Source organism: Callithrix jacchus, chromosome 7 (assembly GCF_049354715.1).
Source record: "Callithrix jacchus isolate 240 chromosome 7, calJac240_pri, whole genome shotgun sequence".
Lineage (NCBI taxonomy): Eukaryota > Metazoa > Chordata > Mammalia > Primates > Cebidae > Callithrix > Callithrix jacchus.
In genome coordinates this window covers 52,797,564-52,938,651 of record NC_133508.1, presented here as the reverse complement: position 1 = coordinate 52,938,651, position 141,088 = coordinate 52,797,564, and the positions used below count along the sequence as shown (strand labels likewise).

The 141,088-nt window shown below is 45.7% G+C and overlaps 4 protein-coding genes, 1 long non-coding RNA gene, 1 other non-coding gene and 2 pseudogenes across 17 annotated transcripts; 4 read left to right on the top strand and 4 right to left on the bottom strand.

Annotated features, from left to right (window-relative positions):
• The first annotated feature begins 11,771 nt into the window (after positions 1-11,771).
• Positions 11,772-25,465, top strand: LOC144576935 (uncharacterized). Its single transcript, XR_013519809.1, has 3 exons — positions 11,772-11,830; positions 16,328-16,404; positions 25,329-25,465. It is a non-coding gene; the product is annotated as an uncharacterized LOC144576935 (long non-coding RNA).
• Positions 25,466-32,200: 6,735 nt separating this feature from the next.
• AGMAT (agmatinase (putative)) lies at positions 32,201-46,833 on the top strand. 2 transcript variants are annotated; one of them, XM_035307828.3, is made up of 7 exons: positions 32,201-32,509; positions 33,484-33,686; positions 40,657-40,705; positions 42,064-42,259; positions 43,228-43,407; positions 45,467-45,551; positions 46,546-46,833. In XM_035307828.3, the coding sequence occupies exons 1-7, from the start codon at positions 32,238-32,240 to the stop codon at positions 46,617-46,619; spliced, it is 1,059 nt and encodes a 352-aa protein (XP_035163719.2). In that variant the 5' UTR covers positions 32,201-32,237; the 3' UTR covers positions 46,620-46,833. The 2 variants fall into 2 exon arrangements, with proteins under 2 accessions (XP_035163719.2, XP_035163720.2); XM_035307829.3 differs by lacking the exon at positions 43,228-43,407.
• LOC100396673 (obg-like ATPase 1 pseudogene) lies at positions 38,773-40,106 on the bottom strand (annotated as a pseudogene).
• Positions 46,834-48,302: 1,469 nt separating the features above from the next.
• Positions 48,303-92,616, bottom strand: DNAJC16 (DnaJ heat shock protein family (Hsp40) member C16). 3 transcript variants are annotated; one of them, XM_035307827.3, is made up of 15 exons: positions 92,525-92,616; positions 90,001-90,185; positions 84,611-84,677; positions 81,576-81,915; positions 76,801-76,985; positions 74,267-74,371; positions 72,966-73,124; positions 61,503-61,633; positions 58,532-58,715; positions 56,373-56,555; positions 56,125-56,201; positions 54,239-54,319; positions 54,061-54,159; positions 52,986-53,156; positions 48,303-52,500 (listed from the first exon to the last, which is right to left on the bottom strand). In XM_035307827.3, the coding sequence occupies exons 2-15, from the start codon at positions 90,165-90,167 to the stop codon at positions 52,101-52,103; spliced, it is 2,349 nt and encodes a 782-aa protein (XP_035163718.1). In that variant the 5' UTR covers positions 90,168-90,185; positions 92,525-92,616; the 3' UTR covers positions 48,303-52,100. The 3 variants fall into 3 exon arrangements, with proteins under 3 accessions (XP_035163718.1, XP_008998706.1, XP_002750361.1); XM_009000458.5 differs by lacking the exon at positions 92,525-92,616 and adding an exon at positions 92,238-92,426; XM_002750315.7 differs by lacking the exon at positions 92,525-92,616 and adding an exon at positions 92,307-92,426.
• LOC103794278 (nascent polypeptide-associated complex subunit alpha pseudogene) lies at positions 66,142-67,086 on the top strand (annotated as a pseudogene).
• Positions 79,047-79,186, bottom strand: LOC118143501 (small Cajal body-specific RNA 21). The gene has a single exon (XR_004727707.1).
• Positions 92,617-94,547: 1,931 nt separating the features above from the next.
• On the top strand, positions 94,548-121,686 carry CASP9 (caspase 9). Of its 9 annotated transcripts, XM_078330435.1 has the most exons (12): positions 94,548-94,842; positions 99,293-99,518; positions 100,095-100,190; positions 100,273-100,394; positions 102,755-102,789; positions 103,573-103,749; positions 104,539-104,628; positions 105,831-105,978; positions 114,020-114,184; positions 118,040-118,219; positions 119,151-119,260; positions 120,926-121,686. In XM_078330435.1, the coding sequence occupies exons 6-12, from the start codon at positions 103,582-103,584 to the stop codon at positions 121,016-121,018; spliced, it is 954 nt and encodes a 317-aa protein (XP_078186561.1). In that variant the 5' UTR covers positions 94,548-94,842; positions 99,293-99,518; positions 100,095-100,190; positions 100,273-100,394; positions 102,755-102,789; positions 103,573-103,581; the 3' UTR covers positions 121,019-121,686. The 9 variants fall into 9 exon arrangements, with proteins under 9 accessions (XP_078186561.1, XP_078186556.1, XP_078186559.1 ...); XM_078330430.1 differs by lacking the exons at positions 100,095-100,190; positions 100,273-100,394 and adding an exon at positions 119,434-119,584; XM_078330433.1 differs by lacking the exon at positions 100,273-100,394 and having other exon boundaries at positions 100,095-100,140.
• An 862-nt stretch (positions 121,687-122,548) lies between these two features.
• Positions 122,549-140,751, bottom strand: CELA2A (chymotrypsin like elastase family member 2A). The gene is made up of 8 exons (XM_002750314.5): positions 140,690-140,751; positions 140,311-140,399; positions 134,102-134,199; positions 132,934-133,062; positions 132,301-132,437; positions 129,350-129,495; positions 127,329-127,481; positions 122,549-122,649 (listed from the first exon to the last, which is right to left on the bottom strand). The coding sequence occupies exons 1-8, from the start codon at positions 140,727-140,729 to the stop codon at positions 122,632-122,634; spliced, it is 810 nt and encodes a 269-aa protein (XP_002750360.3). The 5' UTR covers positions 140,730-140,751; the 3' UTR covers positions 122,549-122,631.
• Positions 140,752-141,088: the final 337 nt, after the last annotated feature.

The window sequence follows — 141,088 nt, the reverse complement described above, 5'->3', positions numbered from 1 at the left end:
ACCATGTTGGCCAGGCTGGTCTCAAACTTCTGACCTCAGGTGATCCAACTGCTTCGTCCTCCCAAAGTGCTGGGATTACAAGTATGAGCCTCCATGCTTGGCCCAAAAACTTTTCTACTTTTTAATTTTTTTTTTTTGAGACAGAGTTTCGCTGTTGTTACCTAGACTAGAGTGCAACGGCATGGTCTCAGCTCACCGCAGCCTCCGCCTTCTGGGTTCAAGCAGTTCTCCTGCCTCAGCCTCCCGAGTAGCTGGGACTACAGGCACGCACCACCATGCCCAGCTAATTTTTGTATTATTAGTAGAGACGGGGTTTCAGCTTGTTGACCACAATGATCTCGATCTCTTGACCTCATGATCCACCCACCTCCGCCTCCCAAAGTGCTGGGATTATAGGCATGAGCCACAGTGCCCAGCCTATTTTTTAATTAAAAGAAAATTTTTTAAAGACGGGGTTTCACCATGTTGGTCAGGCTAGTCTTGAACTCCCAACCTCAGGTGATCCACCCACCTTGTCCTCCAAAGTGCTTGGATTACAGGTGTGAGCCACCACACCCAGCCTCCAAAAACTTTTTTAAAAAAGAGATGGGCATGGTCACACACCTGTGGTCCCAGCTACTCAAGAGGCTTAGGTGGGATGATTGCTTGAGTTCTGGAGGTCAAGGCTGCAGTAAACCATTATTATCATGCCACTCCAGCCTGCGTGACAGAGCAAGACCCAGTCTCAAAATTTTAAAAAGCTTCCATGATTCTATAAATCCTCAATGTATTATTTCAGCAGTACTAATTTAATGCCAATATATTAAGTTTTACATTGTTAGACTATCACTGTTCTTTTGGTAACTGAACTCTTTTTTCCTCTGAGGATTTGGATTTGACATTGCATTTGACCTTTTATATAGTAATTGACATGTGCCAGGGCAATGGTAGACTGCAATCTACCCCCAAGTCCAAGCATCATCAGTAACTCTTGTTTATCCTTATAGAGTCAAATGGTAGGCATTTCATTTCACCTATTTCCCTTCTGTTCAACAAGGATGCCAGATTTATTTATTTATTTATTTATTTTGAGATGGAGTTTCACTCTTGTTACTCAGGCTGGAGTGCAATGGCGCGATCTCGGCTCACCCCAACCTCTGCCTCCTGGGTTAAGGCAATTCTCCTGCCTCAGCCTCCTGAGTAGCTGGGATTACAGGTACGCGCCACCATGCCCAGCTAATTTTTTGTATTTTTAGTTGAGACGGGGTTTCGACATGTTGACCAGGATGGTCTCGATCTCGACCTCGTGATCCACCCACCTCGGTCTCCCAAAGTGCTGGGATTACAGGCGTGAGCCACCGTGCCCGGCCCCAGATTCATTTAGGAGCTGGGCATGGTGGCTCACACCTGTAATCCCAGCACTTTGGGAGGCTGAGATGGGTAGATCACTTGAAGTCAGGAGTTCGAGACCAGCCTGACCAACATGCTGAAATGCCATATCTACTAAAAATACAAAAATTAGCTGGGCATGGTGGCATGCCTGTAGTCCCAGCTACTTAGAGGCTGAGGCACAAGAACTGCTTGAACTTGGGAGCCAGAGGTTTCAGTGAGCCAAGATTGCACTACTGCTGTCTAGTCTGGGTGACAGAGTGAGACTCCATCTCAAAAAACAAAAAACAAAAGATCTGTTTTGAAGGTAAAATCATAAACCTTGAAATTAAAAGGGCAAAGGGCAGGCGCGGTGGCTTATGCCTGTAATCCCAGCACTTTGGGAGGCTGAGGCAGGTGGATCACCTGCGGTTGGGAGTTCCAGACTAGCCTGACCAACATGGAGAAACCCATCTCTACCAAAAAAAAAAAGAAAATACAAAATTGGCCAGGTGTGGTGGCACATGCCTGTAATCCCAGCTACTGGGGAGGCTGAGGCAGAAGAATTGCTTGAACCTGGGAGGCAGAGGTTGCAGTGAGCTGAGATTGTGCCATTGCACTCCAACCTGGACAACAAGAGCAAAACTCTGTCTCAAAAAATAAAATAAAATAAATGACAAAAATGAAAAGGAGCCAAAACTATATATCAAGTACTTGGAAAGTAAAGACTGAAAGTTAACTTGCATTAAACTCACAAAACCTTTTATATTCTTTTATGTAAATACTTTTTGCAAACAACAACTATGGATCAGAATAACCACATTTAAAACACATTTTGGAGTCTTTTTTTTAAAAGAGACATCGTCTCACCCTATTACCCAGGCTAGAGTTCACTGCAGCCTCAACCTCCCGGACTAAAGCAGTCCTCCTGCCTCAGCCTCCCAAGTAGCTGGGACTACAGGCATGTGCCACCATTCCCAGCTAATTTTTATCTTTTTGTAGAGATGAGGGTCTTTCTATGTTGTCCAAGCTGTTCTAGAACTCCTAGGCTCAAGCAATCCTCTCACCTTATCTCCTAATGTGCTGGGATTACAGACACGATCTATCATGCCCGGCTCAAAACACATTTTTTTTTATGTCAATATTTTTAGATAGTTAGAATCTCGTTCTAAGCCTTAAAGTAGCTTTGATTCTGCAATACAATTTTTTACAACTGTCTTAATACATGGAACCTATTTAAAAATAGACACTCCCTGAAGTCCTTTGTTCACAGGGTTACACACAGATGCTTAGATGTTCCAGTATCTAATATGGCCACAGTAGTCTTTTTTTCCCCATCTTTAGAAACCTACATGGGAACAAGCAGATGGAACAGATCTGAAGCCACTGTGTGTGTGAATGAAAACTCCCTTTTGCTTCATGCTGAAATGCTGTACATCTATTTTGGATTGTATATTTGTGTTTTTATGCTTTGATTCGTAGTAAATTGTTATGAAATTGATTTGCATTGAATACAAACTACAAATAAAAATAAATCAGTGGCTGAAAAAAAAGTCAATACAGCTTTTCCCTGATTCTCCTGGGACACTTGCTCTTGGAACCCAGCAGCCATGCTGTGAGGAAGCCCAAACTACAGCACACAGGGAGACCATACAGAGAAAATATGTGTGGTTGTTCCAGAAAGCAGCTCAGCTGAGGTCAAAGCTGATTAGTGGGAAAACCCACCAAGCATAGGAGTGAAGACACTTTCGGATGACTTCAACACTGGATGCTGAGTCATCTTCAACTTATGAGTCTTTCCAGATGAGGTTTCAGACATCATGGAGCTGTCTCCACTGTACTCTTTTTGAATTTCTGACCTACAGAATCTATAAGCATAAATAAAATGAAAATATAAAGTAAAACCAAAATGAGATACCACTTTATGCTCAATAGATTGGCTAAAATAAAAAAGCCAGGGTTGGGTGCTGTGGCTCACACCTGTAATCCCAGCATTTGGGAGGCCAAGGCAGGCAAATCACTTGCAACCAGGAGTTCGAGAGCAGCTTGGGCAACATGGTGAAAACCCGTCTCTACTAAAATATAAAAATTAGCAGGCTGTGGTGGCATGTGCCTGTAACTCAGCTACTCCAGAGGCTGAGGCAGAATTGCTTGAACCCAGGAGGTAGAGGTTACAGTGAGCTGAGAATGCACCACTGCACTCTGGCCTGGGTTACAGAGGGAGACTCTATCCAAAAAGATACTCAAAAAAACAAAACAAAACAAAAGTCCACACGCTATGGCTCAGACCTGTAATCTCAGCACTTTGGGAGGCTGAGGCAGGTGGATCACGAGGTCAGGAGCTCAGGACCAGCCTGGCCAATATAGTGAAACCCCATCTGTACTAAAAATACAAAAATTAGCTGGCCATGGAGTTACCCACCTGTAATCCCAGTTGCTGTGTGGCTGAGACAGAAGAATCACTTGTAACTGGGAGGTGAAGGTTGCTACTTCAATCCAGCCTGGGTGACAGAGCAAGACTCCATCTCAGAAAAAAAAAAAATAGATGATAACAAGTGGTGATGAGGATGTGGAGAAATAGGAACCCTAATACACCACCGACAGGAATGTAAAATGGTGCAGGCACTTTGGAAAAAAGTTTGGCAGTTCCTCAAAAAGTTATACGTACAGGCTGGGCACTGTGGCACTCGCCTATAATCCCAGCACTTTGTGAGGCTGAGATGAGAGAATCACTTGAGCCCAGGAGTTGGAATCCAGCCTGGTTAACACTATGGGACCCTATCTCTAAAAAAAAAAAAAAAAAAAAAATGGCAGCTGGGCACCGTGGCTCATGCTTGTAATCCCAGCACTTTGGGAGGCCCGAAGCAGGTGGATCACTTGAGGTCAGGAGTTTGAGAACAGCCTGGCCTACATGGTGAATCCCCATTTCTACTAAAAATACAAAAAATTAGCTGGGCGTGGTGGCACGTGCCTGTAATCCCAGATACTCAGTAGGCTGAGGCAAGAGAATTGCTTGAATCCGGGAGGTGTACATTGCAGTAAGCCAAGATCGAGCCATTGCACTCCAGCTTGGGCAACAAGAGCGAAACTCTATCTCAAACAAACAAACAAACGAAAACCTAAAAAGGGCCAGGCGCAGTGGCTCATGCCTGTAATCCCAGCACTTTGGGAGGCTAAGGCAGGTAGATCACTTGAAGTCAGGAGTTCGAGACCACCTTAGCCAACATGGTGGAACCCCATCTCTACTAAAAATACAAAAATTAGCCAGGCATGGTGGCACCTGCCTGTAATCCCAGCTACTCAGGAGGCTGAGGCAGGAGAATCACTTGAACCCAGGAGGTGGAGGTTAAAATAAAATAAACTTTATCTGTTATGGATTGCCTTTTCTGGATATTTCATATAATTGGACTCACACAGTATGTATCTTTTATGACTGGTTTCTTTAACCAGTCATAGATGGTATAGAATATCTTTTTGGAGTGATGAAAATGTTGTAAAATTGATTTGTTGTGATTATTATACACCCCTGTGTAAAAAGCAAATACCATTGAATTGCACATTTTAAATGGATGATGTTGTGATATGTGATTTAATCTCAATAAAGTAGTTAAAAATTAGTTTTGAAAAGTTCACACTGGCTGCTGAATGGAGAATGGGTTGTACTGGGGCAAAAGGAGAAACACAAAAATGTTTATGGGGCTAGAGAGGTGGTGTTGAAACAGAGAAGCAGGTGGATTAGAGAGATACTTTGAAAAGTCAACAGGACTTGCTAACGGGTTGGACCGGGAGAATGAGGGAGAGGGAGGAATGACTTCTGAGTTAACGAAAAGTAAACCTAAGAAATGATACATGATCAATAAATCCCAGTATCCAAGATGTACTCTGTGTTTTACTGGATTCAGATCCAAGAATCTAGTACTTGGAATAGGTTAGGGGTAGATTTAGGATATTTTACGACACCCTCCCACCCAGATCCAACAAGGTTATGTGGCAGAGCCCCCAGCTAACGGTTCTGCTCACTGAACCCTCCCCACCACCCCGCCTCTCTTGAGAGAACCACTTCTGTAGCAGGGTTCCCACAGCTCTTTGCCAGTCAGCTTCTTTCCTCTTGGGCCTCACCCCTTTTGGACCCTGCTCAATAGACTCTTGGCCGAGTGTAGACTCCTACTTCTCTTATCACTCTATGAGATACACTTTGAACCTCCATTACCTGTGACCATAAATGGCTAGAGACATTTCCAGTCCTTAATTCTAAATCAGGATGGGATGGAGTAGAGGTTGAGAGGAAGAGCTCAGAACCCAGAATCCTGCTCTAGACCAGCAGTGCTACCAAGAAGAATAGAACTCGTTTACTGATCATTGCTGTGTGTCAAACACCTTCCAAATGATTACTAACATTTCCTGAATGTTCACTTTGTGCCAGAAAACTCTTCTAAGCACTTTATGTGTACTGAGTCATTTAATCCTCACAGAAATCCTAGGAGATAGTATCTTCATTTTACAGATGAAATTGAAGGATGGAGAAGGGACAGTCTCTTGCCTAAGGATACACAAGTAATAAATGGCAACACAAGGATTCAAAGCAAGCAATCTGACTCAAGCTCAGTCCTCACCGCCAGCTTCTACTGCTACATGTAACACCTCATTTCATCCTGCTAGAAGTCCTCAGAGATAGGAACTGTTAGTAATCATTACCATTTCATGGATAAAGAAACTGAGGCATGGGGATTTTAATTAGTGTACCTGAGTTCACATCATTAGTAAATGGCAGACTCTCCAAATTGGAAGACAGTTGAAGAATGAAAATATTTATTTTTATTTTTTTCATTTTCATTTTTTTAATTATCATTTTTTGGTTTTTTAAATTATCATTTTTTCTTTTTTTTACTTTAATTTTTTTGTTTTTTTAAGATGGGGTTTCACCATGTTGGCCAGACTGGTCTTGAACTCCTGACCTCAGGTGATCCACCCACCTCGGCCTCCCAAAGTGCTGGGATTACAGGCGTGAGCCACCATGCCCAGCCTATTTTAATTTTTTAATTTTTTTTTTTTTGAGACGGAGTCTCACTCTGCTGCCTAGGCTGGAGTTCAGTGGCGCAATCTCGGCTCACTGCAACCTCCACCTCCCAGGTTCAAGCGATTCTCCTGCCTCAGCCTCCCCAGTAACTGGGATTACAGGTATGCACCACCATGCCTGGCTAATTTTTGTATTTTTAGTTGAAACAGGATTTCAAGATGTTGGCCCGGCTGGTCTCAAACTCCTGACCTCAGGTGATCTGCCTGCCTCGGCCTCTCAAAGTGCTGGGATTACAGGCATAAGCCACCATGCAGAAAATATTTATTTCTAACCTTTAGAGCACAAACTCTCTGCCTATATTAATTACATGGGGAGTCACCTTGCTGTGCTCCAAAACATTCACTTTCATCACCACATGGCTATCACCAGCGAAGTTTCTTTTTTTTTAAGATGGGGTTTCACCATGTCGGTCAGGCTGGTCTGGAATTCCTGACCTCAGGTGATCCGCCTGCCTTGGCCTCCAAAGTGCTTGGATTACAGCCGAGAGCCACCACGCCCGGCCTCTTTTTTTTTTTTTTGAGACAGAGTCTTGCTCTGTTGCCCCAGCTGGAGTGTAGTGCCATGATTTGGGCTCACTGCAACTCTACCTCCTGGGTTCAAGCGAGTTTCCTGCTTCAGCCTCCCAAATAGCTGGGATTACAGGCACCTGCCACTATGCCCAGCTAATTTTTGTATTTATAGTAGAGACAGGCTTTGCCATGGTGGCCAGGCTGGTCTTGAACTCCTGACTGAACTCCAGGTGATCCACCTGCCTCGGCGTCTCAAACTGCTAGGATTACAGGTGTGAGCCACAGAGCCTAGCCCAGCCAACAAAGTTTCTATCTACTTCTAGGTACTTGCCTAATTCTTCTCTACTCAAAAGAACAAACCAGCAAAGGCATCTACCCTGGTTAGTTTTTATAACTCCTATAGTGGGAGCGAAATCGCCGAAACACTGTAAATAACTGTTTCATACTTATGAACCATTGCTTTAAAAAAAGTCAAGTATATATTGTTAAAATTTCCTCTCATCATCAATTTCTGAATAGGCTGCTTGCTCAATGAAGCCTCTCATTGTTTCTGGGATGTCAACTGATAGCTGATAGTGCTTTATTTTACTCATTTTACCTTAACACAAAAACTCTTTCCATTCCTAGGCCAGGATTGTGTGTGCATGTATAATGCAACACCTCCTCCATCTCCAGCTTACCTTTCCTAAGATCGGACAACCTTTCAGTCCCACTATATTCTGGGTCAACTCCTTCGCATTTCCAATGTACCTGTACTCACCGGGTTATCAAAACATTTTGGGTAATTATGGACTTTTCTCAGTGCTAACTTCTTTTTCTGGTTTGTTTTGTTGAGGCAGGGTCTCTCTCTGTCATCTAGGCTGGAGTGCAGTGGCATAATCACGGCTCACTGCAGCCTTGAACTCCTGGGCTCAAGCAGTACTCCCACCTAAGCCTCCAGAATTACTGGGACTACAGGCGTGCGCCACCACACTCAGATGATTATTTTTATTTTTTTAAACAGTTGGGGGGTCTCACTATGTTGCTCAGCCTGGTCTCTACCACCTGGCCTCAAGTGACCCTCCTGCCTCCACCTCCCAAAGCTCTAGGATTATAGGCATGAGCCACCTTGCCTGGCCAACCTCTGGACCGACATAAACTTACTTCACTTACTCCATAGCCATCTGAGAATAGCTGTTATTTATTTTATTTATTTATTGAGATGGAGTCTCGCACTGTCATCCAGGCTGTAGTGCAGTGGCACGATCTCGGCTCACTGCAATCTCTGTCTCCTGGGTTCAAGCAATTCTCCTGCCTTCGAGCAATTCTCCTGCCTTAACCTTCCGAGTAGCTGGGACTACAGATGTATGACATCATGCCCAGCTATTTTTTTTTTTTTTGTATTTTTAGTAGAGACGGGGTTTCACTATGTTGGCCACGATGGTCTTGATCTCCTGATCTCGTGATCCATCTGCCTTGACCTCCCAAACTGCTGGGATTACAGGTGTGAGCCACTGCACCCAGTCTATTTATTTTTTAAGAGATGGGGGTCTTACTATATTGCCCAGGCTGGAGCACAGTGGGGATTACAGGTGTGATCATACTGCACTACAGCTCAGAACACCTGGGCTCGAGCAATCCTCCCCCCTCAGCCTCCCAAGTAGCTGGGACTACAGAGGTATATGAATAGGTGGTCAGACATGCTTCATCATACCGTCTTCCCTTTGGAATTCAGGCACAGCTAACCAGCATTAACACTAAAACAGTACCCTGGTTCCATCTTGGCTCACTGCAACCACTGCTTCCCAGCCTCAGGCAATCCTCCCACCTCAGCCTCCCAAGTAGCTGGGACCATAGGCAGGTGCCACCATATCTGGCTAAATTTTGGATTTTTTTGTAGAGATAGGGGTCTCACCATGTTGCCCAGGCTGGTCTTGAACTCCTGGTCTCAAGGTCTCCCAAAGTGTTGGGATTACAGGTGTGAGCCACTGCCCAGCTAGAACAGATTCTTTGTAGCAATAAGATACCAACGTGACAGCACACCCTGAGGGAAATCAAAGGTAAAATACATTGTTTTGACTTTTTTTTTTTTTGAGACAATTCACTCTTGTTGCCCAGGCTGGAGTGCAATGGCGTAATCTTGGCTCACTGTAACCTCCGTCTCCTGGGTTCAAGTGATTCTCCTGCCTCAGCCTCCCGAGTAGCTGTAGTAGTTTGTATTTTTAGTAGAGACAGGGTTTCTTCGTGTTTGTTAGGCTGGTCTAGAACTCCCGACCTCAGGTGATCTGCCTGCCTTGACCTCCCAAAGTGCTGGATTACAGACATGAGCCACCGTGCCTGCACTGTTTTGACTTTTGTTTTTTTTGAGATGGAGTTTCGCTCTTGTTACCCAGGCTGGAGTGCAATGGCGCGATCTCGGCTCACTACAACCTCCGCCTCCTGGGTTCAGGCAATTCTCCTGCCTCAGCCTCCTGAGTAGCTGGGATTACAGGCACGCGCCACCATGCCCAGCTATTTTTTTTTTTTTTAAATTTTTTTTATTTTTAGTAGAGACAGGGTTTCACCATGTTGACCATGATGGTCTCGATCTCTTGACCTCGTGATCCACCCGCCTCGGCCTCCCAAAGTGCTGGGATTACAGGCGTGTGCCACTGTGCCCGGCCCGGTGTTTTGACATATTTTTAAATGGCCCAGCAAAGCTGTCTGTAATCGGATAAGAAACATTTGCAATCTATTCTCTCCAAAGCCTGCTACCTGGAGGATTCATGTACATAATATCCTTGGTCTCTACAATCCCTTATCCTAACCCAGACAACTCTCTTATATGGATTCCAGGGCTTTAGATAAACTGTCAACCAATTGCCAAGCAGAAACATCTGTGAATTCACCTGGGACCTGGGAAGTCCAAACCAATGCACATCTTCCATGTACTAATTGATGTCTTATGTCTCCCTAAAATGTATAAAACCAAGCTATAGCCCAAACACCTTGGGCACGTTCTCAGGATCTCTTGGGGCTGTATCACAAGACATGGTCACTTGCATTTGGTTCAAAATTAAATCTCTTCGAATATTTTAGAGTTTGACTCTTTTTGTCTACCTCCCTTTCACATTATAAAAGTTTTCATAGGCCTCCCGGGCCTGTGGCGGAGTCCCCACTCATCCTGGTCTGCGTATTAGACCGTAGTTTTCATGAAGTGACACGTGAATAAAGAGGTTCTGCCCCTTCGCTCATGAGAGGCTGGATTATAAACCTGAATGTAGTTCTCTAAAAGGCACAATGGAATTTCTACTTTTCTTTCTGTTTTTTGAGACGGAGTTTTGCTCCTGTTACCCAGTCTGGAGTGCAATGGCGCGATCTCGGCTCACCGCAACCTCCGCCTCCTGGGTTCAAGCGATTCTCCTGCCTCAGCCTCCCGAGTAGCTGGGACTACAGGGGCGCACCACCATTCCCAGCTAATTTTTTTGTATTTTTAGTAGAGACAGGGTTTCACCATGTTGACCAGGATGGTCTCAATCTCTTGACCTCGTGATCCACCCGCCTCGGCCTCCCAAAGTGCTGGGATTATAGGCGTGAGCCACCGCGCCCGGCCTAGAATTTCTACTTTTCTGGTAATTATGTCAGCGGGAGGCCTCTCTGGAGCCCAGTAAACTCCTGCCCCCATGAAGTCTCTCTTCTAGTCAGCACTGAATAGTCTGTCCAACTCCATAGCAATAATTTTCATATTTATTTATTTATTCAAAGATGGAGTCTTGTTCTGTCGCCCAGGATAAAGTGCAGTGGCGTACTCGGCTTACTGCAACCTCTGCCGCCAAGGTTCAAGTGATTCTGCCGCCTCAGCCTCCCGAGTAGTTGGGATTACAGGCGCGCGCCACCACGCCCAGCTAATTTTTGTACTTTTAGTAAAGACAGGGTTTCGCCATGTTTGCCGTGCTGGTCTCGCACTCCTGACCTCAAGTGATCCACCCGCCTCAGCCTCCCATAGTGCTGGGATTACAGGCACGAGCGACCGAGCACTTGGTCTTCACCCATTATTTGTCAGGAAATTTCTGGCCAGCCTAGTATTTGCAGGTGTTGAGGTAACTAAAAACTTGTCTTCTGAAGAAATGCTCTTGCACGACTGAACCAGCTTCACAGGCACAATTCTGCACCGTTTCACTGCTTCACCAAAGCCAGCCCCGACAGGCCTCAAGCGCCGGTTTCCTCTCTTTGGTCGCACCAGCCAAAGCCAGGACTTTGCACTAGGCTAGGGCAAAGGCCTCTGGAAAGCCTCTCTTCCGCGCCCAGCGCCGCAGCTACCTTCTCAGAGACCTTTGAGGAAACGCGCTTGGGCAGCGTCACGTGCCTGCGACGTAATCTCCCAATGGGCAGCAGCGCTTGCTCACGTGACACGCTCAGGCCAATGCCTAGCGCCCGCGCACTTGGCTCCTGGTTGCTAGGCGACCCCAGCCCGATTATGGCGGTTGTAGTTCATCCTACTTAGATAACTCTGCGAGGTGCGGCCGGCTTGGATCACCTCCAGCGCCTGCGAGGGCTTCTCCTGGCTGCCGCTTGCGCTCTGGCGAATGTCCGGAGTGGCAGCCCCCTTCAAGGCTTGCACGAGGGCGTCCTGGCATCCGCGGTCAAGCGGCCCCTGCTGCTTCGGGGGCTGACCCTGCGGCTGGCTAGGCCCGGTCCACTCACGGACGCCCTGCCTTGGCTTGCTCAGCTCAGGAGAACCCGGGTCGACCCTGTGTCGCTGACACAGGGGTGTGGCTGAGGCAGTGGTGGGCAGGGAAACTAGTGCCTGCCTGGTGGTACTCACAGGCATGGAGCTTCCTGCAGACCTAGTGGCTTACTTCAGGTTTTATTGCTTTGGCCACCGAGGAGGAATGCTTGCCCCAAATGGTTACTGTCTTGAATAGTTGTTGAGTGAAAGGTAATGTGTTTCGATTAAATGTATATACGTGTATGTATATGTGTGTGTATATATATAATATATATTCCCGTGAATGAAAAGACTTAAATATTATTTTGGGTGCGGGGGGGGGGGTTAATGTATTTTGCATTAAAAAAAAAAAAAAAAAGATATCCCGTCGGTGGGACTCAGTGGCTCGCGCCTCTAATCCTAGCATTTTGGGAGGCTGAGGCTGTCGGATCACCTGAGGTCAAGAGGTCAAGACCAGCCCGTTCAACGTGGTGAAACCTCATCTCTACGAAAATACAAAAATTAGCCGGGCATGATGGCAGGTGCCTGTAATCCCAGCTACTCGGGAGGCTGAGGCGGCAGAGTAACTTCAACCCAGGAGGCAGAGGTTGCAGTAAGCCGAGATCGCACCATTGCACTCCAGCCTGGGCCACAGAGTGAGACCCCGTCTCAAAACAACAACAAGAAAACAAAACAAAACAAAAAAAAACCAATCCTGTCTTTGGGATATCTAGTAACAGTGGCAATCTTACTGCTCTTCAGGATTTTCAGTCTAGAAATGGTTGTGGAGTGCCTGGGACTTGTATGTAGCTCACTGTTTGTTAGAGGGTTTGGTATTTCACGTGTATTTAATTTATATTTGGATTGGATTTTATTTACATTTAAAAAATTTTTTTATTTTTATTTTTATTTTTTTTAAAGACAGGGTTTCACCATGTTGATCAGGCTGGTCATGAACTCCCGACCTCAGGTTATCCGCCCGCCTTAGTGCTCGGATTACAGTCGTGAGCCACCACGCCCGGCCTTTACTTACTTTTCTAATCATCAGTCTGTGAACTAAAGTGAACAAACAGGTTTCAGTGCCCTTTGTTTTCAGACATGAGGAAACTTCACCGGAGAAATGACAGTCATGCGATGTTTAACAGAGATATGAGAAATGCATCTTAGGTGACTCCATTGTTCATTGGAATATCATAGAGCGTACTTTCTGTTTTTTTTTGAGACAGGGCCTTGCTGTGTCACCCAGGCTGCAGTACAGTGATGCCATCACAGCTCACTGCAGCCTCGACCTGCTGTGATCCTTCTGCCTCGGCCTCCTGAGTAGCTGAGATTTACAGGCATGCATCACCATGCCAGGCTAATTTTTAAAAAATTAAATTATATATTTTTTGTATATTTTAATTTTCTTTTTATAGAGAAAGGGCCTTGCTGTGTTGCTTAGGCTGATCTTGAACTCCTGGTCTCAAGCAGTCTGCTCTGCCTGCCTCAGCCTCCTGAAGTGCTGGGATCACAGGTGTGAGCTACTATGCCCAGACCACACCGGCTAATTTAAAATTTTTCTGTATAGACAGGGTTTCTCCCTCTGTTGCCCAGTCTGGTCTCCAACTCCTGGGCTCAATCAGTTTTCCTGCCTTGGCCTCCTGAAGTGCTGGAATTACAGGCATGAGCCACTAAGCCCTGCCCATAGAGTGTACTTATGCAAACCTAGATGGTATAGCCTATTGCTCCTAGGCTACAAATCTCTACAGCATGTTACTGTACTAAATACTGCAGTTGTTTTTGTTTGTTTGTTTGAGACGAAGTCTCGCTCTTGTTGCCAAGGCTGGAGTGCAGTGGCATGGTCTCGGTTCACTGCAACCTCCGCCTTCCGGGTTCAAGTGATTCTCGTAGCTGGGATTACAGGCACGTGCCACCAAGCCCTGCAACCGAACCTGGGTGACAAGAGCTAATTTTTTTTGTATTTTTAGTAGAGATGGGGTTTCACCATGTTGGCCAGGCTGGTCTGGAACTCCTAACCTCAGGCGCTCTGCCCACCTTGGTCTCCCAAAGTGCTAGGAATATAAGTGTGAGCCACTGCACACGAAAGTGTTAGGATTATAGGTGTGAGCCACTGCACCTGGCTACTGTAGGCAATTGTAACACAATGGTTAGTATTTTTGTATCTAAACATAGAAAAGGTACAATAAAAATACAGTATTGTAATCTGATGGGACCACTGTCTTATATGCAGTCTGTTGTGGACTCAAGATTATGTAACTTGACTGTGCTCAATGTATTGCATGGAGAGAGTGCTTCTCAAACATGAGTGTGTGTAGTAACCACTTAGGGATCTTGTTAAACAGCATATTTAGATTCATTAGGTCTGGAACAGGTCCTGAGAATTTCTGCAGTTCTGACAAGCTTCCAGGTGTAGATGATTCTGCTAGTCTGATGCATGCCTCAAATAGCAGTAGCCCTAAGTGACACGGTTAACAGCACAGTTGCCTCCTTTCCAAATCTGATTCTTATGGCCAAATTCTTCACATTTATGAAATTTCAGTTACATATGAAGAGAAAGTCATAGGGTGGAAATGACAAATAGCGTTACCTAGATAGAATTTTTATAGAGGATTCATTTTGCTGATTTTATTATTTGACAATCTGCTAATTCACAACATTAGAAATAATGGTTTTAAAAGTATCAAGCTGGCCAGGTGCAGTAACTTGCACCTGTAATCCCAGCACTTTGGGAGGCTGAGGCTTGGCGGATCACTTGAGGTCAGGAGTTTGAGACCAGCCTGGCCAACATAGTGAAACCTGTCTCTACGAAAAATACAAAAATTAGCCAGGCATGGTGGCAGGCGCCTGTAATCCCAGCTACTCAGGAGGCTGAGACAGGAGAATCACTTGAACCTGGGATGCAGAGGTTGCAGTGAGCTGAGATTGCAGCACTGCACTCCAGCCTGGGGGACAAGAGTGAGACTTTGTTTCAAAAAAAAAAAAAAAGTCTTTAACCAGCCTGTAATCCTAGCACTTTGGGAGGTTGAGGTAGGAGGCTCACTTGAGCCCAGGAATTCAAGACTAGTCTGGGAAATATAGTGAGACTTAATCTCTACAGAGACTGTAAAGAATTAGCAAAAGATCATTAAATCAGTTATGGTTCCTTAATAAATAATAATAATAAAAAAAGAATTAACAAAAGAATTAGCAGGGCATGGTGACATGCTCCTGTACTCCCAGTTTCTCAGGGGGCTCAGGCAGGAGAGTCACTTGATCCCAGGATGTCAAGGCTGCAGTAAGCCATGATCGTGCCATGCACTCCACCCCAGGGTGACAGCAAGAAAGGTTTTATTCAAATAGGTGAAATTCTCCCTGACATTGGAGTTCATACTTAGAGGACCCATACATCTGTAGTTGACTCATGCTGACTGGCCAAGTATGTCTAGCCGTTCTTCAAAAAGCTTCATCGGATGAGTTCACCCCTACTGTTCTTTTATTTTTGTTATGCAGTGGCATGATCACAGCTCACTGCAGCCTTGAACTCCTAAGCTCAAGTGATCCTCCCACCTCAGCCTCCTGAGTAGCTAGGACTGTAGGCGAACGCACCATGCCAAGCTAATTTTTGTATTTTTTGTAGAGACAGGGTTTTACTGTGTTGCCCAGACTGGTCTTGAACTCCTGGGCTCAATCAGTCTGCTCACCTTGGCCTCCCAAAGTGCTGGGATTACAGATGTGAGCCACTGCAACGGCCAGAGGTCACCCCTACCATCCTGAATACAAAGACTAAGCAGTGAAGACTAGCCAATATTTGCTCTATTTATAAGAGAAGAAATTTCAGATTGCTTAAGAAAAATTAGACATCCAGGAATGCAGCACAGTGATTAACAGAATTGACAGCATTTCATTTATGTAAAAGCTTATGTAAAGTATTTTATTACCATTAGGAAACATTTTAATGGCTTGGCAAGGTAGCTCACGCCTGTTGTCTGAGCACTTTGGGAGGCTGAGGTGGGCAGATCACTTGAAGGAGTTTGAGACCAGCCTGACCAACATGGTGAAATCCTGTCTCTATGAAAAATACAAAAATCAACTGGATGTGGTGGTGCGTGCCTATAATCCCAGCTCCTCAGGAACCTGAGGCAGGACGATCTCTTGAACCCAGGAGGTGGAGGTTGCAGTGAGCTAGGTGACAGAGTAAGACTCCATCTCAAAGAAAAAAAGCAAAGACAAGATTTGAAGGTCTCAAATAGGATCTTTTGACTCAGATACGGTATTGAGATTTTCTTTTTTTTTTTGAGACAAAGTCCTGCTCTTTTGCCCAGGGTGGAATGCAGTGGTGAAATTTTGGCTTACTGCAAACTTTGTCCCCCGGATTCAAAGGATTCTCTTGCCTCAGCCCTCCTGAGTGACTGGGCTTATGGGCATGCCCCACTACACCTGGCTAATTTTTATATCTCTAGTAGAGATGGGGTTTCACCATGTTGACCAGGCTGGTTTCAAACTCCTGACCTAAGATGATCCACTCGCTTTGGCCTCCCAAAGTTCTGGGATTGCAGGCATGAGCTACCATGCCCAGCCATTTATTAATTTTTGATAGCTCCTCTTGCTGTTTCTTCAAGTTTACTAATTTTTAGCAGTGTTTAATATACAATTAATTCTATCCTTGTTGATTTTCATTTCAGACATTATAGTTTTCATCTCTAGAAGTTTAATTATATTTTTTGCATCTCCCATGTATCTCTCTAACAGTTTGAACCTGTGGAATCTAGTCATGGCAACTGTTTTAATGTCTTTGACACTAATTCCAACATCGGTGTCACTTCTGGGTGAGTTTTATTAATGACTGATTTGCCCCTCATCATGGGTCATATTTTCTCATCTCTCTACATGCCAGGTAATTTTTGATTATATGCCAGATATTATGAATTTAACTTGTTTGGTGCTAGTTATTTTTATATTGCTATAAATCCCCTTGAGCATTGTTGTGGGGTACAGTTAAGTTACGAAAAAAGTTTGATCCTTTTGGGTCTTGCTTTTAAGATTTGTTAGGAAAGGTGGGGTGCAGGGCTGACACCTGTAATCCCAACACATTGGGAGGCTGAGGTGGGCAGATCAACTGAGGTCAGGAGTTTGAGACCATCACATAATGAAACCCCATGTCTACTAAAAATACAAAAATTATCTGGGCATGGTGGCAGGCATCTGTAACCCTAGCTACTCAGGATGCTGAGGCAGGAGAATCACTTGAACCCAGGAGGTGGAGGTTGCAATGAGCTGGGATCATGCCACTGCACTTTAGCCTGGGCAACAGAGCAAGACTCTGTCTCAAAAAAAAAAAAAAAATCTATATATATTTATTAGGCAGGACCAGAGCAATGCCAACTCTAAGGCTAATTATTCCCCTGAGGCAAGACCTTCATAAGTACTCTTGCCAATCCCCATAAATTATGAGTTTTTCTAATCGGGATCATAGGAGCAGGCACTATTCCCTCTAATCCAGTGGTCCTCAGTCTCCAGGCCTTGGACTAGTACCAGCTGGTGGCCTGATAGGAACTGGGCCGCACAGCAGGAGGTGAGTGGCAGGTGAGCGAGCATTACTGCCTGGGCTGTGTCTCCTGTCAGATCAGCTGCAGCATTCAGTTCTCATAGGAGCACAAACCCTGTTGTGAACTCTGCACGTGAAGGATCTGATAGGTTGCCCACGCCTTATGAGCATCGAACAAATGTCTGATGAACTGAGGTGGAAGAGTTTCATTCTGAAACTCCAAAAAGGTTAGGAACTGCTGCTGTAATCCTTTTATGTGGTTCCTTCTTCAGCCTTGTGTAGTTTTCTTACACTTGTATCCTCAGCAGTACTCTGCTAAATGCTAGAGGGAGACCCTTGACAGATCTCTGGGGTACTGTCTGAATAGCTCCCTTCCTCTGGTATTCTGTCCTTTCAATCTGGCTGCCTTGGTCTACCTGGACTCAGCTCTGTCTCCTCAGCTCAGGGATTTCACCAGGCCCTTCCTTACTTTGCCCTTCCTGCACTAGAGCCTGGAAACTCTCAAGGCAGTAAGTTGGAGCAATAATAGGGCTCACCTCATTTGTTGTCCTTTTTTCAGGGATTACTGTCCTTTGTGGCCTGATATCTAGTGTCTTGAAAACTATTTCTTACATTTTTTGGGGTCTAGATTTTGGTTATTTACATGGGAAAGTAAATCCAGTCGCTGTTTATCTTCACTTCTGGAAGTGGAAGTCCAAATACCACACCCACCTGGTACACTTTTACCACCCCAAACCATTGAATATGGAAACTGTTTTAAGTGAGGTTGTATACTATTGAACTCACATCCAGTTACTTCCAGGGGAAGACAGCTGTTATCCTGCCTTGATATCCCTGACAGACTTAACCAATGCCTGGCACTTGGCTTGACATTCACTGAATGCTGGAGAGCATGAATAAACTATTTTGAGCAAACAGCTGTTGATCAGCTTATGGTGTTTTCTTTCATTTGTTGATGGGCTTTTGCAATTTTCTTTTTGCCTGCCAGCAGCAAAAGGAAGCCAGGCAAAATGGACATTTCTGGGACTTGTTACTCATGATTGTAATTATCCCCAAAAATGCACCCTTTAAGAAGCTTTTTTATAGACATGAGGGAACTTTTGGGGGTGACAGAAATGTTCTAAAACTGAGTTCTGATGGTTGCACAAGGTTACTAAAAATCATCAAACTGTACACCTAAAATACGGGTGAATTTTGTGGTATGTAAATTATACCTAAAAAAAGGTTTTTTAAAAAGCTTATCTGAAAGATTTCTAGGCATTTTAAGGTGAAAAAAGGACATTGCCAACCAATTTGTACAGGGGAAATCCAGTTAAGGGCTGGGCAAGGTGGCTCATGCCTGTGATCCTAGCACTTTGGGAGGCCAAGGCAGGTGGATCACCTGACGTCAGGAGTTCAAGGCCAGCCTGGCCAACATGGTGAAACCACGTCTCTACTAAAAATACAAAAAAATTAGCTGGGTGTGCCGGCGGGCACCTGTAATTCCAGCTACTTGGGAGGCTGAGTCAGGAGAATCACTTGAACCCGGGAGGTGGAGGTTGCAGTGGAACGGAGATTGTGCCACTGCACTCCAACCTGGGGACAGAGTGAAACTCCATCTCCAAAAAACAACAATAAAAGTGAAGTTAATTTGGCTGGCATTTGTGCTGCCTGGAAGATTGGGACTCTGGTGAGAGCTTCAGGCTGCTTCCACTCATGGCAAAAGGCAGAATTGAGCCAATGTGTTGTGAGCAGAGATCAGGTAGCAAGAGACAGCGGAGGTGCCAAGTTATTTTTAACAACCAGCTCTTGTGGAAAGGAACAGAGTGAGAACTCACTGCCCTCTTCCCCTCAACAAGGCACTGTTTATTCCTGAGGGATCTACCCCCATGACTCAGACACCTGCCATTAGGGGGAAAAAGTTCAACTTGAGATTTGGAGGGAATGAACATCCAAACTTTAGCAGTGTCCTACAATTTAGCTCAATTCTGACACTGAATACCTGGAAATAGCATCAGGTCCCACAGGTTACCGGCTTATTCCCGTAAGACTGATCCACTTCAGATACCAGGTGCTAGTCCTGGGTTGTCACCTGTACTTCTTGCAGACTTGCTGTAAATTACAAGTCCCCACCATCCCCTCCTCCTCGGGTCTGATCATCTGCTAGGACAGCTCACAGGACTTGGAATGGTTTATCCACATTACCATTTATTGTGAAAGAACACAACGTAGGAACAGCCAGTGGAAGAGCTGCATAGGGCAAGGAACATGGGAAGGGCTGTGGAGCTTCCATGCCATCTTCAGGAATGCCACCTCCCCAAACCTCCACATGTTCACCACCTGGAAGCTCTTTGAACCCTATTCTATTGGGATTTGATGAAGGTTTCATTACATAAGCATGATTAATTAAATGATTGATCATTGAGCTGGGTGGAATGGCTCATGCCTACAAACCTAGCACTTCAGGAGGCCAAGGTGGAAGAATTGCTTGAATTCAGGAGTTCAAGACCACCTCGAGCAACATAGGGAGACCCTCGTCTCTATTAAAAATTTAAAATATTATCTGGGTATGGTGGTGCACTCGGTCCTAGCTACTGAGGAGGCTAAGGTGAGAAAATCACTTGAGCCCAGGAGATTGAGGTTGCAGTGAGTGGTGATTGTGCCACTGCACTCGGGCCTGGGCAACAGAGCAAGATCCTGTCTCAGGAAAAAAAATTCCTAGTACTTTGGGTGGCCAAGGTGGGAGGACTGCTTGAGCCCAGGAGTTTGAGACCAGCCTGGGCAAAATTTGGCCAAGGTGGAAGGATCATTTGAGCCCAGGAATTTGAGCCCCTTCCCCTCAACAAGGCATTGCTTATTCCTGAGGGATCTACCCCCAGGAGATCTAAAAGCAGCCTGGGCAAAGTTTTGAGACCCTGTCTCTAAAAAAAATTTTTTAAATTAGTAGGACATGGTGGCACTTGCCTATTATAGTCCCAGCTGCTTGGGGTGGGGGGTGGGAGAATCGCTTAAGCCCATGAGTTTGAGGCTGCAGTAAGTTATAATCAGGCCACTGCACTCCCATCCTGGGTGACAGAATGATACCCTGTATCTAAGCAAATGATAAATATGATTTTATTGGATAATTGGAAGGACAAATGAGATAAAACATGTCAACTACTGAATTCAGAAAGAAATTGGGCTGCAAAGGCAAATCACAGTAAAAGAGAACAAGTTGGTGTGTGCCTGTAGTTCCAGCTATTCAGGAGGCGGAGGCAGGGGCTCACTTGAGTCCAGGAGTTCCAGATTGCGGTGTGCCATCATTGCACCTGTGAGTAGCCATTGTACTCTAGCCCTCCAGCCTGGGTGACCTAGCAAGACACAGTCTAAAAGAAGAAGAAAAAAGAATATCAAACCATTGATTTTATACCATAGAATGTATCACACATTTGTATGTGATATCCATCTCTGTACTTCAATCATTAATTCTTACCTTCCAAAAATGTTTAATAATGTTTTTCTGGTTTTAATCGCCCAGCACAAATTGGCTTATATTTGGATTTCTCTAAACAGCATTTTTCCACATCCTTGAGCTTTGTACCACTTTAGAACCTTGGTTTGAAGCTACGGTCCTGTTAATCATCAATTACCGAGTATTCATTCTGACTGATAACTTGAGTCAGATCTATGTACCCAGAGCATATAGTTCATAATTAACAATCAGCTCTTGTATTTGTCAGTGCTTCCTTCCCTCCTAAGGACCAGGTTGATGGTGAACATCATCACTGGAAAATCAGGAAAGGTTATAGTCCCCACTTTGCAGAGGAAGAAGGGCTACTCAGAAGCAGGTAACCTCCTTAGGACAAGAAAAATGCCATCTAAAAGAAATGCATAGGTGACTGGTTGGGGCCTGAAAGAAATCTGAATATTATCTTTTTCCTTTTTTTTCTTTTGAGACGGAGTCTTGCTTTGTTGCCCAGACTGGAGTGCAGTAGCGCGATCCTGGCTTATTGTAACCTCCACCGCCCAGGTTCAAGCAATTCTGCCTCAACTTCCTGAGTAGCTGGGATTACAGGTACCTGCCACCATGCCCGGCTAATTTTTGATATTTTTAGTAGAGACAGAGTTTCACCATGCTGGCCAGGCTGGTCTTGAACGCCTGACCTCAGGCAATCTGCCCGCCTTGGCCTCACAAAGTGCTGGGATTACAGGTGTGAGCCACCGTGGCTGGCCCTGAATATTTTCTTCAATAAAAAATTAAATGGTACAACGATGACATTAAGATAACCATTGTGTGATAAAACTTGAGATTTCAGGATGAAATTAGAATGACTAAATATTTTTCCAGGTGATTTGGGAGGTGACATAAACTGTGTCACCTGACTGAATAATTGAAGGAGAACTCTATTTCCTGAGTTCTTTTTTCCTTTGTTAGATGATCAAGAAGCAGTTTTCTGTGCCCTCTCCTGGCTTGATTCTAAAACTGCATAACATTTAGCCTCACTGGGTGGGTCTTTGAGATAAATTCATGCTCTTCCCTCCCTTTCTCCTGCTCATAGGAGGCTCATTTTATTTTACTTTATTTATTGAGATGCAGCTTCACTCTGTTGCCCAGGCTGGAGTGCAGTGGCACGATTTCGGCTCACTGCAACCGCTGCCTCCGGGCTTCAAGCCATTCTTGTGTCTTAGCCTCCAGAGTAGCTGGGATTGCCCAACTAATTTGTGTGTGTGTGTGTGTGTGTGTGTGTGTGTGTGTGTATGTATTTAGTAGAGATGAGTTTCACCATGTTGACCAGGCTGGTCTCAAACTTCTGCCCTCAAGAAATCTGCCTGTGTTGGCCTCCCAAAGTGCTCTTACAGGCATGAGCCATTGTGCCCGGCCTTTTTTTTTTTTTGAGACAGAGCCTCACTCTGTTGCCCAGGCTGGCATGCAATGGTGAGATCTTGGCTCACTGCAACATCCATCTCCTAGGTTCAAGCAGTTCTGCCTCAGCCTCCCAAGTAGCTGTGGTAGCATGCACCACCACACCCAGCTAATTTTTTGTATTTTTAGTAAAGAAGGGGTTTCACCATGTTGGCCAGGTTGGTCTTAAACTCCTGACCTCAGATGATCTGCCCGCCTCAGCCTTCAAAGTGCTGGGATTACAGGCCTGAGCCACTGCACCTGGCCTTTTTTTTTTTTTTTTTTAGACGGAGTCTCACTCTCATCCAGCTGGATTGCAGTGGGAAAATCTTGGCTCACTACAACATCCATCTCCCAGTTTCAAGCAGTCCTCCTGTCTCTTCCTCCCAAGTAGCTGTCGTAGCATGCACCACCACAGCCTGCTAATTTTTGTATTTTTAGTAAAGAAGGGGTTTCACTATGTTGGCCAGGCTGGTCTCAAACTCCGACCTCAAAGGGTCCACTCACCTTGGTCTCCCAAAGTGCTGGGATTACAGGTGTTAGCCACCGCACCTGGCCAATAAGTGTATAATTTTATAGGTAAAGTGAATAGAATAGTGGGGATTTTGACAAGTTTTGATGTCACAAAGATTCTTTGTTTTTGTTTTTGTTTTTGTTTTTTGAGACGGAGTTTCCCTCTTGTTACCCAGGCTGGAGGGCAATGGCGCAATCTTGGCTCACCGCAACCTCCACCTTCTGGGTTCAAGCAATTCTCCTGCCTCAGCCTCCCAAATAGCTGGGACTACAGGCACGTGCCACCATGCCCAGCTAATTTTTGTATTTTTAGTAGAGACGGGGTTTCACTATGTTGACCAGGATGGTCTCTATCTCTTGACCTCATGATCCACCTGCCTTGGCCTCCCAAAGTACTGGGATTATAGGCGTGAGCCTCCACACCCGGCCTGTTTGTTTTTAGAGATGGGGTCTCACTATGTTGCCCAGGCTGGAGTGCAATGGCTATTCACAGGCGAGATCCCACTACTGATCAGCATTGTAGTTTTGACCTGCTCTGTTTCCGACGTGGGCCAGTTCACCCTCCCTTAGGCAACCTGGTGGTTCCCCGCACCTGGGAGGTCACCATACTGATGCCGAACTTAGTGTGGACACCTGATCGGCATAGTACACTACAGCCTAGAATTCCTGGGCTCAAGCGATCCTCCCACCTCAGCCCCCAGAGTAACTGGGACTATAGGCACATGCCACCATGCCCAGGTGTTTTTTTTTGAGATGGAGTTTTGCTGTTGTTATCCGGGCTGGAGTGCAATGGCACGATCTCGGCTCACCGCAACCTCCGCCTTCTGGGTTCAAGCAATTCTTCTGCCTCAGCCTCCCGAGTAGCTGGGACTACAGGCGTGCACCACTGCGCCTGGCCGCCGTTTGTTTTTTTGAGATGGAGTCTTGGTCTGTTGCTCAGGTTGAAGTGCAATGGTATGATCTCGGCTCACTGCAACCTCCACCTCCCAGGTTCAAGCAATTCTCCTGCCTCAGCCTCCAGAGTAGTCGGGATTACAGGCGCACACCACCAAGCCCAGCTGATATTTATCTTTTTGGTAGAGACAGGGTTTCACCATGTTGGCCAGGCTGGTCTGGGACTCCTGACCTCAAGTGATCTGCCTGCCTCAGCCTCCAAAAGTGCTCAGGTTACGGGTGTGAGCCACCGTGCTGGGCCAGAAAGATTCTTTGCTTGGCCAAACTTTAGCACCCCTCCCAGCTTTTGGGCCATAAATTTCCACTTGCCATGCTGTTGTAAACCCAAAAGGTCTGAGACAGGTCTCCATCAATTTTCAAGTTTATTTTGCCAAGGTTGTGGATGTGTCTGGGAAAGACACAAGCTACAGTGGGATCTGTGGCCTGCACTCTTTCCCAGGAGGATTTGGAGAACTTCAGCATTTAAAGGGGAAAAAGTGGGCAGGAGGGGAAAGAGGAACAGCCAATTATTTATAAAATTATTCAGAAAATCTACTTTATATTAAGTAAAGTAAACATAGAGTAGAGGAAGAAGTATGCGTTTGTCTCCTTGGCAGGGGCAGGGGCCAGGGGTGGGGGAAATGATCTCCAGTCTTATCTTTGTCTCTTACCTGTGAAAATAAGCTGTTAATTTACATTGTCAGGATGGGGAAGGCCACCCGGGGAAATATGTGGCCTCTCTCTTGCAGCTACCTGTTTAGGAACAGCAAGAAAAAAAGCAATTTTTTACACACTCAGTTCCCAAGCTTAACTTTTTCCTTTGGCGTAGTGAGTCTGAGGTCCCGAGATCTTCTCTTCCTTTCACACTGTATTGAGCTGAGAGCCCAGTCTCTCTCCTCAGCTACAAGATTCCATTGTAGTGGTCGCTATACCTATCTCAAGGGTCCTGAATAAAGTTTTCCTTAACATGCCTTAACAAGTATCATTAGATACTTTTTTCTTTTTTGGTCAGGGTCTCGATATGTTGTTCAAGCTGCAGTGCAGTGATGCAAACAGCTCACAGCAGTCTCCACCTCCCAGGATCCAGCAAACCTCCTGCCTTAGCCTCCTGAGTGGCTGGACTACAGGCATGTGCCACCATGCCCAGCTAATAAAAAAAAATTTGGGGGGGGAGGGGACAGGGTCTCATTATGTTGCCCAGGCTATTTTTTTCTTTTTTTTTTGACATGGAGCTTTTTTTTTGACATGCAATGGCACGATCTTGGCTCACTAAAACCTCTGCCTCCCAGGTTCAAGCAATTCTCCTGCCTCAGCCTCCCAAGTAGCTGGGATTACAGGCATGTGCCATCGTGCCTGGTTAATATTCTATTTTTAGTAGAGAAGGGGTTTCTCCATGTTGGTTAGGCTGATCTCGAACTCCTGACCTCAGGTTATCTGCCTGCCTTGGCCTCCCAAAGTGCTGGGATTACAGGTGTGAGCCACAGCAACCAACCTACCCAGGCTAATTTTTTTCTTTAACAGATGAAAGTATTCTGAACATGCTAAACAATATCTATGTTTTTATTTAGGGCTAGGGGACAAAAAAGGTGAAGATGAATGTTGATGTAGCAAGGCGAATGAGTGTCACAGGCAGGCAGGCTGGGAGGCTAGAGTTGCTGCAGGGTCATTTCTGAGCTTCTGCAAGTACAGACAAGTTCAGCGTTGACTCCTCCAGAGTCCCTGCCAGCAGGCCAAAGGGAATCCATCCAGACAACTGAAATGCACATGGTGTTTTCCCCACACTCAGGCTGTCAGTTTTGTTGACTGAAATACTCCTCACCCCAGAGCTGCTTTTCACAGTTGTAGAAGATCTGTTCAATCATTCACTCACAAAACATTTATTACTTGTGTTTTACAAGGTACTGCCCTTGGAGGACACCCAAGAGGATGAAGCAGATATTGGAAATTATAGTTGACTAGACGGGTACTTCCTACCCTTCTTCCTGTCATGGCACACATAGAAAATGATACAATTTGTATAAAGCATTAAATATTGAGTGAATATAAAATCTCCAAATACAGTATTTTCAAATTTTAGCTTTTTTTTTTTTTGAGACCGAGTCTTGCTCTGTCGCCCAGGCTGGAGTGCAATGGTACGACCACAGCTCACTGCAGACTTAACCTCCTGGACTCAAGCAACCCTCCCACTTCAGCCTCCCAAGTAGCTGGGACCACAGGCTTGTGCCCCATGTCCACCTGATTTTTTATTTGTAGAGATGGGGTGTAGGCCAGGTGCAGTGGCTCATGCCTGTAATCCCAGCACTTTGGGTGGCTGAGGCGGGTGGATCACTTGAGTTCAGGAGTTTGAGACCAGCCTGGCCAACATGGTGAAAACCCATCTCTACTAAAAATACAAAAATTAGCCAGGCATGGTGGGAGGTGCCTGTAGTCCCAGCTACTCAGGTGGCTGAGGCAGGAGAATCACTTTAACTCTGGAGATGGAGGTTGAAGTGAGCCAAGATGGTGCCACTGCGCTCCAGCCTGGGTGACAGAGCAAGACTGTCTCAGAAAAAAAAAAAAAAAAAGAGATGGCGTCTCACGTCTTGCTATGTTGACCAGGCTGGTCTTGCACTCCTGGACTCAAGCAGGTCCTCCCTTGTTGGTATACCAAAATGCTGGGATTGTAGTCATGAGTCACTGCACCTGGCCAAGTTTTAGCTTTTCTGTGAAGTAGCTGTTTGATATCAGGTTTTGTGCTTAATATTTGCACACTTGCTACATGCAATAATAATCAGAACTTTTTTTTTTTTTGAGACAGAGTCTCACTCTCGCTCTGTCGCCAGGCTGGAGTGCAGTGGCATAATCTTGACTCACTGCAACTTCCACCTCCTGGGTTCAAGTAATTCTCCTGCTTCAGCCTCCCGAAGAGCTGGGATTACAGGTGTCCACCACCACCCCCAGCTAATTTTTGCAGTTTTAGTAGAGATGGGGTTTCACCACATTAGCCAGGATGGTCTGTCTCGATCTCCTGACCTTGTGATCCGCCCGCCTCGGCCTCTCAAAGTGCTGGGACTGCAGGCATGAGCCACACGGCACCCAGCCAATAATCAGAACTTTTAAAGAATAATCTCTTCAAATTCTTGATAGCTCTGAGCTCAAATAAAAATTCTAAAGGAAATGTTAAATTCAAGAACTTACAAAAGTGGAAATTGTCTTTTATTAACAAATGTACAATTGAAATTTCTTGTGATGAAATGAATGAATTTTAATTTTAATTTATTTATTTAGAGACAGAGTCTCACTCTGTTGCCCAGTATAGAGTGCAGTGGTGTGATCATGGCTCACTACAGCATCTACCTCCTGGGCTCAAGCAATCCTCCCACCTTGGCCTCCTGAGTAGCTAGGACAACAGGCATGCACCAACCACCATGCCCAGCTAACATTTTTTTTAGATTTTTTGTAGAGATGAAGTCTCATTATGTTGCCCAGGCTGGTCTCAAACTCCTGGTCTCAAGGAATCCTGCCACCTCGGTCTCCCAAAATGCTAGGATTACAGGCATGAGCAACCACACCCCAGCTAAAAACATTTTTCTTTTTTTTGAGACAGAGTCTCACTCTGTCGCCCCACTGGAGTACAGTGGCACAATCTTGGCTCACTGCAACTTCCACCTCTCAGGTTCAAGTGATTCTCCTGCCTTAGCCTCCTGAGTAGCTGGGACTATAGGTGCCTGCCACCAGGTTGAGATAATTTTAGTATTTTTAGTAGAGATGGGGGTTTCACCATGTTGGCCAGGCTGGTCTCAAACTCCTGACCTCAAGTGATCTGCCACCCTTGGCCTCCCAAAGTGCTGGGATTACAAGCGTGAGCCACCACACCCAGCCGAAAACATCTGATAGATTTTAATTCTGTCATTTGGGATGGGGTCCAGGAATCTGAATTTTAACAGACACTCCAGGAAACTGATGCAAAGGTTTCTCACAAACAATATTATGAAACAACTGACTGCTTAGCAGTTCTCAGGTGTTTTTGCTTTTTTAAATCTCAAGACTCTTTTACGCTATTAAAATTATTGAGGCCAGGTGTAGTGGCTCACACCTGTAATTTCAGCACTTTAGGAGGCCAAAGTGGGAGGATCACTTGAGGACTTCAAGACCAGCATGGACAATATAGTGAGACCCTCATCATTAAAAAAAAATTTTTTTTTAGATGGAGTTTCGCTCTTGTTGCCCAGGCTGGAGTGCAATGGCAAGATCTTGGCTCAGTGCAACCTCCACCTCCCGGGTTCAGAGCCTGGGATTACAGGTATGCGTCACCATGCCCAGCTAATTTTTTGTATTATTAGCAGAGACTGGGTTTCTCCATGTTGGTCAGGCTGGTCTTGAACTCCTGACCTCAGGTGATCGGCCTGTTTTGGCCTCTCGAAGTGCTAGGATTACAGGCGTTAGCCACCAATCCCAGAGAAAAAAAATTGTTTTTTTTTTATTTAGAGATGGGGGTTTCACCATGTTGGTCAGGAGGCTGGTCTCAAACTCCTGACCTAGTGATCCACCCACCTTGGCCTCTAAAAGTGCTGGGATTACAGGTGTGAGCCACCTGGCCAAAAAATTTTAAAAAATACTATCCAGTTGAGGTGTCATGAGCCTGTGGTCCCAGCTACTCAGGAGGCTGAGGTGGGAGGATCAACTGAGTCCTAGAATTCAAGGCTGCAGTGAGCCACGTATGAGCCACTGCACCCCAGCCTGTGAGACAGCCAGACCCTGTCTCTTAAAAAAAGTTAAAAAAAAGTATTGAGGATCTCAGAAAGCTTTTCTCATGTGGGATATACCTGTTGACATATATAGGATTACAAATTAACACACACACACACTCACCCCAAAGAAAAAAAAGCAGGTAGGCGCAGTGGCGCATGCCTGTAATCCCAGCACTTTGGGAGGCTGAGGCGGGCAGATGACAAGGTCAGGAGTTTGAGACTAGCATGGTCAACACAGTGAAACCCGTCTCTATTAAAAATACAAAAATTAGCTGGGTGTGGTGGCAGGTGCCTGTAACCCCAGCTACTTGGGAGGCTGAGGCAGGAGAATCATCTGAACCTGGGAGGCAGAGGTTGTGGTGAGCCAAGATCAAGCCATTACACTCCAGCCTGGGCAACAAGAGAGAAACTCCATCTCAAAAAAAAAAAAAAGAAAGAAAGAGAGAAAAAAAGGCTGGGCACAGTGGCTCATACTTGTAATCCCAGCACTTTAGGAGGCCGAGATAACAGGATTGCTTGCATCCAGGAATTTGAGACCAGCCTGGGAAACAGAGTGAGACCCACCAACTCTTTTTGTTTTTTTGTTTGAGACAGAGTCTCACTCTGTCTACCAGGCTGGAATGAAGTGGTGTGATTACAGCTCACTGCAGCGTTGCCTCCCTGGGCTCAGGTGATCCTCCCATCTCTGCCTTCTGAGTAGCTGTGACTGCAGGTGTGCACCACCACTCCTGGCTAATTTTTGTATTCCTTGTAGAGACAGGATTTCACCATATTGCCCAGGCTGGTTTCAAACTCCTGCACTCAAGCCATCTGCCTGCCTCGGTCTCCCAAAGTGCTAGGATTAAAGTCATGAGCCACCACACCCCGCGAGACCCCATTTCTTCTTTTTTTTTTTTTGAGACGGAGTTTTGCTCTTGTTACCCAGGCTGGAGTGCAATGGTGTGATCTTGGCTCACCGCAACCTCCGCCTCCTGGGTTCAGGCAATTCTCCTGCCTCAGCATCCTGAGTAGCTGGGATTACAGGCACGTGCCACCATGTCCAGCTAATTTTTAGTAGAGACGGGGTTTCACCATGTTGACCAGGATGGTCTCAATCTCTTGACCTCGTGATCCACCCGCCTCGGCCTCCCAAAGTGCTGCGATTACAGACGTGAGCCACTGCACCCGACCTGAGACCCCATTTCTACAAAAGAATACAAAAATTCACTGGATATGGTGGTGTGTACCTGTAGTCCTAGCTAATTGGCAGGCTGAGGCAGAAGGATCCCTCAAGCCCAGGAGGTGGAGGCTGCAGTGAGCTATGACTGAAGGCACCACAGCCTTTGTGACAGAGCGAGACTTCTCTCTTAAAAACAAAACAAAACAAAAAGGCTGGGCAAAGTGGCTCACACCTGTAATCCCAGCACTTTGGGAGGCTGAGGTGGGTGGATCACCTGAAGTTAGGAGTTCCAGACCAGCCTGACAAACATGGAGGAACTCTATTTCTACTAAAAATACAAAATTAGCTGGGTGTGGTGGCGCATGCCTGTATTCTCAGCTACTCGGGAGGCTGAGGCAAAAGAATTGCTTGAACCCAGGAGGCAGAGGTTGCAGTGAGCAGAGATCATGCCACTGTCCTCCAACCTGGGCAACAAGAGAGAAACTCCATCTCAAAAAAAAAAAAGAGAGATCAGGGTCTTTTGAGTGTGGGTTTCTACTGAATATTGGACATGTGGAGCTGAGGGCCATGGTGGAGCACTCCAGGCAGAATCGGGGCTGGGGAGCTGGTTCTGGGGCGCTTCCGAAGCCTGGTGGCTCTGGCGGTGCCCTGGGTGGCAGAGCCCCAAGGCGGGACCCGTGTCCCCGGTGCAGCCTGACACCAGCAGCTGCAGCATTTGCCGCTCGTGGGCCTGATCTCACTGACCAAAAGCTCATGCTCTGCATGAGCAAAGGAAAGGATGCAAGAAAGTGGGGCGGAGGCAGCTGACCTGCAGGAACAAGCCTGTGAAGCCGCAGAAGGGGAAACGCAGTTAGGAAGGAGGATTGGCTCCAGGAAGTGTTACTGGGTGGGCACGTGTATGGTGATACTAGCAAGAGTGAGATCAGCTGGAGGTGGGAAGGCCTGGACCAGAGCAGCAGCAGAAGAAATGAGCTCTGCTTGTGTGTAGGAAACAATCAGGACTTCTTAAATTTTGGGGCATAGAGCAGGATCAAAGACCGGGAGGAGGAAAGTCGCTGGCTGAACTTGCAGCCCACCGGAGGTGCTGGCAAGCATCCAGGTGGGGGTTAGAAATTGGTCATTTGGGCTGGGCACAGTGGCTAACACCTGTAATCCCAGCGCTTTGGGAGGCCGAGGCGGGGGGATCAAGAGGTCAGGAGTTCGAGACCAGCCTGGCCACCATTTCAAAATGGTAAAACCCTGTCTTTACTAAAAAAATACAAAAATTAGTTGGGTGTGATGGTGGGCACCTGTAATCCCAGCTACTTGAGAGGCTGAGGCAGGAGAATTGCTTGAACCCAGGAGGCAGAGGTTGCAGTGAGCCGAGATCATGCCACTGCACTCCAGCCTGGGTGACAGAGTGAGACTCCATCTCAAAAAAAAAAAAAAAAAGAAAAAAGAAAAAGGAATTGGTCACCTGGAGCTCAGGGCTGGGATTTGGGCTTCTGGTTGACCTGCCTGTAAGTGAAAATCATCACCTCCATATTAAAAGGGATTGCCAGCTGAGAAGGAGCCACCAAGGCAGGAGACCAGGGAGTCCCAGTCAAGAGGTGGCCTGAGGAACATTTCGAGGAGGGTGCTCAGCAGTAGTGGACAATGGGGAGACCTCACTGGAGTGCCTGGCACATAGCAGACACTCAATAAATATTTGTGAGATGAATGAAAGAAAAACCAGGAGTAAGAGCATGATACATTCAGGACAAGCAACATGAAAGAAATAGCAGTTGAATTTGGGAGTCAAGAGAATAACTGAGACCCTTTAAGTGGCATAAGGGAGAAAAAAAGGAAAAAAAAAAAAGAATAACTGAGAGATTGTTGTATTTGTTCCAGAAAATGGCTGGAACCAGCTCATAGGCCAACACTGAGTACTGATTATTGACCATTAGGAAACTCTGCTCCAACCTGCAGGGTGGATGCTGGAGTGGTGTGAGGTTTAATGTGCGACTTTTGTGTAGCGGTTACAGCCTAATGCAAATGTGGGCCTTTTCCATTCAATCTCAACATCTAGAGATCACAAAAATATCAGTAATACTGCTAAATGGCTCACATAATTCCATTACGAATCACTTTTTTCTTTCTCCATGGGTTTCTCTTTCCCCTTAGAAATAAAGAGGATGTAATGGGCTCTCTGCCACTGTGACCTTCTCTACAGCTTGCGTCTAAATGCTTTTTTAAAAACACAGTTATTTAAAAAGACTTAACTGGCCAGGTGTGCTGGCTCATGCCTGTAGTCACAGCTACTCGGAAGGCTAAGGCAGAGGTTGCAGTGAGCAGAGATCATGCCAGTGCACTCCAGTCCAGCTTGGCGACCAAGCAAGACTCCATCTCAAAAAAAAAAAAAAAAAGCATTTCCTATTTTATTTTTCTTAAAGAAAGATTGTTTTTCCTTCATATCTTTCTGACTTTAAAAATATTATTCTTGGCTGGCTGCTGTGGCTCACGCCTGTAATCCCAGCACTTTGGGAGGCCAAAGTGGGAGGATCACTTGAGTCTACAAGTTGGAGACAAGCCTGGGCAATATAATAAGACCCTGTCTCTATAAAAACAAACAAAATTACTCTGAATGGGAGAAGAGGCTGCTGAAGGCCACAGTGGGGAGCAGGATGCAGACACCCCTGGCACAGTGCTGGCCAGTAGGCACCTCCAGCCTGACTCTATTTATCAGAGGCCAGAGGCTGAAGTCCAGAGAGGTTGAGGAGAGAGCACGGCTGGTCCCGGGGCCCTTCCCCCGCCTTGTTCCCAGGGCGCCCCTGACCTTTGAGCCGGCTCAGGCTCTGGCTCCTGCACGGCACGTGCACACTCGCCTCGCCTCTGGACCAACCAGATCCGCGGCGGCCTCTCTAGTGGTTTGGTCGGCGAGTTCGGGCCAGCGCGCGGCAATGCTGCGGCTGCTGGCGTCCCGCTGCGCCCGGGACCCGAAGCCCGGCGTGTTTGCACGTCCTGCCGCGGGACTCTGCCACCCAGGGCATCGCCAGATCCGCCAGGCTTCTGACGCGCCGCGGAACCAGCCCCCGAGCTCCGAGTTCGTGGCCCGGCCGGTGGGCGTCTGCTCCATGATGCGCCTGCCGGTGCAGACCTACCCCGAGGGGCTGGACGCTGCCTTCATCGGGGTGCCCCTGGATACTGGGACCTCCAACCGGCCCGGGGCGAGGTAAGGCCTGAAGGTCCTGGACCGGGGACACGTGGAGGGACCGCTTGATGGCCGCCGGTCTGGAAAGCACCGGGACAGGCGCCCCTGCTGGCTCCGGGTCGGTTGGAAGTTGGCTCCAAAATGCCCTTTAGGGTTGGAGATGGTTGAGTTCCCTGGACCCACAACAAGCAACCCCCCAGGGCCCGACATGGGGACGGCCTTCCACATCGTGTCATCATTGGTCAGGAAGAGATTCTAGAGCCTGAACCTTCTCCGTGTCCCCATCCTGGGTCCTTGCTGGGATGGCGACTGGATTCCTCTCCTCTCCCCAGCTTACAGTGGCAGGTGACATTGCATTTGAGAGCAGAAACTGGCTGCCCCTTCCCCAGATGACATCCTGAGGGATGTCACTTGACTCAAAAATGCTCAAATGAAGGCAATTTTCCTAGGATCAAGTTGGAGGAAGCAAAATCCATTTTCCTAATTATTGAGCATCAACAATTTCTGATTCAGCTCAGCAACATGATATCTGACTGTACTGATCTGAATTATGAAAGCTAGCACCTATTAAATGTCTCCTAAGTGCAAGGTGCTTTGCATAGATTACCTCGTTTAATTCTTACTACAGTGCAAGGTAAATATTTTACAGATTAGGAAACTGAGCCTCAGGGAGGTCATGAAATTGGTTAATGCCATTTAGTACACTTACTTAGTCCCTTCCACATATAGCGTAGGTCAGTGATTCTCAAGCGGGGTGGTTTTGCACTCAGGGGACATTTGGCAATATCTGAAGGCATTTTTGGTTGTTATGCCTTGGAGGAAGGGAGCTACTGGCATCTAGTGGGTTACAGGTCAGTGATGCTGCTAAAAATTCCATTATGCAATATTGCAACATGGAATCATCTGGTCCCAAATGGCTGAGGCTGAGAAGCCCTGGCCTAAGTAAAGCCTAAAGTCTCCGCAGATGACTGACAGGACAATTCTTCCTTCGGCAGATTTGGACCTCGCCGCATCCGGGAAGAATCAGTGATGCTTCGGACGGTCAATCCTAGCACGGGGGCCCTCCCCTTCCAGTCCCTCATGGTTGCAGACCTTGGCGATGTGAATGTCAATCTTTACAACCTTCAGGACAGCTGCCGGCGAATTCAAGAGGCCTATGAGAAAATTGTAGCAGCTGGCTGTATTCCCCTGACCTTGGGTAATGTCAGTCTGCAAGCGAGAAAGTGGTTCCCTGTACTCAGGGTTTATTTATCAGGGGCTTGAGTACAGCTACTTCTCCTGGGCAAGCCACTGATAATATGGAGACCGTAGGAAAGAGAGCATTGCAATTCATTTATTTTAATCTCTGGGGAGAGGATATTTCGTGTTGTGTGTGTGTGTGTGTGTGTGTGTGTGTGAGAGAGAGAGAGAGAGAGAGAGAGAGAGACTGAGACTGTTACCCAGGTTGGAGTGCAGTGGTGCAATCTCCACTTCATGGGTTCAATTGAGTCTCCTGCCTCAGCCTCCTAAGCAGCTGGGATTAGAGGCACCCTCCACCATGCCTGGCTAATTTTTGTATTTTTTTTTTTTTTTACTACCGACCTTATAGAATCCTCTGGAGATTTAGAATGACTCCCTGTACATTTATTTAAGTAATTCTAATTTTTCTCCCACTGTAAAGAGGTTTTCTTTTTTTTTTTTTTAATGGATTGGAGGTTTCAGTGGGACGGGAAAATCACAAGGAATTAGGTGTTCAGAGGAATGTATTGAATAGAGGCGAGGAACTAGGATGTTGAAAAGTAAAAAAAGGAGAGAAGGAGAGGAAGAAAGAGGAAGAAAAAGGGAGAGAGAACAGGAATATTGCTTCATTCTAAAAATGGGTATTAATAATGGCCGATCAATATTTTGTGTATTTAAAATGGAGAACTCTATAAATATTTATTGAGTTTACTTGTTCCGGATCTGAGTTGAAGTCCTGGATATCCTTATTAATTTTCTGTCTCGTTGAGTCTACATCTCATTATGGGTCTTATGTATCTGGGTATTAAGATCTCTTATTGTTGCATTGATCCTTTTACCACTGTATCTTTGTTGCTTTGAAATCTATTTTATCAAATGTGAGAATTGCAACTCCTGCTTTTTGTTTATTTATTTATTTTTGCTCTCCATTTGGTTGGTAAATTTTTCTCCAACCCTTTGTTTTGAGTCTTTGTGTATCTTTGGATATACCATTAGGTTTTGGCTGTATCTTTTGATTGGGGGATTTAGTTGATTTAAATTTAGGGTTACTGCCATTTGATGTTAACTGGCTATTTTATCCATTCGTTGATGTAAATTCTTCTTTATGTTGATGCTCTTTACTTTTTGGTATATTTTTAGAAAGGCTCATACTGGTTGTTCCCTTCTATGTATAATGCTTCTTTCAGAAGTTCTTGTAAGGCCTGGTGGTAATAAAATCTCTGAGTACTTGCTTGTTCATAAAAGATTTTATTTTTCCTTCAATTGTGAAGCTTAGTTTGGCAGTATATGAGATTCTAGGCTGAAAGTTCTGTTCTTTAAGTATGCTGAATATTGGCCCCCACTCTTCTGGCTTGTAGGGTTTCCACTGAGAGATCTGCTGTAAGTCTAATAGGCTTCCCTTTATGGGTAACCTGGCCTTTCTCTCTGGCTGCGCTTAGTATTTTCTCCTTCGTTTCGATCCTGGTGAATCTAACGATTATGTGCCTTGGGGTTGCTCTTCTTGAGGAATATCTTTGTGGTGTTCTCTGTATTACCTGGGGTTGAATAGTGTCCTGCTTTGCTAGATTGGGAAAATTTTCCTGGATAATATCCTGAAAAGTATTTTCCAGCTTGGATTCATTCTCTCCATCACATTCAGGTACACCAATCAAACGTAGATTGGGTCTTTTCACATAGTCCCATATTTCTTGGAGACTTTGCTCATTCCTTTTCATCCTTTTTTCTCTATTCTTGTCTTGTCGTTTTATTTCATTAAGTTGTTCTTCGACCTCTAATATCCTTTCTTCTGCTTGATCCATTCTGCTATTTAAACTTGTGCATATTTCACTAAGTTCTCGTGTTGTATTTTTCAACTCCATTAGTTCATTTATATTCCTCTCTATATTATCTATTCTTTTCAGCATTTCGTCAAACCCTTTTTCAAAGTTCTTAGTTTCTTTACATTGGGTTAGAACAAGTTCTTTTAATTCCCAGAAGTTTCTTATCATCTACCTTCTGAAGCCTACTTCAAATAATGGAACACAGTCCTTTTCCATTTTTGTATTTTTTGTAGAGCCAGGTTTTTGCTCTGTTGGCCAGACTGGTCTTGAACTCCTGACTTCAAGTGATCTGACCACCTCAGCCTCCCAAAGTACTGGGATTACAGGCATGAGGCATTGATTTTTGATTTCCAAAAATTCTACATTAAAATAATATTTACCTGCTGGGCACGGTGGCTCATGCCTGTAATTCCAGTATTTTGGGAGGCTGAGGAGGGTGGATCACTTGAGGTTAGGAGTTCAAGAACAGACTGGCCAACATGGCAAAACCCCATCTCCACCAAAAAAAAAAAAAAGCCAGGCATGGTGGTGTGCACCTGTACTCCCAGCTACTCAGGAGGCTGAGGAGGGAGAATGACTTGAACCCAGGAGGTGGAGGTTGCAGTGAGCTGAGATTGTGCCATCGCATTTCAGCTTGGGCAATAGAGCAAGACTTCGTCTCAAAGAAAAAAATAGTATCTACCTTGATTACTAAGTTTTTTGGCACACTTTACATCTTGTACACTGGAAGTGTCTCCCCCAGCTCATCCCAGCCCTTGATTCCAGCCCCAGGAAGGCGGCCAGTAGGGTCTTTCCAATGATTTCCAAGATGATGTTTCTTTCATTCTTTTTTTTTTTTTTGAGACGGAGTTTTGCTCTTGTCACTAAGGCTGGAGTGCAATGGCACGATCTTGTCTCTCTGCAACCTCCGCCTCCCAGGTTCAAGTGATTCTCCTGCCTCAGCCTCCTGAGTAGCTGGGATTACAGGTGTCCACCACCATGTCCAGCTAATTTTTTATTTTTAGTAGAGACAGGGTTTCACCATATTGGCCAGGCTGGTCTCAAACTCCTGACATGAGGTGATCCACCTACCTTGGCCTTTCAAAGTGTTGGGATTACAGGCGTGAGCCACCGCGCCCAGCCAAGAGGATGTTTCTAATGACTTTATCTTCCAGGAGAACTGCGAAGAGGGTATTTCTGTCCTGCTCAGGGTCTACATCGACCTATACGGCAGCTTTCCCCTTATCCTCACCCTCCACCCACTCTCACTTTTTCTCTTGTTCACAAATACTTAAAATGACAGGGACCTTTACCTAAATATCGAAAATTATTTTTGCCAAATGAGAGAGCCTAGCTTGCATGGCATAGTGGGAAGAGTGTGGTTTCTGGATGGTGTGGTTTGAAGTCTCAGCTGCATTTCTCCCTAGCAGTGTTGCTGTATACCTTGCTTGATGCTTCACGCCCTCACTTGTAGCACGGGAATGATCGTAATAACACCTACTTCACTGCATGGTGTGAGGGGCATATAATGAAACTGCACATGCCCAGCATCATGTATGGCATATCTTTTTTTTTTTTTTTTGAGATGGCAGTTTCGCTCTTGTTGCCCAGGATGGAGTACAATGGTGTAATCTCAGCTCACTGAAACTTCTGCCTCCCGGGTTCAAGTGATTCTATTGCCTCAGTATCCCAAATAGCTGGGATTACAGATGCATGCCATCATGCCTGGCTAATCTTTGTATTTTTAGTAGAGACGGGGTTTCATCATGTTGGCCAGGCTGGTCTCGAACTCCTGACCTCAGGTGATCCACCTGCCTCGGCCTCCCAAAGTGCTGGGATTACAGGCATGAGCCTCTGTGCCCGGCCTATGCATGGCATATCTTAAGCTTCAATAAATGTTAGCTATTGTTATTATCAGAAAGAATACTTTCCTAGGTCTGGCCCATATGGTAGCCACTAGCCACATGTGGCTAAATTCAAATTAATTAAAATATTCAGTTTCTTAGTCATCTTAGCTACGTGTATGTCACGTGTCTCACACGTGGCTAGTGGCTACCATATGGTCCAGTACAGATAGAACATTCCCATCATCATAGAAGGTTCTATTGAACAGAGCTATTCGAGGCATTTTCCTATAATACTCTGAAAAGGCATTTATCTAGAGTACTTCTTAATTTGTCTAATTTCCTCTTTTATTTGTTTTTGAGACAGGGTCTCACTCTGTCACCAAGGCTGGAGTGCAATGGCACAGTCATGGCTTGCTGCAACCTTGCCCTCCCTGGGCTCATGTGATCCTCCCACTCCAGCCTCCTGAGTAGCTGGGTCTACAGGCATTTGCCACCATGCCCGGCTCATGTTTTTAGTTTTTGCGGAGACTGAGTCTTACTGTGTTGCCCAGGCAGACCTTGAATTCCTGGGCTCAGGTGATCTGTTTGTCTTAGCCTCCCAAAATGTGGGATTACAGGTGCACGCCATTGTGTCTGGCCTATTTTTATTTTTTAGAGACAGGGTCTTGCCATGTTGCCCAGGCTGGTCTCAGACTCCTAGGTTCAAGCTATTTATTTTTTTGAGACAGTGTCTTGCTCTGTCAGCTAGGCTGGAATGCAGGGTCACGATCACAGCTTACTGCAGACTTGACCTCCCAGACTCATTAAGCATCCCACCATTCAGTAAAATCTTATTGGCCGGGCACGGTGGCTCACGCCTGTAATCCCAGTACTTTGGAAGGCTGAGGCGGGCAGATCACCTGAGGTTAGGAGTTCAAGACAAGCCTGACTAACATGGAGAAACCTCCATCTCTACTAAAAATAAAAAATTAGCCAGGCGTGGTGGTGCATGTCAGGAGCCCGAGGCAGGAGAATTGCTTGAACCCAGGAGGCGGAGGTTGCGGTGAGCCTAGGTCACACCATTTCACTCCAGCATGGGCAATAAGAGCGAAACTCCATCTCAAAAAAATAAATCTTTTTTTTTTTTTTTTTTGGTTTTGTCAAATGTTTTATTGAGTGTAGACATCTGGAGTACTGTAAAACATGCATTATCTGTAGATTCAAAAAGGAGCAAGCCACATTGTCCTCACTGTCAAATGTGTCAGGCTTGGCATACATGATGGAGATTAATGAAGTATCATGAGAGTAATATGGTTCCTGAAAAGCTTCTACAATTTGGAGTAGGGTCTTAATCACGTGAAAAGCAAAGCTGTTCACATTTAGTGAACTTGCATTTCACTGGAGGTACACAGTATTTTAATGTTAAAACAAATAAAAATTGTTTGTTTGTTAAAGATTCCCATCTCCCCAACTTTATTTGTCCCATCGGTTTTCAGAAATTTTAATTTCAAAAAAATCATATGCCTTTTGGAAGTTGTATGTTTATCTGAGCAATAACTAAATTTTATTTCTTCTTCGGTTGTTGAGGTGTGTTAAATTTGAAGAAGATAATATCTCCATCTTCAACAATATAATTTCTGCCTTGTTGTCTGTATTTTCCAGCAGCCTTGACTGCATTTTCAGAACCTTCCTCTTTAAAATCTTCATATTTCATTACTTCAGCCATAATGAATCCCTTTTCAAAATCTGTGTGGATCTTTCCTGCAGCCTGAGGAGCCTTAGTCCCTTTCCTGATGGTCCATGCACGCACTTCATCTGGGCCTGCAGTGAAAAAGTATTCTAGCTGGAGTGCTGCAAATCCAGCCTTAATGATCTTTGGCAAAGCACTTTGTGTCATGTTCGCTTCCAGATACTTCTGTCTCTTCTCAGCACTCAATTCTTGCAACTTGAGTTCCAAGGCCCCACTAAAAGGAATGACCAAGGCGCCTGGGTCATACTTGTCCACCCACTCTTTAATTTTTATCAACCATTTGTTTTTCTTTCGAATGTAGTCTTTTTCAGAAAGATTAACCAAGTAGACCATTGGTTTGGAAGTCAAAAATAAGTGTTTATTCAACACTTCAATCTCTTTGTCATTCCAATCATGATAGAAGCAAACAGGTTTCTTTTGATCTATAACCCAGGATTTTACTTTGCACATTATATCATATTCAGGTTTTAGTTTTTTATCTCCTCCTCTCACAGCCACCTTTTCTAGTTTATCTATAATGGGCCCAATCATTTCCTCATCTTTAAGCTGAAGCTCTTCATGTATTGTTTCTATATCTCGAATAGGATCTACACTTCCTTCAACATGCGTGATATCATCATCTTCAAAAGCACGTGTTAGGTGAAAGATGCCATCACAGGCACCTAATATGAGATAAAAAAGCATTCCCCAGGCCCTGCCCATTGTGAGCTCCTTTCACAAGGCCAGCAATATCCACTACATTTAGAAAGGCAGGAATTTTGCTTGCTGGTTTGTGGTACTGACAAAGAAAGTCAAATCTTTCATCTGGCACAGGTACTCTGCTCTCATTAGGATCAATAGTGCAGAATGGGAAGTTTTCTGCTGAAGCCTGACTATTGGTTAATACATTGAAGAAAGTAGATTTCCCAACATTTGGCAATCCAACAATACCAATTTTCAGTGAGGTTCCAAATCTTCCAATGATTGGGGGTGGTTTAATTCCATCACCTCCCTTCTTGGGGGGCATCGTGCTCGGCCTGGGCGATCAAAAAAATAAATCTTATTGTAGTTGTGGTTATAGCTCCTTAGTCTAAAAGGGTGAAAATTGGGTTATTTTAAGATTATTTAGCTGGGTGTGGTGGCTCATGCCTGTAATCCCAACACTTTGGGAGGATGAGGCGAGTGGATCACTTGAGATCAGGAGTTTGAGACCTGTCTGACCAACCCCGTCTCTACTAAAAATACAAAAATTACCCAGGTGTGGTGGCAAACACCTGTAATCCCAGCTATTTGGGAACCTGAGGCAGAAGAATCGCTTGAACCTGGGAGGCGAAGGTTGCAGTGAGCAAAGATCACACCATTGAACTGCACATGCCCAGCATCATGTATGGCATATTTTTTTTTTTTTTTTTTTTGAGATGGCAGTTTCGCTCTTGTTGCCCAGGATGGAGTACAATGGTGTAATCTCAGCTCACTGAAACTCACAGCCTGAGCAACAAGAATGAAACTACATCTCAAAAAAAAAAAAAAAAAAAATTACTCTGTGTCATCCTCTTATTCACTTTCCAGACGTTTTCTTCTTATTCCTCTTTGCAGGTGGAGATCACACAATCACATATCCCATATTGCAAGCAATGGCAAAAAAGTAAGTCCCAAATGGCTTGGCCCAGCAAGATTTCAAAAGCCAGAAGTTAGGGAATGCTGTTTGCTCTTAGGTGGCGTTAGGTGACTGCTGCTGGCTCAGGTTATGGGGGATGATAAGAAATTCCCAAATGAGCTGGTTCTGGGGATCAAAATTAAGGTTGAGCTCCAGGTGTCTCTGTCAGTCACCAGCTAGAAGCCAAGACAATTTATTATTAACACTTCTGCCCACCCTCCCTTGCCCTAGATCTGTCCTCGTATGTGTGCTCAGCATTTTCAACTCGCCTCTGTTTTTGGAAGTTGAGCCCCTAGTGAGATATACAACCCCAGTTAATGTCAGTTTCTATTTTGTTTCAATGGCCAAACACTGACAGGCACAACGGTGGAGCCTGCTGAGAGGCCCTTGTTTCCTCCTGAAAGGGCACCTTTCCCAGACAGTCAAAAGAGTGATTTGCCAGTTGTGGAAGTCTACCGGGCATTGACCGGCTTTGGCTAATTTAGTTTGAGAAAGAGACAGAAGGGCCGGGGTGGAGGGTGGCAGCTCCGGAATGTGTCTACAGAAGCACATGTGGGTGGCATTCTGGTTGGAGGTGGGTGGGTGCAGGTCTTTGCTCGAAGCTGCATTTATTTCTCACGGATTTGGATCAGATGTTTATTTTGGGTGGCTGGCAGGGGCTGATGGAGGTTATGGAGAGAGTGCTGGCTTGGAGAAAGGGTGGCTTGGTTTAGTTAAGCCTTCAGCCAAGCTCACCTGTGCCACCACCCTTGATTCTAATCCTGTCTCTAAATGAAGCAAATTCTGGGAGATAGGTGTGGGTGGCAGCCAAAACATGTCGGATTTCCTGCCTGACTTCTGTGAGTTTATTGTTCCTCTGAGATGCTAAGTGGTATCAGGAAGAAAGAAACCGATTGCAAGGCAGAAGACCGATGCGGGGCGGGGTGGGGGGTGGGTGCTGGTGGCTCACACCTGTCATTCCAGCACTTTTGGAGGCTGAGGTGGGTGGATCACAAGGTCAGGAAATCGAGACCAGCCTGGCTAACATGGTGAAACCCCGTCTCTACTAAAAATACAAAAAGATTCTGCGGGCATGGTGGCACTTGCCTGTAGTCCCAGCTGCTTGGGAGGCTGAGGCAGTAGAATTGCTTGAACCCGGGAGATGGAGGTTGCAGTGAGCTGAGATCAAGCCACTGCACTCCAGCCTGGGCAACAAAGCGAGACTCCGTCTCAAAAAAAAAGAAAACTGATGCCAGGTCTCCCCTCCTTTGTGGCTGTGAACTGTGACCAAGTTTGGTGGCCTGAAGGGCGGCTGTGCTAGGGCCCTACAGGGAGGGTTGGCCTCTGAGCTGCCCTGTTGTCATCAGGCATGGCCCTGTGGGGCTGCTGCATGTGGACGCACACACGGACACGGCCGACAAGGCCCTAGGAGAGAAACTCTACCACGGGACGCCCTTCCGCCGGTGTGTGGAGGAGGGTCTCCTGGACTGTAAGCGGGTGGTGCAGATTGGCATCCGGGGCTCTTCCATGACCTTGGATCCCTACAGATACAATCGGAGCCAGGTGAAAGACCGAATGTCCCCCAACCCTGCCCCCAAAATGCCTTCCTCTCCCTTTGCTCACTTGGCAACCAGGGATTCAGCAGGGGCTTTACTAACCAAGTCAGAAAGCAGGGACAAGAGGCTGAGTTTGCGTCATCAGGGCCACAGGGAGAACAGGGTGAGGGGGCTGACTTACGGGGCACAGGAAGTCTATTGCTGGGGTGGGGAGACAAGCAGAAACCCACCAACCCCTCAGACGGTGCTGGCTTAGAAAAGAGGGAGGAGGCCGGGCATGGTGGCTCATGCGTGTAATCCCAGCACTTTGGGAGGCCTAGGTGGGTGAATCACCTGAGGTCAGGAGTTCAAGACCAGACTAGCCAACATGGTGAAACCCTGTCTTTACTAAAAATGCAAAAATTAGCCCAGTGTGGTGGCGTGCACCTGTAATCCCAGCTACTCGGGAGACTGAGGCAGGAGAATCACCTGAACCTGGGAGGCGAGATCGCACCATTGCACTCCAGCCTGGGCAACAGAGTGAGACTCCATCTACAAAAAAAAGAAGAGGGGAGGAGGTCTGGACCCAAGATGAATTGTCACCTTCTTAGTTCTGGTCCTCATACCTTCTAGGCAGAATGGCTCTCATGTAGACGCGTATGACAAGACCCCAAGGGGAAAAACCCAAATCCCTTGCTTCTAGAGTGTGCCAAGGCCAGTCTTCTGGACAAAGCAGTTCAGAAGGTGCTAGTGTGAGCTGCTGAGTTTCCCACTATGGCTTTAGCAAAGCTTCTCTCTGATCCCTACTCCAGAGGTCAGCTTTGACCCTGCTTCCTTACCAGTCATTGTCCTGCCCTTCCTCACCTGTAAAATGAGGGTGATAGTACCCTCCTCATGGAGGTGGAGGGTCAAGTGTGATAGAGCTGAGCTTGGGGCTGGCAAACAGGAAACGCCCTGTAAATGCTGCCAGGCAGAAGCCTCAGTCCGTCTCTGCAGGGCTTCCGGGTGGTCCTGGCTGAAGATTGCTGGATGAAGTCGCTGGTTCCTCTGATGGGGGAAGTCAGGCAGCAGATGGGAGGCAAACCCATTTATATCAGCTTTGATATTGATGCCCTGGATCCTGCCTATGCCCCAGGGACAGGGACGCCTGAAATTGCTGGTCTCACCCCTAGTCAGGTAAGGAGACTCCTCCAGTGAAGATTCCTGGGGGTGGGGATACTTAACATCCATTTTCCTGGGACTTGAAGCGAATCTTTAGAAATCAGGTTAAGATCTCTCTCTCTCTACGCACACACACACACACACACACACACACACACACACACGTCTGTGTGTGTGTGTGTGTGTGTATATATATATATATATATATATATAAAATTTTTTTTCTTTTTTTTGAGATGGAGTCTTACTCTTTTGCCAAGGCTGGAGTGCAGTGGCACGATCTTGGCTCACTGCAACCTCCACCTTCTGGTTTCAAGTGATTCTCCTGCCTCAGCCTCCCAAGTAGCTGGGATTACAGGTGCCCACCCCCACACCTGGCTAACTTTTGTATTTTTAGTAGAGATGCAGCTTCACCATGTTGGCAAGGCTGGTCTCAAACTCCCGGCCTCGTGATCTGCCTGCCTCGACTTCCCAAAGTGCTGGTATTACAGGTGTGAGCCACTGCGCCTGGTCTATAGTATCCCCTCTTAAGAACGCTGAACTTGGCAGGGCGCCGTGGCTCATGCCTGTAATCCCATCACTCGGGGAGGCTGAGGCAGGCGGATTACTTGAGGTCAGGAGTTTTAGACCAGCCTGACCAACATGGAGAAAACTCCGTCTCTACTAAAAATACAAAATTAGCCAGGCATGGTGGTACATGCCTGTAATCCCAGCTACCCAGGAGGCTGAGGTTGAGGTGAGCTGAGATCATGCCATTGCACTCCAATCTGGGGCGACAAGAGGGAAACTTAGTCTCAAAAAAAAAAAAAAAAACCCCAACAAAACCCAAAAAACAACAAAAAACCCACTAAACTTACCTTTTGAGGATTCAATTTAAATAAAAGTGCGTACAATGGGCCAGATGCAGTGGCTCATGCAGTAGTATCCCCAGCACTTTGAGAGGCTGAGGTGGATGGATCGCTTGAGCCCAGGAGTTTGAGACCAGCCTGGGCAACATAGTGAGATCCTATCTTTACTAAAAATAGTAATAAAAAAATTAGTCTGGTGTGCTAATGCACACCTGTATTCCCAGCCACTAGGGAGGCTGTGGCAGGAGGATCAGTTGAGCCCAGGGGGGTCAAGGCTTCCGTAAGCCATGATCACGCCACTGCACTACAGCCTGGGTGACAGAAACCCTGTCTCAAAAAAAAAAAAAAAAAAAAAAGAAGTGCATGTGATGGTGCCACTACTTACCAAGGTAGCTTAAAACTTAGAAACACCCAAATAAAGCTCCAATAATGTGTGCTGCAAGTAAATGCATGGAGGCAGAATGGTTATGACCAGAAGCTCCAGGAGGCCAGGACCTATGTATTGTTCCCTACGTTGTCCTTGAAGCCCAGGACAGTGCCTGATACATACAATTAGTAGGCACTCAAAGATACTTGCAAGTAAAATGAATGAAACTGCTTAAACCTCATCGAGTACCTTACATCCTCTAAGATCTTAACTGTCTCTCTTGAAATGGTTGTAACCATTCTCTGTTCCCACGAGGAATTTCTGAAACACTTTCCTCATCCTTCTGCTTAGCAACCTTCTGGGCTTTTCACCTGCAGGATGGAAACCCTTTTAGACAAGGTCACTCTGTTCCCAGTCTCCCTCACTTATTCAGTCTTCTGGCCACAACTCACTACCTGAACTTTTCCCAGCTTGGTGCCTTTGCCTGCGTTTTTTTCCTCTGCCTGGCTTATCCCTTGAACTAAGTATTTCCACTGTGGGGAAGCCTTATCCACCGCTCCAGGCTCTTACCTGTGCTGCTACCATTCTGGGCTTGCTTTTCTTGAAGCCCTTAGTGCACGACATTGAAACAATTGGTTTCCTTGTCTCCATCACCACACCATGCAGCCCTCAGGAGCAGGGAGTGTGTAGTAATCTGTGTCTCTGGGAGGCCTGTCAGTGTGCCTGGCAGTCCATAAATGTTTATCGAGGGGAAGCAAATTCCAAGCCAAAGGGTGGCATAGGCTGGGAAAAGCTCTACTGGGTGCTTTTCATTGTAAATGATTGCCACCGTGGACAACTCAGTCTTGATCTTGAATAGGCTCTGGAGATCATCCGGGGTTGTCAAGGCCTGAACGTGGTGGGCTGTGACCTTGTAGAAGTTTCACCACCATATGATCTTTCTGGTGAGTAAGCAAGAAGACGGTGATCCATGGGCAGCTGCTAGCTTAAATTATAGGAAGCTAGTTAGTAAGCAGAAAATGGGGCTGGGGCACAGTGGCTCATGTCTGTAATCCCAGCACTTTGGGAGGCCGAGGCAGGCAGATCACCTGAGGTCAGGAGTTCAAGACTGGTCTGGCCAATATGGTGAATCCCATCCCTACTGAAAATGTAAAAATTAGCCAGGTGTGGTGGCACACACCTGTAATTCCAGCTACTTGGGTGGCTGAGGCAGGAGAATCGCTTGAACCCAAGAGGAGGAGGTTGCAGTGAGCTGAGACCACAATACTGCACTCTAGCCTGGGCGACAGAGCGAGAGTCCATCTCAAAAAAAAAACAAAAACAACAAAAAAGAAAATGGATGAGTCCCCTTACATGACTCAGGGAACTGGCTGAGCATGTCCAACAGCGAAGAAAACATATCTATTGCTGCACACTTACAAACATGAGCTCATTCACCCTAACAAAACCCCTGGGAGGTAGCTAAGGATCATTAGCTTGCCCACCAATCAGCAGAGGAGAAAGCAAGCAGTCTGCAGTCTAGTGACAGGGTGATTTAAGCAGCTAAGTTCCTGCTTGATAAACATTAACATATGTTAAGATCTTCAAAGGAGATGCCATCCCAATAATTTTAATGTAAACAAGCTTATGGAGTTATGTCTATTGACCTCAGAGGGTGGATAATAAATACAGTACACATCATTAGTATAGGTTCTCCTTTGGGAAAAATCTGTTCTCAGAATAAACCAAGAACTTTCTGAATTTTAAAATAGGATTTCCAAATGATGCCTGATGGAGGCAGAGAGCCCGGGCAAGCATGTTCACAGCTGGTGGCTCCCTAAGGGAGGCACAGACAGGACTCTGGAAAAGGAGGCACAGGGGAAGAAAGCTGAGGGGTTCCAAGGCTTGGTTCAGGGGGTGGTCTGCAGGGTATTCATGTCAGGTTTTACTTCTTCATAGGGAACACGGCCCTGCTGGCAGCTAACCTGCTGTTTGAGATGCTGTGTGCTCTCCCCAAAGTGACAACCGTCTGAATCTTGTGCTCTTCAAGACAAAACAGATTGCATCGCTGACAAGTTCTCAAGAACTTATGAGTAAGCAGTCTGAGAACTAATGAGTTTATGCCAAGAAAACTTTCTGCTGAAAGTGTCATTGCTGGCTGTGAAATGGGATATTCAGTAGAATTCTCACCCAAACAGCAACACTTCTAAGGAATTTGGATTAATTAAAAAAAAAAGAGTACTTGTACTGCTTTGATTTTTTTTCCCTTTGATGAAAGATGGAAGGAAATAACAAAAACAAAATAAAGAAAAAAAAAGATGGAGGATAAAGGGGAAGAGATGGAGAATTACATTCAAGGTTATCTAAGTATTAGAAACATGACATTTAAAAAAACCTTATGACCCAGCACTTTGGGAGGTGGAGGCGGGTGGATCACGAGGTCAAGAGATGAAGACCATCCTGGTCAACATGGTGAAACCCCGTCTCTACTAAAAATACAAAAAATTAGCTGTGCATGGTGGCGCGTGCCTGTAATTCCCAGCTACTCAGGAGGCTGGGGCAGAATTGCCTGAACCCAGGAGGCGGAGGTTGCAGTGAGCCGAGCTCCCACCATTGCACTCCAGCCTGGGTAACAAGAGCGAAACTCCGTCTCAAAAACAAAAAACAAAAAACAAAACAACCTTATGAATACTGTATAAGCATTCCATATTTCTATAGTATCTTTCTTCCTTTTTAAATGTTTTTGATGATCTACTTCCTAGAGTATTGAGTATCTTCCTTTAAAATACAGCTCGGATGTTGCAGTGAGCTGAGGTCACACTACTCCAGCCTGGGTAACAGAGCAAGGCTTCATCTCAAAAAACAAAAAAAAGCAAAAGAAACCCAACTCCTTCTATGAGGAGCTTAGGGCTGCATCTTGGCTTTAGGACCACTGTGAACATAAGTAAAAAGTATTAAAGAACACAGAGAGCCTAATAAACTTCTTGCTCAGAAGCCTGGAAGGGTACACAAAATGCCTTCTAAACTGGAAAACATAAGGCTGGACATGGTGGCTCACACTTGTAATCCCAGCACTTTGGGAGGCCAAGGCAGAAGCCAGGAGTTCAAGACCAGCCTAGACAACATGGTGAACACCTGGCTCTACTAAAAATACAAAAATTAGCCGGGCATGGTGGCGTGAGCCTGTAATCCCAGCTACACAGGAAGCTGAGGCAGGAGAATTGCTTGAACCTGGGAGGTGGAGGTTGCAGTGAGCAGAGATTGCACCATTGTACTCCAGCCTGGGTGACACAGCGAGACTCCATCTCTAAAAAAAAAAAAACGCAGTGGCTCACACCTGTAATCCCAACACTTTGGGAGGCCTAGGTGGGTAGATCACCTGAGGTTAGGAGTTTGAGACCAGCCTGGCCAACATGGTGCAACACTGTCTACACTAAAGAAATAAAAATAAATAAATAAATGCCCTCCTCCCCCAAAACAAAACAAGAAAACATCAGCTGGGCTCTTAATGTTACTTATGCTAACTCACTTCCTGTAAGACTCAATTTTGTAGTATCTACTCTTCAAGTTGCTGTACCCTCTGTGACAGCGATTCCTGAAATCTGCAGTTAAGCTGTGCTGATCTTAAGCATATGTTGAGTACATGCAAATTCAATATTGTTGATAATGTGTCCATGATCAAATCATCATCTTGCAATGTAAGGGCTGCCCCATAATTATCACACATTAAAATAGTTTATTTCTTTTTCCATTCTGTAATCTTAAAATAATATCAGCTTCAGTGCCTGTTCACAATACAAAAAAAGTCAAAAAACAAAAAAACACCCAAAACATAAAAAAGAAACAATTTGCCAATAAGTTATTTGTTCCTAAGAGTATCAAAAGTGCAAAATATTCACCTTCTTTTCAGATCTCTCCCAAGTATAATCATCCTCCTTGACAGACTGAACAGATTCAGCAGCTGCCACACTGAGTTTGTTTTTAAGGGACAATGTCAGACATGTGGATGGGAACTACAGTTCATCTGTAGAGATGTTTGGCATCAGCTTTTAAATAATTCTATTTAAGGCCGGGCATGGTGGCTCATGCCTGTAGTCCCAGCACTTTGGGAAGGTGGATCATGAGGTCAGGAGTTTGAGACCAGCTTGACCAACATGGTAAAACCCTATCTCTACTAAAAATACAAAAATTAGCTGGGCGTGGTAGCATGGACCTGTAGTCCCAGCTACTCAGGAGGCTGAGGCAGGAGAATCACTTGAACCCAGGAGGCAGAGGTTGTGGTGAGTCGAGATCGTGCCACTGCACTCCAGCCTGGGCAACAGAGTGAGACTGAATCTCAAAAGAAAGAAAGAAAGGATTCTACTTAATCAAAAAAGGTCTGAGTATGTGCTTCCAATCTCTATTCCCAAACAAAGGAAATCACTAAAAAAAAGTCAGATTATACTTCTTTTTGTAATAGAAAAATATTTATGTAATGATGGCAGCTGCAAATTGATTGGGACGTTAATAAATAAAAGGGAACAATTATCAATAGGCTGCAAATGAGGAAGAAACCAATCTACTTGCAAACTACAACCAAATTCTCACGGCTAATAAGTGATGGCAGTGAGACCACAGCCCCTAATGGAAGTTAGGGCAGCTTCCCCCACTGAAATGTTCTTTAGTTGGAGCTGATAACCTCAGTGTTAGACAAAAATTGTGCAACAAACACCTGAGCAATAATTTTTTTTTCTTTTTTGAAAGTGGCATGTATTCTGCAAAGACCTGTCTTAGGCCGTTTCACCCCGTTTGCTAAATGTGATGCATAGTCTGTATCAACCAGAAGAACCCATCTCTAAAAACATCAGTGTTGATATTCAAAGACCAGAGTGTTAGAACCAAAACCGGGTCTTGTATGATTACATACCTCAGACATCAGACAGAGCAATGGTGGCACAGGCTGAGCATGACAATGGCTTATACATTTGACACAAAAGTAAAAAAATTCATGGAAGCATTCAGGAGGAAAGCCTTGCATGGTCAAGGGTAAAGTTCAATTGATAATAAAAACTCCCTAATGGCCTCATAGGGCACCAGCTCTAAACGGATCTGTAGAAGAATTTTTGGGATGAAACATCTGCCAGACACATTGCCAATCCCACTACTACTTTCCTTTCCTAGTGCAAATGGAAGGTGCAGCTGTCTGAAGGTCTTTTTATTTTAATAAAAATTCTCAAAAATGTATAAATCTGGCATGGTGGCTCCTGTTGATAATCCCAGCCATCTGGGAGGCCAAAGTGGAAGGACTGCTTGAGGCCAGGAGTTTGAGACCAGCCAGGGCAACATAGCAAGACCTCATCTCCGTTTAAATAAATAAATAAATAGAGTTTTTGGTTTTCAGAAATTAAAGTCAGGAATTTCATTAGTACCAGAAATTAAAAATTAAAGCCTGCCACCAAACCAAAACACTACTTATATAAGCAACCTGGCCATAAAAGACCCAGAAAGTAATTTTGAGGACTGATATATCAAGGAGCCAAATGAATTCCTTAACCATTTCTATTTGACCCAGGTGCCATGAGATACAGCATTCAGGCCAGGTGTGGTGGCTCACACTGGTAATCCTAGCACTTTGGGAGACCGACGTGGGCAGATCACGAGGTCAAGGGATCGAGACCATCCTGGCCAACATGGTGAAACCTTGTCTCTACTAAAAATATAAAAATTAGTGGGACGTGATGGTGGGCACCTGTAATCCCAGCTACTCAGGAGGCTGAGGCAGGATAATGACTTGAATCTGGGAGGTGGAGTGAGCAGAGATCGCACCACTGCACTCCAGCCTGGCAACAGAGCAAGACTCCGTCCCCCCCCAAAAAAAAAAAAAAAGAGATACAGCATTCAGAGGAAGTGTTCATTTTTAGAGGATCATATAGGAGAATGAAGCCTGGCAGTGATTTCTTTTTTAATAAAGCTATGGACTCCATGAAACCTATAGGAATTCCTAGCCTTAAATAATTTATTACTTACCAATGTAGCTCAAGATTTAAATTATTCAGGATCCAAGTGGCTTAAAGGAACCCTAACTTAGTAAATGTCCCATCACTGATTTTCACCCTTCACAAAGCCACCAAAAACAACTTGCTTTGACATTTGAATGGACCACTCTTTGTAACTGTCCAAACTCAAACTCAGAACCACTGGTGGTTCTGCCCCGAAAAATAAAGGGTATGCTCTCTAACCGGCTGGTATGAGCCAGCCTGGGGACCACTAAACACTGCAGCTCAGCATGCTCAGGTGCTGACTGCCAATCTGACCCCATTACTCATGAAACAGCTGTAAGTTAAGAGTGAAAACAATGAAGATGAGACATCAAAATACAGGCCAGAAGTGGAAAGTAAGCCTTCTGCAAAATGGGAGTCTAGAATAAGTCTTGGCTCACTTGCTACAAAAGATGACTTGAAGACACAGCACTTTTGGGGTAACAGTGTTCAAAATGCAATTGTTGAGAAATTTGAAGTTCCTTGATACAAAGACATGTCTGGTATTTTACTAAAGAGACGCTATTAGAGTGAAGAGGTTCCTTGAGCCTGACTCATAGCAGGTGGGAATAATTTCTCTTCAGTTTAACATCTACTGGCTTTATAGCAGCTTATCTCTACGTTCAGAGAACAGGATTACAAGTTATGGCTCCTAATATCCATACCCTGAAATCGCTAAGAGGCAGAAAGGCATCTGAAAGCATATATGTCAACGGCTCAAAGTCATCACAGTACTTCTTGCTGTGCAGACACTCCCCTGGCCACCAGGAGCGCTGGGGCGGCAGAGGCGATGCTCACTGCATGTCTCAAAGCTGCATTGCTTCAGCCACTGCCCAGCCTCCCTTTCCTTTTCATGAGAACTCACATGCAGAATGCCCGCTCACTCCTTTCCTTTTCAATCCTGGCCAACAAACTGTTGTTGGGGGGATACCCCCAAAATATACCTTTAGCCAATTACTCCCAGAACAACCAGTAAATGTGAGATTGCTTGCAAAGGGGTCTCTTTCCAGATGCGGGGCTAGAAGCTGCTATGGTTTGTTCAGGGTTAAGAGCATGCGCCATGGCAGCAGCATAGCTGGGCTGGGGCTGGGGAAGGGGCCAATGACCCAGCCTGCACGACAGGCTCAGGAGGGTCCACCAGATGCCGTTTGCAGGGTGGAGCCCTGTGTTTCTCCAAGACACAGGACAGAGGGTGGGATGAGCACGGGACCGGGATGAGAAAGAAGAGGGGATGAGCAGACTATTTTCAATGGTGTGGCATTCAGTGAGGAAAAATAAAACCCAGAGGAAAAGATTTTCATCTAGGGAATTCAAACTTGTGGTGTTTTTCATTCCTAGGTTAGAATAGGACAAAGGAAAGATTCTTCTAGCCATGGTTCTAGAAGAGCAATCTAAAATCTATACTCTGTTCATTATGGTAGTTTGAGTCCTAAAAATACCTGTTCACAGGGGCATGTTAAAAAGTCTGAAGAGTTCAAATCCCTTTTGAAAATCTTCTCAGTCTAGTTCAGGCCATGATGGGATATAAAATCTCTGTAAGGAGCCCTCCAGCAGGCGTTCCATCCACAAGGAGAGCTTGCTCAACTTTCCTTTGATGGGCCTGGATCCAAGACCACAGGAAGGTTTCCCTCGAGATTCACCCAGGTGGAGGGAAGAGTCAAGATCGCTGCATGACCCCATGGCTTCCTCCTCTTCGACTGTTTTTTGGGGCTTGAAGAGGCAGAAGTATTTCTTGTGGCCATTCAGGGCCAGTACATAACCAGTGTAGTCACGTTCCATGAAATGCTTATCATATTGGTTTGGGATCGGGGCTGCATCTTGAGCAAATTCTAATAAGTATTCTAACCATTCTCTGTGTTTATCTAGACTCAGGAAGGAGAAGTGTAGGCAGCTGCTCCTGTAGGAAGAAGAGAATGAGGACTCAGGGTATTTCCTGACACATTTAATTGCTGAGAAAATAAATACCCCAGTGAAACTTAAAATCATAGGAAAACGCTTTGTGTCGGGTGGGGCCTCAACACAGAGAAACGAAGGCTCTCTGAGGGAGCCAGTGCCTCTCCAGCAGCTGCGACAACTTCAATCACCCATTCCCCCATCCCTTGCTCGGTGGAACTTGCATTGGTCTTCTGGAAAACACACCAGAGCTAGAGAACAGTCAGTTTGCTGAAAGCGCTCAGAGAATAACACTGAGTTCAAGCTCTTCTGTCCAGAATCAACAGAACACGAAGTGAAGTGGGAAAAGAGGGCCCTGTCTCAGTGGCTCAGATGTCTGATTGGAAAGGTCACAGCCAGCATCTTGTCACACAAATAAAGCCCCATAAGACCAAAGAGAAAAGTGTGCAATTTCAGTGCACCTGCCCCCCCCGCCCCCCACATGCTTACCCAGTAAATGTGTAGACCTCCAAAGCAAATTTCTGTAGTAGGCTGGTCTTGGTAGAATTCGACAGGATGAGGACCACATTCATGTGGCCTGGCCTCAGGCGTACCAAGTTACTGGTGTATGTTACATCTGTGAGTTCAGTTACCTCCACAAAGCCTTTTTTGGGAACCTTGCTGTGGAGAAATATTGAGGAGTTAAGATGCTGTCAGGATAGGGGAAAGCCATTACTTTGAAAAGGAACAAGTGAAAGAAAATGCTACGTTCTAACCAGACTAGGTATGTTATTCACTATTTTGAGCCTAACACATTGGTAGGATGGGGATGGCCTAACTTGCTAATCCCTGACCTACAAACAGCCTTTGTGTGCTGCTTTTCTTTTTCTTTTTGAGACACGGTCTTACTCTGTTGTCCAGGCTTGAGTGTGGCAGCATGATCATGGTTCACTGCAGCCTTGAACTCCTGGGCTCAAGTGATCCTCTCACCTCAGCCTCCCTAATAGTGGGACCACAGGTGTCTGCCACCACATTCAGCTAATTTTATATATTTTGTGCAGAGAGAGGGTCTCATGTTGCCTAAGCTAGTCTCGAATCCTGGGCTCAAGCAATCCTCCCACCTTGGCCTCGTAGTGTTGGGATTACAGGTATGAGCCACTGTGCCCAGCTTGATGCTGCTTTTCAGGTGCAGAAGTTGCTCTAGGACAGAATGAAGAAAACTATCGCTCAGTCTGTGTTCTTCATCTCAGAGACCCTGGCCTCTCACTGCTGGATATGTGTGTGCACTCAAGACTGGTCATGTTCATTGACAGTTACAGGGACAAACCACGTCCTGATTCTGGCTCATCTACCACTTGCCTGACATGATTCTTTCCTTCTGCCTTATGAAATCTAAGGCATCTAAACACCTAGAGGCTCTTAGTAAACACAAGTCACAGTGACTTTTCCTTGTATCCACACTTTACATGGAAGGAGGTGCAGGAGAGTTCTTCTCTACACTGTATGTTCCAATGCTGTGTTATTAGATGACATGATCTAGGGGGTAGGTGCCAGGGAGGTAAGTTTGGTGTTTTGTTAGAGAAACCTGCTGTTTTCTTTGGTGAAGCTTGGTTCGGTCTTCCCAGTCTTCTCTTGGGCTTCCTCTTTATCTGGAGGGCTTGACTCTCGCTCATCATTCGAATCACTAAAGTGAAAAAAAAGTTTTACAAAAAAAGTGTCAACAGCGAGCATGGAGGTGCAGTGAGAAGCCACAAGACATTTACCTGAAAGCCTGAACGATGACTGTGCCAAAGAGGATGAAGAGGGCAGAGAAGATCAGGGACAGCAGAGGCATCATTTCCCGCCTAAAACCAAATTGGCGAACTATTAGCTCAACTTAAACTTTCTTCTCTCTAGCTCAAAAAAAGAGAAAAATCCCAAACCAGAAATTATTCACACCAATAAACTCTTACTAATTTCAGGCAAACAGAGCTTTTCCTGGTGGGTGGTGGCGGTGGAGGGAAAGGTAGAGATTGTTTGCTCAGTGTTCTAATTCAGATAGCTTACTCTAAAAGTTTGATTTTTTTTTTTTTTTTTTTGAGATGGAGTTTCGCTGTTGTTACCCAGACTGGAGTGCAATGGCGCGATCTCGGCTCACTGCAACCTCCGCCTTCTGGGTTCAAGCAATTCTCCTTCCTCAGCCTCCCGAGCAGCTGAGACCACAGGCGTGCACCACCATGCCCAGCTAACTTTTGTATTTTTCGTAGAGACGGGGTTTCACCATGTTGGCCAGGATGGTCTTGATCTCTTGACCTTGTGATCCACCCGCCTCAGCCTCCCAAAGTGCTGGGATTATAGGCGTGAGCCACCGCGCCCGGCCTAAAAGTTTGATTTTATAGCTCAGTATAATAGACTATGCTTGGCCAGGCGCAGTGGCTCACATCTGTAATCCCAGCACTTTAGGAGGCCGAAGCAGGCAGATCACCTGACCAACATGGAGAAACCCCGTTTCTACTTAAAAAAAATTACAAAATTAGCTGGGTGTGGTGGCGCATGCCTGTAATAACAGCTACTCAGGAGGCTGAGGCAGGAGAATTGCTTGAACCTGGGGGACGGAGGTTGCAGTGAGCTGAGATCACACATTGTATTCCAGCCTCAGCAACAAGAGCAGAACTCCATCTCAGAAAAAAAAAAAAGGCTATGCTTAATAAATTCTGCATAAGGAAACAATATAAGGAATAATAAAGGATTTAAGGTATAAATATGGAAGAATTTTCTGATAATGTGGAATTATTTCAACTTTACTAATTTTTTTTCTGGCCAGAATAATTCAGATATAGCCCAGAAGGGTGAAGTAGGGAGACAAAATTGATCTTGCAAGATTTCATCTAGGACTGGTGTTCTGAAATTTTATGCACCCACCAACATTCATCAAAGGCCTGCCACTTTTTAGGCACTGTGTTGGGTGCCAGGAATCACAAACATGAATGAGATGTAGTTTTGCCTTCAGGAGCTCATGAGCTCATCAGTGGGTGGCAGTGGGTCTCCCTCTGCAGGTTATTTCACTCATTCCTTTTACATCTATACACTGGACTCCATGTGTGTCAGGCCCTGTGCCAGGCACCAGAGGTTCCCCGATGAAGAGACAGTCCCAGGCTCTGCTTCCCAGAATGGTAGCCATGGCTGATCGTTTCCCAGACAGTGAGAAAGGATCAGTCAGCCAATATAAAAAAAGGAAGTGGCTGGGCATGGTGGCTCAGGCCTATAATCCCAGCACTTTGGGAGGCTGAGGCAGGGAGATCACCTGAGGTCGGGAGTTCGAGACCAGCCTGACCAACATGGAGAAACTCCACGTCTACTAAAAACACAAAATTTGCTGGGCACGGTGGTGCAAGCCTGTAATCCCAGCTGCCTGGGAAGCTAAGGCAGGAGAATCGCTTGAACCCGGGAGGCGGAGGTTGCAGTGAGCTGAGAGAGCGCCATTGCACTCCAGCCTGGGCAACAAGAGCAAAACTCCATCTCAAAAAAAAAAAAAGAAAAACTGTAAACGTTCTTCCACTTGCCCCATCAAGTGTACGTTGAAATTTAATACTGACGAACTCTTTTCAAAAGAAAAACAGTGACACAGTATTGACAGAGAAAAAGAAATTCAACCTAGCAATATCCCTACCAGTTGTTGTGAACTATGCTATCCCAGCAGTCTGAGATGTAATCAGAAGCAGAGTAGAGCCATCGAAGGAGAAAAACCTACGTAGACAGAAAATGGATGATGGTCAGGACTGAACCCCAAAGGCAGAGTCCCGCTACCCTGCAACACAGTGCTGCTGCTGGACCTCTGCTCAGAGCAGAAATCTGCCACCAGCATTGTGCGCTCATGAGCCCTCCTGGCGTCCCACCCTTCTCAGCCTCGATGCTCACAGGAGCAAGTTCATCGGTCAGGTCGGGAAGCACTGCTTCAGAGGACAGAAGAGCTGGATCTTTACGCAGCTGGTCGAGATAACCCAAGAGGATGAATTTATCACTCTCACTCCCAGTCCAAGGGTTTTCTAGGGTTTTATACACCACCCTTCCTGCTGTGTTGCGCCTTTCTAAGACAGACACCTGGAAGAAAAGGAGAGAAAAACCATCAGAAGTTTCAAAAGCATGATTAAGTTACAGTTGTTTGTTTTTTGAGATGGAGTCTCACTCTTGTCTCCCAGGCTGGAGTACAAGGGCGTGATCTTGGCTCACTGCAACCTCTGCCTCCCAGGTTCAAGCAAGTCTCCTGCCCCAGCCTCCCTAGTTGCTGGGATTACAGGTGTGCACCACCATGCCCAGCTAATTTTTGTATTTTTAGTAGAGATGGGGTTACATGATATTGGCCAGGCTGCTCTCAAACTCCTGACCTCAGGTAATCCACCTGCCTTGGCCTCCCCAAGTGCTGGGATTATAGGCATGAGCCATCACGCCCAACCACAGTTGTTTTTTAGGGAGGACAGAAAAAAAGGACCCAGTGAAGTCAGCAATAAAGTTAAACACAAATATTGATGATTCTAAAATATTTGCAACAGACCTAAATCTTTCTTACAAAAGAAGTAACTCTTTTTTTTCAGACAGTCTCATCCTGTCACCCAGGCTGTAGTGCAGTGGTATCATCTTGACTCACTGCAACATCTGCCTCCTGGGTTCAAGCAATTATCATGCCTCAGCCTCCTGAGTAGCTGGGACTACAGGGATGCACCATCACACTGGCTAATTTTTATATTTTTAGTAGAGATGGGTTTTCACCATATCGATTAGGCTGGTCTTGAACTCCTAGCCTTAAGTGATTCACCCACCTCGGCCGCCCAAAGTGCTGGGGTTGTGTGAGCTACCATGCTTGGCCCAAGAAACAACTTTTATAGTGACTTTCCTAAGCTTTTGTTAAAAGTTAAAGCTCCTTTTTTCTCAATAGATTTTGTTCTATAATCTTTGACTTAATATTAAGGGAAACCTTTGTTTTTAGAGAGATTTTCCAATGATTGCCAAAATAATGGAAAAGTCAGAGGAGAATTTCTTGTTTCTGTAGGGAGTGATGACAATGGTGGGGAAAGGCCAGGAGATCAACCAGGAGAAAGTGAAAGAGGCAGACAGAGGCAGAATTTTCTAGAGCACATTACTGGTGGCCTAAAGATTTGTAAAATCTAGGATCTAGAATGCTGCAAGACCAGACTTGCCATAGTGAAAAACTGGTGAAAAGGACTGATGACCTTTTTTCACATTTACTGATAGAAAAGATGCTTTCTGTGGAGGCCTAAGGCTGACATACAGAATGTAAAAGGACCAGGCCAAAAATTGTTTTAAGAGTAGGCTTTTGGCTGGGAGCGGTGACTCATGTAATCCCAGCACTTTGGGAGGCTGAGGCGGGTGGACTGCTTGAGCTCAGGAGTTTGAGAACCTGGGCAACATGGCGAAATCCTATCTCTACAAAAAATTAGTCAGGTGTGGTGGTGTATGCCTGTAGTCCCAGCTATTTGGGAGGCTGAGATGTGAGGATCACTTGAGACTGGGAGGCTGAGGCAACAGTGAGCTGAGATCACGTCCCTATACCCCCAGCCTGGGAGACAGAGTGAGACCCTGTCTCGGAAGAAAAAAAAAAAAAAGAAAAAGAAGGCCGGGCGCGGTGTCTCACGCCTGTAATCCCAGCACTTTGGGAAGCCGAGGCGGGCGGATCATGAGGTCAAGAGATCGAGACCATCCTGGCCAATGTGGTGAACCCCGTCTCTACTAAAAGTACAAAAAATTAGCTGGGTGTGGTGGTGCGTGCCTGTAGTCCCAGCTACTTGGGAGGCTGCAGCAGGAGAATGGCTTGAAACCGGAAAATGGAAGTTGCAATGAGCCGAGATTGCACCACTGCACTCCAGCCTGGCAATAGAGCGAGATTCTGTCTCAAAAAAAAAAAGAAAAGAAAAAGAAAAAAAAAAGAGTAGACTTTGAAAATAGCCTTCAGAGTTCCAGATTTCCTAGAATCTGTATTCAACACTCCCAAGGAAGAAGGAAACAGAGTCAAGTGCCATGTGCTTGTGAAGAGCCAGGGATGAGGAGAGACTGTGGCTCACCGCTGATTTCCCTTGAAACACCTCACTGTCTGGTAGTAAGGTGTTGGCAAACTCCTGCTGCCGATTGCTGTAGACATGCACGAATCTCACTGTGTCTTGTGTGTTTGCCAGGGCAAAGGACAGGAAAGCCTCAAAGGGTTTGCTCAACTTGGTAGTCTCAGCAGTCAGTAAAACCACACAGTACCTGCACAACAACAAAAAGAGAAAGCTTTATAACCAACCCCTGATGGCAGGGCCAGTACTTATAATGGCAAATAAAGGTGAAGAGGAGGTCATCATACAGAAGTGAACACACTGTGCCCAATGAAAGCTGATATCTCTATTAAGGGAAGATTTCCAAGGCATTAACAAACTGTTTCTTTTCCCAATCTGTGATGTTTTTCCCAAACCAAACTTCTTTACCACATTTAGAAATTTTTAAATTTTATATATAACATATGAAATTGTATACAATTTTATTTATATTGCCCAGGCTGGTCTTGAACTCCTGCCCTCAAGCAATCCTCATACCCCAGGTTCCCAAAGTGTTGGGATTACAGGTGTGAGCCACTGTGCCTGGAAGGAATTTCTTTTAAGGGATTGGTCACTGAATCTCTGATGTAGTAGGGTCTTTTATTTTTTGAGGTGGAGTCTTGCTCTGTTGCCCAGGCTGGAGTGCAGTGGCATGATCTCAGCTCATTATAACTCTGCCTCCTGAGTTAAAATGACTCTGCTTCAGCCTCCCAAGTAGCTGGATTACAGGCGTGTACCACCTCACCCAGCTAGTTTTTGTATTTTTAGCAGAGATGGGTTTTCACTATGTTGGCCAGGCTGGTCTTGAACTCCTGGCCTCAAGTAATCCACCCACCCTGGCCCCACAAGTGGTGGGATTACAGGGGTGTGAGCCATTGCTCCTAGTCAGCACGGCCTTTTAGAAACTGTTTATCCTAGTTCTTCCACTGCAGGGAGGGCTGGTCAAATCTCTCTCAGGCCAGGGTCCATTGAGCATCATTCTGAAGGGCTTCTTTTGCAAAGTTCCAATGGAAAGTTTAGCTATTCATTCTCCCAGAAATATTTACTGAGCACTTAGTATATGCCAGGTAAGACAGACAATATTATTGCCCTCATGGAGCTTATATTCCAGTGGGGAAGATAGAAAACAAATAAAAACAGATACATCATGACAGGTATCAACATGTGCTATTTAAAAAGAAAAAAAGATGAAGAACAGGGGACAGAGAGAGTCCAGAGAGGGTGGAAGTCACTATCGATCAGACAGGCTGTCAGGGAAATGCCAACTGAGAAGGTGACATTGTCATGAGAGGAAGTAGGGTCAGAGCATCCCAGGAAAAGAGAACTCCAAGTGCAAAGACCCCAGGATAGAGAGTGACTGGATCTGATTTGCACTTTTTTTTTTGAGACGGAGTCTCACTCTGTTGCCCAGACTGGAGTGCAATGGCAAGATCTCAGTTGACTGCAACCTCCACCTTCCGGGTTCAAGTGATTCTCCTCCCTCGGCCTCCTGAGTAGCTGGGATTATAGGTATGTGCCACCATGCCTGGCTATTTTTGTATTTTTAGTAGAGACAGGGAGACAGGGTTTGACCATCTTGGCCAGGCTGGTCTCGAATTCCTCACCTCATGATCCACCCACCTTGGCCTCCCAAAAGTGCTAGGATCCAAAATGCTAGGATTACAGGTGTAAGCCACTGTGCCCGGTCCTGATTCGTACTTTCAAAGATCACTGGCTGATGTGTGGACACCTGCCTGGAGGGTACAAGAGTGGAATGGAGCAGAGAGACTAGTTGGAAGGCTGCAGGGGGGTGGTCTCACTGGGAGACGGTGGTGGCTTGTTCCAGGGTAATGATTTAAAAAAAAAAAAATTTAAGGCTGGGCATGGTGGCTCATGCCTGCAATCCCAGCAGTTTAGGAGGCCAAGGCAGGTTGATCACCTGAGGTCGGGAGTTCGAGACCAGCCTGACCAACATGGAGAAACCTAGTTTCTAATAAAAATTAGCTGGGCATGGTGGCGCATGCCTATAATCCCAGCTACTCAGGAGGCTGAGGCAGGAGAATCGCTTGAACCCAGGAGGCAGAGGTTGCAGTGAGCTGAGATTGTGCCATTGTACTCTAGCCTGGGCAAAAAGAGGGAAACTCCACCACAAAAAAAATATTTTTTTTTAAGTGAGAAGTGTGTGGATTTGGGATATTTTTTGAAGGCTGCGTAAACAATCCTTACAGTCAAGGATATTCTTTTTTTATATTTAAGTCATTTTTTCCCTTCGCTCTTAAGACTATAAAGAAATCTGAAAAGCCAAGAAACACAGGGAAATTATTTGTGTTTCATATTTTCAAATAACATGATTGATACATTTTCCTTCTATATCCAGATACCTTTTACAGATGAAACAGCCCTAAATTTAAAGCCACTGACTCATTCACCTGAGAAGGTATGATGGATATATTCCTTGAATTTCTAGACTTTTAAGATACTTGGTATAGTAACTCTTCGTACTTTATTGAATACATGTAACTTAGCCTTCCTGATTCCCACTAATCCATTTTCTCAGTACTCTATACTTCTCTACTGTTTAATTATTATCCTTGCTCCTTCCCAAGACCTCTGAAGACTCACCCTGAGTGGAATGCTCTGGTGGGGATAATAACTCTTCCATATTCCATGCTTCTGTAAAGTGACCCAGTCACTCCTGGACTCCTGGCTAAATTGTGCTCATCCTTCAGGTCTGAGCTGGAAGTGTTACGTCTTAGGGAAATCTCCTCTGACCACTAGGACAGGCTGGCACATCCAACAATTTGGTGCTAAGGTGCCCTGGACTAATACATCCCATTACCATCATAGTTACTAATCAGTATTTGTGAAATGAAGAATAAGTTCTTACTGTTACAGGGCAGATGTCCAGTTACCCTATAGTAAAATGCAACATGATCCTTCTATTGTAATGACAAGCAGAGGCAAAGCCTTGAGTCCTTACTTTCTCTGTCGGTGAGACCGTTTCACAGGGCAGAGTTCATGGAACAACTTCTGGCTGGTGAGCCTAGCTGCCAACAGATACTTGTTTTGGGCGATAAAGTCATCAATGATTTGCTTCTTCATACCTCGGGCCTAGAGAAAAACCAAGAAGCAGCTAGATTTTATGCAGTGTTCTCAATGCAAGTAGATGGGCTTTACTTACCAGCTTAATAAAAATGTGGCTGGCCTTGACTAAAGTAATATAACCAAAGAAGACAGACCTGTTTGAGCAAATAAACATGTGGTCATCTATTTCAGCCATGCAGGGCTGAAAGCAAGGATGTAGCTATTTCAGGTCAAAGGGAAAATCAAGTACACTTCCCACTGAAAAATTTTTATATGCTTTTAATGCTGACAAATTTAAAAAGTCAACAATGGCCAGGTGTGGTGGCTCACACTTATAATCCCAGCACTTTGGGAGACCGAGGTAGGTAGATCATGAGGTAAGGAGTTCGAGACCAGCCTGGCCAACACAGTGAAATCCTGTCTCTACTAAAAATACAAAAATTAGCCACACATGGTAGTGCATGCCTGTAAGCCCAGCTACTTGGGAGGCTGAGGCAAGACAATCGCTTGAACCCAGGAGGCGGAGGTTGCAGTGAGTTGAGATTGCACCATTGCACTCCAGCCTGGGCAACAGAACGAGACTCCATCTCAAACAAAAACAAAACAAAAAGTCAATCATTCTGAATTTTAGGCAAATTTATTTCCAATCAAGATTTGTAGCAAACTGAGCAATTAAAAATAAATCCCAAAGCAACACAATATTACAAAGTATAAAAGGCAGATTACAAAACTCTCAGACCATTTTATTACTAACTTTCACATTTCAAAGGATTGAAATCACTGACAGCAGGTACTCTGACCACAAGGTAATTAACCTAGAATTCCATATGAAATGTAAACCAGAAATGTAAACATCTCCCTTTATGTTTGAAAATTAAGAAACACGTCCAGGTATGGAGGCTCATTCCTCTAATCCAAATGCTTTGGGAGGCTGAGGCAGGAGGAGCCCTTGAACCCAAGAGTTACAGACCAGCCTGTGCAACATAGAGTGATCCCATCTCTACGAAAAATTAACAACAAACAAACAAAAGGCCAGGCACAGTGGCTCACTCCTATAATCACAGCACTTTGGGAGGCCAAGGCAGGAAGATTGCCTGAGCTTAGGAGACCTGCTTGGGCAATATGTGAGACCTTGTCTCTACTAAAAATAAAAAAAAAAATTAGCCAGGCATGGTGGTACAGGCCTGCAATCTCAGCTACCTGGGAGATGGTGGTGGGAGGACTGCTTGAGCCCAAGAGTTAGAGACTGCAGTGAGCTAGGATCACACCACTGCACTCTAGCCTGGGTGACAGACTGAGACACTGTCTCAAAAAAAAAAAAGGGCTGGGCACAGTGGCTCATCCCTTTAATCCCAGCACTTTGGGAGGCCAAGGTGGGTGGATCACTTGAGGTCAGGAGTTCGAGACCAGACTGGCCAATATGGTAAAACCCTGTCTCTACTAAAAGTACAAAAATTAGCCAGGTGGCCAGGCGCGGTGGCTCACGCCTGTAATCCCAGCACTTTGGGAGGCCGAGGCGGGTAGATCACGAGGTCAAGAGATCAAGACCATCCTGGTCAACATGGTGAAACCCCGTCTCTACTAAAAATATAAAAAATTAGCTGGGCATGGTGGCACGTGCCTGTAATCCCAGCTACTCAGGAGGCTGAGGCAGGATAATTGCCTGAACTCAGGAGGCGGAGGTTGCTGTGAGCTGAGATCACGCCATTGCACTCCAGCCTGGGTAACAAGAGTGAAACTTCGTCTCAAAAAGAAAAAGTTAGCCAGGTTGTTGCCTTAGCCCCAGCTACTTAGGAGGCTGAGGCAGGAGGACTGCTTGAGCCAGGGAAGCAGAAGTTGTACTGAGATGAGCCTGGGCGATGGCAGGGAAACCCTGTCTCAGAAAAGAAAAAAACAAAAAGGAAAAAAAGTTAGCTGGGCACGGTGGCATGTGCCTATAGTCCCAGCTACTTGGGAGGTTGAGGTGTGAGGATCACTTGAGCGTAGGAGGTCAAGGGGGCTGTGAACCAAGATGACACCATTACACTCCAGCCTGCGTGACAGAGCAAGACTGTCTCAAAAAAAATCAAATCAAATCAAATCTGAGAACAAGAAAGCCTATCAGATATTACAAAATATTTGGAACTCTAATGACTAATGAAAAACACTATTTGTAAGAACTCTGAGATACAAATAAAGTAGTACTTGAAGGGGAATTTTATGATTAATGTAATAGAAAAAAGTTAAAAAACATCTCTGTCAAAAAGTCAACAACAGCAAAAATACGAAGGTAGAAAGGAAATAATACAGGTAAAAATAGAAATTAATGAAACAAGAAATGAATATATTAATATAAGAAGAAGAATTGGCCAGGCACGGTGGCTCATGACTGTATTCCCAGCACTTTGGGAGGCCGAGGCGGGCAGATCACCTGAGGTCAAGAGATAGAGACCATCCTGGCCAACGTGGTGAAACCCCATCTCTACTAAAAATATAAATATTAGCTAGGTGTGGTGGCATGCACCTCTAGTCCCAGCTACTCGGGAGGATGAGGCAGGAGAATCACCTGAACCTGGAAGGCATAGGTCACAGTAAGCCGAGATTGTGCCACTGCACTCCAACCTGGTGACAGAGCAAGACTCTGTCTCAAAAAAAAGAAGAAGAAGAATTAACAAAGCCAAAACTGGTTATTTGAAAAAGCAAATACAATTGACACACCTCTGGCAAAACCAATCATGAAAACAAAAGAGAAAGCATAAATAACCATTCTCAAGGATGGCAAGAAGAAATCACTACCTACAAAGCAGAAAGATTTTTAACGTTAAAGCGAAACCTAAAAACCCAAGCTAAAGGCCCAGATGTCACTATGGATGTTTCAATCAAACTTTCAAGGAAGACAATCTTATAAAGTCTTCTCGAGGGGAGGAAAAGCCCCACGAGTATCATGAGAAAGAGAAGTTAGAAGTCAATCTCATTTCTGAACATGAATGTCAAAGTCCTAAGCAACATGTTAGCAAATGGAATCCAGCAATATATTGAAAGCATAATAGAAATCATGATCTTGTCGAATTTATTTCATGAATGCAAGCTAGATTTAACATTAGAGAATGGCTTACTATGAGTTAGCACATTATAAAAGATTAAAGAAGAAAAATCAGAATAATCTAATGGATGCAGAAAAGTATTTGATAAAAGTCATACCATTTGTGGTTAGAACTTTTAGTCAACAAAGAGTAGATGGACCTTTAACCTGATAAAGGGTCTCCAGATTTTAAAAGCCTTCTGTAAACACACTTATTGGGGAAATACTGAAAGCCTTTCCTCTCTTTGAAATCAAGAACAAGGACAGCCCCCAATTACTCTGCTTCTATTCCACATCATGTCAGACGTCAGGAGTAACGTCAGAAAAAGAAATAAAAGGAGGGCTGGAAAAAAAAAGAAGTAAAATTGTCATTGATCTCAGGGGATAGGACTGTATAGTTAGCCAATCTAAAAGATGGCACAGATAAATTGCTCAAGTTAGTACAAGAGTTCAGCAAGGCTGCTGGATGATACAAAGTCTATACTTAAAAGTCAAGGCCAGGTGCTGTAGCTCATGCCTGTAATCCCAGCACTGTGGGAGGCTGAGGCAGGCGGATTACCTGAGGTCAGGTGCTCGAGACCAGCCTAGCCAACATGGCAAAATCTTTCCTCTACTAAAAAACACAAAAATTAGTGGGGCATGGTGGTGCATGCCTGTAATCTCAGCTACTCAGGAGGCTGAGGCAGGAGAATTGCTTGAACCCGGGAGGCAGAGGTTGCAGTGAGCTGAGATTATGCCATTGCACTCCAGACTGGGCAACAGAGCAAGACTCTGTCTTAAAAAAAAAAAAAAATCAATTGTATTGCTAATACCAGCAAAAAGAAAAATCAATAAAAGGATATTTTTTTCATTCTTTTTTCTTTTCTGTAAATAAAAAAAGACAAGGTCTCACTATGTTGCCCAGGCTGGTCTTGAACTCCTGAACTCAAGTGATCCTCCTACCTCGGCCTCCAAAAGTGCTAGGGTGAACCACTACACCCAGTCCCTTTACATTCTTTTTCTTTTTTTTTGAGATGGAGTGTCACTCTTGTTGTCCAAGCTGGAGTGCAATGGCGTGATCTCCGCTAGCTGCAACATCCACCTCCCGGTTCAAGCAATTCTCCTGCCTCAGCCTCCTGAGTAGCTAGGATTACAGGCATGTGCCACCATGCCCTGCTAATTTTTGTAGTTTTAGTAGAGATGGGGTTTCACCATGTTAGTCAGGCTGGTCTCCAACTCCTGACCTCAGCTGATCCACCCGCCTCAGCCTCCCAAACTGCTGGGATTACAGGCGTGAGCAACCACGCCTAGCCAGCCTTACATTTTTTTTTTTTTTTTTTTGAGATGGAGTTTAGCTCTTGTTGCCCAGCCTGGAGTGCAATGGTGCAATCTCGGCTCATTGCAACCTCTGCCTCCTGGGTTCAAGCGATTCTCCTGCCTCAACCTCCCGTGTAGCTGGGATTACAGGCATGCGCCACCATGCCCTGCTAATTTTGTATTGTTAGTAGAGACGGGTTTCTCCATGTTGGTCAGGCTGGTATTGAACTCCTGACCTCAGGGTGATCCATCCACCTTGGCCTCCCAAAGTGCTGGGATTACAGGTATGAGTCATCACACTTGGTCTTACATTCTTTTTTTAAAATTTTTTTTCTGGTGTTCCGTGTTTCCTGCACAAAATGCCCAGGAAGCCACAGAAACCATCCCTGCTACAGAGCAGGAGTTGCCGCAGCCCCAGGCTGAGACAGGATCTGGAACAGAATCTGACAGTGATGAATCAGTACCAGACCCTAAAGAATAGGACTCCACCCAGGCAACCACACAAGCCCAGCTGGTGGTAGCAGCTGAGACAGATGAAGAACTCGTCAGTAAAGCAAAACAGAGTCGAAGTGAAAAGAAGGCACGGAAGGCTATGTCCAAACTGGGTCTTCGACAGGTTACAGGAGGTACTAGAGTCACTATCCGGAAATCTAAGAATATCCTTTTTGTCATCACAAAACCAGATGTCTACAAGAGTCCTGCTTCGGATACCTACATAGTGTTTGGGGAAGCCAAGATCGAAGATTTATCTCAGCAAGCACAACTAGCAGCTGCTGAGAAATTCAAAGTTCAAGGTGAAGCTGTCTCAAACATTCAAGAAAACAGACTCCAACTGTACAAGAGGAGAGTGAAGAGAAAGACGTCGATGAAACAGGTGTAGAAGTTAAAGGCATAGAACTGGTCACGTCACAAGCAAATGTGTCGGGAGCAAAGGCAGTCCGAGCCCTGAAGAACAACAGTAATGACATTGTAAATGCTATTACGGAATTAATGATGTAACCATCTGAAAGCAACTTTTTTTGGTGTCTCAAAGGAGTAACTGCAGCTTAGTTTGAAATGTGTACTGTTTCTATCATAAATAAAGCTATGGCTTCTTGTTGGATGAACTAAAAAAAAACAATTTTTTTTTCTGCAGTATGAACTATTGAAAAAATAAGAGGTACCTAGAAATAAGTTGGAAAAACAATGATCTTTCCAGAGAAAATTATAAAATTTATGAAGACATATTACAGAAGACCTAAACAAATAAATGAGATATATCATGTTAAAGGTTGGAAGGCTCAATTTTGTAAGGACATAATCACTTTAAGGCATACTTCCCCTAGATCAAGATCATGAAGATATGCTTCTCAGAGCTTCTAAAAAGCTGTATAGCTTTGCCTTTTATACTATCTCTATTCTCCCCAAACTGACTTAAGAATGAGTATAAGTCAAGTAAGACACTCCAATAGGTTTTTTGGGTTTGTTTTGATGGAAGTTGACAGAATTTACAATGTATACAAAAAGTACAAAAGACCAATAGCTAAGATGCTTTTGAAGAAAAAACCATTTCCCCAAATCTAAAAAACAAAGTGAGGAGATTTGGTCTATCAGATATCATTTAAATACTTAAATATAAAAGGCAAAGCTATACAGCTCTTAGAAGCTCTATGAGAAGAATATCTTCAATGATTTTGATGCAGGGGAAGTATGTCTTAAATAGAAACAAGAACCAATCACAAAGGAAAGTATGGATACAAATGACTATATTAAAAGAACTTATGTTCGTCAAAAAGTCACAAAATACAAGAACATATTTATGGCATCATTATTCAAATAACCAAAAACTAGAAAAATTGTCAACAATACAGTGGACAAACACACTGCAGTCTATTCCTATCATGCAATTTTCTTTCTTTCTTTTTTTTTTTTGAGACAGGGTCTTTCTCTGTTGTCCAGGTTGTATGTAGTGCAGTGACGAGAACATGGCTCACTGTAGCCTCAACCTTCCGGGCTCAGGCAATCCTCCTGCCTCAGCCCCTCCAAGTAGCTGGGACTTCAGGTGTGTACCATCACGTCCCTTTGTATTTTTGTATTTTTTGTAGAGACAAGATTTTGTCATGTTGCCCAGGCTAGTCTTGACTTCCTGGGCTCAAGTGATCTGCCCACCTCGACTACCCAGAGTGCTGAGATCACAGGTCTGAGACATTGCCTGGTCATGCAGTTTTCAACAACAAGAATGAACATTAAGTTCCACATAATGACACGTATGAATCTCAAAAACATAATTTAATTAATAAAAGTAATACTTCTTACTGCTTCATCAAGGATATAAAGTGAGGCCAGACACAGTGGCTCATGCCTGTAATCCCAACACTTTGGGAGACTGAGGTGGGTGGATCACCTGACGTCAGAAATTCAAGAACAGCCTGGCCAACATGGTGAAACCCTATCTCTACTAAAAATACAAAAATTAGCCAGGCATGGTGGCAGGCACCTGTAATCCCCATCAAGTCGGGAGTCTGAGGCAGGAGAATCGCTTAAACCTGGCAGGCAGAGGTTGCAGTGAGCTGGGATTGTGCCACTGTACTCCAGCTTGGGCAACAGAGCAAGTCTCTGTCTCAAGAAAACAAAACAAAACCAAAGAATAAAGTGAATCTAGTGTTGTCTGTCTGTCTTTGCTGCAAGTGCTTGGGGAGTGAAGCACACAATGATGGCAGGAGGCCTGGTGCCCTGTCTGAATTCATGCACTGGTGCCAGCAGCTTCACCCACTATTGCTTTGGCACCATCAGTACAAATGTCCACACAGTGACAAAGACAAATCGTGTCTTGTTGTTATGATCCCACAGACTTCCTCTTGAAGGATCTTTGGGAACCCCCAGGGTCTATGAACCACATTCTAAAAACGGCTGTCCTAGAGAACTCTGTGCTTAGGTAATGATATTCACTGCAACACTATTCCTCAAAGCCCCCAATGTCCGTCAACAGAAGAATCAATCAATAAATTATAATGGCCATAAATACCATATGGGAATGAAAACAAATTACCTAGAGCAATAGGAAACCACTGGTGCTACTAGTGGTCATTAAGCCACCTGCTGCTGGGAAAATTGAGTTTGTTGAGCGTACACTTGATATCCACAAAGAGCAGATTGGTAAAGCAGCCATTCTACCGGCAATTTTGTAAATGCATTTGATTTACAATTTTCCCCAGGGGTTAAATGAATATAATTCTCAAAAGTATAAACTGTTACTAAAAACCAATTTAGGAAATCCTCATCCATTGACCCTGGATTGAGATTATCTTCTCTTTTCTATTCGGCCACTGACATTTGTTTTCTTCCTGTCTCTCAGCACCTTCTCATCTCCATCAGGCACCCCCTTGTGCTGGTGGCTGTCCTGAGTTTTGTCCTTGGCCTCCTTCTGGCCTTACTTTACATACAACAGTCGTTCCTTAACTGCAGAGGATACATTCCAAGACCCCCAGTGGATGCTTTAAACAACATAGTACTGAACTCTATAGATACTATGTTTTTTTCCTATATACACATGCCTACGATAAAGTTTATCAATTAGACACAGCAAGAGATTACCAACAGTAACTACTATTAGAATAGAACAATTCTAACAATACACTGTAATAAAGTTATGTGAACACAGTTCAAATAACTCACTCAAACATCTTATTGTACTGCACTTGCCTGTGTTTTGGACTTGGCTGACTGTGGGTGGCTGAAACCTCAAAAGGTGAATAAGGGGTAAGTGGGGGTGGATCAGGGGGACTACAGTATTATGCTGGGAAGATCTTACCCTATTCAGGACTTCAACCACTAACCATTTACTGACGATTCACCAGTTTCTATCCCCAGCCTACATGCCTTTCTTACGAGCTCAACTCTTATACCCAACTGTAAAAACGGCTTCTCCCCTTCTATTTCCTACAGGCAGCTCTGATTCAATACGTCCACAGGCCAAGTTATCATCTTCCTAAACCTGCTCTTCTTTCTTTATGATCCACTTTCCCATCTGGTTTCCATGGTTTCAGGTACTCTTCTGCTATATTCATAGGACACTGAGCGGCCATTAGAGTGGATGGTTAGGTCTCTCTCCTCCCCTGACTGAGATGCTTGAGGGCAAAGACTGACTCTGGATGTCAGAGCTGGCTCTGTATTTGCTACAGAGCAGGCAGGCAAGGAAATGTTTACTGAATGAATGAAATAAGGAATTTTATAGAACTTCTTTCTAGCCTCCCTTAGGAGGACAGTCAAAATGTCCTTGTATAGAAAATATGTTGATTGTAGGGATTTTGGAAAACACAAAAATTAAAATGATATATAATTTTACCATCAAGAGATGATCACTACTAATGCTTTCCAGAATTTTTTTTTTTTGTCTTTTTTCACTTCTTTTGAGAACATTGGTACCAGTATTTCCAGTTCTTCCTGTGCATACACAGGCATTCATGTCATACAATTGAGATCAGTGTTTAAATTGTATAAACAATTTTGTGTCCTGCTTGCTTTTTAACACTATGCAATGAAAATTATCCCTATCATGAAGTATTCATTTTTTTTTGAGGCAAATTCTTGCTCTTGTCCCCCAGGCTGGAGTGCAATGGAGCGATCTTGGCTCACTGCAACCTCTGTCTCCTGGGTTCAAGCCATTTTCCTGCCTCAGCCCCTGAGGAGCTGGGATTACAGGTGCCTGCCACCACGCGTGGCTAATTTTTGCATTTTTAGTAGAGACAGGGTTTCACCATGTTGGCCAGGCTGGTCTCAAACTCCTGACCTCAGGTAATCCGCCTGCCTTGGCCTCCCAAAGTGCTGGGATTACAGGCGTGAGCCACTGCAGTTGGTCCATGCAGTTTTCTTGAAATTGTCATTTTAAATGGCTCTATAATATTCCCTTCATGGGATGTACTAAAAATCATCCTAGTTACGCCGGGCGTGGTGGCTCACGCCTGTAATCCCAGCACTTTGGGAGGCCAAGGCGGGTGGATCACGAGGTCAAGAGATTGAGACTATCCTGGTCAACATGGTGAAAACCCGTCTCAACTAAAAATACAAAAAATTAGCTGGGCGTGGTGGTGCGTGCCTGTAATCCCAGCTACTCAGGAGGCTGAGGCAGGAGAATTACCTGAACCCAGGAGGTGGAGGTTGCAGTGAGCCGAGATCGCGCCATTGCACTCCAGCCTGGGTAACAAAAGCGAAACAAGAGAGTCTCAAAAAAAAAAAAAAAAAATCATCCTAGTTATCCTACTGTTGGGTATTTACATTTACTCCCTGCAATTTTCACATATTCTTTTTTTCCTCTGGTCCTTGATTCAATTTTCACCTATTATGAAAATTACTTAACATCTTTAGATGGAAGTCTTTGAGTTCCTATTCCTTTAGCATAGATTCCTGAGGTTGGGCATGGTGGCTCACGCCTGCAATCCCAGCACTTTGGGAGGCCAAGGCAGGTGGATCACCTGAGGTCAGGAGTTCGAGACCAGCCTGACCAACACAGAGAAACCCTGTCTCTACTAAAAAGTACAAAATCTAGCTAGGCGTGGTGGCGCATGCCTGTAATTCCAGCTACTGGGGAGGCTGAGGCAGGAGAATCACCTAAACCCAGGGAGGCGGAGTCTGTGGCGAGCTGAGACTGCACCATTGCACTCTAGCTTGGGCAACCAGAGTGAAACTCTGTCTAAAAAAAAAAAAAATGAAAGAAAAAAGTATAGATTCCTGAAAGACAGTCTTACCTCCCTTAGGCCTTTGTTTAAGGTCTCAATGAGGGCCTTCTAGGCCATTCTACTGCATAACTGCAACCCTTCTCTCCTAATACTCCACATCCCTCTTTCCTGCTTTATCTTTCTCCTTATCACTTATCACTATATAATAAACGATAACAGACTATGTTACACTGTTGGTCTGTCTATCCCAGTAGGACACAGGATAGGGAATTCTGTTGATCTTACTCAATGCTGTAACCCTACACCCAGAAGAGTGTTTGGCACACAATTTCATGAATTTAAGTGATTAACACAATATTACCAAATTCCTTTTCTAAAAACCTACGGAAGATAGTAGTTACTGCTCTACACTCTCAATAGTACTATTTTTAACTTAGAAAATCTTTGACAATTTGATGGGTGAAAAGGGTTAACGTTCTCTGATTACTCATGAGATTTAATTTTTTTTTTGAGACGGAGTCTTGCTCTGTTGATCTTGGCTCACTGCAACCTCTGCTTCCTGGGTTCAAGTGATTCTCCTGCCTCAGCCTCCTAAGTAGCTAGGACTACAGGCATGCACCACCACACCTAGCTAATTTTTTTTTGTATTTTTAGTGGAGACGGGGCTTCACCGAGTTGGCCAGGATGTCGTGATCTGCCCGCCTCAGCCTCCCAAAGTGCTGGGATTATAGGTGAGAGCCACCGAGCCCGGCCTGAGATTTAATTTTAAAAAACGTTTACTAGTCATTTGAATCTCTTCTCAGAATTTTGTGTTGATTTTCTTGATTAAAAGCTCTTTAGAAATTAAAAATATCAATATTTTAATATTTGTTATTTCCCATTTTTTAACTTTACATTTTAAAGTATTTACATAAAAATATACAACTTAGAGTCAAATTATTAAGATTTTCCAACCTTTTTTTCCCAATGCTTTTTAACACTTTCCCACCTTAAGATCAGATAAGTATTCATCTGTACATTCTCTGTTAGTTTGTGGTTTCTTCTTACTCCTTTTCATTATTGTTTTGCATTTAACTTTTAAATTCATTTTGGAAAGATTGTTGGTTTTCTAACAGAAGCCCTTTAAAGGGGTTAAAAAATTTAAATTTTTACAATTAAAAATGTTTAAAGCAAATAATACCAAGTTAGAGAAAAAAAATTCACTTAAAAATTTTGTGTATCTGTAGGAAGAGATTAAAAACTAATTGATCCTTTCCTTCACCCACTTTGTTCAATTTTGCTGTTTATTTACACAAAATTTTGGGATCAAATGCAAAGAAAATCTTAAAGCAAGGTGACCCTCACATACCTGGATAACATCGGCAGGCTTGTTTATATGTTCTTTAAAGATCAAGAGAGTGGGGGCGTAGACGTTGATGTTGTACTGCCTCGTCATCTCTTCTGTCCCTCTGAAACCCACATGTACATATCCAAATGATAAATAATCTTTGTATGCAAAAGCAGTCAACTGTTAGGGCATAATAGAGAGGAAGAAAATAAAACTACAGCAAATATGTAAATTACAAACCAAGTAAGGCTTTTTCACATCACATGAGAGATGCACGCCAACTTATACAGCTCTACTAGGTCTTCCATATCCATGTATACTTCCAGGAATTCTATGGTGCTCCATGTGCAAAAACTGTACCAACAGGTAAATACAAACAACCCTTTCTTTTTTTTCATAGTTAAGGCAAAATAATCATCTTCTTCAAATATGTACTGGTCAGGAGGCACAGGTTTGGGATTACCTGTACTGTAATGAGGTAAGATTGGCAGTGACCATACCACTGATTAGGATACCTTCCTCTCCCATCTCATGTCACAGTGACATGAGAGGTAGTGGGCAGTATAGGTAGGCTGGGAGTGTAGTGGGGGCATCATTCAGAGGGCAGGTCTGAAGTCAGTTGCATTCACCACGCTGTAGTGAGAACTTGGGTAGATTACATGACCACTCTAACCTTTATGATCTTGGTCTATGAAACAGGGATAGTGGCCAGGCATGGTGGCTCATGCCTTTAATCCCAGCACTATGGGAGGCCAAGGCAGGCAGATCACTTGAGGTCAGGAGTTTGAGATCAGCCTGGTCAACATGGTGAAAGCCCATCTCTACTAAAATAAAAAAATTAGCCGGGTGGGGTGGCGTTGGCCTGTAGTCCCAGCTACTCGCAAGGCAGAGGTGAAAGAATCGCTTGAACCAGGGAGGCAAACGTTTCAGTGAGCCTAGATCATGACACTGCCCTCCAGCATGGGCAACTAAGTGAGACTCGTTCTCAAAAAAAAAAAAAAAAAAAGAAAGAAACAGCGATAATATCTCTATAATATCTCTATCACTGGGTTCTTCTGAGGATTAAATGATGTGTGCATAGAAAGCACTAGCACAGTAACTGGCATCAGTAGGTGCTCAATGTATGATGGTTAAGTAAAATTTCTGGTCTTCAAACATTTCTCATGGAATAAACTGTTTCTTACAATAAAGACAAATAAGCTATAAGTTCCAACTCAGAGATTATAATTTCTGCTAAAAAAAAAAAGGAAAGGAAAGGAAAAGAAGATAAAAGAAAAAAGAAACGAAATGAAACGAAACCATTACCCCAGCACAGACAGTACCTTGTATAACAGTGGCACAACAGGCATTTGGTCAAACAGAAGGACATGAGGCTTATTCTCTTGTTGCCAGCCAGAGAGGAATCTGACATAATTTTTATTTGTAACCTTAAATTGAAAATAGAATGTTAGTCTCAATATTTAACAATTGTATCATACTCCAGTGAGGAGAAAATAAATCAAGTAGGTATAAAAGACTTCAAAAAATAAAAATGCAGACAACTAATCTTTTTGTCTTCATTTGGCTAAAACTATTAAAAGAATGGAGATATTAATTTCATATTTTAATTCTTATGGACTAAAATCATAATCCTGTCTGAAACAATTACTGACCATATTATAAAAATTGAACTTCCAGGGTGGGTTCTTGCTTAATTATAGAGTATACCTCTCAATCTACTATCCAGCAGAAGATAATGCAACACTGGCCCTTTTAATACCTACCTATCTACCCACCTACCTATCAACCAATCATCTATCTGTCTATCCCGCCTCAGTCTCCCAGCTTGCCCCCATCCCTTTTTTTCTGAGACAGGGTCTTGTTCTGTTGCCCAGGCTAGAGGGCAATGGCATGATCACGGCTCATTGCACCTTCAACCTCCCAAACCTCCCAAGGTCAAGTGATCCTCCCACCTCGCCTCCTGAATAGTCGGGACTACAGGCACATGGCACCATGCCCGGCTAACTTTTGTACTTTTTGTAGAGATCAGGTCTCAGTATGTTGCCCAGGCTGGTCTTGAACTTCTGGACTCAAGTGATCCTCACACCTCAAACTCCCAAAATGCTAGGATTACAGGCATGAGACTCTACTCTAGGCCAGCTTGCTCTTTTTAAATGGTTTAAATAAAAATAAGACAATCCACCCCCTCTATACATTATATAATTTCATTTATTGTTATCTGAATTGCTACTTTCCCCCATTGACATCTTAAAATATTCCTACTGAGAGAACAAATTAAAAACATGAATAAATTTTCTAGCTAGAAATTTTTCATAGTCGTTAAAAAAAGTTTCTTTCCATACTGCACCTAGAATGATTCATATAAAACCCACATTTGATTATTTCACTCCTCTGCTCAAAACCCTACAATGGCTCATCACCTGCAGTCCAAGGCTCAAGCTCCTTCAAGGGGCATGGAGGTTCTCTGAGGCCCTCACAGGGAGATTCCTGATAACCTTTCTAACCCCCTCCTCTGCTGCAAAGGAGGCTACTTCATGTCTCCAGATTTCTGCCTGCCTGCAACTCACTCCCTCCTTCTCTGTCCTCACCTGGCAAACCCAGTCCAAGGGTGACTTCTGCCAGGAAGCCTTTCCCAGCTCATTAGGATCGACTCCAACATACTGGAAATAATCACCCATGAGCTTGGGAGCTGCTAGAAGTGGCTACTTAATCTAGCACAGAACAGATATTTTACATAAATGTTTGAGGATCCATCAGATAATCTATTATCATTTTAGGAGCCTACAATACTCTCTGACAGTTAACTCCAACAAGTATTTCTTCTATAGATAATGATCCCAGCAGGACAGTCTAGGGATAGTACATGTAGAAATATGATGAAAATTTTTTATGTTTACTCTCCCTGGTATTGTTAAAAGAATGAATTACTTAAAGCAAAATGACAGTCCTTTCCTAATTACTTTGATCCGTAACTTAAGATATTGAAAAAAATAATATTAGGTACCTAAATATGGAAATTATAAACTAATGTAAACTTTGGCTCCTTTACTTCAACCTTTTCTTTGTGAAATTCATTCATATTATTATCATTGTAAGTTTCTAAAGTTTCAAAAATAATATTTGATTTCACGGAATCTGGCATTTTCCATAGATATGATCGTTGAACATATAACCAAATAGAATTAAATTTAAATAAAGACAAATATCTTCACATGAACAAATTTATGAGCTGGAAAGAAATCTCTAATTATTGGCTGGGCGTGGTGGCTCATGCCTGTAATCCCAGCACTTTTGGAGGCCAAGGTGGGTGGATCACCTGAGGTCAGGAGTTCAAGACTAGCTTGGCCCACATGGCGAAATCCCATCTCTACTAAGAATAAAAATCAGCCAGGCGTGGTGGCAGGTGCCACTAATTCCAAATACTCGGAGGCTGAGGCAGGAGAATCACTTGAACCCAGGAGATGGAGGTTGCAGTGAGCCAAGATCGTGACACTGCACTCCAGCCTGGGCAACAACAGCAACACTCCATCTCAAAAAAAAAAAAAAGAAAAGAAAAGAAATCCCTGATACTTTCTACCATGTGATCTAATTTTTTTGTTTAGAAAATAGGCACTGTCATTTTAGGCTCAAATTCCCATGGCAGTGTAAGATAGGCAAGATGGTCATTAAGAGGAATTAATTCTTTTAGTCTCTGTACTTCATCTATTTCAATTTTTAGTCTCCTACAGACTTCACTTAAATGATTTAGTTTGAGTAATTAATTAATATGTCTTGCCTTCCTCATAATGAGGCAATTAGCAGTCCTACCTGCCTCTTAAACCACTTCTTAGCCATGTTTTCCTTGACAGATACTTACTTTTTCCACCAAGTTCCCTGGAAGTAGACTTTCTACAAATTGTCGCAGATTCTCACGGACAACTGCATTGTGGAAGAAGGAGATTTTCCCATTAATGATTCCTAGGATAGAGGGTGTGCTGTGTGCCCCCAGGTGATGGGCCAGGCGTCTCTCATACCCAGCATGGACCACGCCAATTCCTACACCTGAAAAGAATGGAAGATACAAGTGAAGGCTTTTTATGTCTCCATCGCAGCTGGAAAAAGCACTAAGTAATTTTTTGGTGTGAAATTGAAATCCTGACCCCATAGAGGATGTCTTTCCTAATAGACTATCTGGCATTCTTTCACTGCTGGAATTCTAGATTGACTCAGTTTTTCTGCAGAGCAATCTGGCAATATGTAAGAAAAGTTACAAATGCGTGTGTGTTTATGTGTGTATGTGTGGGTACACATATACATAAACTGGGGCAATCTGATACTTATTTCACTTAATACTTGAATAGCTTTTCTTGTTCTTTCATTCAACCAATATATTTGGAGGGCCAGTTACTGCTACCACTGGAGACACATTCAGTATTAAAGGCCAATAAATGTACATTTTCTTTTGGCTGTCTACTAGATTTTTTGGCTTAACATTTCCAAAAACGAACCCCTGATCCCCTCCCACAGACCTGTCCTACCCACACCTTTGCCATTTCAGTTGATGATGGCTCCATCCTTCCAGTTACTCGGGCCAAAAACCATCTTCGGCTTCTCTTATCAGTCGCACCCCACATCCAATCTGTCAGCAAGTCTTGTTGGTTTTCTTTTCAGAATATGTCCGGAATTCAACTGTTTTTCATCACTTTCATTATATGCCCTGCTCTGAGTCATCATTATCTCTCCTGCCTCTGTTGCTGTAATAACATCCTAAATGCTCTCCCCCTATTTCTCCATGTCTCCTGACAGTCTGTTCTTAACATAGCAGCCAGGCTGTTCCTTCTAAAACATAAAAATGGATCACATCACTCCTCTGCCCAAACCCTGCAAAGACCCATTTCAGTTGGAATAAAATGCACAATCCTCACAGAGGCCAACAAGACCCTTTGTGTTTGGCCCTGGTTCCCCATGCCCTTTCTTCTCCCACTCCTCCATCAGCCTGCCCCAGTCCCCAGTGTCTTTGCTGTGATCTGAGGACATGGATGTTCCTGCCTCAGGGCCTTGGCACTGGCTGTTCCTTCAGCCTGAAGTGTGTATCTACCCTACTTCTGCATAGCTGACTTCTTCACCAACTTCAAGTCCTTCTGAATGGGGCCTACCTTGGCACCACATTTAAAATATGGCCCACTCGGGCCACACATACAACCTGCTCACTTTCACTTTTTTCCCCACAGTGTTTACCATCTTCTAATGTCCCACCCACTTTCCTTTTGTCAATTGTTTATTGTCTGTCTCCCCTTCTAGAATGTAAGCCTCATGAAGGCAGGGATCCCTGTGTATCCGCAACACCAGACCAGAGCCTGGCACATAGTAGAAATTCACTGGGCCATCAATCTATTTAACCCATTCTTTATTGTTGCACATTGAAGTTATGAGAGAGGAAAAACCAAACTGTTTTTCCTACTCACACTCAACACACTACTTTCCCTGACATTCTGGAGACGGAGTCTCACTATGTCGCCCAGGCTGGTGTCAAACTCCTGGGCTCAGGCAATCTTCCTGCCTCAGCCACCCAAGTAGCTGGGATTCCAGGCACATGCCACTATGCCCAGCTCAACGCCTCACTTCTGACACTTGATGCTTTGGGGTTAGGGGTTCCCCATAAACCCTCCAGTAGACATTAAATGGGTATCAACTCAATTCTTACACTATCTACCCAGAGATAGCATCAGGTCCTGCAGGTTAAGGGTTCAGTCCCACAAAGGCTGCTCCCACTTTAGACGCCAAAGTCCCAAGTTGTGTTCTGTACTTTTGACCAACTGGCTATAAATCAAAGGGTCCCATGAGTCCCTCCTTGGGTTCAATTAATTTGCTAGAGCTGCTCACAAAACTCAGGGGAACAATCCTTATGTTTACCCATTAGGTATAAGGGCTATTACAAAGGAGCTGATCAGCCAGAAGAAAAAGAGGCACACAGCAAGGCATATGGAAGTGGGGGAGCAGCCCTGCCCTCTCAGGGCCTGTCACCCTCTGGGCATCTCCATGTATTCAGCCACCTGGGAACTCTCAAACCCAGTAGTTCAAGGATTAAATATACACATATATACGTTCATTTTTTTGCCCAGCAAATGTGCAGCTAGGACACCAGAGGCAAGGCTCCTTACTCAAATGCCTCTCCCATGGGGGAGGATGCCTGGCCCCTCTACTATAGGCTCAGCTGAGGGGAGGTAGAGTAGGCTGGGCCCACCCCCCAGGAAACTGAGCCAGAGTTCAGGGATTTTTGTGAAGGCTTCATCATGTAGGCATGATCAATTATTAACTCAGTCTCTAGCTCCTCTCCTCTTTCTGAAAGATGAGGGTGAAAACTTTCAAACTTCTAATCATGGTTTGGCCTTTCTGGTGACCAGTTTCCATCGTGCAGGAAATTCCAAGGATCAGGAGCTCCATGTCAGGAATCAGAGTCAAGAGCAAATGTGAGAGCAAAAGATTCTCTTAGCCCACCCCTACTCATCAGGCAATCTCAAGGGTTTTAAGAGATCTGTGCCAGGAACTGGGAATGAACACCAAAATATACATAGATTTCTTATCAGAAAGCACAATATCAAAAGTTGCTTTTGGCCTAATTCTTAACATTATGAGGAATGTTGACACGCAACCTTGTACATCTTTGTACACACGGCTTTGTGCTCTTGTGTGCTTAATTAGTATATTCCTAAAATGAAATGCTGAGTAAATGGAGGGATCCCAAACTTAATGCTTTAAAATTGCTGAGCAGACTAAATGAAGCTATCTGTAGGCTACCGGACCGTGACTGCTGCAGTCTCTCAATGGTAGAAAAGGAGGAACCTTGGGCATTATACAGCCCATTTCCTTCATTCTCCAGATACAGGGAGAGGATTCAGAGAGGTAAAGTGACTTATCTCAGGTTGCACAGCTGACAAAATTGCAGAACAAGAATCCAAACTGGATTCTTGGCTCTTCTGTAGAGCCAAGTACAGTATACTATTATATCACATCACAGCCATTAAAAATAACTGTGGAACAATCTCAATAAATGGAAGTGCACAGAGAATTATCTGAGCAGAAGAAAGAAAAAGAACATAGCAGGCACATACACTGGGAGATTTGGTCATTTGTAAAGACAGAAGAGACATCACCTAGTGAGGCCAAGTGGCTATAAGACAAAGGCCTAAGGGAGGGATGACTACTCTTGAGTGCTTTGTATGTTGGGTATCACGCCTACAGCTTTATATACATCATACTTTTCATACTCACAACCACTCTGCACGGTAAGCATTGCTATCTTTATGGATGAGGAAACTGAAGGTCAGATTCCTGGGTCCATATCCAACAATGATGCTTAATGAATTAGTTCCTTAACCTTCAATGCCTTAGCTTCCTCATCTGTAAAATAGGGATAATAACAGTCTCTCCTTCATTGAGTTGCTTTGGGGACAAAGATAATGCACAGAAAGCATTTACCACAATGCAAGGGAACGGAAATGTTCAACAAAAAGGATTATTATTATATATCCTTTGTTGTCGACTACAGTAATTGGCACATGAAAGTTGCCTGAGAAAAAAGTTTAAAATGAAAATATCCGATTCATGGGCAAGGTGTTAGAAAACACAAAATGAATGTCTTGTCATCTTTTGTCTACTCCTTCAGCACTACATTATTCCGTACTTGCAAACGTGAGGTCCGTGTTCTCTGTGTATATATTTTCTCTTTAACTAAATGGTGAGCTCAAGGTCAGGGGTGGTGCTAATTCGGGGCCCTCCTCCACAGTACACTTCTCTATAAACATTGGATGCTTTTGCACACTAGTTTTTACCAGATTGTGTGACTGAAGATTCCTCAGCTGACTTCCAACCCTCTTCAAGGCTCAGCTCACAATAAGTAAAAAAAAATTGGTGCTTAGGTGTCACTGAGTTGAAGAAAGCAGACTAAAACAGTTAAGAAAGACTTCCCTTTTTTTTTTTTTTGAGACGGAGTTTCGCTGTTGTTACCCAGACTGGAGTACAATGGCATGATCTCGGCTCACCGCAATCTCTACCTCCTGGGTTCAAGCAATTCTCCTGCCTCAGTCTCCCGAGTAACTGGGACTACAGGCACACGCCACCATGCCCAGCTAATTTTTGTATTTTTAGTAGAGACGGGGTTTCACCTTGTTGACCAGGATGGTCTCGATCTCTTGACCTCGTGATCCACCCGCCTTGGCCTCCCAAAGTGCTGGGATTATAGGCGTGAGCCACCGCGCCCGGCCAAGAAATACTTTCAAAAAGGTTTATAAAACAGGTGTTTAAAAAAAATTTGCTTTGGGGCTGGATGCAGTGGCTGATGCCTGTAATTCCAGCACTTTGGAAAGCCGAAGCAGGCGGATCACTTGAAGTCAGGAGTTCAAAACCAGCCTGGCCAACATAGCGAAACCCTGTCTCTACTAAAAGTACAAAAATTAGCTGGGTGTGATGGTGGGCGCCTGTAATCCCAGCTACTTGGGAGGTTGAGGCAGAAGAATCGCTTGAACCTGGGAGGTGGAGGTTGCAATGAGCCGAGATGGCACTACTGCACTCCAGCGTGGGCAACAGAGAAAGACTCCACCTTAAAAAAAAAAAAAAAAAAAGTCATCTATGTAATAAATAAAATTATCTTACCCAATTCCTCCAGTTCTTGAACAACTTCTTTCCACACAGGCTCGATATGAATACAGCTAAAGCACCAATCCGAGGTGATCTTTATGAGGTAGGGTTTCTTGAAGCTATCTGGAACCACTTCATTCACATAATGTGAAAAGTGCAACAAATACTTTTCATCAATTGAGTCCCGCCGTTCAGAATTAAAAGGGAAGTGAAAAAAGGATTCATCAAAATAAAAATTTTCATGGAAATGGCGGAAGCGATACTCTCGCTGCTGTTGCTGCTTCTGGTAGCCCTGGTTCTCTCCAGCGTCTCCATATTGATCATAATTTGATCTCTTTTCTTCATTTGAAAGAATCTATAAAGGAAGGAAAAAAGAAATCTAAACAACAGGCAAAAAGGTTCACCCAAAAGACTTTTCTATAAGCAGCTTAGAAGACACAGGAAGAAAATAAATGCAAAAATTTAACATTTTTTGCATTGCCACATATTTGACATTTTTTGCCATGTTGTCCAGGCTGATCTCAAATTCCTGGACTCGTGCCATCATCCTGCCTTGGCCTCCCAAAGTGCTGGGATTACAGGTGTGAGCTATCATACCCGGCCAGCGTTGGAGATGACATGATTATGAGAGGCCGAGGTTTGGAGGATCCCTTGAGGCCAGGAGTTTCAGGACCAGCCTGGGCCACAAAGCAAGACGTTGCTACAAAAAGAAAAAAAAAGTTGGCCAGGCGTAGTGATAGGTGCCTATAGTTGTAGCTACTTGGGAGGGTGAGGTGGGTGGAAGATTGCTTGAGCCCAGGAGTTCAAGGCTGCAAATGAGCTGTGATTACATCACTGTACTCCAGCCTGGGTGACAGAGACAGACTGTCTCTTAAGAAAATAGAAAAGAGATTATTACATAGATATTCTTTTTCTTTTTGAGACAGGGTCTTGCTTTGTCACCCAGGTTGGAGTGAAGTGGCGTGATCATAGCTCTCTGCAGCCTCCACCTCCCAGGCTCAACCTTCCACCTCAGCTTCCTGAGTAGCTGGGGCCACCAGCACAAGCCACCACACCAGGCTAATTTTTGTATTTTTGTGGAGATGAAGTTTCGTCATGTTGCCTAGGCTGGTCTTGAATTACTGAGCTTAAGCAATTTGCATGCCTCAGCCTCCCCAGGTGCTGGTATTACAGGGCGCCACTGCATCCAGCCGATTAGATATTCTAAATGCAGTCATTCAAAAGAATGAGAAACTTTTCTTTCCCTATAGAAATATTAAAGAACATTCAAGACTGAAATTGTTCAGTTTAAATAGTTACGCTCATCTTGGCATTAAAGATTTCAAACTACCACAAAAGAAACATTTCAGCAAAGGCCAGGCGCAGTGGCTCAAGCCTGTAATCCCAGCACTTTGGGAGGCTGAGGTGGGTGGATCACGAGGTCAAGAGATTGAGACCATCCTGGTCAACATGGTGAAACCCTTTCTCTACTAAAAATACAAAAAAATTAGCTGGGCATAGTGGCGCATGCTTGTAATCCCAACTACTCAGGAGGCTGAGGCAGGAGAACTGCCTGAACCCAGGAGGCAGAGGTTGCAGTGAACCGAGATTGTGCCATTGCACTCCAGCCTGGGTAACAAGAGTGAAACGAAACTCCATCTCAAAAAAAAAAAAAACAAAAAACAAAAAAACCAAACCACTTCAGCAAAACAAATAAAACATAATGTTGATCACCAGGGCTCAATCACAAGAAAACTGAGCTGGTCATACCCGATGAGTTGGACTAATTCAAACCAAGATAAGAAAAGCTATGAACACCAAAAAAGTAGCTATAGTTTAGTGCTTTGTATGTTAGTTGACTTTGTTTTACTTAGAAATAACTCTGAGGTCTAAAATCCAGGAATCTGTTTTAGGATGATGATGTGTCATTTCTATGAGCTAAGCACTGTCTGTTGAAGGGCATTCCCTACACAAATCAGGAAGTCACTGACTTCTCCTTTATGCATATTCTGAACCAACCTACTTAACACAACATGTCGGAAAATGATTGAAAATCTTGTGTTTAAATGTATTTGTTACCTTGAGCCACTTTATTTTTTATTTTTAGAGATGGGGTCTCACTATGTTGCCCAGGCTGGAGTGCAGTGGCTATTCACAGGCGAGATCCCACTACTGATGAGCCTGGGAGTTCTGACCTGCTCCGTTTCCCACCTGGGCCAGTTCATTCCTCCTTAGGCAACCTGGTGGTCCCCAGCTCCCAGGAGGTCACCATAATGATGCCGAACTTAGTACAGACACCGGATCAGCATAGTGCACTACAGCCCAAAACTCCTGAACTCAAGCAATCCTTTAGCCTCAGCCTCCCTAGTAGCTGGGACTATAGGCATGTGCCACCGTGCCTGGCACCTTGTGCCACTTTACTAAATACAGGCAAATTGGTATGTAATTATTTAATGTAAATTTTTAAGAAGGCAATAAAGACATATACAGACATATTCAGGATAATTCTACAATTCTAGTTAAAGCCTTTAAAATAGAACAGCTTTTCCAAGAGCTGAAGTGTTCAGGCACTTGTTTCAATATATAGGATGTGCCCAAATGTGTTCTCTTTATTACAATCTAGAAATTGGGTCAAGGGCATGGGGAACATGACCTTTCTGAGAACTTTATGAAACTCATCACTTCCTAAGGCATATTTTATAAGAGCTAATGGATGCATCACAAAGTTGGACGTGAAGGCCAGGTGCGGTGGCTCATACCTGTAATCCCAGCACTTTGGGAGGCTAAGGCAGGTGGATCACCTGAGGTCAGGAGTTGGAGACCAGTCTGGCCAACATGGTAAAACCCCCTCTCTACTAAAAATACAAAAATTAGCTAAGTGTGGTGGTAGGTGCCTGTAACCCCAGCTACTTGGGAGGCTGAGGCAGAAGAATTGCTTGAACCTGGGAGGCGGAGCTTGCAGTGGGCTGAGATGGTGTCACTGCACTCTAGCCTGGGTGACAGAGTGAGACTCCATCTCAAAAACAAAAATCAAAAAACAAAAAAAACCCCAACAAAGCTGGACACAATACCTCGTAAGCCTTACTGATTTGAATGAACTTGTCTTCTGCTCCCGGATCTTTGTTTTTGTCAGGATGCCTGAAACACAAAAGGGCAGGCAGTGAGAACAGAGTTAACTTTTTATGCATAGTCATTTAACATCCTTATCCACACAGTTATTACAGAGGCAAATGGAGGGGTATTTTGTTAGGAAAGTTTCTTAAAGTAAATGATAGAGGCAATCAGTAGCTTTACATGACTATAATCAATGAAATTTTGAAATAGGCAATCTTTTCCCAAAACATTCCAGTGGGGCATGTTTTCAAAGCACCAGATAGTACTGCAGCATTTCACAGAGGAAAGGTGGGATATGGTGCATGTACGTACACTGCTCCCAAACACTGCTACAGCTGGCTCAAGGTTAAATCACTTATTCATAAGAACCCATGTCTTTTCCCAGGATGGCAACATTTCATCCCAATGCTAGAATGATATTGGGATGCTAGAATGCTATTGTTTCTTCTGCTAATACATACTGACATAAGAAACAGCTTTTAGGATAGACTGAATTTGTTTAGTAACAATCGGGTTTGAAACTGCATTCATGCCTGACTTTCAAATTAGAATATTTTTCATTATTATCGTGGTTATTTCATTCTGCCAACGATTGCCTTTTACCTGGATAAGAATTTCAAGGCCACATAATTATTTTTTTTTTTTGAGACTGGGTCTCACTCTGTTGTCCAGACTGGAGTGCAGTGGTACCATCTTGGCTCACTGCAACCTCCACCTTCCAGGTTCAACTGATTCTCCTGCCCCAGCCTTCCAAGTAGCTGCAATTACAGGCCGGTGCCACTACCACCCGGCTACTTTTTGTATTTTTAGTAGAGATGGGGATTCATCATGTCGGCTGGGCTGGTCTCAAACACCTGACCTCAAATGATCCACCTGCCACGACCTTCCAAAGTGCTGGAAATACAGGTGTGAGTCACTGCACTCGACCTCAAGGCCACATATTTAACATTTTTTGCCATGTTGTCCAGGCTGATCTCAAATTCCTGGACTCGTGCCATCATCCTGCCTTGGCCTCCCAAAGTGCTGGGATTACAGGTGTGAGCTACCACACCCGGCCAGCTTTGGAGATTTTAAAGTTCTGGAAAGTAAGGGCTAGGTTTACTTCCTTGAAAGCCCCTAAGATCTAAATCAGTGTTTTATACAGATTGATTTTTCAGTGTTAACTTTAAGAGACTTTGTATGATAGTATTCTTCACATAATAACTTCCGGTAACTTCTAGTAAATTTCCTCTGACAGAGGTTCTGGAAAGAAAAACAACTCACTGGGAAGCAAACGGCTACTAAGGATACACCAAGTACATTGGAATAAAAAAAAATCTACAACTTGATAAATTTATTCTAGCAGGAATATGTTTGAATGAATTATGCCACATATTCTGATTTCTTTACAAATAAGGAAACTCCAGATTACTGACTGTTGAGTTTAAAAATCATTCCTTCCTTAACCGTTTAATCCTTGCTATAAGTATTAGCAGGAGGGAAAAATCTCGGCGAGGCATAATGAAAACAGCATGACTTAAGGAAACGAGATGGAGGTTCCAAAGCATTTCTGGATGACAACAACAACAAAAAACAAAGCAAAAGTGTTTTCAGTATTCAAACAGGCTGACAGCTGCGAAGATCAAAATTATGCAATCATACGAATGCAGATTTGACATATAGAACTCTGTAGAAGAAGGGCAGGAAGGGACTTTTAAGGAGAATGAACCAAAGAGAGAGAGTCTTGAGGGCAGCTGGGTTAGAAAACACAGATCCTGAAACAGGAGGCCAAGGTTGAGGAATAGGGAGGAAACCACACTTTCAGCTCGTATGGAATACTTTCCTAATCGTGGAAGATCCCACAAGGTTGAAAACATTAAAAAAAAAAAAAAATCAGCCCTAGGAAAGTATTGTCCAGTGCTATTTTCAGTAAATATGAAATTATTTCATGAACTGCAATATAATACCCAATCTTTAAAAGTCAAAGTAGAGGAAATATTGCACATGGTTATCTACTGGCTCTCTAGTTACCTTTTGAAAGGAATAAAAACAAAGAGAAAGTAACACAGCATGCTGCATGCTGGGCGCCGTGGCTCACGCCTGTAATCCCAGCATTTTGGGAGGCTGAGGTGGGCGGATCATGAGGTCAGGAGTACAAGACCAGCTGGCCAACATGGTGAAACCCCATCTCTACTAAAAATGCAAAAAATTAGCCGGGTTTAGTGGTGGGTGCCTGTAATCCCAGCTACTGGGAAGACTGAGACAGGAGAATTGCTTGAGACCAGGAGTTGGAGGTTGCAGTGAGTTGAGACCTCCCCGCTGCACTCCAGTCTGGGTGACAGAGCAGGACTCCATCTCAAAAGAGAGAGAGAAAGAGAGAGAGAGAGAGAGAGAGAGAGAGAGAGAGAGAGAGAGAGAAATACAGCAAAGAATTAGACAAATTAATTTACTGTTCAGTTTACTACATAACCATATCACACCCATCTGCTATTCTTTGTGGGGGGTGGGGGAGGAGTTATTTCTTCTGCTAATGTGGATAACAAACAAAAATTACCTATGATAAAAATTACTGGGAGGGAAACATAGTTTTCCTAGGGAAAAAGTAATGTCAAATGGTTTTACCGAGCAAAGGAAAATTCTTAAGCAGTCTAAGAAACACTTAGTAAAATGTATAGGAGGCAGGCTCCAGATCCAGTTCAACAAGTAACCATTTTCCCCTGCTATAGTTCATTCTGAAAAGTTAAACTGGAAACGCTGCTATTTTCAGTGTATATCAAGCCATTAGTAAACAAAAGTTTAACTATTCCAAGTGATACACTGTCATAGCCAGTACAGCAGAAAGTAATAGTACAGCAAAATTTAAAACCTAAAGTAAAATTTTGGACTATTACTGGATGACACGCTCAATATATTTGTATGGTGATGAATTACTCCTAGAGAGTCAAATTAAAAAAGAGAATATGACTCATTTAATTAATATCATATACCTTTTTCAGCTCTGGAAGACAGAAAAGTCAAAGCTATACATTTTAATAGGTCCCACATAAGCAAGCTATCATTTGTGTTCTTAAAATATTGTCAAAGGCTATACCCTGTCCAAAAGAATGTTGTTACCTTATGAATTAACTGCAGATTTACATATTTTGCTTTAAACATAAAGAGGCAAGAGTCGGAAGTGATGCAGAACATAACCTTGGTATAAAGAGTCCCTGGAAGGAGGTCATGTATAATTAGAGATTGTTTTTTTAGCACCCAATTCTGGATTCCTCATGGAATACGGTCTAAAATATTTATTTAAAAATTATATTTTAAATGATCTTTACCTTTATTTCAAGCAGTTTAATGCTAAAATACACCTGTTCACTGAAGCAGAACAGTGGCAGGCACAGTCATGCACGCAGACCATCACACATCACCTGAATGTGGCAGTTTTGCTCCTGTATAACTTCCTACTCTCATTCAGCGCCTCCTCGGCCAACCATTGGCCCACTCACCCTTACTCATGCCTAGATGTGTAAATAATTAAAAACAGTAAAGCAATAAACTACTGATGCAGAGGGTCAAACTACAGAACCCAGAGGCACCAAAGATTTACCAACTGTAGGCCTCCATCTTTTCATCTATAAAACAGAGGCACTGGCCAGGTACGATGGCTCATGCCTGTAATCCCAGCACTTTGGGAGGCTGAGGTGGACAGATCATTTGAGGTCAGGAGTTCAAGACCAATATGGCAAAATCCTGCCTCCACTAAAAATACAAAAATTAGCTGGGTGTGGTAGTGTATGCCTGTAGTCCCAATTACCCAGGAGGCTGAATCAGGAGAATCACTTGAACTCAGCAGGCGGAGGTTACAGTGAGCCAAGATCATGTCACTGTACTCTAGCCAGCCTGCGCAACAGAGGGAGACTTCGTCTCAAAAAAACAAAAACAAAAAAGAGAGAGACATTGATATCCTCCTTCATAGGCCAATTATAAGGTTTAAATGAGGCAAAAAGCACAGAACCAGGAGGTTAGCATGTGGTAGGTGTGGTGGTACCTGTCCCAAACTTTCTTCCATTGCTCATGGTTGGTACACCCAGCTTAGAGACACCTGTGTCCTTTCCATCCACTCCTCCTTCTGCTGCTCCCCCCTCCAGCTATATAATCCAACACTTCTGCTTCTTTGGCACAGCCAAGGCATTGGTGGAAGAAATTGATGACATTTGCCCAAAGTTTTAGATTTTTACAACCCTGCTAATTCCTATCCCGATAACTACAGGTAAAATTACAATTTTCTGTAAGATTTTTTTTTCAGACGTGTTTCATTCTGTTGCCTGGGCTGGAGTGCAGTGATGCGATCATGGCTCACTGCAGCCTCGAACCTCTGGGCTTTTATTTCCCCTACAGAGATGGGGTCTCACTTTGTTGCCCAGGCTGGCCTCGAACTCCTGGGCTCAAACAATTCTTCCACCTTAGCCTCCCAAAATGCTGGGATTACAGGCATGAGCCACCATGCCAGGCCAAGTTTTTTAAGTAATATATAGTCAGCTCGCTATATCTGCTGGTTCCACATTCATGGATGCAATCAACTAAAATAGAACATTTTCTATTCTGAAATATTCAAACATATTTAAAAACAATCGCATCTGTACTGAACATGTACATTTTTCTTGTCATTATTCCTTGAACAATAACAGAATAACAACTAACTGCATAATATTTACATTGTATTAGGTATTATAAGTAATCTAGAGATGATCTAAAGCATACGAGAAGACGTGCATAGATTATATGCAAATACTATGCTATTTTATATAGGGACTTGAGGATCCCTGGACTTGGGTATCCCTGGAGGGTCCTGGAACCAAGACCTCATGGATATCAAAGGACAACTGTACTTGGTTTCTGAATTTTTTTTTTTTGAAGGCAAAAGGCTCTTATTCTAAACTTTTTTTCAAAGTGTAGAAATTAATAATTTAGAAAATAGGATTGTATAGTGTTCTTGTTTAGCAATTATGCTCATAAAGTTACTTTATAAATAACATATCATGGGAATGGTAGGATATCCAGTATTGACTCCATATATATACACATTTTTTTAAATTAAAGCTTCTTCTTATTTTAACATTAAATATATTAACAGTATCTAAAGCAATTCTTTAAGCCAAAGTATTCCTAAAAGGGAGTTTCAGAGTAAACACAGGCTTTGGATCTTATTGCTAACAATTATAGTACATGAACATTAGCTCTCCTGCATAAAATATTTTAGACAGATATATATACTGAGCACAGAAACAGAGACACATAAAAGCCAGTCATAATTTAGACTTCATTCCCCTGCTAAGACTGCTTAATTTACGTTAAATCTCTATTTCTTTGATTCACCTACCATTCCCGGGCGAGCTTCTTATAAGCCTTTTTAATATCAGCCTGACTGGCTGTTCGGCTGACCCCTAGGACTCTGTATGGGTCAAAATCCAACGCAGACAGAATTTGCAGGATCAGAACCAGAACTATCAAGAACTGCCAGGAAATGCTCAACTTTCTCACTTCCATTTCTCTTCCTTTCCAGAGCTGAAATGATTGAAGAGGCAATGAGTTTCAGTGGCAGAAACCTGGACAGTCTTGCTTTTTAGGTAAAGGTATAACATATATAGACGAAAAACAAAAAAAAAACAAAAGGTATTTTGCAGGAAAAGTGTCAAGCTGTTTAACTATATCTTAAAATAAAAAAAAAATCTCACTACTACTTTTGAATGTCACGAATAAGAATCATTACAGATGAAAAGATGAGCAATAAGAATAGCAACTCTCCAGAACACTTGGACTCAAAAAGCTTTAGAAATGACTAAAAATGAATGGGATGCATAAATAATAATACATGAATGTGGGAAAACCTAAATAGGATAATCAGGGTGACTACCTCTCAAATACATGATCTCATTTATTCTGATAAAAAGAGTTTAAGCAAAATAAATGGTGTAAGAATACTTAACTGAGTACATGTTAAACTCATGAAACTATAAGATTTACCATGTGCGAAACTACAAAATGAGATAGTTGTGCCATTCTTGGGCATTAAGTAAGTACAAACGGAGGTGAAACACTCTCAAAAAACTGTGTAAAGCACAGTATGCCTCAATTCTATCCTTTCTCACCATATTCATTCAAACAAGAAAATGAGAAGCTGCTCTTTAATCATTAGCAATATGATCTTTTTTTTTTTTTTTTGAGATAGAGTTTCACTCTTGTTGCCCAGGCTGGAGTGCAATGGTGTGATCTCAGCTCACTGCAACCTACTCAAGCAATTCTCCTGCCTCAGCCTCCCAAGTAGCTGGGATTACAGGCATGCACCACTATGCTTGGCTAACTTTTTGTATTTTTAGTAGAGACTGGGTTTTACCATGTTGGCCAGGCTGGTTTTGAACTCCTGACCTCAGGTGATCCACCTACCTCAGCCTCTCAAAGTGCTGGGATTACAGGTGTGAACCACCGTGCCCAGCCAATACGGTCATTCTTAATGGAAACCTCAGAGGAGAAAAAGTGGCCAGAAAAAAATTAGTTTTCCATGTAATGAATTAGTGGCAAAGAACAAATAACACGGGTGGTCTTTAAAAGTTTTAAGCTCCATCTCTGGTGAGTATAGTGACTGAATTCATTGTGAATTTTGGAAATCATCCTGGCTGGTTAATGAGCAGGGTAGTGCTGGAATTGTAGACATCAATACCCCACAATTATGATCGTTGTTATACCATACAATTTTTTCAAGGAACACATTTATCTTGACTTCTCATAAGTTAATACAGTTTTAAGGTTTGAGTGTCTAATATGACACCTTAGTCAAGAGGGGCAAGGCTGTAACAGTGGTGGATTACGGTAAGTCCAAGTTTAATGATGCCTGGGAGTCCTCACAAAATTACTAATCTGATAATCAACGTTTAAAATTGCATACATGCCGAATAACATCCTAAAACAAACCAGTTTCTTCTTTGTTAAGGCAACCTATTATGTCCTACAAAACACGTGAAGGCGATGTAGCTACTGGTTAAGCATATGGGTTGAAGACTCGGATCTGTTCTCCACTACTTTATGACCTTGGGCAAATTATTTAAACTTATTAAGCATCAGCGTCCTTATTCATAAAATGGGAACGAATACTATTACCTTGAAGCATCATCAGGGGGTAAGTGGGACTAAACGCATGTAAAGGGTTTACTGAGCCCAAAGTCAACAGTTATAAATGGTCGTTACTGCTATTATTTCTACCATGCAGTACGATCGCTGCCTTACTTAACAATGTCAGTTCCTTCCAGTTAGAGGGCCCAAGAGGGGGCGGTCTGTGAAGTTTTTTTCGCTGACAAGAGAGATAGACGGCGCCGACCTCGGTTGAGCAAACACCTGCCCAACAGGTAGGCTGCCAGCCCTCTGGGCAGCATCTCCAGGACCAGGCAGAGGCTCCCAGAGACAAGCTCCAGGTCTAAGCCCCGCCTCCCGCTCCTGCCGGAGGTCGCAACCCTGCAGGTGACAGCCCCCTCCCCCGCCGCCCGCCGAGAGCTGAGAGCCGGGCCCTGTTGGCTCCCGGCTCCCCCCGGGCCCAGCAGTGACTGGAAACGAGAAGGAACTGACGGGAAATCCCTGAGTCGGCCTGGCCCCGCCGCGTTCGCGGCTCCGCGCGTCACGCCTGGAAGGAGTTACCGGGAAAGGGCACCGGCCCAACCGGCTGCAGCGTCCGTGCTCCAGTTAGTTCGCCGGGCCGGGAGCTTCCCGTCCAAACCGGCTCTCGCCCGGGCCTGGGGAGGGGAAAGAGGCGGGGACGAGCCCGAAGGGGAGTCACGTGACGCTTAAAGGTCCGTCGCACCGAACGCGAGGACTGAACAGGTCGAGGGCTTCTACTTGGCGAATTTATTTTGAACCTTGCCACTCGCCGTCTGCGCGTGGACCTGGTGCGGTTGCTACAGGAACGAGGCGCGCTCTTCGGTTGTAGCCAAAGGCTTCATCGTGAACCAAAGAGGCCAAAACGTGCCTCCTAGCGAGGCGAAGTCACTATGCATCATGGGATGCCAGAAGGACCTCCCCGATCCAGGAAGGCGTTTCCGCTCCTGCCGGGAGGTGGCCCTCGTCTAGCAACAGTTGCTAGGAGGGGGACGCAATCTTTTGTCCCTGCTCTCTTTAACCCTATTCATAGAATCCTAGAGCGTCAGATTGGAAGGACCTTAGGGATTTTTCAACTTTCCAACTCTTCCATATATTGATAGAGAGACTGGGGTCCAGAGCGGGGCAGGGATTTTCCCGAGGCCTAGAATCCAGGATTCCTTCTATTTTTGTTTATCTTTTTTTGAGAGAATCCAGGACTCCTAATCGCGTTTACTAAAAAGTGAGCTCCACCCAAGGATGTTCCAGTCTCTGTCTTAAGCACAGGGAAAGGAGGTGGGGGGGGGGGGAAATGTCACAGGTGAGTGAGAGAAACTTTGAGCCAGTGAGTTAGATCCCTTGGGGATATAAAGCACTTTCATATCTCCCTACCCTGTTTTTTTTTTTCTCTTTGCATTTATCACTATCTAACATACTATGTCTTTCATTTATTTCTACGGTCTCTTATTTATTTATATCTGATCCTCCTACTGGAATGTAAACTCTAAGAGCAGAGATTTTGTTTTATTCACCTCCATGTTCTCAGTGTTTGACTACAGGCTCAATAAATATTCGTAGAATAAGTGAATAAATGGGGCTGAGGTGTTGCAGTTCAAGCGATTATATTCTAAGACTCTTAGATTCTTCGAGTATGGCCTATAAAGTCAGATTCGGGTTTCAATCCTGTCCACCTCGGCCACTACTACTCATATGACCTTAAACATCCGTTTCCCTGAACCCTAGGGTCTCTACATCTGTAAAATTGGCGGAAGGCGGGGGGCGGGAATACTTTCTTGGCAGGATTGTAGTTAGGGAGAAATGAGATAAGCTTGAAAAGTGGTTAGCACGATGCCTGGGACTTAGCAAATGCCCACTAAACAGAAACGATTATTTTTGAAATGTGAAAATGAACTGTTCAAAACGATGGGAGGTTAGAGGACTAGATTACTGCCAGCTTTTTTTTTTCTGTGTGAGAGGTGTTAGGGTGGGAGGGAGGGAAGAGGGAAAGGAAGATTGTGTAAAGTGGGCTTGGTCGGATCAGACACTCGAGTTTGGAACAGCCATCTGCGATGTGGGCACAGGGTTGAGGGGGGGAGCTTATGGTTTTATTTGGGGTGGAGGAGGAGGCTAAGGGGAAGCCATGCCCAGGAGGAGGTTGAATGGGGCGGGACAGACCATGGCTCCACAAATGGTTTCCTTTTTGCTAGAAGTCTGACAACTCCTTTCGAACCTCTGTAAAAGCGGGGCCGTAGTGAATTCTGGCGAGGGGCCCGCCGTGGACCAGGAACTGGTGCCACAATTGCAAAGGGGCACCTGCGCCCGGAGGGGGCGGTGACGCGGGGGCTGGGCTGGGCCCTGGGGGCGGGGCGAGGCGCGGAAGTGCCGCCTCGGGACGGGGCGGTGACGGAAGGATGGATCTTGGGGACGTGATTGACTTTGGGGAAGGGGTGGGGATGCGAGCTGGAGCCTGAGGCTGGGCAGTGACGCAAGGACGATTCTGAGGGTGGGGTAAGTGGAGGGGTTGATTCTTGGAGGCGGGGCGGTAGCGCGAGGCTAGACCTTGGGGGCGGGGAGGTGGCACAAGATTAACCTTGGGGGAGGGTTGGGGCGCGGGTTGAATCCTGGGGCGGGTCGATGACGCAAGAGCGAATCCTGGGGGCGGGGCGAGGCCTTGGAGATGTGTCCTGGAGGCGGGGCGGTGACGCGAGGGCGGGTTCTGAGGCGGGGTAGGGAAGTGACGTTTCGCCTTGGGGGCGGGGCGACGACCGGAGGGGCGTCCTAAGGCCGGGGCGGTGACGCAAGAGCGACTCCTGGAGGCGGGGCGAGGCCTTGGAGATGCGTCCTGAGGCGTTGTAGCTAAGACTGACCCGGGGCAGTGACGCGGGGGCGGGATCTGGAAGCAAGGGCGGGTCCTAGGGACCTGGGCGCGCTGCCGAGGCCCGGAAGCGGACGGTGGAGGCTGCTCGCCATGAACGAAGCGGACCGGCTGCTTCTGCAGCGGCACCGGCGGCTGCTGGTGGAGGAGCTGCGGGTGGACCAGCTCTGGGACGCCTTGCTGAGCCGCGAGCTGTTCAAGCCCCACATGATCGAGGACATCCAGGTGCGCCCCCGCCCCCGGCCTCCTGTTCCCGCGCTGCACGACCAGGTCCCCACACCCCTCGAAGAGCCATTGTGTGGGAGCCCAGCTTTCCCTGTGGGTGGGTTCTAGTCCCCCAGCGGAGCCAAAGAATCCCAAACACCTCTTTCTTAGTCGGGTGTTCGCTAAAGCGATTCCACGCCATGCTCAGAGTACACTGTTAGTGCAGGAGTGTCTTGTGTAAATGAAAAATGTGAGACACATTTTGAAAACTGAGTAAGAAGCAGTTCTTGAATTGGAGAGCATCAAACTGAAAGAGGTTTAGTGTTGCAGTGGCAAAGCGTCAGAGGCAAGTATTTATTGGGAAAACGTGGAAGCAAAATAGAGGAATTATTTGATTGGTTTGCAGTTACAAAATTGCCTTTTTAAAAAAAGGTCTTCATTGTTTATGCTTGCTTATGATTGACTAGAGTTAAGTTTTGCTTCTCTCTAACATAAGCATTTATCAGATATGACCCAGGTTAAATTTTGCTTATCTTTGCAGTTTAAACAATATTTAGGTCACTTAGGATGCCTGATTAGTATTGTCTGCTCAGGAATTCTTCAGGGTTAGTCTCCATTTTAATTTACTTTTTAACACTTGCAAGGAAGGAGGTGTGTGTGTTTTTGCTTTTCTAGCGTAGAGGTTTCGGCCACCCGCTTTGGCATCAGACTGCCTGGCAGCCTGTTCTTGGGCCAGTCACTTACTCTCTTTGAGCCACAGTTTCCTGGGCTGTGAAATGGGAATACAATAATACTGTAATGAGGACTAAATGAGTTAATGGATGTGAAACAGTGTAGAGCCAGGCACAGACCCTCAGGCTGTCTGCCCTGCCCTCTTAGGCCAGCCCTTTCTGTGTTCAATTTATGTTTTGTTTAGAGGTTTTGGAAATAGGGGACCTGATGCAGGCAATGGAGAATAATAAAGTCAAACATCTAAGGTTTTCTTTAAAATCACTTTCCCATCTTTGTCTCACGTGACCCTCACCACAGGCCTGTGAGGACAAAGGAGTTATTTCCCACCATGAGGTACAGTGGGTGTGAGTGGCTGGCTGGATATCCCCAGCCGGTGCCCTGGTCCCAGTGAAAGAGCCTTTAAATAATTGAGTATCGGCCGGGCACAGTGGCTCACGCCTGTAATCCCAGCACTTTGGGAGGCCGAGGCAGGTGGATCATGAGGTCAAGAGATCCAGACCATCCTGGTCAACATGGTGAAACCCCGTCTCTACTAAAAATACAAAAAAAAATTAGTTGGGCATGGTGGTGCGTGCCTGTAATCCCAGCTACTCAGGAGGCTGAGGGAGGAGAATTGCCTGAATCCAGGAGGCGGAGGTTGTAGTGAGCCGAGATCGCGCAATTGCACTCCAGCCTGGGTAACAAGAGCGAAACTCTGTCTCAAAAAAATATAAATATAATAATTGAGTATCATATGAGTAATTATTCATTAATAATAAAAGAAGTCTTGTGACTTCTGTGTGACCCCTACTGGGGAACAGAAGTGGTTTGAGGCCACAGTCGTTGTTTTCAGGGATGTTCACAGGGATCAATGCCCATGGAGGCTTGATGGATGGGCATCATAGTGGATAGCCTTTGCACTGCCCTCCGTCTCCAGCTGAGGCTGGATATGGCCATATCCGCACATGGCCCAGGATTGCCAGATCTTTTGCTTCTTCGGAGGCAGGGTCTCATTCTTGCCCAGCCTGGAGTACAGTGGTGAGATCATGGCTCACTGCCACCTTGACCTCCTGGGCTTAAGTGGTCTTCCTGCCTCAGCCTTTAGAGTAGCTGGGACTTTAGGCACATGCCACCATGCCCGGATAACTTAAATTAAATTTTATTTTTTTGTACAGATGGGAGTCTTACTGTGTTGCCCAGATGGGTCTCAAACTCCTGGCCTCAAGTGATTCTTCTGCCTCAGTGTTGGGATTACAGGCATGAGCCACTGCACCCAACCCAGCTTTCCCATTTTAAGAAAGAAGTTGGAAATCTTGATTCCTCTGTCAAATTCCCTGGCTTAAATCCTGGCTTAAAATGTTAGCAACAAATTCAGAAATTTTTAAAGAACTTTGTGGGAACCACGGGTTGCGATTTTGCCACCCTGGTATGGCTGAAAAACCCACAGGTTTTGGAGCCAGTTGGATCTGGACTCTCATCCTAGCTTTGTTACATATTGGCAGGTTGTAAAAAGCCACACTCGATGAACCAAACAAACAAAAACCCTTTCTGTGACTCAATTTCCCTGAAATTTTTTGCCCTAAAATGTTGGGAAATTGAAATTTAACTTTGTAAGGTTATTGAGGGAGAAAAAGGTGAAACAATGCATTTAACACAGTGCTGACCTCCTGGAGTGCTCAGCAAATGTGGAGAGAAATCCAACCACCACCATCTGTTTGCACATAGTCAACTGTTCTGCTAGTGAGACTCAACTACAGGTCTGTGTTGTTCACAGCAGTAGCCATTGGCCACATGTGGTTAATTAAAGGTAAATTTGAAGTAATTAAGTAAAGTTAAAAATTCAGTTCCTCAGTTGTACTACCCAAGGGCTCAATGGTCACGTGATACACGGTTACCGTATGGGACAGTGTCCACTAAGAATATTTCCATCATCACAGAAAGTTCTCGTGGACAGTGCTGCTATAGGGTGTTTGAGGACACGGTGCCATCTTATCTCTGTGGATCCTGAGAACTTAACCAGTGCTAGGTCTCTGAGGACAGGTGGCAGATAAACAGAATCTTCCATCTGTCTTAGTCACTGACCCCACCATCCTGACGCCTGTCAACTTTTTTTTTTTTTTAATTTTTTTGAGACAGGGTCTTGCTCTTTCGCCCAGGCTGAAGTGCAGTGGTGTTATCACAGCTCACTGCAGCCTTGACCTCCTGGGCTTGAGCCATCCTCCTGTCTCAGCCTCCTGAGTAGCTGGGACCACAGGCATGTGGCACCATACCTGGCTATTATCTTTGTTTTTTGTAGACACAGGGCCCCGCTGCATTGCTCAGTCTGGTCTCAAACTCCTGGGCTCAAGTGATCCTCCTACTTAAGCCTCCCAAAGTGCTGGAGTTGCAAGCATGAGCCACTGAACCTGGCCTGTCTGTCAACCTTGATCCTTGCTCTGCCTTCATAGTCGCCTAGTCAGTGCCCACATCCTGTGGCCCCTCCCTCTGTGTCTTGTCTTTGTTCTTTCACTTCTCTCTATTCCAGCTGCACTGTCTTTGCTGCCTCCTGTGTCTCACTCTTTTCCATTTTTCACCCTGACCTCAGGAAGATTTTTTGAAAAGGTATATCTGTCTCTGTCACTCCATTCTTAAAACTCTTACATGGCTGGGCATGGTAGCTCACACCTGTAATCCCAGCACTTTGAGAGGCCGAGGTTGGCGAATCACATGAGGTCAGGATTTTGAGACAAGCCTGGCCAACATAGTGAAACCCCATCTCTATCAAAAAATACAAAAATTAGCTGGGCATGGTGGCGCATGCCTGTAGTCCCAGCTACTGTGGGACTACAGGCTGATGTGGGAGAATCACTTGTACCTGAAAGATGGAGGTTGCAGTGAGCTGAGATGGTGCCACTACATTCCAGCCTGGGTGACAGATCAAAACTCTTTCTCAAAAAAAAAAAAAAAAAAAAGATGGCTGGGCACGGTGGCTCATGCCTGTAATCCCAGCACTTCGGGAGGCCAAGGTGGATGGATCACTTGACGTTAGGAGTTCGAGACCAACCTGGGCTACATGGTGAAAACTCAAAATATTTAAAAAATATCTCTACTAAAAATATTTTAAAAATTAGCCAGGAATGGTGCTGCATGCCTGTAATCCCAACTACTTGGGAGGCTGAGGCGGGAGAACCGCTTAAACCTGGGAGATAGAGATTGCAGTTAGCCAAGATTATGCCACTACACTCCTGCCTGGGTGACACAGTGAGACTCCGTCTCAAAAAAACAAACAAAAACAAAAAAACAATGAAAAAACTCTTTGGTGGCATCTGACAGGTCTCAGGATGAATTTCTTGGCCTGGCCACACAAAGGCCTTGTCCCTTGCCACTGTCTGCCTCCCCCATCATAAAACTCTGAATTCACTATTCAGTTCCTGATGTTACTGTACCCCCCCAGCCCCAGGTGCCTTCCCTCTGGGCACTTGTCTCTTGCTGTGTCATTGCTGATTTGTCTGATTGCATTCCCCATTAGAAATTTGCTCCCTAAGGACTGTGACTGTCCATGGCAGCATTATCAGCACTTTGCATAGTGCTGGGCATATTTTGCCCCGCAAAATGATGAATAGATCAGCAAAGGTTGGTAAGTGGCACACACTCAGCGTACCTGCAGGCTCCATTTCTGCCCACGTGCCTGATTGTTTAGACGTACAGTAGCTGGGAAATGGGACGACAAGGTGAGAGCCATATAAAAGTACATGGGTAATCTGTCTTTCTTTCCAAACAGCGGGCAGGCTGTGGATCTCGGCGAGATCAGGCCAGGCAGCTGATCACAGATCTAGAGTCTCGAGGGAGTCAAGCCCTTCCTTTGTTCATCTCCTGCTTAGAGGAGACAGGCCAGTACACATTGGCTTCGATCCTGCAAACTAATAGGCAAACAGAAAAGTTCTTGATTCCCAAACCAAAGGATCACAGACCAGTGGACTTTGATTCTGGAGGATTGGGTGATGGCGGTAAGTATCAAGAGAGTGATGGATGGGTGGGCACGACAAAGTAGTCGTTGGGGACTGACTCTGAGTACAGCTGGGTGGGCTGAGATTCAGAATTTAATTTCAGTATTATCTTTCTGAATGGGGGGGAGGGTCTTCAGGAGGTTGAATCTTGGCAGCCCCTCCTTTGAAAAGCAGGTGTTGAGGTCTGTTTTGGATGTCCCGGGTTTTTTGTTTTTGTTTTTTCCCTGGCTTTGAGATAGTAGGTCCCAGGTTTTGATCAGTGTTTCCAGGTTCATCTGTTGTTTCGGATTGGCCTTTGGGTCTGGGTAGCTTGGACTACCCCATGTCTGGGGGCAGGAGAAAGGCCTTAGTTGTGTCTGCCCCATACAAATAGACATCTGCAAAGCATTTACCCTTGCCTGCTTCCCTTAGAGCAACCCTGCAAGGCAGGTATCATTAGACCCATCCTTGTTGATGGAGAAACTGACGGAAGCTCAAGGAAATTAATACTTTGCCAAAGGTCACATGACTACATCCAATAAAATGCACAAATCCCAAGAATACAGTTGGGTTATTTTTACCTATGTGTATCCACAGGTAACTAACATTCCAGATCATCAAGATGAAAACATTCCGGGGTCCTGTAAGACTCTCCTCTCTCTTTCCATCTATTCCCACTTCCCCTTTCCCAAGGTAATCACCATTCTGATCTCTATTGCCAGAGATCCCTTTTGCTTGTCCTTGAAATTCAATATAATTTTTTTTTTTTTTTGAGATGGAGTCTTGCTCAGCTACCCAGGTTGTAGTGCAATGGTGCATTCTTGGCTCACAGCAACCTCTGCCTCTCAGGTTCAGGAGATTCTCCAGCCTCAGCCTACCAAGTACCTGGGATTACACGTGCGTGCCACCATATCCAGCTAATTTTTTTGTATTTTTAGTAGGGACGGGGTTTCACCATGTTGGCCAGGCCGGTCTCAAATGCCTGACCTCAGGTGATCCACCCGCCTCAGCCTCCCAAAGTGCTGGGATTACAGGCGTGAGCCACTGTGCCCAGCCCAATATAAATCTTATCTAGTCTTATATACTCTTGAGCCTGGCTTCTTTCACTCATCATTATATTATCTGTGAAATTCATTCATATTGTTGTGCATATCAGTAGTTCATTCTTTTTAATTTCTAGATGGCAGCAGTTCCTATTCTGAATGATCCACAGTTTATTTAACCATTTTCCTATTGATGGACACGTGGGTTGTTATCATTTGGGCCTTTGTTCCGATGGCAGCGTGTGGAGCTCTAGCACTTGCTGTTTCATGGGTGCCTGGTGGACATTGCGTGGTATCAAAGTGAATATTCATAATAGTAATGGTGAACATTATTGAGTACTTGCTGAATAACTGATTTTGGGACAATCCCCTAATGCAGAGAAACAGACAAACATGATGAGGCTGTGAAGCTGCATTGACTTGAAGTGTAAGGAAGAAGACTGGTTCTGGAATTGGTCACGTGCATTACTGTCCTGTGAAGGAGGCAGGCAGAATACAAAGTTCGTTTGATGTTATTTGGTTCTGGGAAATGTCAGCGTGAGTCATTTAGGACCAACAGTCAGAACTAGAAACTTCCTCTTCTTTTGGAGGGTGTTTTATTGCCTGTTTGTTGTGAATATTGCTCGTAGGACCTTAATTCTGAAGGGTAAATAATAATAATAGTAAGATCACTTTATTTTTTTTTTTACTTTATTATTATTTTTTGAGATAGGGTCTTGCTCTGTCGCCCAGGCTGGAGTGCAGTGGTGTGATCTCAGCTCCCTCCAACCTCTGCCTCCCAAGTTCAAGCAGTTTTCCCACCTCAGCCTCCTGAGAGGCTGGGACTTCAGGCACGTGCCCACCATGCCTGCTAGCGTTTGTATTTTTTTGGCATGTTCTCTCTTCCCTCTGTCTTTTTTTTTTTGAGACAAGAGTCTCACTGTGTCATTCAGGCTGGAGTGCAGTGCATTACTGTCCTGTAAAGGAGGCAACCTCCTTTACAACCTCTGCCTCCTGGGTTCAAGCGATTCCCCTGCTTCAGCCTCCCTAATAGCTGGGACTGCAGGCACATGCTATCACACCTGGCTAATTTTTTGTATTTTTAGTAGAGATGGGGTTTCACCATATCAGCTAGGATGGTCTTGATCTCCTGACCTCGTGATCCACCCAAAGTGCTGGGATTACAGGTGTGAGCCACCGCCTGGCCTGTTGCCTACTTCTTCACTGTACTCATGGTGACAAAGAAAAGGGAAGATGGAGCCTCCTTGTTGAATATACCTGGCCCCCAGTAACCCTTTTCTGTTGGCACAGCTGCGAGCATTCACTCGTATGAGCTTGCAGCTTGCTTATCTATGTCTGTAGCTCCATTTTTCAGGCTGCTCTTTGTTAGAAAAGAAATTATTTGGGGGCTGCTTTTTGTTAAGAGGGAAATTCTGCCGAGGACTGTTTCACCCTCACTATCTGCCTGAGTATTCTATCTCCTGTATCATCAGTAGCTCATTCCTTTTTTGTTTAGGTAGACACTAGACACTAGCTTCTTCCTTTTTAGGCTGTACAAAGTTCTCTGTCATGGCTGTATCACAATTTGTATATCTATCAAGTTGTTGTTGGCTTGGTTGTTTCCAGGTTGGGCTTTATGAGTAAGGTCTCAGGGAACATTTTGGCCCAGTCTTGTGTGCCCATGTGCCCTTGTTGCTCTTGGATATATACTTGAGGGTGGACTTGCTAGTCAGTGGGTAGGTGTGTGTTTAACTTGGTTAGAAACCTTTAAACAGGGCCGGACGTGGTGGCTCATTCCTGTAATCCCAGCACTTTGGGAGGCCAAGGCGGGTGGATCATGAGGTCAGGAGTTCAGGACCAGCCTGACCAATATGATGTAAACCCCATCTCTACTAAAAATACAAAAATTAGCCAGGTGTGGTGGTGCGTGCCTTTCGTTCCAGCTACTCAGGAGGCTGAGGCAGGAGAATCGCTTGAACCCAGGAGGTGTACGTTGCATTGAGCTGAGATTGCGCTACTGCATTCCAGCTTGGGTGACAGAGTGAGACTCTGTCTCCAAAAAGAAAACTCTAAACAGATCTCCAAGGCAGCTCTGCCATTTGGCTCTCCCCCAAGCATAGCCTGAGTGTCTAAGTTCTTGCTGCTCTGTTCTTGAGAGGCTGTCCTCTAGAGCTCCATGCCCCTCCCTCTGCTGCACCCCAGCATTCATGTTTCCCTCTTTCTCTGTCTCTCCAGGTGCCCCTGAGAATTTGAGGGGAAATGCGGATTTGGTGAGTCTCCATGAGTTTTGGGCCCCGGAGCTTGGGCTCTGGGCCGTTCCCTTTCCATCCCTCAAGTCCTTCCCTGTAGCTGTGTCAGGAGCGCAGGGAACCCAGTCCTAGGCCAGCGTCCCTGACTCCGGCCTAGCACCTGCAGGGGCAGATTGTTCAACCCTGTTCTTCCTCATCTGCAAAGCTTGGGGCAGAAGTGATGCAGACCTGATGAGGGGCAGGCATTGGGATTCATACCAAGTCACCACTCTCTCATTCACAAGTATTTATTGTGTCGCTCCTGTGCTCTGTGGTGGGGCCATCTGGGAAGAAGCTGTCTGTCTGTTAGGGGAGAGAGAAGTTAGGCAAATGAGGATATAAATAGAAGTAGTGATTAGGTACCGTCTACAAAAGAACAGACTGCCTCGAGAAAGAATTACAAGGGGACCAAGCCTGGGGAGGGAGCAGCCTTGGGTGCCCCCTGGTGGCCTGGGCACAGTTCTGCTGACAGAGTTCTCAAGTGCGCCCTGGCCTGGGTGACTGTGAAGGTCCTTTGGGATGAATGCTTGTAGGCTGTTGGATTTCCAGATTAGCAGCTCCCTTCCCTGAATACTGAGATGGGGACTCACCTTCTAGTGCCTGCCTGTCTGTCCTGTAGTTGGTTCTCTTCTGCCCTGGAATGCAGGTAGAGACCCTGCTACTTCTTGTGCGGGAGGGCAGACCCCATTTTCTTCCCGTTTCTCCAGACTGTCCCCTAGGGAGTGCGGGGAGAGCCTGGGTTTATGTGAGTCCCTGTGCTGGCAGGCTTATGTCATGAGCACGGAGCCCTGTGGCCACTGCCTCATTATCAACAATGTGAACTTCAGCTTCGAGTCCAGGCTCAGCATCCGCACCGGCTCCGACATCGACTGTGGGAAGTTGCAGCTCCGCTTCTCCTTGCTGCATTTCATGGTGGAGGTGAAGCGTGATCTGACTGCCAAGGTACACTCACTATCAGTGGAGGGAGACGGGGTGGGGGGCCGTGGGTGGGGAAGTGTCTTTTGAGGAACCCCAAAAGCCAGCTGACTCCCCAGGCGAGCCCTTACATCTGGAGGACTGTGGGAGGCAGGATGGCCCAGTGGCTACAGGTTCAACTTCAGACACAGAAGTCCAAGTTTGAGGACTGGCTGTCTTGGCCACCTGCTGTGTGACCTTCTGTGCCTCACTTTCCTTGTTTGGAAAGCAAGAACAGTACCTACCTCCTTGGGTTGTTTTAGGGGTTAAATGAACAGTGCCCAAGCACAGTACCATCTCCCCGAAAACAGTGGCTGTTACGACTGCTGGGACTGTCAGCACTTCAGTATCGGCCCTGGGAAGCCAAGAAAGTGGGGCTGGGCCCTTTGTTTTTTGTTTGTTTTTGAGACAGAGCCCTACTCTGTCGCCCAGGCTGCAGTGCAGTGCCGAGATCTTGGCTCACTGCAAACTCCACCTCTCAGGCTCAAGCAATTCTCCCGCCTCAGCCTCCTGAGAGTAGCTAGGATTACAGGTATGTGCCACCACACCCAGCTATTTTTTTTTTTTTTTAGAAGAGATGGGATTTTACCATGTTGGCTAGGTTGGTCTTGAACTCCTGACCTCAAATGATCTCCCTACCTCGGCCTCCCAAAGTGCTGGGATTATAGCCCTGAGCCACCGTTCCTGGCCTGGCTGGGCCTTTTTATTGTCAGGAAGGGCCCAGGCTGCAGCCAGACCTGTTGGTGCTTCTGGCTCACCTGCAGCCCTCTCTTGTAGGAAATGAGGCTGACTTTGCTGGAGCTGGCGCGGCGGGACCACGGTGCTCTGGACTGCTGTGTGGTGGTCATCCTTTCTCACGGCTGTCAGGTAGGAAGCCTCCCTCTGCTCCTTGGGCAGGCATTGGGTAAAAGCTGTGCCAAGCAGCCATGCAGGGGCCCTCTCCCTTCCTGTATCCAAAACACCCTTGGCTTTGTGGAAAAGGGCTGTGGGGCCCTGCCCACCTCCTGCTGTTTTCTTGGGAGACATGTGGTCCTCTGAAGAGTTGGCTGCACCTTCCTGGGCAGGGCATTGTTCCTGGGAGAAGCCCTCTGGGAGAGGGAGGGCAGAGACCAGGTCTGCTTACAAAGCTCCTGCCCCTGGAGCTTGTTCATATGCAGGCACAGCACACATGATGTCTCAGCTTCTGTCCCTGTCCTTCAAGGCATTGCTCCAGGCCCCTTGCTGCTGGTGGGACTCAGGACACTCACTCATGTGTTTGTCATGTGGCTAAGCCCTTACCCCTTCCCGGGCCTTGATTTCCTCATCTATTAAGTTGAGGAGTTGGACAGATCACAGTTACAAGCTTGGGCCTGGAGTCCCCCTGTGGTCTGTGCAGTGTTTTGAAAACTGGCAAATTTCACATAAAAATTATGATTCCTAGTTTCTCTTGACAAACCGCAAAGGTCTGGCCTGACCTGTCTGGAATCCTTAGCCAGTAAAACTCCAGCCTGTGGCTGGGCAGGGCTTTCCCTTTGGTCCTTTCTCTCATAATGTGGTCCCTAGAGCGCGTGAGGAATGTGGACTCCTAGGCCCTACCCTGGACCTCTTCATTCCCAGTCTGCCCAATATGACTTCCATGAACTTGAGGTGATTTCCGTGCACTTGAGGTTTGAGCTGAATTGATTTAAAGCAGCCCCTGTTAGCGTTGAGCTGCCTCAGTCAGAGGGGCCTGGAGGACCAGACTGCTGATGAGGAGGTCTGGGTGGGGCCAGGGAATCTCATTTCTTATAAGTTCCCAAGTGATATTGATGCTGCTGCTCCAGGGGCCAAACTTTGAGAGCCAGTGGTCTAGAGGCCGCAGGCAGCACTCTCCAGGCATACTGTCTGGCCCCTAGAGGGATATGAGTTTGAGATGAGACCCCTGGAACAGATGCTGACCAGTCTTTCCAGAACCAACTTCTCTGTCTCAGTTAGCCTAGTGCCCCTGGCTTTGACCTTCCGAATGCTCGGCCCCCATGAAACCTCTGAATAGGCTGTGGGATTCCTACTCCAGCTTCTTGGTGTTGTAACCAAGGCTCTTGATCTTCTAGGCCAGCCACCTGCAGTTTCCAGGGGCTGTCTACGGCACAGATGGATACCCTGTGTCAGTTGAGAAGATTGTGAACATCTTCAATGGGACCAGCTGCCCCAGCCTGGGAGGGAAGCCCAAGCTCTTTTTCATCCAGGCCTGTGGTGGGGGTAAGCAGCTCCTCAGCCTCCCTGTGGGTGGGTCTGGCGGGGAGGGGGCCACCACCTGTTTCTTTCTCCAGCCTGCCCCTCACAGAGCTCACGAGGTCTCTCCAGGCAGTCAGAGGGTACCACACATAGTCTGTTTGTGGCAGCACCTGCCTGGCTGGAGCGGGCCTCCACTCCGTCTGCTCTGTAGAGGTTAGAGTCTTTTGTTCCATGGCACAGTAGCGTCACGGGCTCCTGTAACTTCAGCAGCTTCAATTCCAGAGACTTGGCAAAAGAAACAAAGCCCAAGAGAGAGGAAAGACCTCTTTTTATTTTTCTTGTCACCATTGCCCTGACCTCCATCAACTAGACCCCATTTCCACTATCCCAGAGAAAGGGTGGCCACAGAAGAACTGCAAGAAGAAAATGAAGAATTTAATTATTGGAATTCCCAAAAGCGTAGTTGTGGGGTTTTGGAGAATGTTTAAGGATTACTTGGGCCGCGTGCAGTCTCACGCCTGTGATCCCAATACTTTGGGAGGCTGAGGCAGGAGGACTGCTTCAGCCAGGAGTTTGAGAGCAACCTAGGCAACATAGTGAGACCCTGTCTCTATTTTTTGTTTGTCTGTTTTTTAAGGGATTACTTGGATTATTTTTAGTTTTGCTATATGCTCTGATTTTACACTCAACTCCTACTACAGTGTTATCTGATTTTCTTTTTCTTTTCTTTTTTTTTTTTTTTTTTTTTTGAGACACAGTCTCGCTCTGTTGCCCAGGCTGGAGTGCAGTGGTGTGATCTTGGCTTATCGCAACCTCTGCCTCCCGGGTTCAAGCGCTTCTCCTGCCTTAGCCTCCTGAGTAGCTGGGACTACAGGTGTGTGCTACCATGCCCAGCTAACTTTTTATATTTTTAGTAGAGATGGGATTTCACCGTGTTAGCCTGGCTGGTAATCTCTTGACCTCGTGATTCTCCCGCCTTGGGCTCCCAAAGTGCTGGGATTACAGGTGTGAGCCACTGAGCTCAGCCCCTGATTTTCTTATAAAAGAGGGAAGAGAGAGAAATACGGGGTTCCTGGTTTGTGGGTCATGACAGGAATATCAGGGAGCACTAGAAATTCTGTCCCAGGGAATCCCCTCTGCCCTAGGCTCTCCGGGGACTGGGACATTGAGAAGGTATATCAGTTCCTTGCCTCTAGCCTGATCTGCCAGATAAGTGGGCACTGTTATCCCATAGTGCTGTCCAGCTTGCCCAGCTGTGATGTGGGCACCTGTGGTATGTTTCTCCTGTGTACATCCAGCTGCCCCATACCTATTCCATGTTGGCAGAGTAGGGTGGAGGCTGCCTGGAAGGACGGCCTCTGGCCACATCATTCATCCAGTAAGTGTTTATCGAGCGCCAGCTGTATATACCAGGCCATGTGTTAGATGCTGCGGATAGGGGAAAATCAGTTTCAGTTTCCTGGAATTTATAATTTGACATGAACGATATTAAGACACTGTCATGACCCATGTCCATGACCTGACCGCACGTGATTGAGAACACTTGATTAAACCCTGGATCGGCTACTGACCACACAACCCTGGGTAAGTTAATCTCTAGACATCTCAGCAAATGGGGAGAGTAACAGAACCCACTCCCAAGCTCAGGTGATTCTCCCACCTCAGCCTCCTGAGTATCTGGGCTACAGGTGCACACCACCATGCTCGGCTAATTTTTCTATTTTTTTGTAGAGACAGGGATTGGCCATTTTGCCCAGGCTGGTCTTGAACTCCTGAGCGCAAGTGATTTGCCCACCTTGGCCTCCCAAAGTGCTGGGATTACAGGCATGAGCCATTGTGCTTGGCTGACTTTGATATTATTTAATGCTCTCGTTGGTATGTGTACAGTGACTGGTTCATTTTAATGACTGAAGACCCAGACTACCCCCAACTCCCATTTTGGAGTGTCACATAAGAAGCCCCCACCCTGCTGTTGCCAACACAGTTCCCTCAGAATAGCAGTAATAGGAAGCAGGGAAGGCTGCTACTCTCGAGGTTATAGAAATCCTTCTCTGCCTCGACTCCTGTCTTATCCACAGTATGTGGCCCAGCAGAGCTCTTCCTCTGGAGCCTGTAGTCCCTCTTTCTCTTATGAGTCAAATGAAAGACAAAAAGGGCAAGGGCATTAGGAATGCAGGCTGAGCAGGCATACCTGATTTCTGGACAGTTAGCCAGTCTTGTGCTCGTCCCATACCTCATCCAGTCTCAGCAGCAGGGAGGGCCTTTGTCACATGCATATCTGCGATGTTTCTCTTTTTTTTTTTTTTGAGATGGAGTTTCGCTCTTGTTACCCAGGCTGGAGTGCAATGGCACAATCTTGGCTCACCGCAACCTCCGCCTTCTGGGTTCAAGCAATTCTCTTGCCTCAGCCTCCTGAGTAGCTGGGACTACAGGTGTGCACCACCATGCCCAGCTAATTTTTGTATTTTTAGTAGAGATGCGGTTTCACCTTGTTGACCAGGATGGTCTCCATCTCTTGACCTTGTGATCCACCCACCTCGGCCTCCCAAAGTGCTAGGATTATAGGCGTGAGCCACCGTGCCCGGCCCGATGTTACTCTTAAGGACTTGTAGCAGGGCTTCTAAGGCCTTTGGTGACCTGGCACCTCCCCTAGCCTGGCATGATCTGAGTCCCTAGCACGGCTCAGCCTTCGCAGGATGTCCAGGCTCTTGCTTGCTCTTCTGCTTGCTTCCCTGGCTAACTCTTTTAAAAAGATTCATTTTACTTACTTTATTTTAGAGATGGCGGTCTCACTATATTGCCCAGGCTAGTCTTGAACTGTTGGGCTCAAGTGATACTCCCACCTCTGCTTCCCAAAATACTGGGATTATAGACATGGGCCACCGTTCCTAGCCCCTGGCTGACTTAATCAGCCATCCTTCTGGTTATGATTTATTGTCACTGCCTCCAGAAGGTCTTCCCTAAATACCCCTTTCTTGGCCAAAGTCAGAGTTAGCTGGCCTTTGTGCTCCTGCAGCCCTTGTCCCTCCCCTGCCATAGCACTGTCCCATTGTATTGAGATGGGCTTATTTCCTGGTCAGCTCTGAGGGCAGGGCCTGGCCTGCTGCCCCACAGCCAGTCCCTCAGCCTGGTACAGAGCTCACAGTCTGGTTGCATTGCATGTGGATTCTAATTGTTTGAATTTAAAGGAAAACCATATAAACGCATCTATGGTGGTTCATGCCTGTAATCCCAACAGTTTGGGAGGCTGATGTGGGAGGATATCTTGAGACCAGGATCTCTTGAGACCAGTCTCTGTAAAAAATTTTGAAACAGGCCAGGTGCGGTGGCTTACGCTTGTAATCCCAGCACTTTGGGAGGCTGAGGCGAGTGGATCACGAAGTGAAGAGATCGAGACCATCCTGGTCAACATGGTGAAACCCCGTCTCTACTAAAACAATACAAAAAATTAGCTGGGCATGGTGGTGCGTGCCTGTAATCAATCCCAGCTACTTGGGAGGCTGAGGCAGGAGAATTTCCTGAACCCAGGAGGCGGAGGTTGCGGTGAGCCGAGATCGCGCCATTGCACTCCAGCCTGGGTAACAAGAGCGAAACTCCATCTCAATAAAAAAAAAAAAAAAATTGAAACATTAGCCAGGCATGCTGGTGTGTTCCTGTGGTCCTAGCTACTTGGGAGGTTTAGGCAGGAAGATCACTTGAGCTCTGGAGGTTGAGGCCATCCAGCATGGATGACAGAGCGAGACCCTGTCTCTCAAAGAAATAATTTTTAAAAACCCTACAAAAACAGCTGGGCACAGTGGCTCACGCCTGTAATCCCAGCACTTTGAGAGGCCAAGGCAGGCAGATCCCGAGGTCAGGAGTTCAAGACCAGCCTGACCAACATGGTGAAACCCTGTCTCTACTAAAAATGAAAATAAGAAAATTAGCCGGGTGTGGTGGTGCATGCCTGTAATCCCAGCTACTCAGGAGGCTGAGGCAGGAGAATTGCTTGAACCTGGGAGGCGGAGGTTGCAGTGAGCTGAACCTGGGAGGCGGAGGTTGCATTCCAGCCTGAGTGACAGAGTGAGATTCTGTCTCAAAAAAAAAACAACCATTACATTTGTGAAATAAAGTAACCATGATATTTAAAAAGAAACCGATATAAAAAAAATTCTATGAGCCAAATTTGGCATAATGTAGATTTCCACCATTAAAACAAAACTCTCAGAAAACAGCAAGATTTCAAAACCGACTTGTAGTGATTAAGATACCCCTTGGGAGTCGGGTCCCTGCTTTGCCTCTGCAGGCTGCGTGACCTGGTGCTTAATGCTGTTACCACATGGTGCCACCACGTCAGCTGAGAGCAGAAATAGAAATGTCCCCAATCTCTGCCAGTGCCTGGCGGGGTGTCTGTTTACATGTGTCAGAACATTTGCCCTGGGTTTTGAGGACCCTTGCATTGTTATTTTGTAACTCACTTTTATTTTAAATTATTGTAATAATTTAAAAATAATTTTTAAATATGAATTTAAAAACCCTCCAACATGTCATCCACCCCTTCATTAAGAGGGGACAGCACCAGGGCTGAAAAACGTGCCTTAAAGTCATTAACTTTGGTGTGCAGTGTCAGTGTGATAGACAGCCAAGAGGCCACCTCTCTGAGGCTGAGCTGTCAATTTTGGAATTTGAGAGATCAGGCTGAGAAGGTGAAAACAATGACCATATGTTGCATTGATTGTGGATTATTTGTGTGGAGGGAACATCTCCTCTTCCTACTGAACATTTATTCTTATGGGGAATGAGTCCCACCTTCTGGGGAGTTTTGCGTTAATGAGGCTCTCTAAGAACTCCCCAGGCAAGGCCTTCACATCAGGTTTGTGGAACTAGATGACATGGGAATGGAGCTGCAGTAGTGCCCTGACCTGACCCACTCTTTCCCTTTCCCCTACACCCCCTGCTCTGATCCTGTTGCCTCTTCTCAGCCTCTCTGCTTACCCTGTCTCCTCTCACTAGGTGTCCTCTCTGCCCCTGCAGGCTGCCAGGCAGACCCAGCACAGTCACACTCAGGGCTCAGGCCTCCTGCCTGTGTGGCTTCATGTCATTCCCAGACACCTGGGGCAGATTCCAAATCTCTACCAAGAAAACAACGAGAAGTGATGAACCGAAAAATCTAGAGAAAAGCATGGCTGTCACAGATCAAAGGGACCCCCCCCTTTGCAGGCTGGGGGCCCCCATGAGAAGCAGGGTAGTTGAGAGGCACAAAAATACGGGGTAGAAATCTGTGCCCCTGCACATTAGCTGGGAGAATGCCAATTACCAATCATTTCTAAGCATTAGCTGTGTGGGTTAAGAGGTCAGCAGATTTTGGTGGTATTATTATGGGGTTGCCAGAACCACCTCTGTCCCTGCCGGATGGGCCCCCAGCTCCTCTGGGTGAAACCTGACTTCCCTCAGTCACGATCCAGCCATGCAAACATGCCTGTGGTGCAGCCAGCAGGTGCTGTCTCTCTCACCAGGACACCACCAGCCAGTACATGCTGTCTCTTCTCCCTGATGGCATAAGGGTCTGGGTCACAGTCACATTCTCCAGGAGTGTTTTCCCAGGGGACCCTCTGGACCACTCCTACTCCAACTTTGGCCTATTTTTTTAAAAAATTCTTTTAGGCTGGGTACAGTGGCTCATGCCTGTAATCCCAGCACTTTGGGAGGCCAAGGCAGGCTGATTGCCTGAGCTGAGTTTGCCACCAGCCTGGGCAACATGGTGAAACCCTGTCTCTACTAAAAAAATACAAAAAACAAGCCAGACGTGGCAGGGTGCACCGTAGTCCCAGCTACTCAGGAGGCTGAGGCAAAAGAATTGCTTGATCCTGGGAGGTGGAGGTTGCAGTGAGCCGAGATCATGCCGCTGCACTCCAGCCTGGGTGACAGAGTAAGACTCCATCAGAAAAAAAAAAAAAAAAAAATTCTTTCTGGTTAAATATATATATATGGTTAAATATATATATGGAGATATATGTATATATTTTAACCAAAGCTCTTGTTAGCTGCCTTCCCTCCTGAGTAGCCCTCTGTGCTCCCTCTTATCCCACCCACCATGAGCCCTACTGCAGAAGGCCTCATCTCAGGAGACCTCCCTCAGCGTCGCCTCTTTAGTGGCTCTGTGGCTGAGCCATGTGGGGCACAAGTCCTGCCATGACCTCTCTGTTTTCCAAGCTTGGCACTGCTTTTGGGGAGTCTGGATTTTAAAACGGAAAAGAAAAAATATGGCAACGTAAAAAAAAATCCTTCAGAATGTTACAAGCTAATATAGCCGTCTCAGTTTTCTCTCTTCCTTTTGGATTCCAGCCTACGAGCACAGTCTGCTTTTCTCATCTATCGTGATCCCCCAAGCAGTTCCCCATGTCTCCATGGCCTTCATCATTACTAGCTCAGAAGGCTTTATAATGGGCCGTTTTCATGATATGCACTAATTTCCTAAACCATTTTCCTAATGTTAGCCATTTAGGTGATACCTAATTTTTGGCTCATTCAACCACAGGTGTCTTTATACAGAAAGCTTTTGGCTACATTTGGATTGTTTTCTTAGGATATTACTGGATTAGAAGGTGTAAACATCTCTGGATTTTATTACCCACCACTTGGTGTCTATTTGGTATTTTTCTGATGCCGCCCTCGATTCTAGAAAAGGATTTGCTGTAGCTCAAGAAGTACAGATGATAACACTAGAACAAAATAGAGAGGAAACACCAGGAGAGAAGAAAAGAAGAGTAAGTTTAGATTCCAAAAATACATCCTATGATGTGGGGCAGTTGCCTGCAGTTTTCAAATGTACAAGTGAATTAAAAATTTAAGGTATACAATGACTGATTGTAGAGATAAAATAACTTTGCAGATGTAAAGAAATAGGAAAAAATCCCAGCCATTGGTAATAGTAGACTCGAAAATGAGGTAGGTCAGAGTCCCAGTCAGCCTCTGTCTGGGGGGAAACCCTTAACTTGTCTGTATCAGTTACCTAATTACATATGATCGGATAGTGACATCTACTTGCTAGAGGTGACCTGTGCATTTTTTACACTTTCCAGCTGCCATTGGAAATAAGATCACTTACAAGATCTATGGAATCTGGTGTTCTATATCTGGTATTTGTAAGATAGAAGTTAGGAATAGGGACCCCAGATACATTTCTTCCCTTGGTTGTCTTAAAGGGGACACTGATATAGTGGACAGTTTCCTCAATTATATTTCTAAAAAAAGACAACTTTTATATGGCTTTTTAAAAATTGTGGCAAAATACACATAACATACAATTTACTATCTTTTTTTTTTTTTTTTGAGACGGAGTTTCACTCTTGTTACCCAGGCTGGAGTGCAATGGTGTGATCTCGGCTCACTGCAACCTCCGCCTCCTGGGATCAGGCAATTCTCCTGCCTCAGCCTCCTGAGTAGCTGGGATTACAGGCACGCGCCACCGTGCCCAGCTAAGTTTTTGTATTTTTAGTAGAGACGGGGTTTCACCATGTTGACCAGGATGGTCTCCATCTCTTCACTTCATGATCCACCCGCCTCGGCCTCCCAATGTGCTGGGATTACAGGCATGAGCCACCACGCCCGGCCTACTATCTTATTTTTTTTACTTTCTTTTTTTTAGTTTAGTTTTTTTTTTTTTCTCCTCTTCTAGCTGAAGCAACCATTTACTATCTTAACCATTTTTTTTTTTAAATGGAGTCTTGCTCTCGTCACCCAGACTGGGTACAGTGGGATGATCTTGGCTCATTGCAACACCTGCCTCCTGGGTTCAAGTGATTCTCCTGCCTCAGCCTCCCAAATAGCTGGGATTACAGGTGTGTGCCACCATGCCCAGCTAAATCTTAAATTTTTAGTAGAGACAGGGTTTCACCATGTTGGCCAGACTGGTCTCGAATTTCTGACCTCAGGTGATCTGCCCACCTTGGCCTCCCAAAGTGCTAGGATTACAGGCATGAGCCACTGTGCCGAGCCTCATCTTAACCATTTTAAGTAGTATTTAAGTTCAGTGGTATTTTAATTTTTTTTTTTTTTTTTGAGACGGAATCTCACTCTTGCCCAGGCTGGAGTGCAATGACTAGATCTTGGCTCACTGCAGCCTCCGCCTCCTGGGTTCAGGCAGTTCTCCTCAGCCTCCCGAGTAGCTGGGCTTATAGGCACACGCCACTACGCTCAGCTGATTTTGCATTCGTAGAAGAGATGGGGTCTTACCATGTTGGCCAGGCTGGTAAGTTCAGTGGTATTAAGCTTACTCATACTGTTGTGTGGCCATCACCACCATTCATTTCCATGTCTCTTTTCATCTTGCAAAACCGAAACTCTGTTTCCATTAAACAGTGATTCCCCATTCCCTTCTCCCTGCAGCCTCTGGCAACCACTGTTCTACTTTCTGCTTTCATGATTTTGGCTACACTTAGTACCTCATATATGTGGAATCGCACTGCATTTGTGCTTTTGTGACTAGCGTATTTCACCTCATAATTTCCTCAAGGTTTGTCTGTATTGTAGCATATGTCAGAATTTCCTTCCTTTTTAAGGCTGCATAATATTCCATTGTAATGGATATAATACCACATTTTGCTTATCCGTGCACCCACTGATGGACACTTGGTTTGCTTCCATGTTCTGCCTACTGTGAATAATGCTGCTACGAACATGGGCATAGAAATACCTTTTTGAGGACCTGATTTCAATTCTTTGGGGGGGTATATACACAGAATTGGAATTGTGAATTGGATGGTAATTGATTCTATCTGTAATTTTATTTATTTATTTATTTATTTTTGAGATAGAGTCTTGTTCTGTCGCCCAGGCTGGAGTGCAATGGTGTGATCTCGGCTCACTGCAAACTCTGCCTCCTGGGTTCAGGCGGTTCTCCTGCCTCAGCCACCTGAGTAGCTGGGATTACAGGCATGTGCCACTATGCCTCTCTACTTTTTTTGTATTTTTAGTAGAGAAGGGGTTTCGCCATGTTAGTCAGGCTGGTTTTGAACTTCTGACCTCGTGATCCACCTGCCTTGGCCTCCTAAGTGCTGGGCTTACAGGCGTGAGCCTCCGCACCTGGCCTCGATTCTGTAATGTTTTGAGGAGCCACCATACTGTTTTCCACAGTGGCTGTACCATTTTGCTTTCCCACTAATAGTGCATAAGGATTCTAGTTTCTCTACAGCTTCACTAACACTTGCTATTTTCTATATTTTCTCTTTTTTTATACTTCAAACTGATGTCTGAGGATATATATATTTTTGATAGTAGCCATTCTAGTGGGTGGGAGGTGGTATCTCATTGTGGTTTTGATTTACATTTCCCTGATGATTAGTGATGTTGAGCATTCTTTCATGTGCCTATTGGCCATTTGTATATCTTCCTTGGGGAAATGTCTATACAAGTCTGTTGCCCGTTTTTTTTGAAAAAGTCACCCAGGCTGACAGAGTCTCCCTGGAGTGCAGTGGTGTGATCTCAGCTCATTGCAACTTCTGCCTCCCAGGTCAAGCAATTCTCTTGCCTCAGCCTCCTGAGTAGTTGGAATTACAGGTGTGCACCACCATGCCTGGCTAATTTTTTTTTGTATTTTTAGCAGAGACGTGGTTTCGGTTTTGCCATGTTGGCCAGGCTGGTCTTGAACTCCTGACCTCAGGCAATCTGCCCACCTCAGCCTCCCAAAATGCTGGGATTACAGGGGTGAGCCACTATGCCTGGCCCTTCCTTTGCCCATTTTTGAATCAGAATGTTTGATTTTTTTGTTGTTGAGTTTTATGAATCCTCTAATCTCAATATTAATCCTTTATCAGATAAATGATTTGCAAATTTTTCTTCTTATTCTGCAGTTCACCTTTCTACTCTGTTGATACCGTCTTTTTTTATTTTTTAAACTTCTGAAAACAGAAGATACTGTGTGTTTTTTTTTTTTTAAAGACAGAGGCTCACTCTGACACCCAGGCTGAAGTGCAGTAGTGTGATCTTGGCTCATTGTAACCTCCACCTCCCAGGTTCAAGCGATATTCTCTGCCTCCAGCTTCCAGCGATTCCCCTGCCTCAGCCTCCCAAGTAGCTGGGATTATAGGCATGCACCACCACACCCGTCTAATACTCTATTTTTAGTACAGATCAGATTTTACCATATTGGCCAGCTGGTCTTGAACTCCTGACCTCAGGTGATCTGCCCACCTTGGCCTCCCAAAGTGCTGGGATTACAGATGTGAGCCACCGTGCCTGGCTCTTTTTCTTTTTTGAGACTGGGTCTGTTTTGCTCTGTTGCCCAGGCTGGAGTGCAGTGGTACAATCATGGCTCACTGCAGCCTCAACTGCTTGGGCTCAAGTGGTTCTCCCACCTCAACCTCACCAGTTGCTGGGACTACAAGCACATGCCACCACACCGGCGTAATTTTTTAAATTATGTTTATAGATGAGGTTTTGCTGGTCTGGAACTCCTGGGCTCAAGGGATCCTCCTGCCTCAGCCTCCTAAAGTGTTGGGATTACAGGCATGAGCCATGGTGTCCAGCCTTCTTTAATTTCTGTCAGCAATGTTTTGTACTTTTCATCGTACCAGTCTTTCATCTTGGTTAAGTTAATTTCTATTTTATTATTTTTGATGCTATTGTCAATGGACTCATTTTTGTAATTTCTTTTTCTGATGTTTCATTGTTAGTGTACAGAAATGCAGGGGTTTTTTGTGGATGGCTTTGTATCCTGCTATTTTGCTAATTTTATTTGTTCTAATAGTGTTTTGTATAATCTTTAGGGTTTTCTACATATAAAATCATACCATCTGTGAGTAGAGATAATTTTACTTCTTTTTTTCCAATGTGAATGTCTTTTATTTCTTTTTTTGCCTCCTTGCTCTATTTGAATAGAAATGACAAGAGCAGAAATTCTTTCCTTCTTCCTGATCTTACAGGAAAAGGTTTCATTCTTTCACCACTGAGTATAGTGTTTGCTGTGGGTTTTTCATATCTGGCTTTCATTATGTTGAGGTAGTTTCCTTCTATTCCGAGTTTGTTGACTGTTTTTATCATGAAACGTTGTTGAATCTTGTCTCATGCATTTTCTGTATCAATTAAGATGATGTAAGGTTTTTTTCATTCTCTTATGGACCCCAAAAATCTGAGACAGGTCTGAGTCATTTTAGAAAGTTTATTTTGCCAAAGTTAAGGATGCATACCTGGGAGACAGGTCTATGATGCCTTTCTCTGAACCTGATTTTTAGGGTTCCAAATTTAAAGGGGAAAGGGCGGGATATTGAGAAGTACACAGTTTTCATGTAAGAGCAGGGTAGGGGGAAAATAGTCATTTATGCCTTTGTCTGGCTCAGTGAATTTGCATTTTTACGTGAGGTAATGTAGGGCAAGGGAAGATAAGATAACAAAGACAAATGGGGCAGGGGAACAATTGGATATGCATTTCTGCCAGGTGGGCAGAGGGGTGATGGCTCTGTAAGGATAAGCTATCAATTTACATTGCCATGATGAATTTTTTTTTTTTTTTTGAGACAGAGTCTCACTCCATCACCAGGCGCCAGGCTGGAGTGCGGTGGCGTGACCTCGGCTCACTGCAACCTCCACCTCCTGGGGTCAAGCAATTCTCCTGAGTAGCTGGGACTACAGGCGCACGCCACCATGCCCAGCTAATTTTTTTGTATTTTTGTAGAGACGGGGTTTCACCATGTTGTCCAGGATGGTCTCGATCTCTTGACCTTGTGATCCACCCGCCTCGGCCTCCCAAAGTGCTGGAATTACAGGCGTGAGCCACCGTGCCCGGCCTTGCCATGATGAATTTTATCAGACATGCCTTAGGGTAAATATCTTCGAGCTCACCAGGAATTTTCTTGTGGGCAACATATGAGGGAGGTATGTAGCTATTCATCTCGTAGCCATCTCATTTAGGAACCAAAACGGGGAGGCAAGTTTACGCGACGCAGTTCCCAGCTTGACTTTTCCGTTTGGCTTAATGAGTTTGGGGTCCCAAGATTTCTTTTCCTTTCACACTGTGGTTAAGGTAGTATATTACACTGACTTTCATATGTTGAACCATCTGTGTCTGTGTATTTCAATGACGAGGGGTGTTTGTTTCTGCTTCCTGCAGAGCAGAAAGACCATGGGTTTGAGGTGGCCTCCACTTCCCCTCAAGAGGAGTCCCCTGGCAGTAACCCCGAGTCAGATGCCACCCCATTCCAGGAAGATGCGTGGACCTTTGACCAGGTGGACGCTGTATCTAGTTTGCCCACACCCAGTGACATCTTTGTGTCCTACTCTACTTTCCCAGGTGAGCATATCAGAAGGGCTCATCCTCGCAGCCAGGGGTTCTTCCCATCTGCCCTAGAGGCAACTGTGGTGAAAGAAAAGACCTGGGTATGAGTTCTGGTTCTGTCTCTTGCCCCTCTGTGACCCTGAGCAAGTTACTTCTCTGTGAGCCTTGGCTCAGGGTGAGCGGTCAAGGGTGTGCACTGCAAGGAGGCCCGCACCCTTGGATTCCTGTGCTCACTTACCTCTCCTCTGCCTGCCCCGCCTCAGCCTTCGTATCTTTAGCATGGGAATAGGAGTTATGCCTCAGGGGTTGCCATAGGGATTAAAGGTGGCTGGCACGGCACTGAGCACAGTGCCTGGCATGTATGGGTGCAGCAGATGGTAGTTTCCTTCCTTCTTTTTTTTTTTTTTTAAATGGAGTATTGCTCTGTCACCCAGACTGGAGTGCAGTGGCATGATCTTGGCTCACTGCAGCTTCCACCTCCTCGGTTCAATGATTCTCCTGCCTCACCCTCCTGTGTAGCTGGGATTACAGGTGTGCACCACCACACCTGGCTAATTTTTGTATTTTTAGTAGAGACGGGGTTTCACCATGTTGGCCAGGCTAGTCTTGAACTCTCCTGACCTCAAGTGATCTGCCCACCTCAGCCTCCCAAAGTGCTGGGATAACAGGTGTGAGCCACTGTGCCTGGCAGTTTCCATCCTTTCTTATCCCTTGGATGAGTCACTTGGCTTTTCTAAGCCTTGGTTTCCTTGCTGGGAAAATGGGAATCATAGCCAGAGTCAGGAGATGGTCACCAGGGTGAAATAAGATCACGATTAGGACAGCGCCTCATGGACCAGGCTGCTCCTGCTGGAGGTGTGCATGAGTCAAGGTCTGGAGGGCGCCCAAGCCGCGTGCCTGGCCGGGGGTGGCTTTCCAGCAGTGTTGAGCCCTTCTCCCTCCAAAGGTTTTGTCTCATGGAGGGAGCGCAAGAGCGGTTCCTGGTATGTGGAGACCCTGGACGACATCTTTGAGCAGTGGGCTCACTGTGAAGACCTGCAATCCCTGCTGCTCAGGGTGAGTGCTGCCTTCCTCTGCAAAGGAGAGGGGAGGCTGCTGAGGGGCAGCGTGTTTCTGGGGCTGGGGATTGGGGAGTGAGCAGGGCAGGCCCAAACCAAGGGTAAAAGGTAGTAGACTCTGCCTCTCAGCGTTGGCTTGCCACAAGAGTCGGAGCTTTTATGTCTCTTTAGGAGAGGCATTCCTGCCTGTGGTGACATTTGCCCTTCATTCAAAGAGCTGCCTTCCCTGCCTCCTCCAAAGTCCCCAGGTTGACACCTGCTGCTCCACTGATGGAGCTGGTCCTCAGTGCCAGTGAGGGATGGCTCTGTCCAGACCCTGAAGGTGGGTCATGGGCCCCTCCCCACACCCTGTGGCCATCACACAGTCTTCTACTCTTGACCTTCAAGAATTGTGAACCCCTCCTGTATCCCCTTGTCAGGAGGCCCCAGTGAGGAAACAGACAGGGAACGGTGGCCTGAGGGTGGAAGTACTCCAAGGAAACCCCACTCAGAGCAGTTGCCTCTTCCGAGGGTTGCATAGCCTGTGGCTGCCATGGGGAAGCAGCGTGTGTGGGCCCCTCCTGCTCTGCTCAGGCATTCATGTCATGGGGAGGCACTGTGGGGCTGGGGCCACGCCTTGCTCCTATGGGAGGATCTGGCCCTGTGCCTTGCTGAGCAGTAGGAGGAGAAGACAAGTAGGTTCTGGGTGGCCCTTGGCATAGCTCCCAGCCACTGGGTGCCATGGCCTTGGGCAAGGGAGTCTCAGAGACAGCCTGGGGCCCTGCAGTGTAGGGTGGGGACAATCAGTGCTAATAAGCAGTGCTTTCAGCTCTTGGTTCTGATCCCTTCATTTTTTTTCTTGCAGATAATTTCAGTCTGACCTGAACTTTATGAGTTTGGAAATTTTGAATTTTGAGTTTTTAAAAGTTACAGTCAAGGTGCCTATTCTTTAAGTCCCCCTGCTCAAAGAGGCTATCGTTTGAGTTTTTTTGTTTTTTTTTTGAGATGGAGTCTTGCTGTGTCACCCAGGCTGGAGTGCAGTGGCATGATCTCAGCTCACTGCAACCTCCACCTCCCAGGTTCAAGCGATTCTCCTGCCTCAGCCTCCAGTGTACTTGGGCCTACAGGCCCGCACCACCTCATCCAGCTGATTTTTGTATTTTTAGTAGAGACAGGGTTTCGCCATATTGGTCAGGCTGGTCTTGAACTCTTGACCTCGTGATCCACCTGCCTTGGCCTCCCAAAGTGCTGGGATTACAAGAGTGAGCCCTGTGCCCAGCCCTTTTGTTTTGTTTTGAGGTGGAGTCTCACTCTTTCACCAGGGCTGGAGCAGTGGCATGATCTCAGCTCACTGCAACCTCCACCTCCCGAGTTCAAGCAATTCTGCCTCAGCCTCCTGAGTAGCTGGGATTACAGGCTCCCGCCACTATGCCCAGCTTATTTTTGGTATTTTTAGTACATACGGGGTTTCATCATGTTGGCTAGGCTGGTCTCGAACTCCTGACCTCATGATTTGCCCACCTTGGCCTCCCAAAGTGCTGGGATTACAGATGTGAGCCATTGCGCCCAGCCTGAGTTGTTTTTAAGGTGTGGATTGAATGGATATTCCCCCCAGCCCCTCTTGAATTCCTCCTTCAGTCCAGAGAACTGAACTCACAGACCTCTCCATGGTCTTGTCTTACAGGTCGCTAATGCTGTTTCGGAGAAAGGGATTTATAAACAGATGCCTGGTTTCTTTAATTTCCTCCGGAAAAAACTTTTTTTTAAAACATCATAAGGCCAGAGTCCTTCATCCTGCCTTATCTTGCACTCCAAAGCCTTCCTGCCTTAGGCCTGAAAGTGGCTGAGACCTGGACTTTTCCTGCAACTCAAGGGCTTTGCAGCTGGCACAGGGTCTGCTCTTTCTCTGCCAGTGAGATAGGCTCTTAGCAGCTTCCAGATTGTCGACAAGTTCTGAACAGTGGAGGAACAGGGACAGATGAATGCTGCGGATTGTACATGGCCTCCTGAGCAGTGGCTGGTCTGGGGCTAGTGACTGTGTCCTGTGATCGCTGTGTTCTCTTTAGAGCAGGGATTAACCTCTGTGCTACTGACATGTGGGGCCAGGTCATCCTTTGCTGTGAGGTTGTCCTGTGTGCTGTGGGATGTTCAGCACTATCCCTCACCTCAATGCCAGTAACAATATCTCCCTGAGTGGTGCCAAACAAAAATGTCTTCAGGCGTTGCCAAATATGTCCTGGGCTATAAAAGTTTCCTCACCTGGCACCCAGCACCTACTGATCTGTAGGGGTTTTTGGCTACACACAAACCAGTATCTCATAGATCAGTGAACTGGGGCCTACTGGAGTCTGAACAGCTGTAATCTGTGAATTCTAAATGAAGTTTTAAAAATTGTTAATTTTTCCTATATTGCATTAATCTTAAGAAATAAATCTTAGGCAAATATGGACTCTCTTTTGCCTATTTCTTCCCTTGTTTTGCTCCAACTTTCTGTTCTTCCTTATAAAAGAGACTTCTGCTTTTAAAAAAACATTTCCCCATGTTTTTTGGGGAGTCTTGCTGTATTGCCCAGCCCAATCCTGGGCTTAAGTGATCCTCCCAGGTAGCTCTAACTACAGGCATGCATCATTGCACCCAGCCCCATTTCTCCATGTCTTATTTCACTCGATCCCTATCCTATCCCAGGAAGGCAACAAGGTTCTCCTTGTGCTCAGGGAGGTTAGGTCTCTTGTCCAAGGTAACAGTTATCCAGAGAAAAGACCTGGCTGGAACCTGGGTCTCCTGAGTCCCAACCATGCCTCCCATGTGCCTTGCTTGCCGAAACACCCCGACTGTAGTATGACGGTGCTGTGCAATAGTGACACGTTGGGCTTCCCCAGAAGGCCCCACCCTGAGGTCTTTTAAGCTATCCTTATGCCAGCTTATTTCTTGTTTTTTGGACTTTTCTTCTTGGAGACAGGGTCTCACTCCGTCACGCAGGCTGGAGTGCAATGACGCAATCCTGGCTTACTGCAGTCTCCTGAGCCCAAGTGATCCTCCCACCTCAGCCTCCTGAGTAGCTGGGACTACAGGTGTGCACCACCTCACCCAGATAATTTTTGTACTTTTAGTACAGACAGAGTTATGCCGTGTTACTCAGGCTGGTCTTGAACTCCTGGACCTAAGCGATCTGCCTGCCTTAGCCTCTTAGAGTGCAGGGATTACAGGTTTGAGCCATTGCACCTGACCCATTTCTGGTTTTTAGGGCCCTGGATACTAGGGTGAATTGCTAAACGAATAATGATAATAAAATTCTCATCAAGGTGTGATTTGCATATTATCACTTTATATGATACTATTTTCCTTCTGTGATGTTTCCAAGTCTGAAATAGTCCCAGGGACTTCTTTTGGTTAGTTATTTGCAATCACCTGCAGGAGACAGACAAGAAGATCGTCAGGTTCACCTGGCCACAGAGCTGTGTGAGGCTGTTCCCATCTTTCTCCTCCTGGCTAAGCTATTCACGTGAGTCACAGGCAGCCCACACTGCAGTCGCTCCTGCCTGAGGAGTTCTGATGATGTTTCGGAAGAAAAGATGCGATCACAGCTTTTCATTAGAATCTTCCTGTAAAGGGGGCCTTACACAGGTGTGGCCTTCAGGATAGGGGGCCTTTGAACCCCTAAAAATTACATGCCAAGTGTGTGGATGGCATATTTTTAGATTTCATTTGTTTCTCAAATCAAAACTGCTGTTTGCAAGACAGTTATGCACTGTGGTTGGGGCTGTAACTATTTCCAGAGGCTGTTGATCAGTGTCTGTTAAACATGTTTTTTTGGTTTTTTTTTGAGACAGAGTCTTGCTCCGTTGCCCAGGCTGGAGTGCAGTGGCTTGATCGCAGCTCACAGCAACCTCTGCCTCCCAGGTTCAAGTGATTCTCCTGCCTCAGTCTCCCGAGTAGCTTGGACTACAGACGCTTGCCACCACCACGCCCAACTAATTTTTTGTGTTTTTAGTAGAGATGGGGTTTCACTGTGTTAGCCAGGATGGTTTCAATCTCTTGACCTCGTGATCCGCTCACCTTGTTCTGTTGCCCAGGCTGGAGTGCAGTGGTGTGATCTAGGCTCACTGCAACCTCTGCCTCCCATCTTCAAGTGATTCTCCTGCCTCAGCCTCCCAAGTATCTGAGATTACAGGTGCACACCGCCATGCCTGGCTGATTTTTTTGCATTTTTAGGGGTTTTCCCATGTTGGCCAGGCTGGTCTCAAACTGCTGACCTCAAGTGATCCACTCGCCTCAGCTTCCCAAAGTGCTGGGATTACAGGCATGAGCCACAGTGCCTGGCCTGTTAAACATTTTAGTTTGTCAATTTCATGATTCAGTGCTGTGAACTGCAGGAGATCCAGCTGCTACAGCATAAATACTTAGACCAGTGTGCAAGAATATGTCCAAAGATGTTCATTGCACAATGTAAGAGTAAAAAACAGGAAGCATGAAGGCTTCATTAATTATATTCAAACTATGGAATACTGTTTAGCTGTTCAAAAGAATGACACGAATGTACTGACATGTAAAATGTGATAATGTGTTAAGTGAAAAACAGCTACAGAACAGTAAAGACTCAGATCTCAAGTTCTGGTTAAAAGACAGTGTATATCTATGTATATATGTAGATATATATGCACATAAAGTTGAGAAGACCACACACTGAGCTGTTAACAATGATCGGCGGGGCACAGTGGCTCATGCTTATAATTCCAGCACTTCGGGAGGCTGAGGCAGGTGGACCACCTGAGGTCAGGAGTTCGAGACAAGCCTGGCTAACATGGTGAAACCCCATCTTTACTAAAAATACAAAAATTAGTTGGACATGGTGGTACGTGCCTGTAATCCCAGCTACTCGGGAGGCTGAGGCAGGAGAATCACTTGAACCCGAGAGGTGGAGGTTGCAGTGAGCCAAGATCGAGCCGCTGCATTTCGGCCTGGCGACAGAATGAGACTCTTTGAAAAAAAAACCCCAAAACAATGATTACCTCTGGAGAGTGGGGTTGAGATGTAAAATGAGGGGAGACTTCTACTTTTTTTTACTCGATACACTCTTAATTTCTTTTAATATTTTTACAAAGAGTTTGTGTTACCTTCTGGAAAAAAAAATAATAAAAGCCAAGGATTGCTGAAGGTTCATGTGTGGCTGTCATTCAATGGACATTTGTTGAAAGGACGAGTGCCCTGGGCCACCTGTCTCCTCTACTTCTCTGCCCTTATCTTTTGTTGGCACTTCCTGACCTTGGCTTGTCACCTGTCTGGGTTTATCCGGGCAGGTGCTCTCAGGCACCCCTAGGGCTCTGGTGGTATGTGACTCCAGGCTGCACACAGTGTGTCCCTGGGCTGGGGCCACTGCAAGATTTCACTAGCCCCTCTGCAGCTGCTAGGGGCAGCCCCCACCCAAGGGCAGCTGGTTGCTTGGCTCTCCCACTTCTGAAACCCATTACCAGGCATCTGTGCCCGTCCCGACTGCTCTCCCATGAACATAGGGCCTCTGCCCAGCTGCCTTGCGAGGTGTGCTGCCCCATGGATGCCTGCTGCCATCTGGCCATGCTTCGAGATCTGGCCTGCTCTGTTGGGCTTGTGTCTGTTGCTGGGAACAGCTGATGCTGTGAACAGCTGAGGCTGGGACAACAAATTGGGACAATTGCCCCTGCTTCAGGTCCCCAGGGTGCTGCCAGGACCAGCTGGACGGTGACTCCTACAGCAGCTGGGGCTGGGAAAGGGTCTTAGGATTTGGCTGGGCAAGGCCCCTAAGCAGCCTTTCACCCAGTCTCAGGCCAGGCTCCTTCCACATGTGGGTGCTACCAATTCATCTCTCTCTCTCTCTCTCTCTCTCTCTCTCTCTCTCTCTCTCTCTATATATATATATATATATATATATATATATATATATATATATGGCACCAATTAATGACAAATGGCTATCGTCTTTTTGATTTTCCATTTTTCTCCAAACTTTTTTGGATTCTCTGTGACCACTTGGCAAAAAGATGCCAGCAGACAGACAAATGAACAAGGAGCTGGCAAGAATCAGTGGGAAAACTTGAAAGCGGCCACCTGCTTATTTTGCCAGTTTCCTTTTCCTCCTGTGACCACATGTTCATGGCTGCAGTTTCATATTTGGTTTAATAAGGGTCAGTTTAATTCAGTTTGACACTTCTCTGCAAATTAAACTTAGTGAAGTCAGATGCCAGCTTTCCCCTTCTTTAGGGTCTCTGCCCCAAATACCACAACTCCCATTTGCTCTAGCGCCTAAAAATGTCGAGGAGTCCTGGTGTAGTTCAAGTCCCATTTTACAGGAGAGCAAACTGAGGTGGTCCATAATCAGCACAGAGCGTCCTCTTCCCTCCCAGCATCCATTACCAGTCATGGTGGCTCCTCTGCCCTCTCCCGGGCACCCCTTTCTTGTAACAGGGTTTCCTGTTCTGGCTGCTTTCACCAACTGCTGCATGTATCCATGGCTGCTCCTTAATACTGATGTTGTCTATGATTATCATTGTTTTCAGAGACAGAGTCTTGCTATGCCACCCAGGCTGGAGTGGTGCGACCTTGGCTCACTGTAATCTTGGCCTCCCGGGCCCAAGCGGTCCTTCCATTGAAGCCTCCCAAGTAGCTGAGACTACAGGCACACACTACCATGCCTGGCTTATTTTTATTTTTGAGACAGAGTTTTGCTGTTGTTACACAGGCTGGAGTGCAATGGTGTGATCTCGGCTCACTGCAACCTCCGCCTCTGGGTTCAAGCAATTCTCCTGCCTCAGCCTCCTGGGTAGCTGGGATTACGGGCATGCACCACCACACCAGCTAGTTTTGTATTTTTAGTAGAGACAGGGTTTCTTCATGTTGGTTAGGCTGGTCTTGAACTCCCAACCTCAGGCGATCTGCCCGCCTTGGCCTCCCAAAGTGCTGGGATTACAAGGGTGAGTCACTGAGCCCAGCCATGTCTGACTAACTTAAAAAAATTTTTTTTGTTAAGACAGAGTTTCGCTATGTTGCCCAGGCTGGTCTTGAACTCCTGGAGGAGTTCAAGCAGTCTTCCCTCCTTGGCCTCCCTGAGTGCTGTGATTACAGGTGTGAGCCACGGCACCTGGCCTGTTGTTTTTAATAAATAATTTTAATGCTTATTGTTGTAAACAAATGTGTGTTCATTGTTTAAAAAAATGAGTTAGTGTGGAAGCTCAGAGGAGACAACTCTCTTGAGTTTACATTTATAAGAACGGGGGACCAGCTCAGCTTTATTTGCCTGGGATGGTCCCCGTGTAAAACAGGTAGCCCTACATCCTGGAAAACCTCTCAGCCCTGGGCAAACTGGGATGGTTGGTCACCTTACAGAATAGCTGGAGGACCCTTCAGGGAGGAAGTTCCATAATTAATGCTATGGGGGGGTCTCAAAGTATCAGGTTTGGGACTTTGCAGATAAATATAACCATTTATAGCACTGGATAGTAGAGTCTGGGCCACACACAGATGAACAAAAATAAAATCACCATTTCTATGGAAGCCACTCATTTCTTTTTAAAGCCAGCCTCTTCTTGCCCAGGCTGGAATGCAGTGGTGCAGTCTCAGCTCACTGCTATCTGCTACCTCCGTCTCCCAGGTTCAAGGGATTCTACTGCCCCAGCCTCCCAAGTAGCTGGGATTACAGGTGTGCACTACCACGCCTGGCTAATTTTTTTTGTATTTTTTAAGTAGAGTTTTACCATCTTGGCCAGGCTGGTCTCGATCTCCTGAGATCAGGTGATCTGCCCGCCTCAGGCTCCCAAAGCGTTGGAATTACAGGCGTGAGCTACCGTGCCTGGCCTGAAACCCACTCTTAATCCCCGAGGAGTGTCCAAACTCTTTGGACAAGGCCACCCTCTATGTTCCTTTTCATTCAGTTTTACGACATAGAAATTGTGCACCCATGGGAGAGCCCAGCAGTTGCCAAGGTCTGCAGCCTCCTCCAAGGGGTTCCAATCTAGCTCTCAAGAGGAAGGAGGCAGTTCTCAGTTGCCAGGTGGGCATGGCACGAGGCCGGGTGTGCAGGGCAGTGCCCTGGGGCTCAGGGCTGGTCCAGTTCTTACCGAATTGATCCAGTCAATGTAGTTGGAGACCCGCGTGAAGACGGAGGGCTTGTGGTAGTAGTTGCAGCCGAGGGAGGACCCGAAGCTGACGATGCCATGCACCTCCCAATGGCCACCAGCCACATGGCAGTTCAGCGGCCCGCCGGAGTCTCCCTGAGGAAGGCCAGAGTTGTAGGGGGGTAAAGGGAGAGGAAGGAACTGTCCATTGGGACTACTGCTCTCCATGCATTTCTTTCTTTTTTTGAGGCAGAGTCTTGCTCTGTCACCAGGCTGGAATGCAGTGGCGCTATCTTGGCTCACTGCAACCTCTGCCTCCCAGCTTCAAGTGATTCCCCAGCCTCAGCCTCCCGAGTAGCTGGGATGACAGGCACATGCCACCATACTCAGCCAATTTTTGTATTTTTAGTAGAGACGGGGATTCACATGTTGACCAGGATGGTCTCAATCTCTTGACCTCATGATCTGCCCGCCTTGGCCTCCCCAAGTGCTGGGATTACAGGCGTGAGCCACCACGCCTGGCCTCTCCATGCATTTCTATTGTTCTGCTGCAGGTCACTGTCCTCTCAAGATGGTACCATCATTCCAACAAGAGCCAACACTTAATTCTTCCTGTTTGCCCAGAGTTGAGCTAAGCATGTTCTATGCCTTATCTCATTAATCCTCACAAAATCCTATGAAGGAAATATTTGTAGCATCCCCAGGCCACTGAAGAGGAAAAACCGGAGTCCCGAGTGATTGGGACTTGCCCAAGGTTGTACAGGCAGTTTGTAAAGGAGCTGAGACCACCTCCCAGAGTTAAGCTGCCAGGCTCTTCTCCACTGGCTCTGTCTTCCAGTGGGTGGTGTGGTCTATGTGGGCAGAATACATAATGGGCACAGTGTGATCTGAAGGGTGGTGGAACTCCTTCCTACTCCATCCCCACTTCACTGCTAAGTCTACCACAGAGCAATTCCTTTTGCTTAAGAAAAGGCTTCCAGGAAGGCTTCCATGGCAGCTACCTGAAGGGAACACACTGGGCCATTAATGAAAGTAATTCAACAGAAAAACCATGAGTCATCTTAGAAAGGCCCTAACCCAGGGAATACTTTCCTTTGGCTCCCTTGCTGCATAGAGAAAAGGATACAGAATAGCAGTCATGAGAGACCTTGATGAGACCCAGGGAAGGTCTTCCCAGCAGTGAGATGGGTGGACATTACAAGGAGAATCTCAAAACAAGAATGTGGCGCTTGCGGAGGCGAGGCCATGAGTTCAAGGCCAACCTGAGCAACCTTACAAGCTCTCGTTGATTGGCAAAAAAAAAAAAAAATTCTTTAGGCCGGGCGCGGTGGCTCACGCCTGTAATCCCAGCACTTTGGGAGGCCGAGGTGGGTGGATCACAAGGTCAAGAGATCGAGACCATCCTGGCCAACATGGTGAAACCCCGTCTCTACTAAAAATACAAAAAAATTAGCTGGGCATGGTGGCGCGTGCCTGTAATCCCAGCTACTCAGGAGGCTGAGGCAGGAGAATTGCCTGAACCCAGGAGGCGGAGGTTGTGGTGAGCCGAGATCGCGCCATTGCACTCCAGCCTGGGTAACAAGAGCGAAACTCCGTCTCAAAAAAACCAGGCTGGAATGCATGCAGTGGTGTGATCTCGGCTCACTGCAACCTCTGCCTCCTGTGTTCAAGTGATTCTGCTGCCTCAGCCTCCCGAGTAGCTGGGACTACAGGCGCCTGCCACCACACCTGGTTAATTTTTATATTTTTAGTAGAGGCGGGGTTTTTCACCATGTTGGTCAGGCTGGTCTCGAACTGCTGACCTCAAGTGATCCTCCTGCCTCGGCTTCCCAAAGTGCTGGGATTACAGGTGTGAGCCACTGCGCCCAGCCAAAGATCAGGTTCTGTTATGTCTGGAACGTATTTCCGGGTGCTTCTGCCAGGAGGTGGGAGGATGGACCTCTGGAGGGATGGACCTCCATAGCCTCTTTCTATCCCTAGCCACATTTTGTCATGGAGCAGGGTCCCTGATTTTTGGTACTCACGTTGCAGCTGGAGATCACGCCATCACCCCCAGCACAGATCATATTGGTCTTCACGGTGCTGCCCCACCAGCCAGAGCTGGAGCAGGTGGCATAGTCCACAACCAGCAACCGGCCCTGCTGCAGGATGTCAGGAGCAGCCCCGTTGGCTGAATGAGACCAGAGAGAAAGGATTAGGGATGCAGGAAAGCCCAAGAAAAAGGAAGTTGTGGACCCCTACTGGGTTTCCCTGTTACTGTCTTCCATCCATTGCAACATGGGAACAGCCATGTGTCGATATACTGTGTCCTCACAGTTGATTGGTGCAGCAGTGAACACCTGACTCAAGCTAAGCCAATGAGCTCCCTCCCCTGGGATTTTGAGATGGGCACTAAGAAATTCCGGTTCCAGAGGACCTAAATCTGGGAAGCTGTTGGCCATGACTGACATTTTCATTTATGTAGAGAAAGAAGTAGACCCACAAAGAAAAGAAATTCTAAGGGAGGGTCTTGAGTTTCTTACAGGCTTTCAGACCCTGCTTCTAGCCTGTTCCTGATGCCTGGCTATATCTCTGCCCTGGGTTTGAAACTTTTTTTTTTCCTTTTCAGAATTTGACCTTGTTTCGATGTTATCCAAGGGTTGGAACTTTTAAATCCTTATAACAATTCCCCCCACTTTTTATTTTTATTCTTGCTGAGCTAGATCCATGGCTTTCTGTCATTTATCTGCAATAAGAAAGTGAGCCTGCTGGCAATTAGAGCCCCCTACTTGGGAAAAATATCCTGGTGTGGTGAAGATAGGGTTTTCATAATGGCCCCTAGTGACAAAGCCACCATCACCTTTATTGCTGTTACCACAGCTATGGTGGTAAGGATTAGATTAACAGAATCGTTCACTTGCGATTGAAGCCTAGGGAAGTTCAGCATCTGTCGGGTGCAGTGGCTAACCCTCTAATCCCAGCACTTAGAGAGGCCAAAGCAGGAGAATCACTTGAGGTCAGGAGTTTGAGACCAGCCTGGCCAACATGGCGAAACCTCATCTCTGCCAAAATACAAAACTTAGCCAGGCGTGATGGCGCACACCTGTAATCCCAGCTACTCGGGAGGCTGAGGCAGGAGAATCGCTTGAACTCGGGAGGTGGAGGTTGCAGTAAGCGGAGATCAATCCACTGCACTCCAGCCTGGGCGACAGAGTGAGACTCTGTCTCAAAAAAAAAAAGGAAGTTAAACGTCTTGCTTAAGATCACTCTAATTGGCTGGGTGCCGTGGCTCATGCCTATAATCCCAGCACTTTGGGAGGCCAAGGTGGGTGGATCGCCTGAGGTCAGGAGTTCAAGACCAGCCTGACCAACATAGTGAAACCCCATCTCTAATAAAAATACAAAATTAGCCGAGTGTGGTGACACATGCCTGTAATCCCAGCTACTTGGGAGGCTGAGGCAGGAGAATTGCTTGAACCTGGGAGGCAGAGGTTGCAGTGAGCGGTGATGCCATTGTACTCCAGCCTGGACAACAAGAGTTGGGAGGGGGAAGACCTCTCTAATTAATAAGTAACGCTTGTATAACATCTTGCAATGTCTGATGCATTTTCATGTTTCACCTCTTTTAGTCTTCACCAACAATATTCTCATTTTGCAGATGAGGCAACTGAGATTCAGAAGTGGCTTGCCCAAGGTTTCACAGTGACCAGCAGAGCTGGGTCTAAAAGCCAAGCATTTGAATGCTTCCCTGCTCTCACTGTCTCAGATGAAATGCACCTGCCCCAGGGTTTTCTGGGGAGACAAATAGGTGGTTGTGCTAATATCTTAATAAGCATAAAATGCCTCTTCCACCACCGCTCTTCTCAGGATTTTATGTGTCCTTGTTTTGTAGCTACATGGGTCAAGAGGGAATGAGGATTTATTCGAGTGCAGCTGTGTGGACGTGCCTCTAGAAAAATGTCATTATACTTGTGGGTTTATGTCATTATGAAAAAAGCATCACTCATCTCCTTCCTAGAATCTTCCAACCTCTGGCGATTTTACAGGGGAAGGGTGAGAACTCTGTTCCTCTTGGTGGCCTGCGGTCTTTGGATCTCTGACCCTTGGAGTCTGTGTCAAAGGAGTCCCACCCTCAACCAGGTTCTGAGTAGCAAGACCAAATGGCCCAGGGGACAGCTTTTGCTGTGGGACAGGGAGGGTCCAATGAGGACTGCAGGAGCCTTTGTGGAGCTCCAGAGGCCTCAGGTCATGGAGGAAATGCTGTTCTGAACTCCAGCCTTGGGCCATACAGAAGATGTCACATGGTGGCCGTAACTTTCTTTCCATCATGGGAAGAGTGACAACAACTAATGTATAGCACCTACCATGTGCCAGGCACTGGACTCAAGGCTTGCTATCGATTATCTCCTTTAATCCTCTTGACAACTCTGTGATGTAGGTGCTATTAAAATGCCCCCCCCCATTTTTTTAGACTGAGTCTCGCTCTGTTGCCCAGGCTGGAGTGCAGTGGCGTGATCTCGGCTCACTGCAACCTCCACCTCTTGGGTTCAAGTGATTCTTGTGCCTCAGCCTCCCGAGTAGCTGGGATTATAGGCACACCACTATGCCCTGCTAATTTAAAAAATATTTTTAGTAGAGACAGGGTTTCACCATGTTGGTCAGGCTGGTCTCGAAGTCCTGACCTCAAGTGATCCACCCACTTTGGCCTCCCAAAGTGCTGGGATTACAGGCATGCAGCCCCACTCCTGGCCAATTATGCACATTTTACAGAAGAAAAAAGTGCAGATGGAGAGACTTAATAATGTGCCCAAGGTGTCACGGTTATTAAGTGGAAGAGCTGACATTTGAACCTACACAGAGATCAGCCTATCCCATCCTGCCTCTCCAAGACAGCCACACACCCTTTGAGGACAAGTTAGGTGAGAGGCCCTGGCAGGACAGGGGTGATGTCACCTCCCTTCCCTCCCAGGCCTGGGGGCTCCTGGGTCTCACTTACTCTTTAGCCTTCCCCAGCCCGTGACATAGCAGGGGTAATTGTTGGGTAGGATGGTGCCGGCAGGAGGGAGGCAGGCCAGCTGGATCTTGTTGGTGAGGGAGACGGGGTTAGCCAGTTTGAGCATGGCAATGTCGTTCCTGGGTCAGTGCAGAGGCAGAACAGGAGGACAGGGTTGACTTCTTCTGCCCCATGGGTCTTTGGAGGACTCTGGGACCTTGTCATCATTCCCTGTACATTACACTAGGCCACCCTGACAGGCAGGGCACCAGGGCATCTTTGAAAACACAGAGGGCCTTGTTGAAAGGAGCAAGGCAGGAGAGATTGTGCCCGGCTCCACTGACAGTTGCGAGGTCGGCAGCACTGTCCCTGTGTCCCCAGGACTTGGCATGAAGTAGCTACACAGTCAGCGGACGAGGCAGTGCAGGCTTTACTGGCAGGACCCCCAGATCCCTCTGGCAGTCTTTGCTTCTCCCTCCCCAGCTCCCATCCCCACCCCAGACATCTTTGGAGCTTCTTCCCCCTCCCTATAGAAGAAGCAAACAGAGTGTGGTGGGGTTGAGACCCTTGCCTCCATGAGACCCCCACCTGTTCCCTGACAACCCAACCCCCAGGTGCACCCAGACAGCAACGAACCCTTTGGAGAGCTGGCTGGAGTTCCATTCCTTGTGCACCACGATCGTAGAGACCTTGACGGCCAGCGAGCCCGTCTCCTCAGTGGAGAGGTTTTGCCGGCCCAGCACCACGCGATAGGTTCTGGAGGAGCTGGGAGAAAGGGGGGCCCAGGGAGAGGGTCACCTCCAGAGGCCAGGCTTTAGATAATGCTGGGGATAGATCCAAGTGACTGGCCGCTGTGTGAGCCACTAGGTGGGGCTTGGGGATCTTTCCTCCCCAGGACAATCAGTTAATTACAATAGAGACTATACAACGTAAGAACTATGATCATATAATTGTTACTGTGCTAACTATAAATGACAACATAAAATACAAATTATAATAACACAAACGTTATGGTATTATGGAGGGAATGAAATGAACGCAGAGAAAACAGGAGTCATTTACCTTCAAGGGAATTTTTCCCACCTTTCCTTTTCAGATAGGGAAACTGAGGCCCACAGAGGAATAACTGGCCCAGAGTCCCACAGTTAGAGAGAAGCCAGGACTCCTGATTGTAGGCCTCCATTATTTTCCCCAAAACCTCATAGAGCACCTTATAAATTAGATGGGAGAAGGGATCACTCTGGGTAGGGAGTCACACTGACCCAGCAGAAACTCCGGTGAGATCCAGCTGTGATGAGCAGAGGTCACAGACAGAGGAGGATAAGTGAACAACGTTGCAGCACCTTGTGGGCCTTTATAATTCATCTGTAATTTAGAATTAGCTTTCACTGAGCACTTACTAAGTGCCAGGCCCTTTAGTGAATCAACTCATTAAATCCACGCTAAATTCTGTTACCTCATTTTCTGCAGGTGTTGATATTGAAGCTTTGAGAAGTGAGTTAAGTTGTTCAAGGGAACCCAGTTCCAGACCCAGAGGCCACACTTAGTATCTCCAAGAGGGCGGAGGTTGGGCCTTCCCCCTCTCCTCCTCCTCCTTCAGTACCTGGCACGGGACAATCCATCCATGCCATGTACTAACACCAATGGGCCAGCACACTTAGCCATCGACTGACTACAGCTGTGTCTTGGCCAGTCAAGTGGTTATTTGCAAGGCTTTTTTATGTAGCATGGTTCATTTGAGCCCCCAGCTCAGAAATGGGCACCGGCTTGTGAGCAGGCCAAGTGCCCGGGGAACGGCAGTTACCTGATGCAGTGGGCAGCCGTCAGGACCCAGTTGTTGGCGATCAGAAACCCTCCGCAGGTGTGGCGCCACTGGCCACTGGAGCTGTACTGCAGAGAGGCCTGGGGAGAAGCACAGGAGCTCTGTGGCTGTGGCTGAAAGAGCAGGGCCTCCCTGCACTCCAGCTTCCCAAGAACAGGGCTAGGACAAGGGTAAGGGGGAGTGAGGCATTCACCGCAGGTGCAAAACTTAAGGAGACACCTAAAACCTCAGCCATCAAGATAAAAAAACATTTTAATGCAATGTATATTTAAAATAAATCAGGCCAGGCACAATAGTTCATGACTATAATCCCAACACTTTGGGAGGCCGAGGCAGGAGGACCGGTTGAGTCCAGGGGTTCGAGACCAGCCTGGGCAATGTGGCCAAATCCCATCTGATATGGTTTGGCTGTGTCCCCACCCGAATCTCATCTTGAATTGTAGTTCCCATAATCCCCATGTGCCATGGGAGGGACCTCGTGAGAGGTAATTGAATCATGAGGGTGGTTACCCCCATGCTGTTCTCGTGATAGTGAGGAGTTCTCATGAGATCTGATGGTTTTATAAGGGGCTCCCACAGCCCTTTTGCTCTGCATTTCTCCTTGCTGCTGCCGTGTGAGGAAGGATGTGTTTCCTTTCCCTTCTGCCATGACTGTAATTTCCTGAGGCCTCTCCAGCCATGCTGAGCTGTGAGTCAATTAAACCTCTTTCCTTTATAAATTACCCATTCTCAGGTATGTCTTTATTAGCAATGTGAGAATGCATTAATACATTGTCTTTACAAAAAAAATATCCTGGCTGGGTGCAGTGGCTCATGCCTGTAATCCCAGCCTTTATTTTATTTTATTTTTTGAGCTGGAGTTGTGTTTTGTAGTCCAGGTTGGAGTGTAGTGGCTTGATCTCGGCTCACTGCAACCTTTGTCTCCTGGGTTCAAGCGATTCTCCTGCCTCAGCCACCAGAGTAGCTGAGAATACAGGTGCCTGCCACCATGCCTGGCTAATTTTTTGTATAAAAAGTAGAGATGGGGTTTTGCCATGTTAGCCAGGCTGGTCTTGAATTCCTGACCTCAGGCAATCTGTCCACCTTGCCCTCCAAAAGTACTGGGATTTTAGGTGTGAACCACTGCGCGTGGCCTCTTCTCCACTTTAATAAAAGCTTCATGAATTTTTCCCCCACTGCTATGTGCCAGGCACTTAGAATAGTGCCTGGTACATACTGGGTCCTTAACAAATGATTACTGATTAAGTGAGTGAATAAGTGAATGAATAGAATGAAAGAGATCACCAGGGGCAGCGATCTTGTCTCTTGCTGGTCTATTTCTCCCTGAAGACCAAATTCACTCATAGGAACATGAGGCTGCTGCATAAGTGGACTTTACTCCTCTGTCCCCCAGCCCGTCACATTTTTTTTTTAGGTTAAAAAATGGTTTCTGGGCTGGGCACAGTGGCTACTCAGGAGGCTGAGGCAGGAGAATCATTTGAACCTGGGAGGAAGAGGTTGCAGTGAGCTGAGATGGTGCCACCACACTCCAGCCTGGGCAAATGAGTGAGACACTGTCTCAAAAAAAAAAAAATAAATAAAAAGGTTTCTGTTTAGGTTGACAGTTTAACGAGTGTGGGGTAGAACTTTAAGGTGGTATGGGTTGGATGTGCTGGCTCATGCTTGTAATCCCAGCACTTTGGGAGGCCGAGGTAGGCGGATAACTTGAGGCTGGGAGTTTGAGGCCAGCTTGGCCAACATGGTGAGACCCCGTCTCTACTAAAAATACAAAAAATTAGCTGGGCATGGTGGCGCATGCCTGCAATCCCATCTACTTGGGAGGCTGAGGCAGGAAAATCACTTGAACCCAGGAGGTGGAGGTTGCAGTGATCTGGGATGGCACCACTGCACTACAGCCTGGGCGACAGAGTGAGACCCTGTCTCAAAAAAAAGAACGTTAAGGTGGTGACATTTGACACTGTTTAGTCTCTAATGAAGCTGTTCCATGCCCTTCCCCTTCCTTTATTCCTCCTCCCCTGTCTTTCAATTCCCTGCCATGGCCAAGCAGAGGGGAGGGAGGTGACAGCACCATGGGGACTGCTCTGATCAGTGTTCCTATAACTGCGGGGGAATGATGATCTGTTTGTTGGCAGATGCCTCCTTTTCTCTGAATGTCCTTGTTTTTAATTAGCCACTCGGTATTTCTCCACTTGATATTTCTCGTTTGTATGACATTAAGAAGTCTTAGATGAACTGACTTTTAAAAAGATGTTTAAAATTAGACAAAGTGAAAAAAGTTACTTAAAAGGATGTACCCCCCCAATTTAAAAAATAGGCTGAAACCATCCCACAGATGTGAAATTTTGTCCAGGTAATATGTGTTATTTGTGGCCAGCAAAGTGTAGCTAAACCAAATTTGAATCCTCATTCACCCCAGGGTAACTCAGTGCCTTTGGGCAATTCTGTAACCTTTCCAAGTCCCGGTTACCTTCTCTGGAAAATGGAGAACATAAGCCACGGTGCAGGCCTCTCACGGTGATTAATAGTATAATTACAATAGCTGGCCAGGCACAGTGGCTCATGCCTGTAATCCCAGCACTTTGGGAGGCCAAAGCAGGCGGATCACCTGAGGTCAGGAGTTTGAGACCAGCCTGGCCAACATGGTGAAACCCACCTCTATTAGAAATACAAAAAATTAGCTGGGCGTGGTGGCATGCATCTATAGTCCCAGGTACTTGGGAGGCTGAGGCAGGAGAATTGCTTGAACATGGGAAGTGGAGGTTGCAGTGAGCCGAGATTGTGCCACTGCGCTCCAGCCTGGATGACAGAGTGAGATGCTGTCTCCAGGAAAAAAAAAAAAAACTGCATCAAAAATTATCCTTTTTGGTTAGTAAATTATTGTTTTTTTTTTTTTAAGAAAAATGATTTTTTTTTGTTTTTTTTTTTTTTGAGATGGGTTAGCTATGTTGCCCAGGCTGGTCTCAAACTCTTGGGCTCAAACAATCCTCCGGCCTCATCACCTGGATAGCTGGGATTACAGGTGTGTGCCACTGTGCCTGGCTGGCTGCTAAGTTTTGTGCTACCCTCTTAAAATTTGCCCCCAGAGTGAATGTCCTACTTGCCTCCTCTGAGTCCCCACCCAGCTAGATCTGCCTATTATCTAAGTAAAAAAATGTCCCTAGGTAAACAGAAGCATGAAGTGTAGGGACTCCTCAAAGACTAACATTACTGGTTCTCAAGGCAATAATACCTTTGTGCAAGAGAGTGAGGCGGGATTTCTGTAGGCAGCAATGATTAGTTCTCAGCACAAGTGTGCCCCATGCTATGGGGCAGTAGCAGAGGGACTGTGGCCCTTCTTCCAAATTCCTGGGGAAGAAATACTGAGGGACTGTGAGACAAGCAAAGGAACTGGCAGAAGTACACAAAGCCAAGTATATAAACTGTGAGGCTGAGGTTCAGTGGCTCATGCCTGTAATCCAAGCATTTTGGGGGTCTAAGGCAGGAAGGTAATTTGAGCCCAGGAGTTCACAACCAGCCTGGGAAACAGTGAGACCCCATTAAAAAAAAAATTAGCCAGGTGTGGTGGCATGCACCTGTGGTCTCAGCTGGTAGGGAGGCTGAAGTGGGAGAATCACTTGAGCCTAAGAGCTTGAGGCCACAGTGAGCCATGTTTTACCAGCCACTGTACTCCAGCCTGGAGGCAGAATGAGACCCTGTCTCAAAAAAAAAAATAAATAAATAACTATGGCTGAGCGCAGTGGTGGGCGCCTATAATCCCAGCAATTTGGGAGGCTGAGGCAGGTGGATAGCTGGATCTCAGGAGTCTGAGGCTGCAGTGAGCTATGATTGTGCCACTGCACTCCAGCCTGGGTGACAGAGCAAGTCCCTGTCTCAAAAAAAGAAAAAATTGTGAAATATCTGACATCATTCTATCATTGACAATCTTTTTAAATTTTTTTTAGACTGAGTCTCACTCTATCACCCAGGCTGGAGTGCAGAGGTAGTCTTGGCTCACTGCAACTCCCACTTCCCGGGTTCAAGTGATTCTTGTGCCTCAGCCTCCCGAGTAACTGGGACATGTGCCCACTACTATGCCCAGCTAATTTTTATATTTTTGGCAGAGATGGGGTTTCACCATGTTGACCATGCTGGTCTCAAACTCCTTACCTCAGGTGATCTACCCAGCTCGGCCTCCCAAAGTGCTGGGATTACAGGCATGAGCTGCCATGCCCCGTCTATCACTGACAGTCTCTTAATCAAGAAGCAGGTGAATGAATGCTGGCCTCTATAAACACAGTGGCTGCTGCATGGGTCACTCTGAATGGTTAAGGCTAGTGGACTGCTAGTTGCTCTTCCTACATAAGTTAGAAACTCATCCTGATTCAGCTGGGTTTTCTCCCAAAGCAGATTATGTCAATTATACTTGCAATAATGAAATTTGATTAAATGTGTAACCAGTGAAATAAGAGTTCAGAAAGAGATGTGATTTATATGGAACCAAAGTTAAATCTTTGGAAGAGACTGGATAATAATGATTTTTTTTTTTTTTTTTGACAGAGTTTTGCTCTGTCACCCTTGCTGGAGTGCAGTGGCGCAATCTCAGCTCACTGCAACCTCCATCTCCCAGGTTCAAGCAATTCTCCTGCCTCAGCCTCCCAAAGTGCTGGGATTACAGGTGTGAGCCACCACGCCTGGCCTAATAACCATGACTCTTAAAAAATTGCTGTTGAATTAGTGTCTGTGAGAAAATTGAAAGATTGGAGGGGGAAATGTCATAAAAGTATGAATGGGGGCTGGGCGCGGTGGCTCAAGCCTGTAATCCCAGCACTTTGGGAGGCCGAGGCGGGTGGATCACAAGGTCAAGAGATCGAGACCATCCTGGTCAACATGGTGAAACCCCGTCTCTACTAAAAATACAAAAAATTAGCTGGGCATGGTGGCGCGTGCCTGTAATCCCAGCTACTCGGGAGGCTGAGGCAGGAGAATTGCCTGAACCCAGGAGGCGGAGGTTGCGGTGAGCTGAGATGGCGCCATTGCACTCCAGCCTGGGTAACAAGAGCAAAACTCTGTCTCAAAAAAAAAAAAAAGTATGAATGGGCTCATAACTTAGATTGCTTTGTGAACGTCTCAAAGTTACTGCTCTGCTTTAAAGAAATGGACTTGTAGATGAGATATTATGGGAACTGGTTTATATGAAAAAGACAGTTAAAAACTCAAAACATTGGTGAATGTATATTTACATAGCGTAAAATAAAATGTTTACAGCATATATGTTTGATTTAAAATAATTTCTTTATAACCGACTTTTCAATTACTCATTCCAATTACATCAGGTAAATGAGATTTTACTATATTTGTTTACGTCAACATAAACTTCACACATTTCTCTTGAAATTCCCACCATTAACACGTCTTAGAAATTTGTGCCTGTGCCACATGCGGCAGTTTAGTCTTGATATCACTATGATTATATCAACTTAAGAAAACATTTATTTTCACTGGTAACATTGATTTGCCTGTAGTTAAAGATTAATCTGCAAAAATGGCACTGATTGGTTCCTTAAAGCAAGGAATATTTGCAGAGCTTGTCTTGAATGGTTCATAGGAAATGGTACATTTGTAAGCAAGCCTCTGATTGGTTAATGGAGTAATACTATATTTGTAAATCTGCATATGAGCAGTGGGGAGGGGACAACTCCTTACTGTAGGTGGAAGAGGCACCTCTCCTTCCACTCCCAAGGTTGGCCAAGGCCACAGAAATTTTTTTTTTTTTTTGAGACAGAGTCTTGCTTTGTCACCCAGGCTGGAGTGCAGTGGTGTAATTTCAACTCATTGCAAACTCTGCCTCCTGGGTTCAAGCGTTTCTCCTGCCTCAGCCTCCTGAGTTGCTGGGATTACAGGTGTGTGCCACCACACCCGGCTAATTTTGTGTTATTAATAGAGGTGGGTTTCATCATGTTGGCCGGGCTGGTCTCGAACTCCTGACTTTAGGTGATCCGCTCACCTCAGCTTCCCAGAGTGCTGGGATAATAGGCATGAGCCATTGCGACCAGCTGCAAATGTATCTTATTGGTGAAGTTGCCTGTGCTGCTGCTCTCTGAGTCCCCATCAATCCTCACTTTTGCCAGCACAATAGACCCCATGGTGGAAGCGCAGAGTGGGATGTAAAGGGAGGGGGCAGGGAGGGAGGAAGTACAGTGTGGTCAACTCACCTGCCAGGGCCAGCTGTTGGGCCTCGCATCTTCACCTCCAACCACCCTAGACACGTTGGGCGGGTAAGCGGGGTCCCCACAACCGAGGGCTGTGAAAAGACAAGGGTCTCGAGTCTGGGAAGCAGCAACCTGCACCGTGTAAACTACACTTGCTGCATTCTGAACTCCTCAATAGAAAACCCTTGCTCTGGAAGGATCCCAAGAGGTCATAGGATCCTGCTCTTTGCTCCAGTTCTTTGAAACTCCATTCCAGTTTTCTTATAAATTCAGGTCTGAATGCAGTAGGAGTTGGGAGGGGGCGAGACGGGAGGACAGAAAGATCCCATGCCCAGCCCCACCAGGGGATGGGAAACCAGTCACTCTGGGTGACAGGGCTTACCTCCAGCCACCAAAGCGGTCAGCAGTAGGGTCCTAATCATGGTGTGTCTGTGGGAGTTCTGTAAGTGTGGGCCTGGATAAGGCCCTGGTTTTATGAACGAACTTATCAGTGAGAGATATACTAGGAGCAGCCAAGATGGGGATTTTCTCAAAGCCTAATCGAAAAAAGAGCTTGTGTCCAAATATTTTTTTTTTTCCATTTTCTGCCAACTGTCCCCCTAGCAATACTTTGAAAAAGATGCCAAAGGTACATATTGGAATGTGGGTTCCATCTGTTTCGAAGAGATTAAGTTATGTGTTAGGGAAGGAAGAAACATACTAATTGTTGGTCGTTGGAGTTGTGTCTCTCCACCCCCACCGCGCCCCGGGTAAGACTAAGGAGAGTTGTGTTTTCTTTCTT

What these genes read in the sequence shown, in the direction of transcription:
- AGMAT (XM_035307828.3), top strand. Translation starts at nt 32,238, where the DNA reads ATGCTGCGGCTGCTGGCGTCCCGCTGCGCCCGGGACCCGAAGCCCGGC. An exon ending in TCCAACCGGCCCGGGGCGAG is followed by an intron (nt 32,510 to 33,483) that starts GTAAGGCCTGAA and finishes TTCCTTCGGCAG; the next exon opens with ATTTGGACCTCGCCGCATCC. An exon ending in TTGCAAGCAATGGCAAAAAA is followed by an intron (nt 40,706 to 42,063) that starts GTAAGTCCCAAA and finishes TGTTGTCATCAG; the next exon opens with GCATGGCCCTGTGGGGCTGC.
- DNAJC16 (XM_035307827.3), bottom strand. Translation starts at nt 90,167, where the DNA reads ATGGAAGTGAGAAAGTTGAGCATTTCCTGGCAGTTCTTGATAGTTCTG. An exon ending in AGCCTGCCGATGTTATCCAG is followed by an intron (nt 61,634 to 72,965) that starts GTATGTGAGGGT and finishes GTTTTTCTCTAG; the next exon opens with GCCCGAGGTATGAAGAAGCA. An exon ending in CGGTCTCACCGACAGAGAAA is followed by an intron (nt 58,716 to 61,502) that starts GTAAGGACTCAA and finishes GTTGTTGTGCAG; the next exon opens with GTACTGTGTGGTTTTACTGA.
- CASP9 (XM_054258777.2), top strand. Translation starts at nt 94,711, where the DNA reads ATGAACGAAGCGGACCGGCTGCTTCTGCAGCGGCACCGGCGGCTGCTG. An exon ending in TTACCATGTTGGCCAGGCTG is followed by an intron (nt 114,185 to 118,039) that starts GTAAGTTCAGTG and finishes TGCTTCCTGCAG; the next exon opens with AGCAGAAAGACCATGGGTTT. An exon ending in TGCAATCCCTGCTGCTCAGG is followed by an intron (nt 119,261 to 120,925) that starts GTGAGTGCTGCC and finishes CTTGTCTTACAG; the next exon opens with GTCGCTAATGCTGTTTCGGA.
- CELA2A (XM_002750314.5), bottom strand. Translation starts at nt 140,729, where the DNA reads ATGATTAGGACCCTACTGCTGACCGCTTTGGTGGCTGGAG. An exon ending in CCAACAGCTGGCCCTGGCAG is followed by an intron (nt 134,200 to 140,310) that starts GTGAGTTGACCA and finishes GCTTCTCCCCAG; the next exon opens with GCCTCTCTGCAGTACAGCTC. An exon ending in GGGCTGGGGAAGGCTAAAGA is followed by an intron (nt 129,496 to 132,300) that starts GTAAGTGAGACC and finishes GGTCTCATTCAG; the next exon opens with CCAACGGGGCTGCTCCTGAC.